A 139,332-nucleotide genomic window follows, 5' to 3' on the forward strand; every position below is an offset into this window, starting at 1 on the left:
ACTCAAGTTTTAGTTTTCAAGTTCTTATTGAAATTTGGTAATGTGGTTCGTTTTACACTTACATATGTGCCCAGATACCCAAACTGGGGCAGAATTTTTTTTTTGTTTTTGTCTGTTTTGTTGAAGTCAGGAGCCCACCTGGAGAGTAGGGAATACATTTCAAGTTTCAGTGGGGAGCCCGCCTGGAGAGCAGGGAATACATTCAAGCGCAGTAGTCAGGAGCCCGCCTGGAGAACAAGGGAGTATAACTCAAGTTTTAGCTTTCAAATTCTTTGTTTGCCTATTTTAAAGTCAGGAGCCCGCCTGGAGAGCAGGGAATACATTTCAAGTTAAAGTCAGGAGCCCGCCTGGAAAGCAGAGAATATTTTCAAGTTTAGCAGTTAAGAGCCCGCCTAGAGAACAAGTGCGTACAATTCAAGTTTTATCTTTCAAGTTCTTATTGATATTTGGTAATCTTGGGGAGGGTCAAAAATCACAAGATACGTAGGCAACCTACATAGGGTTCAATCGAATCATTTTTTTTACTGTTAAAAGAAAAGAGAAAAAGGAAAAAGGAAAAAAAGAGAGAAAAAAGATGAAATTGTGGGATGTGAGAAATGAGAGGAAAGAAAAGAGTGAAATTAGAAAAAGAGGAAGGAAAATGATCAAGCAAGTGCTAGAAAAGCAAGGAAAAAGGAGATTGAAATGAACAAATTGGGATGATGCCAACTGACCTTTGTACCCTCGAAGTCATTTTAGAACTGATAACTGTGGCTAGATGCATTGCATATAAAGTGAGATTATCTTATGTTAAATTCCCTAACGCTAACGTGATGACTTCATTTTGTTATATTCATAGCAGAAGGGTGGTTGGTTTTTGGTTTTTAAAGTGGTAACTCTTCTCTACAACACAAAGTCAAAAGTCAATGGCAGACAACAACAAAACTGAGTTGGTTTATACAGGGGCCCAAAAACAATTGGTCGAACAGGACAATGGGTTGGTTGAAGAGGTGAGGATGTTAAGACAACACATGACAGACATGTATCAGGACTAGATGACTGGGAAGGCACCACTCCCGCCACCACCTAGCTTCCTAAATGCTACCCTTACCCAAACACCGGCCACAGTGCTAGATGATCCCCCATACTCTCCAGCTCCACCCGCTTATCATGGCTTTCCCAACCACCCTAGTAGCTCTGTCACTCATCTTCCAATTACTTTTCCCAAAATTGTCCTCCTGTCATGTCCACTATCCCCAACAATAAATACCCACTCAAAGCTCATGATGCCCAATATTACCCCTCAAAGGTTGCCCACAAGGTTCCTAACTCATACAAGCAGAGCCCTTAGGGCGAGATGAGATACCCAGGAAGCTGAAAGGCATAGAATATTACTTAAAGAACAAGCAAGGAATGGAAGACCAGGGTAACATGGCTTGCAAAGAATTGTTTGTGTCCCTTGACGTTCGCCTGCCTGTGGGGTTCAAAGTGCTAAAATTTAACTTGTATGATGGGTGTGGAGATCCGGTAGCCCACCTGAGGGTTTATTGTAGTGAATAAGAAGTGTTACAGAGAAAGATAACTTGTTGATGGCATATTTCGGTAAGAGTCTGACTGGGGCAGCTTTGGAGTGGCATAATCGCCAAGATGTCGGTAAGTGGCCTACATTGGTTGACATGGCTCAAGATTTTGTTCAACACTTTCAATACAAATCAGGCGTTACCCCAGACCGCTCTTTCCTATCTAAAATGGAAAAGAAGCCAGAGGAAAGCTTTAGGGAGTTTGGGCTCAGATGGAGGGAGCAAGCTGCTCGAGTCAATACCCCGATTGGTGAAGAAGAAATGTTTGAGCTTTTCCTACAAGCCCAGGGGCCTACCTACTTCAGTAATTTGATCCCGGCCTAGGGAAAGCCTTTCAATGTTGTGTTAAAAATAGGGGAGCTAGTAGAAGAGGGAATCAAGTCAGGCAAAATCATAAGTTGTTCTAAAGACATTCAGAACATCCTAGTAAGCGTGGGTGGAAGAAAGAGAAACAGAAAAGATGATCCTATGGGCCTTCCTGCTCAATACTTGCAGCCTCAACATCATTCTTGTGGATATACTTGTGCACCAGATGACCCTCCCCAATGCTACTTCTTTCCACAATACTCCCAAAGTCGTACATCACTTTCCTAGTACCCAGCTCCACAAAATGCCTATCCACCCCCACGAGCCTATCGAAAACCCCCTGGATCAGGTTTCCGGCCCAGTCAAACCTTTAAAAACGAGAGGTTACAGAAGAAGAAAACATTCACTCCATTGGGAGTGTCATATGCCAGTCTGTTCTAGAGGCTATGGAAATTGGACATGTTGAAGCCGACCCAGATAAAAATGTCAAACCCTCTTCCAAAGAAGTTTGATTTTCTCAAAGGTGCACCTATTGCTCAGATGCCCTGGGGCATGACATAGAGAAGTGTTGGAATATGAAGAATGCGATTCAGAAGCTTATTGATGCAGGCGACATTGTCGTGCAAAATCCAGATTCAGCAGATACTAGCCAAAGTCCATCGCCTGTGCATAATGAGACGCATATGGTGGGCATGATTTATTTTGAAAAGGAATATGTGAATTTTTCTGAGTTCCTTGGAGGTACACATGCTACGAAGCTTTCAGCGCCATTATAGGTTTATCCTAAGAACGAGCAGGCAAAGGGAACCCAAAGGCAATCTGTTAAGAACATTGTGATGGAGACTTGTGAAGGTCCTAGTATTGTTGATGCAAAAGTCAGTGGCTAAGATGTTGAGCTTTAAGATTTCCATTAAGTAACAAGAGTTAGCATAAGTTCTGTTGTAGGGTAGTATAATTCAGTCGTAACAGTTGTCACGCTTAAGATAATACTTGATTTTCGATTGTCAGGACCCTCCTGGATAATGGGATGTAGTTTAAGACCTTCTTAGATAACAAGATTTAGCGGAAGTCATGTTTTTAAAAGATATAGCTTAGATTTAGAATTGTCGTTTAGTTAAGAGTTGTCAGGACCCCCTAGATAATGGGACCTAGCTTTCAAATTCTTAGTAATATTTGGTAACATGATTCAGTTTAACACTCACATATGTGCCCAGCTACCAAACTGGGACAGAAAATTTTCTTTGTTTTTGTCTATTTTGTTGAAGTCAGGAGCCCGCCTGGAGAACAGGGAATACATTTCAAGTCAGCAATTAGGAGCCCGCCTGGAGAGTAGGGAATACATTTCAAGCGCAGCAGTCACGGACCCTCCTGGAGAACAAGGAAGTACAATTTAAGTTTTAGCTTTCAAATTCTTTGTTTTGTCTATTCTGAAGTCAGGATCCCGCATGGAGAGCAAGGAATACATTTCAAGTTGATGTCAGGAGCCCGCCTGAAGAGCAGGGAATACTTTCAAGCGCAGCAGTCAGGAGCCCGCCTGGAGAACAAGGGAGTACAATTAAAGTTTTAGCTTTCAAATTCTTTGTTTTGTCTATTTTGAAGTCTGAAGCCCGCCTGGAGGGCAGGGAATACATTTCAAGTTGAAGTCAGGAGCCCGCCTAGAGAGCAGGAAATACTTTCAAATGCAGCAGTCAGGAGCCCGCGTGGAGAGCAGGGAATACATTCAAGCACAGCAGTCAGGAGCCCGCCTGGAGAACAAGGGAGTACAATTTAAGTTTTAGCTTTCAAATTCTTTGTTTTGTCTATTTTGAAGTCAGGAGCCTGCCTGGAGAGCAGGGAATACATTTCAAGTTGAAGTCAGGATCCCTCCTGTAGAGCAGGGAATACATTCAAGTCAGCAGTCAGGAGCCCGCGTGGAGAGCAGGGAATACATTTATAGTCAGTAGTCAGGAGCCCGCCTGGTGAGCAGGGAATACATTTCAAGGTCAGAAGTCAGGAGCCCGCTTGGAGTGCAGGGAATACATTTCAAGTCAGCCATCAGGAACCCGCCTGAAGAGCAGGGAATACATTTCAAGTCAGCAATCAGGAGCCCACTTGGAGAATAAGGGAGTACAATTCAAGTTTTAGCTTTCAAGTTCTTATCGATATTTGGTAATGTGATCCGTTTTACACTTACATGTGTGTCCAACCACCAAACTGGGGCAGAAAAGTTTTTTTGTTTTTTTTTGTCTATTTCGTTGAAGTCAGGAGCCTGCCTAGAGAGCAGGGAATACATTTCAAGTTAGAAGTCAGGAGCCTGCCTGGAGAGCAGGGAATACATTTCAAGTCCAGCAATCAGGAGCCTGCCTGGAGAGCAAGGAATACATTTCAAGTCAGCAGTCAGGAGCCCGCCTGAAGAGCCGGGAATACATTTCACGTCAGCGGTCAGGAGCCCGCCTAGAGAGCAGGGAATACATTTCAAGTTCAGCAGTCAGGAGCCCGCCTGGAGAGTAGGGAATACATTTCAAGTTAGCAGTTAGGAGGCCCCGCTTGGAGAATAGGGTCAGTTTTTGCTTTAGTCAAGCTTAGTTTATTGTTTTCCTAGTCTATTCTTTAGTTTACTTTCATCATTGCATCAATAGTACAAGTGGTTTACAATTTTGCTAACAACTCACAGATCTTCCTAGTGCAAATTGGGGCAGAAAAATTTCTTTGTTTTATCTGTTTTGTTGTAATCAGGTGCCTACCTGGAGAACAAGGGGAGACAACTCAAGTTTCTAGGGAAAACAGTGTCGAAGAAAGACAACTCGAGTTTCAAGGGAAAGCAGTTTCGAAGGAAGACAGTTCAAGTTTCAGGGGAAAATGGTTCAAGGTGCAAGAGAAAACAATGTCAAGTAACAAGTGAAGACGGTTCAAGTTCAGCAATCAGGCGCCCACCTGGAAAAAGGGGAATTCAATTCAGAATGCAATTCAGAAGTTGATGAAGGATGTGAGCTGCTCAAGACATGGCCGAGGTCACAAGCATTACATGACCGGTCCTTGGTCCGAAATCTGAAGAAGAATGAGCTAGCACTTGCAACTAGCAAGCGTCAAGGTTCAAATCCAAAGTCTACATGAAGAACCATTCAAGACTCAAGATCAAGCTTCAGAAGACTTATAGATAGGAATCTTGTAACTCTTAGTTGACAGTTTAGTTAGTCTTTTTCATTTGATTTTGATGTAATAACAGGACTGCAAACTGGAACTTCGGCGGAACGGCACCTCGACCGGCTCTCCACCTCGGTATACTCCATCACCTCATTCACTTCTGAACTACACGTGACCTGATTCTTTTATAGCCAAGGATATGTAGGCAGCTCAGATACCAGGGCTCGGTCACATTCCTTTTTCTCTTAGTTTTAGTCTCTCCAAATAAGGATCGGGTCAAAAACCTGTCTAGTCATTCTTTGTCTGAAAATGCTTCGTCTTTCTAGTCAAAGAGGGGCAGCTGTAGACATGTGATTTTTGACCCTCCCCAAGATTTTTTATATATTAGCGTAAAATATTTAATTTAGGCATAATATAGATATTTTAAGTAATTTTGACTCTTCTGCTTTATTTTATTAAAAGAAAACAAAAATCACAAAAATAAGTTCATTAATGTTTTGTAGTCATTTTTAATCTTAAAAAAAAAATCTTAAAAAAAATATAATACAAAAATAGTATCGTATTTTTATTTGAAAATCCCAAAAATAGGTTTGTTTTAATGGTTAGTTTTATTTTTAGTAATTATTTGAATAGTAGGATTAATTAATAAATGAGACCGTATTTTTAATCTCGTTCGCAGGGAAAGAATAAAGCTTGGACTCGAGCGACCCATTTTTAGGCCTAATTTTGGACCTAGCCCATAATTTCCAAGCTCATAATTCCTAGGCACATAGCCCTTAAACTAAAAACCCTACCAAAAAACCTACCTCTATAAAAAGAAGTAAAGCCTGAGACTAAAGGACGGAAGGAAAAGCTGAAAAGAAAAAGCTGAGGGCTGCGTAGCTTTTGACAGGACCCACCCCCTCAAGTTCATCTCCTTCGAACTACCCCACCCCCTCCCATCCGTTCTGCTTCTTATCCACCTCTTTTCCACTGACCAAATACTCAACGACCTAGACCTCTGAAGCCGCTGAACACACATGACCCCTGAAGGCTTTCTTCTTCAATTTTAACATACACACAGCCTTCACCACTCACACACACACAACCGAAAAACAGAGGAGGAGCTCCAAAAACAGTGAGGAGAATGAGACAAGCTTAAACTATGGAGTCAAGCGGGGGTTATTGAAATCGCCGCTGTCCGGAGTGGTTTCGAGTCGAGTTCCGCGATTCCGGGTTTGAATTGTTGGTATTTTCTCAACTGGATGTTGGATTTGAAGCCTTGTATATCTTTGGTTGTTCGAATATTCAAAGTAATCTAATCATCCAGATTCGAGGAGTGGTCGATGTCGTCATCCCGTTTTCTTGTTACCGTATATTGGTTCCGTTTATGTTTCTTGTTGTTGTCCATTTCCCCGGTCAAAGTCAGGTTGCAGAACGTTGATCACTGGATGCTAAAGCAACTTAAAAACCTTCTAAACCTTGTAGAGATATCATGATTAAGGGGAAATTTGGAGAACAGTAGCAAATCATTTTTAAATTTGAAGAAGAAGGAAAACGTTTTTTTTTTTTTTGGATTCTGAACTTTCTGTTTCTTATTTAGTTCCTAGTTTAAATATAACAATTAGTACTATGAGATTTTAAAATCAAAAAATACAAAAAAACACATTTGGTTTCTTCTGTTAAATGTGATTTCGACGATGGAGTTGGTTTGAAATATTTGATTCGGAGTTCCGTTTGAAGGTTGAATCTGTCGACGAAGATGTTTCTGCTTCGTCATTTGGTTCTGATTTTTTGTTATTCGAGTATGGGAACGGATTTTAGCCGAGGTTGATTCGAGTTCATTGCCAGTTTTAGATTTTTGGTGCCGATTTGGGTTCCCGTCTACGATTCGTGTTACATCTCGAGTTCAAAGTAGTGAAATAATCAATTTTCTGGCTATATTGAGGTTCAACTCTTTCATCCTCTACTCGTTTTATGCAAGCTCTTATTAATTATTTGTTGATGCGACCCCGTTGTTTCTGTAATTATTCTCTGTGGTTTTGAATTTGCTTGCTCGGTTATATATTCGTGTTCACTCGAATTGGTTATAGTTGAATGTGATTTTGTCACAGTATAGAAATTGGATTACTGAACTATGTCAATTAGATTAAAGGGACTCAGGTGTGCATTTATATGACCCAAATCCGAATCTCAATAATGTTATATAAAATGCGTCGGGGACCGCGGGTGCATTTATGTGACGTGGTTCAAGACGTATTTTAAATGACGTTGCAATCTTCCTTAAAAATGATCAAAAGCGGTTAATTAGTTAAAATTGCACCATACGCTAAAACATGTACTAAAATCAAGTAAATAAGCCAATTATAACAGTTGAGCGACCGTGCTAGAACCACGGAACTCGGGAAGTAAATAATAGAGTCAATCTTTACTCAACTCGGGATTTGAACCGGTGACTTAGGACACCATAAATTATCCTAAGTGGCGATTCTGAGTTTTTAATAAATTAATCCCGTTTCGATTGTCACTTTAAGTTGAAAAAAACTCCCTTATACTACCCTTTCAGGGGTGTAGGTAAAAAATGAGGTGTGACATTGTGTAATGAACACAAAGTTGAATGATTTTTACGTAACAAAAAAAGAAAAGTGACTTTTGGGTAACAAACACACAAGTTCAGTGACCATGGATAAAATTAACTCCATTTAATTGTGATCTCATATTTTCCATCTTTTGTACCCATTATGGAGGTGGAGCACTAGCGCTAGATGATCCCATATCAGAACCACCTCGTTTTGATGTTTGCTTGAATACCATAGTTGGAACTACACCCATGCCGGTCAGGATGCTCGGGACCGAAGACTATACCAAGCGCATCATTCGGTGAAATTTCTGCCAGAGTTTCTGGTCTTTGTCTTCGAATTTCTTCAATTCATTCCTATACGAGAGACAAAATATAATTATAAAATCCTACTACAACAGATTATGTACTGCAACAGAATGTACTACAGAATCATTGGCTATATACTGTCATTGGCCATGGTAACTGACCGTAGTATAACGAGTTTAATCAGATAGATTTTTCTGTTTATACTACCCTACAGAATCAATTAGGGTTAACATTTCTGCTTTTGTTAGGCAATTTTTCTTCATATGTGATGCAAGTATTGCAGGCAATTCAAGAGCAAGAGAGATCTCTTAGAGACACATTCAAGAAACAGTCAATAGACTACCCTACTGATCTCCATGTATAGCTTTAACTGAGAGTATATATATATGCAAATTCATGGCAAATCCTGTAGCAATTCTATGAAAATCTTAACTTAGTTAATCTATACTTTACTGTTATTGTTGAAATTTTGTTGCTTTCAATTACTGCAGTAACTTTTTTAGCATAATAAGTTACTTAGTTTTATGATAAATCTATTTTGAATTTAAATTTCGATTAGATTTTTTAAGTTTGTTGAGATATTTTGGGATTTTTAAATTCTTATTATGCAGATTTTTCTGCTGATTATATTCCTAATTGGCTATTTAAAGTCTTGGTACGCTTAATAAAATAATTGAAAGACATTTTCAAACAATACTTTTAATTTTCTTGCTTCTCCATCATTTTAAAAAAACCAACACTGGTATCAAGAGCTTCATTGGTCTTATGGGATCTTTGAGTTCTTCCAAAGAATCGTTTTCAAATCATTTTTAACCAATATCAATTTTTAAACTCATTTTCAAACATGGCAAGCAGCAGTCTCTTTTTGAATGCCTCACAAACTTTCACTGGTGGTTACTATCGAATTTGCTCAGTGAAAATAAAATTATATCTTAAAACCTATGATTTGTTGAATGTTGTAAAGGAAGAACAATCCTTACCAGCAATACCTGAAAATCCTATCATTGTCCAGAATCAAATACTTCCAAAAAGAGATTTTGATAAGACAAGGTCACTAAGGGTGTTCTTCATGCACAAAACCATAAGACGAAAAAGAAAGAAGAAAACAAGAAAAACAACTGCAATACAAAAGTGTGCAATTTCAGCGATGCTCAAAACAATGCTCAAGGACAAACAACCGAAGCAAGAATTGAGGAGGAGCAACTTTTTTAATTGCAGCAACTAAAGCAAAGAGTAGTGTTGAAATTTTGTTGCTTTCAGTTACTGCAGTAACTTTTTTAGCATAATAAGTTACTTAGTTTTATAATAAATCTATTTTTTTTGAATTTAAATTTCGGTTAGATATTTTAGTTTTGTTGAGATATTTTGGGATTTTTTTAATTCCTCTTATGTAGATTTTTCTGCAGATTATATTCTTAATTGGCTATTTAAAGCCTTAGCATACTTAATAAAATAATTGAAAGATATTTTCAATCTTTACTTTTAATATTTTTGATGCCTCATCATTTAAAAAACCAACATTTATACTTAATTAATGCAATTTATACCACAATGGGACAATCTCAAAACCTTCTTTAAAACTCATATAACTCCCATGGTCAGTTTGTCACCTGTTAATAGAGAAACTAATAATGGATAGAACCAATCAGCTGATGTCAACTATAACCAAATGTTTTTCATACTCTATTACAAGAAATAAATGAAACCAATAGCATAATGAAACTGTTTAAATCTGTCAAACAAAATAACAGTAATCATGTCAACACTTACCCCAATCTCGCTAGCTTGATCATTCACGTAACTTCCATCTTTCCTTTTATGAGTCTCAATCCACACTTTGCCTCGATCAACTTCTTTTCCCTATTTCATCTGAAAGTTTTAAAAAGTAGAATTAAACTAAATAACTCTTGTCACATTAAAGCGACAGTAAGTACGTTGTATTAAACAACCATCAAAGCCCTTCTTCTAGCCAAACTCATAGCAACACTAGTATGGGGCAATGTTTGTTGTTCTCAAATCCATTGATTTCTCAAGCAAAGTGCCTAATGTAAAAGAAGAATCTAAGTTAAATTTTATTGATTTTGGCCAATACGTGAGAAAATGTTGCTTAAAAGGGAGTACATAATGAAGGGTTTGAGTTCATATTTTGTTTCAGTTTTTTTCTTGCCCCCAAAGGATGAATATTTTCAAGAATATGTTGGAACAGGAGATCTCAAAAAAAATTCCATCAATGGATATGATCTAGTTAAATATGAGAGAGTTGTTGCTGATGAATTCTCAAAAGATATACTTCGATTTCCAAGCTTGATCCAAAGGTACTTGAATGTGATTCTTTCAAAGGTTTTTCTGGTACTAAATTGACTTTTTGGGGCATATCCCATAAGCACCACATTGATATGGAGAAGTTCAAGATTCCTGAAGATCAAAGAAAATAACTTATGGTTATGGATTAGTGATTAAAAATCTATTTAAGAGGACTCGCTTTAGAAATATTGGTACAAAGTTACAATTAAGAAAGTGAAATTTAGTTCGGCCGCATGCTAAAGTTTGTCATAACACGATGAAGCCCTTTGATAGGTTAGAAAAATGCAACTTAGAACCAGGAGAATATCAGTTCAACAAAATCATAAAAGTTGTCAATCCTGTGCCATTTGTGGAGCCTTAAGACTCGAGGACGAGTCTTTCTCAACTAGGGGAAAATGATGCAAAAGAAGAATCTAAGTTAAATTTTATTAATTTTAGCCAAGATCATGTTTTAAAGCTCAAGTTCAAACATATGGACTTATTTTCAAAAAGTGCAAGAAGACCAAGAAGCTCAAGATTGATTTCAAGAAGCCAAAATTCTTTTCTTCTTAACATAGGATTTATTTTATTCCTTTTAGAATAAGGATTCTCCTTTTAGTAGGATTCTAATTTCTTTTCTAGAATAGGGATTTTACTTTCCTTGTCTTTAGATATTTTATTTTTCTATTAGAATAGGAATTGTAGTCATCAAAGAAAAGACACTAGGCCTATATAAAGGGTTCTCATGCCTTGTAGAAAATTCACATTTTTGAGGTTTGCCTAGTTTTACAATAGTCTTTTTCTCTATTTTGTCTTTTTATCCTTGTTTTTCGTTCCAAGCAAGGTGGTGATAGTCTCTATCTTGTTTTCAATTGTGTGTGGTATTTTTTTATCATGTTAATTGATTCCAAGTGGTGACTTTGGGAATTTATTCAGTTCTTAATCTTTCAAAAACACGTTTTTTGATTTAAATTCTTTCTTTTGATATCATAGAATCATAACTATCATTAAACTGGTGCAGCACCGTTATTTACTTGTTTTGAACGAGTAAATAGTCTTTCTTATAGTTCAGATTGTCATCTTTCACCTCGTTTTTGAATCATTTGATTCCGAATCCTAAAACTTAAGATACGTTGTTTCTTGAAATCGACCCACAAACCACGTTTTCGTTCAAGATCTTGATCTTGGTCGATTGGTTCTTTGTTAACTCGAAGAATCACATCAGCGCCTACGAGTCAAAATAGGAGAATTTTTGTTACATATAAAAAGCGACAAGGGGCCCAGTTGTATAAAGCAAAAAGAAAAAGGGAAAAAAAGAAGCCACAACAGTGGCAGAGAAGAAGCACCGAAACAAAAAAGAGAAAGGAAAACAGAAGCAATAACAGCAGAAGAGAGAAGAAGAAGAAGAAGAAGAAGAAGAAGAAGAAGAAGAAGAAGAAGAAGAAGAAGAAGAAGAAGAAGAAGAACACAAACAACTTTTGTTTCCTTTTTTGGACGATTGTTAACATACAATGCCCATTGGACCATGGGAATGCCTTTTGGAGCATTCTTGATGATATCTTCTTTACTCAATGATGGATCCCTTAGCCTCATGCCATAGTTTAAGCTTGAGTTCCTTTCATTTTTTGTTAAGTGAATTGTTAATTCATCCTTTTAACTTTTTCGAATCACTCGTAAAGAAAAATCGAGACTTCACAAAAATAATATATGTTAGTTTACTGCTGACAGAACTAACATACAAATTAAGCAAAAGAGTTAAAAGGCATTACCATTACGAAACCATTAAAAGCACCGTCCACAAAAGGTTTAGGCATGGATTCCCAACTTTCGAAGCCAATAGGAAAGTATCGAGGATTTATAGCAAGCTGCCCCAAAAATCCTGCAAGAAGGTCGGCTGATTTTCCAATAGGTTGAGCAAACTCATCACATTCTATAATTACACGCGATCCATTCTCCAAGTTATAGACATCCTGAACCTTCATCCTAATAAATTTCATCACTTGATGTTCATTTGCAACAAAATAAAGACTATATAAAAATATTAATCAAGGAAAACAAAATCATTTTTAATTTATATATGTACCTATAACATCGACAACCCAATCACGAGACTCCGAGTCATCTGTAACTCGTCTACGTCTAGTTAGTTGTGAAGAGACACCATCAAATGATAAAGATGCAACAACATTCTGTAATGAGACTCCATCAGATGATGAAGATGGAATGACATTCTGTGACAAGAATTACAAAAAAACGCTAAATTTGCGGAGATTTTATTTACATATTGCTGCGATCAGAAACCTGTGAAATATGTTGTTACGGCAGTTTCAAAAACCCCCGCAATAATGTTCGCCGCAATCAATTTGTGGTATTTTTTTGGGAGACTATCGTTATCATATATCGGTTGGTATTTAGCATCGGTCTAACCTCCGCAATTCGATAGTTTGACTTTGTAAGAACACACGTATAAAAATTAGCGGCAGTCAAAACCCCTACAATATTTTTATTTAACCCCCGCAACGTTTCACACAATATTATTATACATTAAATTGCGGCAATTATAACCTCCGCTATTCGTTGAATTTTTTTTTGGACAATTGTTATACCCATATAACTGATCTGATTTCAATTATGTTAATATAATGAAGCATCATCAGATTAGATTGCTTACTAGAATCAAGTAACATCAATATGCCTATTAACAAACCATAAAATACATTAAAGTAAATTATCATTAGTCTCAAAAACAGACTTTAAACACAACTACTACATCCATTAAACACAAAACATCAGTATTATAGTTAGTATTAAAACTAACTTTAAACAGAACATCTACTCCAAATATTATGGATAAAAGATCTATTATGACCATTCAATCGAGTACGATACATTGGCAAGCAACTTCAATGGTTGTCGTTAGGATTACTTCCACCAGATGATCTTCTTACATCCATGGGTTAAATGGATCCGCTAGCCGCATCACTTGGCTACAAAAAAATTAAAATAAAATATAATTAACGAAAAGTACCTCAACAATCCTAATTAATAATCACTTGGCTTCAGTCAAGTATCAGTAACTTCTATGATCTGAATACGTAGTAAGTTTATGACAAAAGCCATCACTTTGACTCTTTATCAAACTCTCTCAGCTTCTTCCAATATCCCATAATTCATTGATGTTTCTACTGGCCCAAATTGCTATACTTCTCAGTTTTCCAAAGTAGTTAATAATGGTTGTGGAACTAATGATGGATTACAGAAACACTAGGAATTGTACCTTCGTGACCAAATTGGAAGAAAAAGCAGTTGTACAAGAAGTTGCTTCTGGTCTAGAAAGTGTTAAGAAACTCATCAGATTGTTATCTCAGACTCAATCTCAACAAATACAGCACCAAAACAGGGACATTTAGAGATAAATAAGGCCCCTATGGAAATTGAAATGGTGACCGATGTTGTTGTTACAAAGTTCAAAAAGGTAATTTCACTTCTAGATCGTAACAGAACTGGACATGCTAGATTTAGAAGAGCTCCTGTGGCTTCTTCTCGTCCTCAAATTTCTACCAAAGATTTTGTTGATACCAAAGAACAAAGACTACAAGTTTATTTGCAATTTTAATACATTTTACTTACACATTTGATATTATTCATAAAAAGCATATGTATGTATATCACTGACCATTCAAGGAAGAAAATTAAGTTAGCAATAGAACCTTACAAAAACTTAGCTTTTGCAGTCACATAAGAAGAAGAATCTAAAGATAAAAACTTTAAATCTAAAGCTAAAAACTTAACATTTGGAGAGAGCAGCAGCTAAGCACAAGCTGAAAGTGGGGGAAAAAGCACACCGGCAACAAAATGAGAATGCATGTGTAGATATAGGAGTGAAGAAAGTGAGAAAAAGAGTCAAACGCCACATAGCACAAAAGTTTTCTTCTTTCTCAATTCAGAGTCACATTTGGACTGATCAATCACACTTTCAAAATTAAATAAAAAAGTTATGAACTTTTCTTACCGTTGAAGGAGGAGGAGAAACAAAGATCCTTGCAAATTCTTTAGGTATCCTCCCTTCTTTCATTACCATATATGCCTAAAAGCATTCATCATTTGAGTGTTAACATTCATCATTTCTCTGTAGTTCTCTTGGCTTTGATTGTGAGCATTCAACATTTGATTGTATGATATTGAGAAGAACATGAACCATTATTATAACTTGAAGCATTCAAATCACTATAACGAGGTCTTGTTTGTCTAAAAACTCTGCCCTAATCCCAAGCACCTTACCCTTCCAGAGTGCTCTTTTCCCAGTACCTTACCAACATCATCATTTGGCGAAATTTTAGACTCATCCACGGTGCTTTGGTTCAATGCTAGTTTAATTTTTTCCTAAATACATTATACACCAAAAGTCAGTGTCCTACCTTCAATCATTGATTGATAAGTTCATAAAAAATAAAAACAAGAGAAGAAGAGTATCTTTTTCTTTTATATCAATTATAACAGCAAATTTATCATACTTACCAGTTTCTCATGACTAAACTCTTAAATTAGCAACAGATAAGATGTTTACTGAAAATTTTAATACACATGCAAATTTGATAAAGATGAACCTAATTCCAGAAATCTGGCGCGTGCATAGCTGTCATACAGATATGACAGAAGCAATACATTGGTAAATATCACATGAAGATACAATTTGCAGTAACAAAAATATCTTCACAACATAAAATTTTCATCTAAAACTTTGGTAAGATTCAGATGCTTCTAAAAATGAGTGTCAAAAGAAAAAAAGATTGATAGATTCCTTCTTTTTGAAAACATTCACTTTTTTAAGTTTTTCAAGGACTTATAAAGTATTGCCGTCACATGTCTTAAACCAAATGATAATCAAGATTTTAATCTATCTAACAAATGATATATTAAAGGGTGAAAACCAAGTAGGAGAAAAAAAATGAGTTAATCAAGCTTAAGTCAAGAACTCGGTATAACGCCTATAATCTGCTGCCTATCATCAGTCGCGGATCAAGAAATCAGAGAAAAGACATACACCCGCATATTGCTTGTTACAACATATTTTAGAACCAATCACTGATTACGTACTAGGTACCAAATGACAGCAAATTTGATGGAAGAAATTAAAAACTTACACATATCTCTTTTGCCGCCTCATTAACATATGATTCATCTTCATTCCTATGTGTAGCGAGATAAAGCTGTCCTCGTCCGGCTTTTGTCCAGTTTCAGCCATCTATAAATGAAAAAGTTAAAGTCACGTTAACTTAACTAACTAAGAATAGTTGTTAGTTTAATTAAAGTATTCAAAATGAATCAATACCATTTCAGTCCTTCTTCTGGAGGTAGGTTTGGAGCCACCGATATGTGAAACAATTTGTTTCTTCCGAATTTCAGCATTTCTTTACAAGTTTCCTTGCAAAAAGATACCACGAATTACACATACTTGCCTATTGTTTACTTGTAAAACCATAATATCTCTTTAACAAAAGAACAAAGGCACAAATGATGCCAGGAGAAGGAAGAAAGTTCAATTCCCATGAATTTAGGCGACTCATTTTCTCCCAAAAGTGGTACCCTATCAGTTGCTACGGCAGCCTCTCCTTTGTAAACTTGAAAAAATCTGTTCTTTTCACTAACCAATTGCGGCTTTTAGCAAAGCCTTGAAATTTTTGGAACTCATCAGAAGATAAAGATAGAGAAAGAATTAAAAGAATTGAATCTGTGCCTTAAACCCCCTTGAAGTAATGGGTAAAATGCTTGGTTTTGAGTTTTGAAGGCAGAGAAAGAAGCCCTTTTGTTTTTTCCATTTTTGTTAGATACAATCTATCTTTACAGAATAATATAATTACACATACTAATTGAAGCATTGAAATAAATACCTGTGTCTTCTCTTTAAAGCGGTAATCAACATAACAAATTCATTGATCCGGTGGAATTCTCAGTGGAATGCTATCCATTATTTCAGCTCTGCTCTTAAGTGGATCATAGACCTTGTCAAACAACTTTAGCCTTTTTGCGCCCCACTTCTTACACATAGAATTATAAATATATCGTCTTGCATTTGACTCAGTTGTCCGAAAACAAAATGTGGCTTCAAGAATAAACCAATGGTTAGATAATTATTGCATGCAAATATAAAATCTAATGACATAAAATAGAGATATTGTATGCCTCAGGAATACCTTTATAAATCGATCATAACAACGGTTGAAGATTGTCACAGGTAAATCCGGCTATTTCTCAAAGTGAATTGAAAAAATGGAGCAGTCAGTTGCAAAATTTCCACAAAAGCCTGCAAGAACGCCTTGTCCTTCACCAATGGGAAAATCCGTCACTGCTAGAAATTGGACCTATGGGAACAGTTTGTTGGCGACGGTTGAAATAACTGTTGTTATAGATGCCCTATTGCAACAATTATTGTTAGAAAATTAATACTAATAAAAAAACAATATTGAGAATGCTTGAGGCGTGAGAAAAGACTTTCCTTAAAGAAGTTATTGTCCATATAGAGATTTGGGGAAAATACAGATAATCTTCTTCAAGATACAACAAGCCACAAATTGGTACTTGCAGATTTTTTGAATCTCTTTGTAGGAAAACTCGTGTTTATTTATAGAGCAAAAGTCGGGCCTTTTCCGAAAAATACTTTATTTCATTAACAGATGTGTCTGTTTATATGAATTTTAAATTCAAATAAAATAGATTTTCTGTTATAGAAATAAAAAATAAATTATTAATTTAATAACCTGCCCGGCCCAAGCACAAGTCCAAGTATTTAATATTTGCACATGCATTTAATAGTGTGTATTCATAAACAAGTACATAAAATGGACAAGAACATAAAAGGCCCACAAAGGGGCTTTAGACCACCGATGTGGGAAAGTCCCACGTTCCCCTTGCTAGATAACAAACTACTTCTTTCAATTGTAACTGTTGTAGTAGTATAGATCTTCTTGAGGCGCTTTTCTACTAAACCGTTGCAGTAGTGTTTGGAACAGTTCCATTAATTTTTTCTATTGCCACGGTTTTCAACATCGTCACAGTAGATATATCTACGGGAACAGTTATCTAAAAATAAAATCTATTGGGACGGTTCAGAACTTCATATTCCCTCCTTATTTTCCCCTTTTATTTTTTGTTAAACCCTAACCTTTTGAGTGTGTTTTTGTTTTCTTTTTAATTTCTATTATTTCTTAGCCTAAAGAGAGACAAAGTAGTACTTTGAGACCTTCTGTTGCTAAGTCCAAATCGATAGTTGAATCCAAAACATATCATCTTGATATAACACTCCTAAAGCAGAATTCATCGTTTTTAAACGACAGTATTGAGGTTTATTTTGCCTATGGAGGTCGCAAATCTGGACTTTAAAGAAAATATCTTTTTCTTCTACCTGCCAGGTCAAATTTCACCAGTGAAGGTCCCCGATGTGAACTCCCAAAGAACTCATTGTTTTCTTCCACAACTAGGTCTATTATCGATCAAATCCAAACACATTTCACATTTAGTTCCTTTCGGGTTAGTGAATTTCATATTTACTGCAGTTTAATTTTTGGGGTTTTGGTAGTTTCTTCTAATTTGTTCAATTTTATTTCTTCAAAATAGTGAGTAGACTTACTGGATTATCTCTTCCTATTGTGAATACCTAATTTTCTGCGAGTGGATTGTTTATTTGGTTGTATGCTAAAATTATGCTTACCCAAAATATGCTATGCACATTAAGTATTCGACAAAATGTCGACCCATTAGCGGTAGATACTCAAAATCTATTTGTTGCTTGAATGTATCTAGATTTACAAATATTTATATGTAATCCTGAGATATTGATTCTCTGTTCTCTTTAAACGAATATTAGTTGACCAAATAAGACATTATCAGTTATAGTTCATTTGGAAGTTGTATTATTTTTAGTCATTAAATTATCCAATTCATGGCTATGTAATCTTTACATTGGAAAAAATCAAAAGAGTAGTTCCTTTATTGGAAATGGAATATGTCATTAGTCATCTGGAAATACAAATCAGAATTGCATATTGCAATTGCTACTGAAGATTTAAAGATTTGTCAAAATCAAAGTTTACTTTGATGCTTTTTTAAACTTTGAAAGATAGAAAATTTTACACTTATTATGACGATATGACAAAGAGAAAAGACGAGCCGTCTGAGCATGTTTGTAGGGATGAACCCTGTCGTGGTAAAACTGACCTCCAGACGGAACACCACCAAAATTACCTGATCCACGAGGCCTCTTGGCCTCCCTCTCAGCCCGCTCCTAGCGGCGAACAGACTCTATCTCCCGAGCAATGTCAACAACCTCCTGAAAAGTAGCACCTCTGACACCCTCTCCCTAGTCATAAGTATCCGCATCTTATATGCAAGGCCATCAACGGACCTCTCGATCCTCTCCTTGTCTATGGGAACCAACCAAACAACATGACGGGCTAACTCAGAAAATCACATCTCGTACTGCATCACAGTCATACCATCCTGACGCAGCTGCTCAAATTGCCTATGCAGCTCCTCTCTACGAGACTGCGGCACATACTTCTCCAGAAAGAGAACGGAGAACTGTTGTCATGTAAGGAACGTTGTGCCAACCGGCCTACGCCTCTCATAAGACTTCCTCCAAGTGAAGGCAGCTCTAGAGAACTGAAAAATAGTGAACAAGACCCCCACTGGTCTCTAGAATACCTATTGTACGGAGAATCCTCTAAAACTTATCCAAGAAACCCTGGGCATCCTCGCCCTCTGCACCGCTGAATGTCGGAGGCTGAAGTCTACCAAACCTTTCCAATCTACACTGCTCATCATCAGGCATGACAGGAACCACATAGTCCTGAGCAGCTGCAACCGATTGGGTTGGTGGTGCCCCTGGTGTCTGGAGTCCCTGTACCACCTGCTCAGGTGTACGGGCAGCGGAAGTCTGAGCACCTCCCCTCGTCTTGAGAAGTGGCTGCTGTGACTGGAATAGAGACCGCTTGAGCAAGACTGGTGCACACGGTCAAAATCTAAGCTAGGGCCTCCTGAAGGCCTGAGATAACAATCGGCACAGCAGGTGCCTGAGCTGGTCCCGTTGGTGCATCTACAACCGGAACCTGATCCTGAACTGGGGCAACTGGGGGATCTACAGGTATCGCCCTAGCTGCTGTGTGAGCTTCACCTCTGCCCCTATTACAGCCTCTACCGCGCCCTCAACCTCTCGCGGCCCCAACTGGAGGTATTGGTGGCTGTCTGTCCTGCCCGGTAGCATGTGTCCTCACCATTTGTGAGAGAATAAAATAATAGAAGTTTAGTTACCAGAATCAACAGATTCGCATGGCAAGAATTCAAGAATGTGAAGTTTTCTAAGGGTTCTACAGCCTCTTGAAGATAAGTACAGACGTTTCTATACCGATCCGCATGACTCTACTAAACTCGTTCATGACTCGTGAGACCTATGTAACCTAGGCTCTGATACCAACTTGTCACGACCCAAAATCTACCATCGTGATGGTGCCTATCGTGGAACTAGGTCAGCCTCAACTTAACAACTCATCACAACAATAATAAGTTTGAAAATATAACAGAATCATTTAACATTTAAAGAAAACTGTTTGAAAACATACGAAATCCCAAATTACAATACAATTTAGCCCAAAATCGGGGTGTCACTAAGTACATGAGAGTCTAAATCAGAATATAGTCCACTGCAGAGTCTACAAAAATTAACTGAAATGAGACAAATGATAAAGAAGGAGAGTCAAGGCCTGTGAATATCGTGCAGCTACCTCAATAGTCTCCAAACTCTGAAAGAAACCAATCAGCAACCGCCGCTGCGATCGGTATTACCTGGATCTGTACAATGACAATCACGGAATAAAGAACGAACAAGGAAAAGATCAACCATTAAAAAAATCACTCACCTTGGGAACAATCCTCTATGTCGCTCATGCTCGGAATAGGTGAGTTGCTTGCATGTACCCTCTATCCACTCCCTTCAATGCGGGACCAAATTGGGGACTCGAGGGACAACTGTGTATCAAATAAGACATGTCATGAGTATGAAAATAGATACAAGAAAAGACTTTGACGACTTAAGAGGAAGTAAACTTACGGTTCGAGTTCCACTTTTCAAGGAACGACATGAAATCAGGAGGAATGAGGTTCTCGCTCTTTATTCGAATGAACCTCCCCTGCCAACTTCGATCCATGTCCTTGTCTATGCATGAGAAGGGAGCCTTCTTTGCCCGGCGGGCAAGTTTGATTAACCCCGCTCAAAAGATTCAGGGGAATGTATACTCGGAGCAAGTGATCGACCATGAACCATGGCTCCTCCATATTATTCGTAAAATAGGAAGAGAAGAGTCACGATTCTCCAAAAAGACAGGTGAACTTGCCCGAGGCAAATTTCATATCTCTTGCAGAACTCGAGGACAACCGTATCAACAGGACCAAACATGAAAGGATACGTGTAAACACTTAAGTATCCTTCCTTCCACGTAAAAAAACGTATTCTTCCACGTGTGTCGTGATGTCATCGTCATGACTGGGAATGACTACGTCCTCACCATCCCATTTGCCATTCTCTCGGACAGCCTTGAGCATTTTCTCGATAATAGAGCAAACATACCTTCACGTCTCCTTACCCCGATCACCTTGTGCGGAGGCTTTCTCAACTTTGAAGTAGTTATCTATGGAGCAACTACCAGGGATAAAATTTGTAAAGGGAGGTCCCTGGGCTACTATCGGAGGCACTGCTTCGATGCTGGTGGCCGAGGAAGAATTCATCAGTGTGGTGTTCTGAGGTACCGATTTTGAGGTCTTTGCTATTTATATCCAGGAATATGAAGATTTGTAGACTTGGTATGAAGATTTGAAGGCAAGGTATGAAGGTTTGAAGATGAATTATAAAGATATGAAGAACAAGTTATGAAGATTTGAAGGATTGATGAACAGATGAAGTTATGATAAACTCGAGGGTAACTTAAGAAAATTTGAAATCAAAAAGTAAAAAAAAAAAGTGAAAGTGGAAAATCGGAGCTTTTATAGGGAAAAAATAATGATTGCGAGACATTTCGAATTCGGTAATTGTCGGGGTGTTCAACTGACAACTGACGCGTGTCCAAAGTCAGAGCGACGTGATTGATAGGACATCACGGTTCGTAAGCTTGTGCATGATTTACGAGTGAAGGAACCGAGGTCAATTAGTCACTTCTCAACGCTCTTATAATCTACTCTCCGAGAAGTGAGGGGGACTATCTGTATACGGGTAAAATCGAGGATAGGGTTGCCCATATTTCCCATTGTTAAGCGGGAGCGATATTACTTGTTACTGGCTCGAGTAAGACTGAATACACCCACTAATTGGAAACAAGAGCGGATAAATGATATAACGGGTTTCGAGCACGACAAAACGTGGAGAGAGTCAAGCTCGAGTGAGGTGAAGAACCTAGGGTAAAGGAAAGGTGGTTAACGGCAAACGGGGAGCCGAAATATCTTCCATCAGCTGGGGATTGGGGCGTGGATCATATGTTTATGGGAGAAAAGGAAAGGAAAGATTTTTACCTTATTTATATTTGTATTAGGGTTAAAACTCTTATATTATATAAAGAGAAGGGCCCCTTCCTTTTTGGGCACTGTTTTGTACGAATATCAAGGCAATAAAGTTTACTTGACTCTCACCAATTGTTCTAAGTGTTCTTTAATTGTTCATTCATTTATTCGTGTCCGAGCTCTATCTTGCGAGCCCAATTGAGACCACCCATCAACATTTAGGCTAAACACAAGGCTTTAATTACTACGTCACTTTGGTTTGATTATTCTATTTCTTTCAATTCAACTATTTATTGTTCTTTGATCATTTGTGTTAAATTAACCATGAAAACTTTAAACCGTGTACAAATTTAATTATTATCTGATTTAAGAGGTAAACAATTATAAAGTATGTTAAAAGCTGAAGACTCGAGAATCTTACCTACTAACTTAGAATACCAATTATGAAGCTATCTGCAATAATCATTGGCACATTAGCGGTGTTCATGGTTCGGTTTGGATCGGTTTTTCTCTAAAAGAAACCAAATCAAGTAAGTCGATTTTTCAAATATTAGAATCAAACCAATTAAGTCGGTTTTTTCTCAATTCGGTTTATGTCGGGTTTTCGGCTTTTTCGGTTATTTGCCGGGTTTTTTCTTAAATGTAAGACATACACTATCAAACACATATTTTACCAAGATATATTGATGATAATTGAATTAAATAGTGATGAATAATTTAAGGACTCAATTAAAAATATATTATTTTTAACATGAAATAGATTCTTACACTTAACAAAAGAAAACTACCAATCAAATTAGAATGTAAAGGTAAAGAACTGTACTAAAAGTGCAAACGATTAATATTTACTGCAAATTTTTTGAAACTTTGTATAAAAGTATACACATATATATATACGAGTAATAATAAATTTAAATAGCTACTCTTATACTCCTATATTCGATTTGGTTCGTTTTTTTTATTAAAACCAAAACCAAACCAAATTTGATCGGTTTTTAAATTTCAAAACCAAAACCAAACCAAACCAAAAGATATCGGATTTTTTGGTCGGATTAGTTTGGATTTCGGTTTGGTTCGATTTTTCGGATTTTTATGAACACCCTTAGGCACACTGTTGGACATAGCAAAGAGAATAACAAAACAAACAAAAAGTCTAGTCATTCCGTTCGCAGACGGCATAAGAGAATAACAGAATTAACAAGCACGTGAGCTTAGTACCAAATTATAGCATTAATCAAGAGGCGTCTAAGGGCTAATTGGATAGAGTTTTTTTTTTTGTTACAACTCATGATCTCGACTGCACATTATTTTTTCAATTTTAGATTAGCTAAAAAATCAACTAACAAGTTAATTAAGCTGTATTTGTTAAATGCAAACACAAAGTTATAGATTCCTCAAGCTAGAAAACATATATGAACCAGACTTAGAAAATTACCCAATCAGAAGAAGGAATTTAGCAAATTTAAAAACGGGCTATTTTTCAAATATTTTGCAAACACAGGTTATATTATAAACATCTGCCATGTTCTTCCCTCATCCCGTTCAACACAAAACTGTACATCCCTCTCAACTGTGGCTTTAAGGTTGTGTTGCCTTCGAGGGTGGTAGGTGGTGGTTCTTGCGGCTGAGGTGGGTGGTAGAGTGGTGGTTCGCCAATTTGTTGACTGGATTTCTCAAATGATTTGGCCTTGTTAATGGTGGTGAAGTGATATTTATCCGGTTGTGGTGGTTCTACAACCAAAGCATCTTTCCTCACAAGTCTACCATAAAACTAATTCGCGTTGCTTCTTCATCTTCATAATGTAAACCTTTATAATAATTGTAAAGTGAAAAGAGAGAGATTATTAGACTTGGAATAGAGCGGTTAAATTTGGCCCAAGCCCAAATGACTTGTCAACTTGGGATAAATTCAAAAATAGCCAGATTTATAAGTGGTCATTCAAAAATAGCCACAGTTTCAAAAATAATCGAAATTTAGTCACTTTTCATGTAAAGATAAATCTGAACGAAAATATTGTTCAAAATCCGAAAAAATACTCCAGCATAATGTACTAGAACTCCAGTCTAATATATTGGAGTTCCAGTATAATATATCGGTCCAGCATAATATACTAGATATTGGAGCACCAGTGATCCAGTCTCCAGTATATTATACTAGAGCCAGCAAAGTATACCGGTCCAACATAATATGCTGGAAGTTCATACACAGGTGCACCGAACTCCAGTATATTATGCTGGACCGGTCTCTATTGCAGTAAAATGGTGGCTATTTTTCAATGACATGGCAAACGCTGGCTATTTCTAAATGATCAGTCCGAAAACTGGCTAGTCCGTGCTATTTTAACGTCCAACTTGCCTAAGGTTGGGCTGGTTATTGACCCGACCATTTATTGAAGGAAATTTTACCTTCTATAGCAAAGGTATACAACCTATTTATTATAAACCAAAATCATTTTAAAATATTATTTGTCTTCTCCACATCTCCCTCTGCTGCTTCTTCATCTGAATCTAACTCTGTACAATGACCATTACAAGAGTAAGAGATTATTAGACTTTTAAACTCGGCATAACACATAATACATAATGACATACTTTAAAAGATTTAACACATCTAACTTCAACCAGAAGACCATAGTTAAAAAAGTTCCCTTGTTTATTATAAATGTAAGAGCACAATTTTGTTTTCTTTGCAAACATTTATGTGCCACTTTTCCAAACGGATTGTCATTTCGAACAGACTTGTATCAATCATCAAATATGGGAGAATACTGCTGTTGTAGAAGAAATTCTCCCTGAACAAAATTAGTTCTCTTACACAAGTAGATCTTGAGGGGAATTTACTAGTCATTCTTTAGCCAAGTCTGCAGTTCCTAGCGTTCAGTTTTTTCTGAAGTTGCTCCCTATAGATTTGGTAAAGTCCTCAAAAGATGCAATAGAAACATTAGGTTCCAGCGCTCCAATCTGCTTCAACCATATCTCCCTCTGCTGATTCTTCATCTGAATAATATTCTCTACAGTAAGTGTAAAGAAAAAAGAGAGATTTAGACTTGGAAACTCAGAATAACACATATAATCACATAACCACACTTTCAAAAGACTTCATCTATAGTTAGTTCTATTACATAATTATATCCTGATTTTTATGACTTGGAAGTCTGCAGGTGAATTATATTCTCAATAACTGAAACATATAATGGATATTGAAAATTCATGCTAAATTGTTTTACTTACCACTAATAGTGTCATAGGCATAAACTTTAAGCATGTCATTTCCCAAATTCTCTAATTGCTCTTTCTGGATCCGTTTAGCAGAATTCACAAGGGAAGAAGAACATTGATGTAACTCAATTAGCTGCAATGTCATACTATCTGCAAATCCTTCAGGAATCTCTTTTATGAAAAAGCAACTTCTGATAATTATACGCTCCAGGCGTGGGAAATAATCATCAGTGGCTCTCCAATAATGAAGATACAACCACTCAAGGAGCAAGAATTTCAATTTAGGAAACCCCATCTCTGTTACTTCCCAGACATCTTCTCCAACATTCTCGCCATCTGCAAAGGCATTCTTCTTCAATTTGAGCACCTCGAGTTTGGGCAACATGCTAATGATTGTCATGTCCTCCCATGGTAAAAGTGTTCCTTGAAGTGTCAGCTTTTGAGTTTTGGTGGGAAAGAACCAGGACCGGGAAGCCTAAGAAAGAAATCATCTGGTAGAAAGCTGCAAGTTTCAATACTTAGCGCCTCGAGCTCATGTAAATATTTAAGATCATCTAGGAATCTGGGCTCACTAAGAAATTGACATTTCCTTCAAATATTTCCTTCGTGCAACTACAAGGACTCAACCCAGAAACACTTCGCAAGTTTTCCAAAGCCTGGTACTTAGCTTCATTAGCTGATATCTTTGGAGGAGAAGGTAAATACATCCTTGTAGAGTGGAGATGCCTCAATTGAGACATTTCCCAAATTTTATTTGGTAAATATATGGTCTGCCTGTGTTCTGGTATATGTGAAAGTAAAATAAGAGTTTGTAAATTCCAAAGTTTGGAAATTGGTAAATCTATAGGAAAGCAAACAACCTTCACAGCCAAATACCTTAAAGAAACTAGGTGCAATATTTCACTAGGGAAACTGCCGAAGCCCAATATCTCCAACTCCAAGTTCAATACTCTAAGAAGTTTGAAATGAAGCCACTCTATGTTGTTGGAAAAAATAAGAGGAACTAGTTTGCTGTCATACCGAGGTATATCATTAACAAGAACGGAAGAAGTACAAAGAGAACGTGTTTTGCTATGAGTAAGATCATCAAAAGAATGGGGAGTATGACCATGGCCTACTATTGACTTTACTAACACCCACCGACGACCTTGAGAAAAAACCCTTTTTGATCCCATATAATTTAAGTGATTATCAACATACGAAAGATTGCCACTTTTAGATTCTCTCAAGATTGCCACTTTTAGATTGCCACTTTAAAATTCAAAAGACATAATATGAACCCCTTTACAAACAAGAACATGAGAGGAAAAAAACAGAAGAAAAAGCAACAATATAACAAGCACAACCTGTGGATTCGCTGGCAAAATTCACACGGGGGATAGAACAGTTATGTAACTCAATGAAGCGTAGTTTGGTACTATCTGCAAATTCTTTAGCAATCTCTTCTATATAACCCAAGATACCTTTCCTCAGCAGTTTACCTTATAACCCATTTACTCAATATTCCTTTGAATCTTCTTCAACCTTTCCCATAACTTCCTCTGCTGCTTCGCCATACTCTTCAGTAAATTTTTAGTGAAAAAGAGTGAGTGATAATTAGAGTTGGAAGCTCAGAGTAACACACACTCACACCCTAAAAAGATTTTAACATATCTAACTTCAACCAGACAACTATTGTTCAAAACGTTCCCCTGATTATCATAGATGTAGGTTATCTAATGAATTTCATTCTTGGCATGAATAAATAAACAATACGTTTATAAATAAAACAAGTTCAGTAGAAACACTTAATAATACATCATCAACAACAACAACATACCCAGTATATTCCCACAAGTTGGGTCTGCGGAGGGGTAGTATGTAGTATGTACGGAGTGCTTACTGAACCTATATATCATAACGAAAGGAAAAGGCCCTAACATGATAATCACATGTACCAGACTTTACGAACTATTCAATTTCCTCTTGTTGAATTCAACGATATGGTTGTTATGCACAAAAGAATCATATAATTTAACACAGTTCATCAGAAGTTAAACATATAATGGATGTTGAATTTTCATTCAGATTACTTACCTCTAATTATGTCAAAAGCATAAACTTTAAGCATGTCGCTTCCTGAATTCTCTAATTGCTCTTTCTGGATCTGCTCAGCAAAAGTCACAAGGGAAGGAATACATCCATGTAACTCAATTTGCTGTAGTGTCACACTATTTGCGAATCCTTGAGGAATCTCTGTTAAGTACCTGAAATTTCTGATAATTACGCACTCAAGGCATGGGAAATAATCATCAGCGGCTCTCCAGTAAACAAGATTCAACTCCTCAAGGAGCAAGAATTTTAGTTCAGGAAATCCCATCTCTGTTACTTCCCATGCTGTTCTTAAACGAAAGGCTCCTTTCTTCGTGTGGGGAACATGCTAATGGTTTTCATGTCCTTCCACAATCATTTAATGGATGCTGCTTATAGTTCAAGTCAATGCTGAAATGAAAACAATGACCTAAAATTTCAAAGGTAGAGAGAGATAGCAGAATATTTAGAAATAACGCCCTTTAAGCAATGTGTGCAATAATCTTCAAATAACCCTTCAGACAGGCCAAATTTGAATATAATATTCAAGACCAGCATTACAGAGTAATATAAAGGGGCAGATGTAGTTAAGAACTTAAGGTTTCATCCGAACCCAGTATCTTTGGTCGAAACTTGAATACTTGTTATAAAATCCAGATATTAATTACAAATAATAGAGTTCGAATCCAATAAAACAAATGGGTTGTGGTAGAATACCGAACTCGAATCCATAATGTTCACATTCTGGATACTCCTCTCGATTAATACCACACATAATGTCAGCCTTTTGTTCTCTGGAGAAGTTTTGATGATCAAATCAACCCCAGTTGACTTGCAACAAGAACAGGAAAAAAGAAAAGAAAAAAAAAAGCAGATAACAAGCACAAGTTACACAAGTGTTATGCTAACACCATAAATCTAAAAAACCCAATTCTTCCTCAAATTTTCTCTCTCTAGCTGCGATGAACAGTAGCGACGCAACAGTTGACAGGCAATAACTCCATATTCCGGCAGTGAAAATTCACCAAATTGGTCTCAAAAGAAGCATCTTCTCATTGCGCACAATCCCCAATCGTTTTCATCCTCAAATCCATAGCCATCTACTACAGATTTGAAGATAAACGTAGTAGGTACTGTAGCGCAAAAGCTTCAGTTCTCGTTTTTTCTTTACCGACAACAATGGGCAGTTAAGCAGCTATGAACGTGCATCTATCTCCCACACATTTAGTTGTGGGCGAACCACCTCCAGCAGCTGTAAATAGTGACCAAACTAATAACATACAACATACGTATGCTGCTCAATTGTCCCAACAAAAGGCAGCTGCTACTTTGAATCAAAAATTGTTGAAACCAACTGAAATTATTCATGGCATCCCAACAATCAAGTTTTCAATGGAGGAAAGGATGGAATTCGCAAAAGAAGAAGGTTTACACCAAGCTATTGTAGTGAAGCTTTCTCCAAATGCACCAGATCTAATAGCATTAAGAAATGTACTGTCGAAACTGTTCGGAATCAAAGGACCATCTTTGATTGGTCAACTCGCACCTCGACAATTGCTTATCAGGGTGGATCAACATGAAGACTTCGTTAATTCACTTGCGAGGTCAGTTAACTACTTCAAATACAATGGTAAGGAGCATCAAATCCGAATATTTCCATGGTCCCTTGATTTTAAGGTAAATGAAGAAACGACGAAAGCAGTGGTCTGGATTTCATTGCCTAATCTGCCAACAAAGCTTTTTGCAATGAAGGCTTTGTTGTCAATAGCTTCAGTTGTTGGAAAGCCTATAGCCATAGACAAAGCTACCCAGACTAAGTCGCGTCCTAGTGTTGCAAGAGTTAAAGTGATTCTTGATTTAATGGACAAATTACCTGATAAGTTGCTTTTGCAATTTGTGGATAAACAAACGGGCAAGATTGTTGAATTCTTTCAAGATTTTGTTTATGATAACTTACCATTGTATTGTAACTGTTGCAAACATCAAGTACATGATGAAAAAACATGTCGCAGATTAAATAAAAATACAACAAGGAACGTGCAAGGTCATGAAGAAACTGTTGATATTGATCGTGTAATGCCTGCTGAAGTTTTGGCTTTAGCTGAGGAGATGAGTAAGGTGGAAAAATTACAAGGGGATGCCAGGGATTATTTAATTGCTAAGTCGCAGCAAAAAACTAATGCATCACTTCATGCCGATATTCCAGTTGATCGATCTCTAGCTAGAGTTTCCAATGCAGTGAATTTGGTTAGGGAAACAATGCTGATGAAGGAGACTGGTCAGGTTGTTAGTGCTGGGTAGTTGGAGGTAGTTGCTGCACAAAAATCTGATGCTCAGGGTGTGCAAAATGCAAAAGCTGGAGATTGGTCTGTGGTGCATCGATCACATCCATCTCCAAACAAAGGTACAACTGATCTTGTTCAGAATAATGCAGCAGTAGCAGGGGTTGAGGTTCCTGTCATAGCTGGGGATTCTATAAGGTCTAGCTCAGAGCAACTTCATGGTAAAACTGGGCACCAAACACTGAATGCAAATGCAAGGCAGGTATTTCTTTCATCAAGCACGACTGATGCACCTAATACTCAACAACAATTTTCATCAAATCAAAATAATTGGACAGTGGTGAGTAAATCACCTAGCAAGAAGCAAACTCCAGCTCTTAAAAATCAGATTATACTATCAACAGTCATTGGAGTCGCGAACTCTTTTGATGCATTGGTCAATGAGGGTGATGAGACACAATCATTGGTGGAAAAACAAGAGTTACATGCAATGTAATTCAGCAGAAAAATGCAAAGGACTTAGCTGCTAGACTTGGGACTGCAATAGATAAATATCACTTTGATGAGCAAAGTCAAGTACTTGATGATCCTACAACAACAATGCACATTTCCAATACAGAGCTAGATAAAATGGTAGAGAATGCCCATGCAGCTATGATGATCAACACAACTCCAAAATATGGGCAGCCACAAGCTCGAGGCTGTAACACACAACAGCAAAAGTCCAAGAACACAGGTGAACGACTCATTACTTCGAAGGACAGTGTTCCTGTTGATGCGCAAAATGCAGAGGTACACAGCTCCAATGCACCTACATTGCACTTCTCCAATCCACAGGTTGAACAAATCATTAAAGATGTTCAAAAAGAAATGATGATGAACAATCCCATGGTCAAACAACCTTTGGTCACTTTAAACAAATCTGTTTTTGAGGTTCCTTCGCAGTCAATGGAATCTTGTGGAGGGGTTGAAGGTGAAACTGGGCTACTTATGTTATCAACGGGGAATAACAATGAAGTTACACAAGGAAATTTGAGGTTGATGGCTATCAAGTCCAAACTTTGGCTAGATCAACGGGATGATGATGATGATTAAGAGGATTGGGGAGATGGTTTTGCTGGTTATTCATCAGAAGAAGCTGACCGTGAGGCTAATCATGATAGTGCAGAAGTCCTTCATCTCCAGCTATTCAAAATGCAGTAGCTGGAACACCTACAACTACTGTGCAGCAGCAAAAAGTTATTCCCAACACTTCAAATGTTACTCATATTGCTGCTACTCATCTACGTGATCGAGAAGTCACAACAACAAATTCTGGACAGAATCAAATTGTTACGACCATCCCAGATATTTCAGAGGAGGAAAGAAGACTCGTGGATGCAATGGAACAAATTGCAAAAAATAGAACAACATCAAATCAAGGCAATGGCGACAAATACACAAGGTCAATCTGCATTGGAGACAATTGTTATCGACCAAAATGTTCAACAACCTGTGCACCTGGAGAGAGACTTGTATGAAGACGGAGAGGAAGAAGCAATGTTACAACACTGTAGAGCAGAGGCAGCAAGAAAAGAGGATCTATCACCAATGCATATCGGCAAAGGTAAGAGGACTCATACAAGGAAATTTAGTTGGGACGACAAGGTTAGTGATTTTTTAAATGTTAGGCGACCTCCAATGAGAGTTGCCAAACAAAAGAAGGCCACCCCAACTACATCTACAAAGTCCAATCGTTCAAAAAAGAAATCATGAATTTTGAATACATCTTGAACAATTGGGATTGTGATGAAAAAGAGTTACAAATTGAAGAAATTACAAGTTCAGACAAGAAGGGACAACATTTTAATTCCTTCATCATTTTATTCTACCATTATATTAGTATTCTCATTTGTAATATCATCACAGAGTATGTTATAAACTCCGTGATGATCATTGAATATTTTTTTTTTTGGCATTCCGCTAGGCAAGCGCCTAAGGCTAGTTTTTTTTATTAATAAATGAAAATAAAAGTACAACAATTAGGAACAATACAAATAAGGGGGACAATAGCACCGGTATTGTTACCTATATGCCTTGGCTATATAATCACTCCTCTGCGCCTCATATTGCGTTAAGATGGCAGCCTCATGTAGAGGATTCATGGTGTAGCTGCCGGCAATGTCTCACGAGGGCATATAATCTCATAGCCGTGTGGATATTTTTCCAAAGGCATAGGACCAAGGCAACTCAAACCGGGCTAAACCTTACCTTACTAATCCTATTGAGGCAATGAAAATGCCTCACCTACTAGCACGCATGTAAAAAATAAGAACTGGAGAGTACCAAATATTCAATGATCATCACAGAGGTTATAACATACTCTGTGATGATATTACAAATGAGAATACTAATAAAGTGCTATAATAGAATGAAGTACCAATTTGGTTCATGTCCCTTCTTTTCCAAACATATAAAATCTTCAATTTGAAGTTCTTTGTTGTGTTCCTCAATCGTGTTCAAAAAGTATTCAAAAATCATCATTTCTTTTTTGAACGGTTGGACCTCGTTGAGATAGTTGGGGCATCCTTCTTTTGTTTGGCAACTCTCATTGGAGCTCGCCTAACATTTAAAAAATCACTAACCTTGTCGTCCCAACTATTTTTCCTTGTATGTGCTATTTTTTATTTTTCCACTATGCATAGGTGATAGGCCACCTTTTCTTGATGCCTCTTCCCGGCATTGATTTAAGATATCATCTTCCTCTCCTTCTTCATATATAACTCTACCTACCAAAATTGGATTTGGCATGTGTTGAGAAACACCTTGAGTCATCAATGTATTTCCAGCTTGTGCATGAACCATATTTGCCGTACTTTGTTGTTGTTTTTGTGATTTGTTCCTGCTCACATTCCCACGACCAGTGCAAGAGACTGCTTGACTTAAAGAAAGTAGAGGAGCAGTACTTACAATTGCATCAAGTAGTTGTCTCTCCTCAACCGAAATAATTGGAGTAGTTGTTGTGAGTTGCTGCTGCCCAGAATTTGGTTTTGTTGCTGCTGTGCGATCACCAGTATGCATACTAGTTGAGGCTTGCAGATCATTTTGTTGCTGCTGCATTTTAAGTGTTAGTGTAATCACAATTTGACTTGTATTAACACCTAGAGTGGCCTGCTTGGCACATGTTTCCGCAGCGTTAACCAACCTTCCAGCTGCTGCATCTGGCATAGCAGCAGTAGGAGAGTTTCTGGGGATGAAAATAGGAGCATGAATGTTCAATTTGGTCGTGGGACTTGATGTTGTTGCCTCATGAGGCTTTGGCTTTACTGGAGGATCGATCTCCTCACCTGCACTCTCCTGATCAACCTCCTGCTCACCTTCTTCAGATGAATAGCCAGCAAACCCATCACCCCAATCATCTTCATCATCCTCCTCTCGTTGTTCACGCCACAACTTAGAATTGATAGCCATTTCCTTCACCTTTTGTTGGATAACCTCATTGTTGTTCCCAGTTGACAGGACAAGCTGCCCAGATTCACCTTTGAACTCCCCAAAAGACTCTACTGACTAAGAAGGGACATCAAACACGGATGTGTTCAAAGTCACCATTGGTTGTTTAACCAAGGTGGTGTTCATTACCATTTCTGCCTGGGCCTGTTTGATAATGTTTTCCACTTGTGAACTGGAAAAAAGAATTGTAGGAGTGCTGGCCCTTGGTACAAGCTCGCCCTTTGACACTTCTGCTACACTGCTATTTATAGCATTTTGTCGCTGCTCAACCTGCATCATTTTTTTTCTATTTGGAGTGCTTTTTTTGCTGGAAACCGTTGTCCAGTTATTCTTACTAATTTGCTGCCCAGCTTCCTTTGTATCTTTTTCAGCATCAGTAGGTGTTGAAACAATTTCAGTTGGAACTAAAACAGCAGTAGATACATCTACAGGAGTTGTACTTGCTGTTGCTGATTTCTCAACTGGTTCAACCAGTGCAACAACATGATCAACAGTTGTTTTCAATGCGGTAGTAGACTTCGAATGTGCACCTACACCACTATGTCCTGCCCCTGCTACACCTGCAGCTGAATTTTCCATATTCACAGCCTTACAGACTGTAGCATCAGCACACTCCAAGGCCTTAGTACTTACATGTTCCTGGCCCTCCTCATTCACAATAATAGCTTTGTATCCTGCTGCATTATCAATTTGTTCACCTATACCATTAATAGGTCGATCACCTCCCGCTACTGTCCCTATACTACTGCCAATCCCTCGATTCCTAGCTAAGGCACGATCGACAGGAACAATAGCGACACTCTTTGAGATCCCAGAATTGCTGAGAATCTGTGCACCATCAGGGATATTAACATCAGTTTTTTTACTTGCACAACACCTCTAACCCCTGTTGCATCCGCTCTTTTACTCAAATCATCACACACTTGCTGCCTATCATTCTTATCATTTTTTGATCCTTCTATAAGTTGTTGCCCAGCTCTCTTAGCATTCAAAAAATCTCTTGCATCACCCTGCAATTTTTCAACTATTTGATGCTCATTCTCATCACAAACACGAGCTGCTTGAACTGTCTTTCCTTTTAAGCGCCGACATTGATTTTCTTCGTGTCCTTGATGCTTACAATGGCCACAATACGAAGGCAAATTATCATAGATAATTTCCTGGTAATCCTCAACAATCTTACCAGTTTTAATATCAAGATATTGAAGCCTAATCTTTTCAGGAAGTTTGTCAAGTAAATCAATGATAACCTTGACTCTTGCCGTGCTAGGACGAGATCTAACTTGTGTTGCCTTATCAATTGCGATTGGTTTTCCAATAGCAGCCGCAATGGACAATAAAGGCTTACGAGCAAACAGTTCAGGCGACAAATTCGGCAAAGAAATCCAAATAGCCACCTTCGAAGTTTCCTGGTTTGGATTATATCCAACACTCCATGGGAAAACTCTATATTGATGCTCCCTTCCATTATGTTGAAAATAGTTTACAGCTCTTGCCAAACAAGCAACATAATCTTCATGTTGATCACAACGAATTAAAATTTGTCGTGGAGCCAAAGAACCGAACAAGCAATTACCTTTGATACCAAAGATTTTCGGCATAATACTCCTTAAAATCTGTAAATTTGGTGCGTCGCTGGACAGTTTTATCATCACTGCTTGATGTAATCCTTCCTCCTTTGCAAATTCTTCACGTTCATCCATGGAAAATTGAATGGTAGGAACTCCATGAACAATTTCAAAAGGTTTCAAACTCGTTTTTGTGAGAGATGTGGCAGATTGCTTTTGATTCAAACTTGCTGCATATGTAACAAAGTTGTTGATGTTTGGAGTAACTTCATTTGAGTTTGGATTCTGCTCTCCCACAGCCAAAGGCTGGGGAGAGACGTTGGCTGCCATGGAAAGGCTCTATTACGCAAAAGTTTCAACACTACATCGCACAGAAAAGAAGAAGCTGCCCAGATACACTGTTTGCTACAGTAATGGACGAACCAATTTGTAGATCTGTAACAATTGGCTATGGATTTGAGGGTGAAACCAATTGGGGATTGTGCGAAAAGAGAAAATGAATCTTTTGATATCAAGTTTGCGAAAATCCACTGCTGGATTCCGAAGTTATGGCCTATGAATAGTAACTTTATTAGTATTCTCATTTGTAATATCATCACAGAGTATGTTATAAACTCTGTGATGATCATTGAATATTTGGTACTCTCCAGTTCTTATTTTTTACATGCGTGCTAGTAGGTGAGGCCTTTTCATTGCCTCAATAGGATTAGTAAGGTAAGGTTTAGCCCGGTTTGAGTTGCCTTGGTCCTATGCCTTTGGAAAAATATCCACACGGCTATGAGATTATATGCCTCGTGAGACATTGCCGGCAGCTACACCATGAATCCTCTACATGAGGCTGCCATCTTAACGCAATGTGAGGCGCAAATGAGTGATTATATAGCCAAGGCATATAGGTAACAATACCGGTACTATTGTCCCCCTTATTTGTACTGTTCCTAATTGTTGTACTTTTATTTTCATTTATTAATAAAAAAAAACTAGCTCTAGGCGCTTGCCTAGCGGATTGCAAAAAAAAAAAAAAGTTACACAAGTGTTGTCATCTCTTTTTTTCTCGTCGGATTTGTTGGTAAAATTCACACGGAAGAGACAACACAACGAGCTGCAGTTTGGTGCTATCTCAAATTCCTTAGAAATCCCTTTTAGAAAAACAAACACACCTTTTTCTCACTGGCTTTGTTGGAAAAACTCATTTACTCATTTCCTCTGCATCTTCCTAAGAAGCTCTCCCTGTAAAGTGGCCATTACAAGTGAATCTTCAGTAAGTGTAAAGTGAAAAGGGTGAGAGATTATCAGAGTCGGAAACTCAATATAACACATATTCACATACTTCTAAAAAGATTTAACATATTTAACTTCAACCAGGCGACAACTGTTCAAAATGTTTCCCTGATTATCCTAGACCAATTTTTTTTTCTTTTTTCTTTGCAACAATTCAAGTGCCATCAATTTCAATTTAGTCCTTGCTGTCCCAGTTTTCAACTAAACAATGCACAATGTATTCTAAAACACATGTAGTTTAATGCTAAGTTACAGTTGAGAAAAGCAGTTGAAAAATGAATAAAATAAAAATGGACTATGACATTTCTATTTTAATGGAAAGGTGCAATACTTAAACTTTTTACATTGAAAGAACAAATACTTCGACCAGAGTATTTGATTGTTTTCGGAGATTAATGTTGTTGTACAAGACATTTGGCCCTCACAAATTACTTCCTGTATAGTTCATCCTCTTCCTTATACACCCTTTCACTGAAACTACATATTAAAATAAAAGGTCAATCACATGTAACAGATGTTATGAATTATTAAATTCCTTAACTTATTGCTTGCAAAGATGTAGCAGTTATGCACCAAAATTCATATCGCAATCAACCGGTGAATTCTCATCTACTAATGTAACAGGTTATCAGAAGTCAAACTTATAATAGATGTTGAAGATTGATTCCAGATTATTTTACTTACCTCGAATTGTGTCAAAGGAATAAACTTTAAGCATGTTGTTCCCCAAACTCTCGTAATTTTCTTGGATTTGCTTAGCAAAAGTCACAAGGGAAGAAGTACATCGATGTAACTGAATTTGCTGCAGTGTCAAACTATCTACAAATCCTTCAGGAATCTCTTTTAACGTACGACAGTTTCTGATAACTATGTGCTCAAGGCATGGGAAATAATCATCAGCGGCTCTCCAGTAATCAAGATCCAACCACTCAAGGAGCAAGAATTTCAATTCAAGAAATCCCATCTCTGTTACTTCCCAGACTGTATCTGTGGGATAACTAATTACAAAGGCATCAGCCTTCAACTGGAGCACCTCAAGTTTGGGCAACTTGCTAATGATCGTCATGTCCTCCCACAGTAGAAAAGTTTTGCGAAGTGTCAGCTTCTTGAGATTAGGTGGGAAAGAACCTGCGAATGGAAGCCTAAGAAGTACATCATATCTGGTAAGGATGTATGATGCAATTTTTAGTTCCTCAAGCTCGGGTAAATATATTAGATTATCTAAGCATATAGGCTCATAATCAAATTCGTCTTCAGTGCCAGAAATACCCAATTTTCTCACATTTTTAATCCCTTCAAATATTTCTTTTGTGCAACAACAAGGACTCAACCCAGAAACACTTTGTAAGTTTTCCAAAATGCGGTACTTAACTTCATTAGCTGATACCTTTGGAGGAGAGTATAGAGACATCCTTGTAGAGTGGAGATGCTTCAATTGAGACATTTCCCAAATTCCATTTGGTAAATGCACGAGATCGATTTGTGGAAGACTTATGGAAAAGATAAAAGTTTGTAAATTCCAAAGATTGGAAATTGATTGATGTTCAGAAGTCTCAAAATTAACCACCACAGCCAAATACCTCAAAGAAACTAGGTGTACTACTCCAATAGGGAATGAAACTAATCTTATTGCCACCAAGTCCAATACTCTAAGAAGTTTAAAATGGAATAGTTTAATAGATAATTGACGCCGCACCAGCTCAGTGGGATGAAAATGAATAGAACGTATTTTGCTATGAGTAAGATTTTCCAAAAGAGCATAAGAATCGTAACCTCGCTCTGGATTAACTGACACCCATCGGCCTTGAGAGGAAACCCTTGTAGATCCTCGGCATGCAACATACAAAAGATTCTCGCTTTCAGCTTCTCTCAAGCATAAATCATGGAGAAGATCATGAATCCTACATGTCTTGATCTTGTCATCCAAACTTTGCTTGCTAACAACAACCAGACTTTTATCAATAAGAACATGTAAAATATTAGCAGCTACTTGTTCCAATCCTTCAGACCCCTTTAGCTCTAAGAGTCCTTCGGCAATCCATAATCTAGTCAATTTCTTCACAGAAATCTCACTAGCTTTTGGAAAAACTCCAAAGTAAAGAAAGCAAGATTTCAAATAAGAAGGAAGATGAGTGTAGCTCAAACCAAGCACTCTTGAACAATGCTGATAATCATCAAGATCTACTGATGAGATCACACTTTGAGCTACTTTGATCCACTCATCCATTGTTTTCTTGCTAGACAGAGTCCCTGCAACCACAGAAATCATTAGTGGTAAACCTTTGCAATTACTTACAACTTCCTTCGCCACATTCTCATATTCAGTTGGACAATCTTTTTTGCCAAACACCTTTTGGCAAAACAAATGCCAACTTTCCTTTGGCTCCAGGAAACGCATTGGAAACAGATCCTTAGGAGAGCTAGCATATTGAGCAACCTTCATGTCTCGAGTAGTCAACAATATCCGACTTCTATTATTGTTTTCTGGAAAACATAATCTAACATCATCCCAGGCTTCCCTACTCCACATATCATCCACAACAATCAAATACCTTCTACCCTTTAAACTTTTTTGCAAGTGATCTGCTAGCTCTCCATCGGTTTTCTCATCAAGCTCTTTGGCCGCCCCAACAGTGTCTTGAAGGAGGGTTAGAAGCATCTTTCTTAAACTGTAGTTCATGGACACAGTAATCCATCCACGAACATCAAAGAAGCTCAAAATTGAGGGATCAGAAAACATCTTATTAGCAAAAGTTGACTTACCTATGCCGCCCATCCCAACAATAGAAATGACTTCCAATTGAGATGAGTGTCCGGTAAGTTGACTCCGCATGCGCTCTTGTTCAATGTTGTACCCCACCATATCGTTCACGAGGGTTGAAACATGCAATCGTGGTGAACTAGAACCACCGATTGAATGATTTACAGCTTGCAATTTGTTATTCTTCATCTGTTTGATGAGCTTTTCCTTGATCGAATCAACGTCACATATAGCTTGTAGCAAGATCTTATAAAGTCTCTCATGGGACTTTGATGGAAGGTGGAAGACTCGTTGCAACATCTTAAGAAGCGTCTTCTGAGCCTTTCTTTGAATGTGTGATTCGACTTGCTCCTCTACTTTATTTGCTAGATCTTTGACCTTTTTCTGCAAATCCTTCATTGGTTCATCATCAGAATTGTCCAGAAACTCTAGCAGAGAGCCAACCTTCTTGTGGAGTAATTCCAAAAGTAATTTATGACCCTGCAGAAGGTCTAAGCGGGATTGTGGAAGCTGCTGCATTATTCCCATCAGAGAAGTTACAGCAGCATAAGCAGCCATATCTATTTCTAGTTACGCAAAGAACCTTCAGATATCTTTACAATATTTGTGAGTGAAGAAATTTGCAGAATAGTTGGGACTTAAAATGATAGATAGACAAGCTTGACAGCTCCTACTTATAAGTATATCAAGAGGTGGTCATTTGCTAAATACTTGTTGAAAATTCCAGTGAAGTTTCCTACAGAACTTAGCTAATTGCAATTTTAAATATTGTAGTTGTCTTCCACTACTGATTTAGAATATGTCAAGTCAACTACCCCTTCATAATTGCTCGCTGAAAAATCAACTAGCAATCAATTAAGAGATCATCACGGACTGAAGAGAAGATGACTATGTCACCATTTAGGTCCAGATAAATATTGTGGGCAATAAGTTAATTATTTAACTCCAATATGAACTCAACATAAAAGCAATCATCACATGGCACGAACTATTCACATCTTCCATCAAGTCTCTTCAAAATGCTGTGACTCGATTACGAATAAATCAATTTGCAGAAAGTTGACACACAAAAATGATAATCAAGAAAATTGGAACACAATCAAGGAAGAAATAATTGTGAATGCCAGCAAAGTAGCGGGATTAGGAAATGAATCAATCCTAAATCAGAGTAACACAACTACTATTACACTTCAACCTCACACTAATCGGGATAGGCTATATGAATATGTGTGAATTCATCATAATTGACTAATTTTAGCTGACCTCAACTTATCACAACTCTCCTCCTGTATCCTAGCTTGGGACCACCAACGTGAGCTGCTCACATATGATGCAAAGTTCACACAGTTGAGAAGTTCAAATGCTTTACTCACTCAATAAGTCGTTACAGAAAGATCAGATACAAATACATCTGCATGACTGGGGTCTTCTTTACCTTTTAGGCCATACATAGGTCATGCTCGGCTTTATACTAAAAAATAGTGTTTTTAGGTCTGTTTCCATTATAACCTTAGTACACTGAGTAACTTCGGGCTCTACTACCCCGGTACACAGAGCAACACGTTTTTTTTAACCCAGAAATTTGCTGAGGGCCCGTGTCGTACCGTTTAAAACTTGGTGGATAATAATGATAGTGCCCCCCTCTACCTTCTCCACTCAAATACCAGACTTTTGTCTGGAACAAGGTTCGAACCCTTGACGTGCGTCTAACTCACACATCACAAGTTGCACTCGTATCACTAGACCAAATGCCTCGGGGCACGCACAAAGCAACACACTTAGACTGCATAAATCTTTGATCTGTCTATCATTTTGCATCATTCAAACTGCAATCAGTACGAAATCATATATTTACGTGTAACACATCAATTGTACATCGTTTCTAACATAAGCAAGGAAAGCACACACAAACATGTACAAATTGCAATTAGCAAATTGAGCATAATTTCAAACCATTGATCATCTACACAAGCAAAACTACTAAATTTGAAGGATTCATACCATCACTGTATTAACTCGGTAAAAATAATTTTTACGGCATGTACTTACTAATTACATCATTTTATAATTGTTTAACCAAAAATCTGAGTTCTTTGGTCAAAGTTAAAAAGAAATTTGGGTTACTGATAATCAAGAGACGAAATAAAATACTTTTGAGAATGATGGTAAAACAGCAAATAGTTGTGTATTTCAATGAATTCCCAATAGTATTCCGTGTGTTTACAAATTATGATACTTCTTCCTTTTATAGATAATTCCAGGTAAAGGAATGAAGCCTCAGCTTTAATGATATAATTATGAGTAATAAATGACATTAAATAAGCCGTTATATAATCATTCCTATTAAATACCAATTTCTTTAACGTATCAAGTATTTAATAATGAATTTGGACTCCTTTCTGTCATCAGATCTTTGTCTTTAATGCCTTCTAATCCGTTGGTTGTAAATAATTTAAATTGGTACGAGACTCGTATCTATACGTCGTCTCGTGCCTATTTAAATTCTTCTTCCCGTGGGTGTCTCCATCCGTGCCTCTTAGTCAATTGTTGCGCTTTGACCATTTAACTAAACCACATGTCATGCCACATCATCTTTAATATAAACTCAGTTTTTTCCCAATACAGATAGTCCCCCCACTTTCCATTTATTTATCAATTAAATAACTGGGAAGTGGATCTTCATGAAAAAGGAATTTTTGCCACAATTAATGCTTATGACAGTATTGACGCCTCAGTAGTCTTTTCCATTTAATGTTCTGCCCATGTGTCATTTTCTGATTGATTCCGCTCTTTACACCCTTTTTCGAGACTTCTTCATTCTCACTATTCACGAAGTGATAGCTGCCTTTATTATAGCCTTTCCATCATTACACTTCTAAGGTTGACGGTTCCCATTTTACACATAACTTTTTCTTCCTTTGTCTTCTTCACAAATCTTCAACAAGCACTTTCTTCTTTATTTTTACTCTTTCGACTTATCCTTCCTAACAATGTCTTCTTCAAACCCTAACCGTAAAAAAGTTCCAATTCTAGACCAATTCCCCAACGCCCCTGTTAGACACAGAAGAGGCGGAGGAGGTAGGCTTCGAACAGGGTTAGAATCTACTCGAGGCGGCTCCTCTGGTTCTTCTTCAAGGAGTTCTATCTCAAAGGCCCCCTCTTCTAAAAGTAGAGAAATTCTTGATTCTTCTCAAGAACCCTCAGTTGATGAGATAGTTCCCAGCGATTTGTCTTTTGAAAGTGACAAAACGTCTCTTAAAAAACAAATTGCACATTTAGAAAAAGCCGATACTTACCCTACAATAGTAACCGAGCTTACAATCCCCACCATAAGAAAAGATTGTAACTGGAAGGATAGTCTCCGAATGTCAATTCCTTCCCCAAATCAAAGAATTTCCTCCTTTAGAGGTGGGTATTCTTCTATTTATACTTACCCCTTCACTTTAGGTTTTAATCCTCCGATTGACCCAGTTATTCTTGATTTTTGCCGTTTCTTTACAATTTGTTTGGCCCAAATCGGTCCACTAGTGTGGAGAACAGTGGCTTGTTTGAGATACTTATCCTCCAAAGCCAATGTCAATTTCACCTTCTCCCACCTCATTCATCTGTATCATCCTAACTTAATACGCCATAGAGTTTTTACCTTAACTGCAAGGAGCAAAAAGGTTCTGGTAAATCCTGAAGATGACAAAGATCGTGGATGGTATATCCGTTACGTTGCTGTTCGTACGGTGGACTTGATTGGCGAAACAAATATTCCCTTCCCTAAGAAGTGGAATTTTGAACGTAGGTTTCCTTTTATTTACCGTACCTACTTTTGAGAATTTCAAAAGAAATGTTGTTTTTAACCTCGTCTCTTCTTGGTTTTTTGTAGCAACCATGGGAGATGTGGAACTTATTCCCATCTTCCGTGGTTGGGTAGACTCTCTTTTGAAGATTGCTTCTAGGGAGCAAAGAACTTGGAAATCAATTTCTTCCTTACATGGCTAGAAGGTCAAAACACATGGTATTTCCCTTTTTATTTTTTTTATATTTGTTTTACATGTTAAGCATTTTTTCCTCAACTTTGATCATGTATATCCATCCTTTAATCAGGATTTGGCATTAGAGGAATGACGGCTGAAGTAGCTATGGTCATTCGCATGTCTGCGAATGCTGCTCTTGATTTGGATAAGGCTCGAGCCTTGCTACCAAAAAGAAAAGCTATAAAGGAAAGTTCTGAAGAAGAAGAGGAGGGTACCTCCCTAATTACCAGGCCAAGGGTCAGAAGGCGAATAATCATTGATGATGAAATTGAGGACACTCCTGCTCGAACCTCCACCATCGAGCCTGTTTTGATTCATTCTGACGAAGACACCGAACCAAGAGATAATAATGAGTCAATTCAGCATCTTTTTGATAGTGGTTTCGGGAGTGGCGAGCTCAGCCCAGTTTTTGATGAAGCTCCTCTTTCCTCATTTGTTCCTATTTCCTCCATTCCTCTGCCAACCGTAAGTACTTCTTTACCAGTTTTGATGACTTCCGTTCTTTTGCCAGTTTCTACTGCTCCTATGTCCGTTCCCTTAGCAATTTCTACTGCACTTGCTTCCGCTCCTGCGTTGGTTTCTCCATCTTCTCTTTCCATTCTTGTCTCTACATCTTCTCCTTCCATTCCTTCCATTGCTCCTCTTCCCTTTATTCATCATACAGAGACATGTTCTAGCAGTAGAAGTATGACTATGAGAAGTGTTACTCTGGAAATTCCTGCCAATCATAGCCTTTTGAGGAAGACTGGTAGAGCTGATGTTTGGCTCGAGCCCCTGATTGGAGATATTGAGAAGAAGAAGATGGAGAGCCATAGCTGCTTAACTCTGATGAATGACATAGTTCATTCTACTTTGAAGGTATTTTTCCTCTTCTTACCAACAAGTTTTTTTTATTATCTTCAATCCCTCATTTCTATGAGTTGTCTCTGTAGGCTAACATCATTGGTACGGAATTAATGGGAAGAATTTCCCTTCTGGAAAGAAAAGCCCGTGAGTCTGAAAAGACTGTCCATGAGGCCGAAGAAATAGCCAGGGGAGCCCAGCCTGAAGCAGCCAATTGGAAAGAACAGTTTGAGAATGCTCAAGGGACCATAGAGGAGTTACAAGAAAATAAAAACCTCCTGGAGCAACAAAATCGTGGTTTGACTTCTGAACTGGCAACTGCCAAGGCTTCTTCAAGCCAATTTAAAAGAGACAAAGAGCTTTTGGAATGCTCTTTGTCAGAACAATTATCCAAGGCTAGTGAAGAAGTTAGGGAGCTTAGGGCACTTTTGGCTAAGAAAGAAGAGTATGTAGGAGAGTTAGTGCAAAGCTTGACTCAAGCTCAGGCTGACTTACAGACCTCCTCTAACGAGATTCATGCCTTGAAGAGTTCTCATGCCTCTCTTGAAACTTCCCTTGATTCCCATTTAACTGAGCACCAAATCTTAAAAAACGATCTTGCTACGTGGGAAAAGGAATATGGACTTCTGGAGGAGAACTTCAACATAGAGGTAAGTTGGGCTTTCCTGAAATCTCGCCGTGATGCTTTGACGGAAGCTGCTCAAGAAGGTTTTGACTTGCAGTCTGAACTGGCCAAAGTCGTAGATACCATCGAGAAAAGTCAACAATCTACTGATACTCCTTCTCCTGTACTTGAAGCTCCTGGAACGGAAGAACTTTTAAATGAAGAAGTAGCTGCTGCAACAATTGAGGTTACAATTCCTGCTCCCGAAGGTGAAACTTCTGATGCTCCAAACCCTTCAGTGACTAGCTAAAAATGATATTGTTGTAAAGGATATTTTGATGAAGTCCCCAGTTATCATAATGGGGCATTTGTAAAAATCAAATGCTTTGTTGACTAAGTTTGTACTTCTGCATATTCTATTCTTGCCTATTTATCTAGGGCTCATGGAATAGCTTAGCATTTTTATCCTTTTAAAATGCTTTATGATTCTTCTCATGGAATATCAACATGAGGCTTATAAAAGAGGGCCCTTTTATTTTATCGACACTTAATGAAGAAGACGTCTCAACTTCATAATGGTGTTATAATACGATGAAAGAAATAGGAAAACACACATTTTGTATGAAACAACTTTGGCAAGTTTTTATTCATAAACTTTAACAAGCGTTTGACTGTTACATGTATTACAATACATCTACAACTTTCTCGTAACTGTTTTTCTTGTAACAGATTTGTACATAACATAGAATAAACAAGGTTTTTCTTCATAACCTGTTTCAATACATAGTCATGACCCTATCTTTATATATTAAGAAGGGTTTGAGAGGTGACTTTGTTTATGAGTTTGAGAGATGACTCTGTTGTTCTCATGAATGCTGAAGACTTCATAACTTTTTCTCAACACTTGACTCTGTTGTTCGATATTCACTCTGTATTTCTACACGTATCTGTGTATAGTATTGTAGTCCCCCAAGTGTTTGAACGGTGAAGTATGAAGCCTCGAGCACTTGTTTATTTCTTTTACTTTAGCCCTTTTTCCTGAAACAGAAAGATATACGGGACCCGAAGGTGCGATTATAGATGAAGACTACCTAACTCGTGTGTATTTCCATCAGATTAATTGTAACCCTGGGCTAGGAATTTAAGAATACTCCATTTTGCCTTGCAGGTTGTGACTCATCATTTGGCATGAGTTAGGGTATTTTGCCTAACATCTAAAATCGTTAGTAAAATATTAATAATCCAAGAGAGAAATTTTAACATGATGATACCTGACCGTAGGTACTTTCTCAAAAGTAATATCTTTTTAAGTGGACGGCATTCCAATGTGAAGGTAAAACTTTACCATCCATTGTCTCCAACTGGTATGCTCCTTTTCCCGCAATGCCACGGACTTTGTACAGTCCTTCCCATGTTGGACTTAACTTTCCTGAATTAGCAGCCTTTGTAGATTGGAACACCTTTTTAAGCACGAAGTCCCCAATTTTGAAAAATCTAAGGCATGCTTTCCTATTGTAATATCGTTCTATTACTTGCTTTTGTGCTGCCATCCTTATCAATGCAGCTTCTCTTCTCCCTTCAAGTAAATCTAGGCTAACCCGCATCTCTTCATTATTAGATTCCTCCGTTGCCTGATCGTATCGTGTGCTTGGCTCACCTATTTCAACTGGAATTAAGGCTTCCTCACCATAAACCATTGAAAATGGTGTTTCTCCAGTGCCTGTTTTGGTCGTTGTACGATAAGCCCATAACACTCCAGGTAACACCTCAGGCCAATTACCTTTTGAATCCTGTAACCTCTTCTTCAAGTTGTTGATAATGACTTTGTTAGTAGATTCTGCTTGTCCATTCCCTACTTGATGATATGGCGTAGACGTTATTCTTTTGATCTGCCAACTTTGAAGAAATTCTGTGATTTGAGCTCCAATGAATTGTGGTCCATTGTCACACACGATCTCCTTTGGTGCTCCAAAGCGGCATATTATATTTTGCCATATAAAGTCTTTAACTTCTTTCTCTCGTACCTGTTTAAATACCCCTGCTTCTACCCATTTAGTGAAATAATCTGTAAGTACAAGTAGAAATTTTACCTGACCTTTTGCTTGTGGAAGTGGACCTACGATATCCATTCCCCATTTCATAAAGGGCCATGGGGCTATAACAGGATGTAGTAACTCAGCTGGTCTGTGCATATTATTGCCGTACCTTTGACATTTATCACATTTGGACACGAAACTGGTTGCCTCTTCTTCCATCTTAGGCCAATAATATCCTGTGCGAATTAATGTTCTTACCAGTGACCGTCCTCCTGCGTGATTCCCACAATGTCCTTCGTGTACTTCTCTCATCACATATTCTGTTTGAGAGGGTCCGAGACACCTTGCTAGTGGTCCACCGAACATCTTTCGATAAAGATTTCCTTGATATAAACAGTATCGTGCAGCTTTTTTGTGAAGCGCGTGAGCCTTTCCTTTGTCATTAGGCACGGTACCGTGCTGTAAAAAGGCAACAATTTCGTTTCTCCAATCCCATATTAAATGATTAAAATTTACCTCGTTTGTATTAGATTCGAGAACGAAATGAAATAGATGTATGACTGAAGCATTCGTATTGTTTGCTACGTTTGCTGCGGATGCGAGATTTGCTAAAGCATCTGCTTCTACATTCTCATCTCTTGGGATCTGCACTACTTTCCAAGTTTGGAATTGCTTTATTAACTCCCGTACCTTTTCGAGGTATTCTTGTATTCGTGACTCTCTGGCTGTATAAGTCCCCAAGGATTTGATTAACCACGAGTTGAGAATCACTCTTGATTATAATCTGTGTTATGCCGAGTTCTCGTGCCAATTCTAAACCTGCAATTACAGCCTCATACTCTGCTTCATTGTTAGTTATAGAATGACATTTTATAGCCTGTCTAATGGTCTCACCCGCAGGTGGTACGAGGACTATTCCTAGGCCTGCCCCTTTTACATTAGATGAACCGTCAGTGAATAAAACCCAAGTCCCCGGGTTCGCACCATTAAAAACTAGTAATTCTTTTTCTGCTTCTAAATGCATCCCCTGGCTAAAATCAGCCACGAAATCAGCTAGTACTTGAGACTTTATAGCGGTTCTGGGTTGATAAACAACTTCATATTCACTTAATTCTATAGCCCATTTTGCTAATCTTCCTGAAAGTTCATGTTTATGCAAAATATTTCGAAGCGGAAAAGCAGTAACTACATTAATGGGATGATATTGAAAATAAGGTCTTAATTTTCTAGATGCCATGATCAAAGCTAATGCTAATTTTTCTAGCTGTGGGTATCGTGTCTCAGCTTCCAATAAGGACTTACTTACATAATAAATAGTAGATTGTTTACCTTGGTCCTCGCAGACTAAAACAGCACTCACTGCGACTTCAGATACGGCCAGATAAATGAGAAGTTTTCCCCCTACCTTTGGTTTTGCCAACAACGGTGATTTTGACAAATAAACTTTCAAATTTCTAAGGGCTTGTTGACAATATTCATTCCATTCAAAATGATCTTGCTTTTTAAGTGCAGAGAAAAACTTAAAACACCTTTCTGAGGATTTGGAAATAAATCTCCCCAAAGCTGCGATTCTTCCCGTTAATCTTTGTACTTCCTTTTTGTTAGTAAGGATATCAGGGATTTCTTTTATTGCTTTGATCTGAGAAGGATTTACTTCAATACCACGATTAGAAACAAGAAAACCCAAAAACTTACCTGATGCAACTCCAAATGCATATTTTTCTGGGTTGAGTTTCATATTAAATTTTCGCAAAATTTTAAAAGTAACAGATAGATGAGAAATATGATCATGAGATTGCTGGGTTTTGACGAGCATATCATCTATATATACCTCCATTGTTTTCCCTAAATGTTCTTGGAACATTTTGGTGACCAACCTTTGATAGGTTGCCCCAGCATTTTTGAGACCAAAGGGCATTACTTTATAACAGTAAGTCCCCCTGTCTGTGATGAAAGAAGTTTTTTCTTCATCACCAGGATCCATTTTAATTTGATTATACCCCGAGTATGCATCTAAAAACTTAAAAGTTCATGACCTGCGGTTGCATCAATTAGTTGGTCTATATGCGGTAAGGGAAAGGAATCTTTTGGACAAGCTTTATTTAAATCGGTATAATCCACACAAACACGCCACTTACCATTTTTCTTGGGTACGACCACCGTGTTAGCTAACCAAGTAGGATACTTTACCTCACGGATTGATCCGATTTTTAATAATTTTTGGACTTCATCCTGAATCACCTGGTTCTTAAAAGCACCTTGCTTTCGTTTCTTTTGCTTTATTGGTGTGAAAGAAGGATCCTCATTGAGTTTGTGAGTCATCACATTCGGTGGTATCCCTGTCATATCAGCGTGGGACCAAGCAAAGTAGTCTAAGTTAGCTTTTAAAAATTCGATTATCATACCTCGCATGTTCATGCTTAAATTGGCCACGATATAAACCTTCCGTTCATGCCATTGATCAAATAACATCACTGCCTCAAGCTCTTCAATTGTCGTTTTGATGCTTTCATTTTCTTCAGGTTCCTGAATTGTGTCAAGCCTTGAGTACAAATCTGTCTTTTCTTGTTCAGTTGAAGTTTGATCTTTTTTACATTCAACTGTTTCCTGTAATTGCTATTTTTCTTTATTTACGGCGCTCGTACTTGTTACAGCGTTGACACTTCTAGCCATCTGCTGATCCCCACGAATTTGGCAAATTCCCCATGGTGATGGGAATTTAATAACCTGATGTAGAGTTGATGGGACAACATCCATATCGTGTATCCATGGTCTCCCCATGATCATATTGTAGGCCATTTCCATATCAACTACCTGAAATTTAGTTTCCTTCACAACACCCATAGCAAAAGTTGTTAGAATTACCTCACCTTTTGTTACTACACTTGAATTGTCGAAGCCTGACAAGGTGTGCGCCTTGGGTATCATTTTGTCTTCAGCTTGCATTTCCCGTAGTACCCTTAGTAATATAATATTTACAGAACTCCCTGGATCAATCAAAACTCATTTTACATTAGTATCATGTACAAGTAAAGATATTACCAGTGCGTCATCATGTGGAGTTGTCACTCCTTCGGTATCTGCGTCATCGAATGAAATACTTTCATTTTCAAGGACTTGCCGCACCCGTTTCCCGTGTGTAATTGTTACCTTAGAAACCTTGTTGGAGGCTGTGTAGGTTATGCCGTGAATATCTTCTCCCCCGCTTATGACATTTACTGTCCTCTTGGGTGAAGGAGGTTGTGGTGGCTCTTGCCTGTTTTTCATATAAGCTTGTTTTCCTTTCTCACTAAATAACTCAGTGAGGTACCCTTGCTTCAATAGAAGATCCACTTCACTCTGCAAGAATCTACATTCTGAAGTTTTGTGCCCGTGATTTTAACACTCCTTAAATTTATAAAAGTTTCAAGATACGCTAATTATAGAACTAAATTATTATTATTATTACTATTATTTTTATCTTGTTTATAGTGATATATATATATATATATATATACACACACACACACACACACACACACACACACACTTAAATAATTGGATATACAATTATGAAAATGTTAATAATTTTAATATTGTTAAGTATTAAAGGTGGGTATCATTAATTAGTAGTTAAGTCACAAAAGAAAAAAAAAAGTAGGTTGAAAGCAAATAAAATAATAAAAAAAATACAAAAGGCTTAAAGCCTTGGAATAAGAATGAGCGTAATTCTCATTCAGAAAGGCAAGAAGCCTATTTCTAACAAACAAGGAAATAAAGAGGCGCAGAACACACAAAAAAAACACATACGCGGGGGTAGGAACAGAGGCGGACAGATATTGCAGCGAAAACAATTCTAGGGTTCTTCATAACTCACTTATTCTTGAACTCATGTTTGTAAAATCCCCTATTATCAATTACCCTACAATAGTAATAGGTAAGAATAGAATAGTTAATTCCCTTCTCCCTCTATATCAATAATAGATTTCATATTTAGGTGTAGTACTTTAAAATTGATTAAAATACACTGATTGTTGTAGAAACAATTGTTTGACGGGTATAAATTTGACTGGAGTCTACGTATTGGCCCAAGGAGTATTGAGGTGAGTTGATATAACCCTTTACTAAAGTGGTTTAACTCACAAAAGCACGCATACAAGGTGTTTGATGAATTGCTTAAAAGAGTTTATCTTTATTTAATTAGAGCGAGTGAGTACCCATTAATTTAGAATTGTTCTAGCAAAAGTTTAGATGATCTATTATGCTATATGTGCTTAAATTTTTATATTTTTGTGTAATTCTTATATGCTATTTTCATGTTGAAGATTATGAAGAAGAAAGAGTCTTTAGAAATATTTTTATATGTTTATTTCATTCTTATGCCATGCTTTACATTTAAGGGCACCAATATGAGCATGTACATAATGTTCTATAAAGAAAAGATTTAGACTTGAAAAAGTCACAAGGAAGAAGTTTTAGAAAGAAAAGATTTTTGGGGAGTATCCGTTATTCTGAGAAGGGGTCATCGTCCAGGCCGAGGGTCCTGACCAAGGCGTTGACTTCCTGAAACTACTTGTGCCAAAGTAGGGAGCACATGAGCCGAGGGTCTCGTTGCTGAGAATTTACTTAGCCATGCTAAGGTATGATACATGAGCGCTGAGAACCATGAAGCGAGTGGCACCTCGTGGATTGGACCTATTCGATCAGGTTGGGATCGAACCCGTGCCGATCACACGGTGACTGAGACAGAATTAAGTCAGGATAGTTGGAACTCCCAAAGTATAAAGTGAAGTAATTTTTTTGTAAAGAAAGAAAAAGAAAAGAATTTCTTTTAGAATATTCGTAAATTGCTATTATGCAATTATTTTAGAATTATTCTTATAAGCTTTATGTTTTACATGCATTTAGAATATTTGCTCGTAATGTATATGTTATTAAAGTTTCTCCTCCTGTTGTTGAGACTCACTGAGTACAATGGATGGTACTGACGTTCTCTTTTGGGAACCTACGTTGGTCTGCGGTACAACATAGGAACCGGATTTGCAGGCGAACAGGTTACGAGTTAGGACTTCCTTCCCTTCCAGTGATATTGATGAGCTCCGCTTTTGTTCGTGGAGTATTCTTAGAGTCATTTTCATTTAGCTATTTCTTTGTTTATCTAGAGAACTGACCAGGAAATCTCATGTCCTGAGCAGTGCGTCAGTTTATCAGTAGAGGCTTCATAGACATAGTAATTGGGTTGAGATTCATATGTTATTTTATAATAACTTAGCAATAATTCAGTAGTTACAATGAATAAAGTTTTGGAGTTGATTTATTTAAATATTTCAATTAATCAAGAGTATTTGGTTAGAGTATTGCTTTGTTGCATATAAAGTGTGGAGCTATAATAGATTGAATAAGCAGAGATGGTTCGCTCGATCAGGTTCAGTGATCGAGTGCCGGTCTCGGCTTGTTTAGAAAATGGGTCGTGACAAACTTGGTATCAGAGCCTCAGGTTTATGGAGTCCTAGGGGTCTATAAAGTCGTGTTTGTAGAGTCTTGTTTATGTGTATGAAGCGCGCCATACTTATAAACAGGAGGCTACAAGCATTTAGGAAAAATCTTTTTTTTTCATACTTTAGATCGTGCAGTAGAGCCTACCTCTAAGAAATTATCTAATGTATTCTTTTCTCCAAAACTCGCAGAAATGGCTCGTACTTGCAACTCTGACACCGACACTTAGGATGCTGCTCAAGAAACTATTGCTACTATTGTGGCTCGAGGCATAACTAAAAAGGCTCGAACTCAGAAAAGGAAGGGTAAATGCACAAGGGGGGTTCAAGTACCCCAGGTTGAACATGAAGAAGGGGTGGAGCATGATGAGCAAGTACCTCAGGATCCAACGCCAACCCCAACAGCAGCTCCGACTCAAACAACTATATCCCCAGAGGTGGGTCAGATGTTCAATGCAGTCAACAGTGCTATGGAGATGTTTAAGGACTTTATGGCCAACCAGAACGAGAAAAGAGATAAGATTCCACCTCAAACAAATAGGCAGAAAATTCTGAGTCCTCAAGAGTGAATGAATTTCTGAAGTTGAGTCCTCAAGTGTTCCATGGTTCTATAGTTGATGAAGATCCAATGTTATGGATGGAGGGTGTTAAGAAAGCCCTCCGAGTGATGAAAGTATTTGATGACAAAGTTGTGGAGCTGGCTGCTTACTAGCTTAGAGATGTGGCTGGCGCTTGGTTTGAGATGTGGGAAAAGAGAGAGATGAAGATGATGGTCCACCTACTTGGGAAGAATTTGAAGAGGCCTTCATGGCTAACTTTATCCCAGAAGAGGATATGGCAGCTAAGGCTACAGAGTTCGAACAGATCAAGCAAGGGAATAAAAGTGTGCAAGAGTACTACATGGAATTCATAAGGTTAGCTAAGCATGCTCCTCACATGGTTAAGACAGAAAAAGCAAAGATTCGCAGGTTTGTTGGCGGTTTGGCTTACCACATTAAGGATACGACATCAGCTGTAGCGGTAGGAATGACAACTTTCTCATCTGTTGTGGGGTTCGCCAAGCACTTAGAAAAAGACAGACAACAAAGGAGAGAAGAGAAAGAGCATAACAAGAAATCCCGGACAATGGGCAGGTTTAATGGTACATCCAGCAGAGGCGGAAGGGATTCCTCTAATAAGGAGTCATTAGCACCAGCTCAGTTCAGTCATCAGTCAGGTGGTGGGTCTTCCTTCAGACGTACTCAGAGTAATGGAAATCAGTCTCGCCAGAATCAGAATTTTAGGACATCATCCTCACATAGCCAGAGTCATGCTGAGCAACATTCACACTAGCAAAGTCTTTGTGGAACATATAAGCGGCAGCATTCAGGTCAGTGCAAGCTCGGGTTTCATGGTTGCTACCATTGTGGAGACATTGGTCATATAAAGGCCAACTGCCCAAAGTTGCAACGTAATTTCAGTGGTGGATCAACTCGTCCTTCTAGTTCCTCAGCTACTGCAGTTGCACCACCTCAGGCTCGTGGTTCTCATAATCAGTCCGGGCATGGAGCAGGCAGAGGTGCAGACCGAGTTACTCAGGGAGGGGGACAACCCCGTTTATTTGCTACACTTGATCGTCAGAGTGCAGAGGCATCTGCAGAAGTTATTACAGGTATACTTTTAGTCTGCTCACATAATGTTTATGCCATAATGGATCCAGTTTCAACATTTTCATATGTGACTCCATACTTTGCAATTAACCTCGGACTAGACCTGAACAATTTAGTGAGTCATTCATAGTATCTACTCCAGTTGGCGAGTCAGTGAAAGTCACCAGAGTCTATAGAGGCTGTACAGTTTCAGTCCAAGGTCGCAACACCAAAGCTGATCTCATAGAGTTAGAAATGGTGGATTTTGATGTGATCATGGGTATGGATTGGTTGTCTTCCTGCTATGCCATGTTAGATTGTCATGCCAAGATAGTCAGGTTCCAATTTCCAAATGAAGAAGTCTTAGAGTGGAAGGGTAGTTCAACATCGCTTGTAGGTAAGTTTATTTCTTATCTTAAGGCACAACGAATGATCGGTAAGGGATGTCTCGCCTATTTGGCTCACATTATTAATCCAGAATCAGAACCACCAACTCTTCAGTCAGTGCCAATTGTTAGAGAATTTCCAGAAGTTTTCCCAGATGACCTTCCCGGACTTCCTCCCGAAAGAATCATAGACTTAGGCATTGATCTCATGCCAGGCACTCAGCCCATATCTATACCTCCCTATAGGATGGCTCCAGCAGAACTTAATGAGTTGAGAGAACAGTTGAAAGACCTTCTTGACAAGGGCTTCATCAGGCCGAGTGTTTCACCGTGGGGTGCCCCGGTCCTGTTTGTCAAAAAGAAAGATGGGTCTCTCAGAATGTGTGTCGACTATCGGCAGTTGAATAAAGTTACCATTAAGAACAAGTACCCACTGCTAAGAATTGATGATTTATTTGATCAACTTCAGGGTGAAAAGTACTTTTCAAAAATAGACTTGAGGTCGGGATACCATCAGTTGAGAATCAGAAAGGAGGATATATGTAAAACAGCCTTTAGAACTCGCTATGGGCACTATGAATTTCTAGTAATGTCCTTCGGGTTGACAAATGCTCCAGCTGCATTCATGGACCTCATGAACAGAGTTTTCAAGCCATTCCTGGATACCTTTATTATCGTGTTTATAGACGATATTTTGGTATACTCTAAGAGTAAAAAATAACATGCAGAACACCTTAGAATAGCCTTGCAGACCTTGAAGGAGAATGAGCTTTATGCCAAGTTTTCAAAATGTGAGTTCTGGTTGCAGTCAGTAGCATTCTTAGGCCACGTGGTATCTAGTGAAGGAATAAAAGTAGACCCTCAGAAGACAGAAGCAGTCAAGAACTGGCCCAGGCCGTCAACGCCAACTGAAATCAGGAGTTTCTTGGGGTTAGCTGGCTACTATAGAAGGTTTGTAGAGGGGTTTTCCTCACTTGCAGCTCCATTAACTAAGTTGACTCATAAAGCAGTTAAGTTCCAATGGTCAGACGCTTGTGAGCAGAGTTTTCAAGAGTTAAAGAAGAGGTTGACCACTGCACCTGTGCTAACCTTGCCAACAGGTTTGGGTGGGTTCACAGTGTATTGTGATGCCTCCAGAGTGGGCCTTGGTTGTGTTCTTATGCAAAATGGAAAAGTTATTGCTTATGCTTCCAGGCAGTTAAAGAATCATGAAAAGAACTACCCCACACACGACTTGGAGCTTGCAGCAGTGGTGTTTGCATTAAAAATATGGCGACACTACCTTTATGGCGAGCATTCTGAAGTGTTTACAGATCACAAAAGCCTCAAGTACATTTTCAAGCAAAAAGAACTAAATTTGAGACAGAGAAGGTGGCTCGAGCTATTGAAGGATTATGACATCAATATCCTTTATCACCCGGGCAAAGCTAATGTGGTAGCAGATGCACATAGTAGGAAGTCAATGGGTGTCTTGGCCCATCTTGCAGTACAAAGGCGATCTTTGGGTCGAGAAATTCAAAAACTAGCAAATGATGGAATTAGATTGGATGAGACCGAAGAAGGACACATAACTGCTTATGCCTTAGCACAATCCTCCCTTGTTGCGCATGTTAAGGCTAAGCAAGACGAAGATCCGTACTTAGTGAAATTAAAAGAAGGAGTCAGAAGCAAAGAAATCACTGCTTTCACTCTAGGAAGTGACGGAGTTTTGAAGTTGAATGATCGGTTATGTGTGCCTGATGTAGATGGTCTTAGGAAGGCAATAATGGAGGAGGCTCACAGTTCGAGATACTCTATCCACCCAGGTGCTACCAAAATGTATCTAGATTTGAAAGAGTTGTATTGGTGGAAAGGCATGAAGAAACAAGTAGCAAATCATGTGGCTAAATGTTTAAATTGTCAGCAAGTCAAAGCCGAGCATCAGAGGCCTGGTGGCCTAGCTCAAGATATAGAGATACCACAGTGGAAGTAGGAGATGATTAATATGGATTTCGTAGTAGGTCTACCTCGCACATACCGTAAACATGATTCAATTTCGGTTATTGTAGACCGACTGACAAAGTCCATGCATTTCCTATCAGTAAAGACGACAGACTCCCCAGAGCAGTATGCACGGTTGTACATAAAAGAAATAGTCCGATTGCATGGTACTCCAATTTCATTCATATCTGACAAAGGCCCTCAGTTCACGACAAATTTTTGGCAGGCATTTCAGAAAAGATTAGATACCAAGGTCAATTTAAGCACCGCTTTTCATCCACAGACCGATGGCCAGGCAGAAAGGACCATTCATACTCTTGAAGATATGATGCGTGTGTGTGTTATAGATTTTAGAGGTAATTGGGATGATCACTTGCCACTTATAGAATTTGCTTACAATAACAGCTACCAGGCCAGCATTGGTATGGCTCCTTATGAAGCATTGTATGGGCGGAGATGTAGGTCTCTGGTGGGTTGGTTTAAACCAGCAGAGGTGCCGTTGATTGGTCCAGAGTTTGTTTGTGAGGCCTTGGAGAAAGTTCAGCTAATTAGAGAAAGACTTAAAGCGGCACAGAGTCGTCAAAAGTCTTATTCTGACAAGAGGCATCGTGAGTTAGAGTTCATGGTTGGTGATAAGGTGTTTCTGAAAGTTTCACCAATGAAAGGAGTTATGAGGTTTGGTAAGAAAGGGAAACTTAGCCCTAGATTTATCGGACCTTATGAAATTCTAGAAAAGAAAGGAAACGTGGCTTATAAGCTAGCACTACCCGTTGAGTTGTCCTCTGTTCATCCTGTCTTTCATGTGTCTATGCTTAGAAAGTACATCCATGATGAGTTGCATATAATACCTGTCGATACCATAGAAATTAAGGAAGGCCTGACTTATGAAGAGGTACCTATAGAAATTCTCGATAGGCAAGTAAGAAAGTTAAGAACAAAAGAATTAGCATCGGTAAAAGTTTTGTGGAGTAATCATGATTCAAAAGAAGCTACGTGGGAGGTCGAGGAAGATATGAGGAAGAAGTATCCTTATTTATTTGAGTAACAAGGTATGTGAACCTAGGTTTGACTTGACATTTATATTTCATTTATTAATACAAGTTAGCAAGTGTTTATGTCCTTCTTAGATTATACTTAGTTGTTGTAGTAATTTAGTTTATGCCATAGTATATTTAATTTATTAAAGTGATTTACTTGTGCTAGAGTTGTTGTGCTTTAGATTCTTGTTAGTTATCGTGGTACCTCCTTGTCGGAGTGTGAGTAATTAATTTATGAGCTGCGTATGGTGCATATGAATGGCCTGTTATGGTATATTTGGTTGTTGTTGGTGTAGTTGTGGTATTTGTGACAGGGATATGTTTTTGGATAGTCCAATTTACAAGGGAAACTCTGCCGAAATTTTTAAAATTTTAGGGAGTCAGCCAAAATTTTGAATCCCTTGCAAGAGTGAGTAGTGCTAAGAAAATTTAAGAGGTTCAAGAACTTAAGGAATGATTGTTAGCGCACGAATAAGGTCCTAGCAACATTCGAGGACGAATGTTTTTAAGAGAGGAAGATTTTAACACTCCTTAAATTTATAAAAGTTTCAAGATACGCTAATTATAGAACTAAATTATTATTATTACTATTATTTTTATCTTGTTTATAGTGATATATATATATACACACACTTACACACACACACTTAAATAATTGGATATACAATTATGAAAATATTAATAATTTTAATATTGTTAAGTATTAAAGGTGGGTATCATTAATTAGTAGTTAAGTCACAAAAGAAAAAAAAAAGTAGGTTGAAAGCAAATAAAATAATAAAAAAAAAATACAAAAGGATTAAAGCCTTGGAATAAGAATGAGCATAATTCTCATTCAGAAAGGCAAGAAGCCTATTTCTAACAAACAAGGAAATAAAGAGGCGCAGAACACAAAAAAAAAAAACACATACGCGGGGGTAGGAACAGAGGCGGACAGATATTGCAGCAAAAACAATTCTAGGGTTCTTCATAACTCACTTATTCTTGAACTCATGTTTGTAAAATCCCCTATTGTCAATTACTCTACAGTAGTAATAGGTAAGAATATAATAGTTAATTCCCTTCTCCCTCTATATCAATAATAGATTTCATATTTAGGTGTAGTACTTTAAAATTGATTAAAATACACTGATTGTTGTAGAAACAATTGTTTGACGGGTATAAATTTGACTGGAGTCTACGTATTGGCCCAAGGAGTATTGAGGTGAGTTGATATAACCCTTTACTAAAGTGGTTTAACTCACAAAAGCACGCATACAAGGTGTTTGATGAATTGCTTAAAAGAGTTTATCTTTATTTAATTAGAGCGAGTGAGTACCCATTAATTTAGAATTGTTCTAGCAAAAGTTTAGATGATCTATTATGCTATATGTGCTTAAATTTTTAGATTTTTGTGTAATTCTTATATGCTATTTTCATGTTGAAGATTATGAAGAAGAAAGAGTCTTTAGAAATATTTTTATATGTTTATTTCATTCTTATGCCATGCTTTACATTTAAGGGCACCAATATGAGCATGTACATAATGTTCTATAAAGAAAAGATTTAGACTTGAAAAAGTCACAAGGAAGAAGTTTTAGAAAGAAAAGATTTTTGGGGAGTATCCGTTATTCTGAGAAGGGGTCATCGTCCAGGCCGAGGGTCCTGACCAAGGCGTTGACTTCCTGAAACTACTTGTGCCAAAGTAGGGAGCACATGAGCCGAGGGTCTCGTTGCTGAGAATTTACTTAGTCATGCTAAGGTATGATACATGAGCGCTGAGAACCATGAAGCGAGTGGCACCTCGTGGATTGGACCTATTCGATCAGGTTGGGATCGAACCCGTGCCGATCACACGGTGACTGAGACAGAATTAAGTCAGGATAGTTGGAACTCCCAAAGTATAAAGTGAAGTAATTTTTTTGTAAAGAAAGAAAAAGAAAAGAATTTCTTTTAGAATATTCGTAAATTGCTATTATGCAATTATTTTAGAATTATTCTTATAAGCTTTATGTTTTACATGCATTTAGAATATTTGCTCGTAATGTATATGTTATTAAAGTTTCTCCTCCTGTTGTTGAGACTCACTGAGTACAATGGATGGTACTGACGTTCTCTTTTGGGAACCTACGTTGGTCTTCGGTACAACGTATGAACCGAATTTGCAGGCGAACAGGTTACGAGTTAGGACTTCCTTCCCTTCCAGTGATATTGGTGAGCTCCGCTTTTGTTCGTGGAGTATTCTTAGAGTCATTTTCATTTAGCTATTTCTTTGTTTATCTAGAGAACTGACCAGGAAATCTCATGTCCTGAGCAGTTGCGTCAGTTTATCAGTAGAGGCTTCATAGACATAGTAATTGGGTTGAGATTCATATGTTATTTTATAATAACTTAGCAATAATTCAGTAGTTACAATGAATAAAGTTTTGGAGTTGATTTATTTAAATATTTCAATTAATCAAGAGTATTTGGTTAGAGTATTGCTTTGTTGCATATAAAGTATGGAGCTATAATAGATTGAATAAGCAGAGATGGTTCGCTCGATCAGGTTCAGTGATCGAGTGCCGGTCTCGGCTTGTTTAGAAAATGGGTCGTGACAGTGATCGTTGTGGAATTCGCACCAATGATCTGGATTGCGTCTATTTGGATTTGACCGCATCTCTTTTGGCCACCGTACCTTATCTCACATGCTTCTTAAAACAGCTACGAGTTCGGAGGTAGTGACATTAAAATTATATCCGCCGAATCATGCCTTTAAACTTCTGTCATCATCTCGCGATTCTTGTCTGTTCCGATCATTCCTGAACTTTGAAGACGAGCCAGAATCCCGGTTCCTCGCTTTTTGATCATATTGCTGGCTATCTTGTTTTGACCGTGGGTCTTTTCCTGCAGGTCCCATATATGGATCGTATCTGTTTTTACCTGATCTTTTTTCGGTTTCTGACCTTCGGGTATCTCCCCTTTCTTCATGATGAAACTTAGGTACGGTATCTTCTTCAATTCGCAGCTTCGTGCTATACCTGTTGTAAACATCATTCCATGTGGTTGCAGAAAATTCTCGAAGGCTTTCTTTGAGTCGTCTTGTGGCTTCAGAACTTTTGTCATTTAAATTACTTGCAAAGGCTATTGCAGCCCAATTGTCAGGCACACGAGGTAGAGTCATTCTTTCACGCTGGAATCTATCAACAAAGTTTCTAAGCAGCTCTGAATCCCCTTGTTTGATTTTGAAAATATCTTCCATTATTTTCTCAACCTTTTGTGCTCCCGAATGTGCTTTAATAAAAGAATCTGCAAGCTCAGTAAAAGAATTAATAGAATTTTCAGATAAAAGAGAATACCAGGTTAATGCACCCTTGGTGAGTGTTTCTCCAAATTTCTTGACCAATACTGATTCAATTTCTTGTTTGGTCAAGTCATTGCCTTTTACGCCGGTTGTAAATGCAGTCACGTGGTCACGTGGGTCTGTAGTACCATCATATTTCGGGATGTCAGGCATTTTGAACTTTTTCGGAATTGGAAGGGGAGCAACACTAGGCTTCCATGGTTGTTGTGAGTATTTGTCCATGTCTACTCCTTTTATTACAGGCGGAACTCCAGGGATTTGTTCAATACGCTCATTTTGTTCCTTAAGCTATTTCTGCAAGGTTAGTACTAAATTTTGCAAATATGAATTATTTGAATTACCTGGTCCCCCTTCCTGTGGTTCACTGGGGGTTGCTCCGTTTCCAGAATTATCAAGACCAGAACGGGGATTCTCCAATGTATTATTATTAGGAGTTGGTGTGGGTGGTGCAGCAGGCAATCGACTAACAAGTGCCTGAAGAGCTTTGCCGACCTGTGCATCAATTAGCTTTTGTAAAGCTTCAGTTGTAACTCCTTCAAAATGTTCAGATTGCTCTTGTTGATCAGCACGGGATTCAGTAACAGGAGTGCCTTCACGAGATTGACGTGGTGAATTTAGAGGAGAGGGAACCACGTCATCTTGATTTTGATGTATTTGATTCTCATGGTTTCCCAATGTGTTATTACTATTGTTGTCGGCGTTGTTGTTTGACATGGTGACGACAATAGATAAGATATAGCTTAAAAGGAAAGATTATCAGATTTCCGGTAACGGAACCAATTTGTTTAACCAAAAATCTGAGTTCTTTGGTCAAAGTTAAAAAGAAATTCGGGTTACTGATAATCAAGAGACGAAATAAAATACTTTTGAGAATGATGATAAAACAGCAAATAGTTGTGTATTTCAATGAATTCCCAATAGTATTCCGTGTGTTTACAAATGATGATACTTCTTCCTTTTATAGATAATTCTAGGTAAAAGAATGAAGCCTCAGCTTTAATGATATAATTATGAGTAATAAATGACATTAAATAAGCCGTTATACAATCATTCCTATTAAATACCAATTTCTTTAACGTATCAAGTATTTAATAATGAATTTGGACTCCTTTCTGTCATCAGATCTTTGTCTTTAATGCCTTCTAATCCGTTGGTTGTAAATAATTTAAATTGGTACGAGACTCGTATCTATACGTCGTCTCGTGCCTATTTAAATTCTTCTTCCCGTGGCTGTCTCCATCCGTGCCTCTTAGTCAATTGTTGCGCTTTGACCATTTAACTAAACCACGTGTCATGCCACATCATCTTTAATATAAACTCAGTTTTTTCCCAATACAATAATCCGATAGTGCTCGTTGTCCTTCTTATTAACCAACCTTATATGGGTAACTTCTATCACCGGCGTTACGTCAGAGATCTGTGATTCATTGTTTGAGAGCATCTTAATCGTGCCGGCGGGTAAGGAAATCGACGACATTTTGCCGGAAAAAATTTCAAGGAATTTAGCGAGAAAATGGAGGAGAATTTTGATGAAGAGAACGGGAAACTGATCTCTGAAGTACTGTATCTCTTTGATTTTAGTATGTGTCGTAGCATTAAAAATGTTCTTACTATGTTTTGAAATGAAAAATATTTGGATTAAATTTTTAAGTACTAAAGACAGAGATTGCCCAAGGTTTAGTTGAAGCCAGTTAAAAGTTAAGAAAATTGCAAGTAAAATGACTTCTCACCTATAAGCGAGAAGTCATTTTCTCTCTTTTAATGAAAATGCGATTTAATCAAACATCATAAAATTATATTTCACGACTTTTTTAGAAAATTAATTTTAATTCGTTACACACACAAACGAGAATGGTATGCTGTGCTAGTAGATCGACGACAGTGTGGGAAAATGATTTATCTCTTTGGGTGTGTTTGGGTATGAAGCAAAATGTTTTCCATAGAAAATATTTTCATGGAAAATGAGTGGTTTTATCACTTATTTTACCTTGTTTGGTTGGTAAGTGAAAAAAATTTTCCAAAAAATATTTTCTAGTGTTTGGTTAGATAGTAAAAAATAATTTTTAGGAAAATAATTTTTTTATGCTACTCTACTCGCCCCTTTGGACATGAAAAGACAAAATTTAAGGATTCTTTACATCACCATAGATTCACATTAGCTTAATAAATATAAATCTTATTGTACTTGCAAGATGCATCATTTTGTTATCCGATAATACTCTTAGTGGAACGGGCACAAGATTAAAAATGCTTCTTTTGTTTCCATAATCTGATTTAAAAAAAAAAACAGTTTGGTACACAAAGTATCTCGCATTTACGCAAGATTCGGGGGAGGATCGCATCGCAAGAGGGTGTGATGTAGATAACTTATCTGAATGCAAGCATTAGTGGTTGCTTCTAAGCAGAGAGACAGATCTAGATTTAAAGGTGGCAGGTGTCAAAATTTCTTCTAATGTATACCTTATAATAACTACTAATATATAGTTTGTTCGGGACGTTTGTCCAGTTTATTTTTTAGTTTATTCGGGCAATTTAATAAGCACTTTATTTGCAAATATAAAAATTACATCAATTTTCCAGACCCTACTTATGGAATTTCATTGGGTATATATATTATTATTGTCGTATAAAAATTACATCTCAGACATTAAGAAGCAAATATAATTTGCACAAGTAAAATAAAATCTTTAATAAGGGAACTCCACCAATCAGAATAAGAAAAATAAAAAAAAACATCTTCAATAAAATTATATCCCATAAGTAAATGCAGAATTAGATAAACTACAAGATCTCAAAACTTAAAATCATAAATCTAATGCTTGCGAAATATTCATCATAATTTATTACTAAAGAGATTTAAATTGTATTTATCATAGAATAACACAAATTTTTATGTTATAATAAAAAAAAGAAATTATAAATTAATTTTGATCTTAATCTAAATATCAAGATCCAAGTTTTTTGATTTTGAAAGAAGAAAACTAAAGGATTTGAGATTATGATAAATGCTTATATTATGACATTTTTAAATTTTGGAGGCTTTTTTTTTGAGTGTTTTGCTAAATATCACAGATAAAGTAATAGAATAGAGGAAAAAATATAAAAATAATAAACAACAAATAGGAAATTGGAAGGTAGCCAAAAAGGAAAATGACTCGGACAAAAAAAAAAGCACAACGAAAAGGAAAGTCAGACATGGTTCAAGATAAATTTGAACTTGAAGTTTACACACGAGAAAAACTTTCAAAAAGGTCTATTAGTCATGAAACCTTTGTCTAGTTTGTGAATGGGGGTGGCAGAATCATATATTTAACCTAGTTTAATTTTTTTTTTTTTACATAAATATAAGATAATTTTACCAACCGAGCGCGTGCCATACCACCCCCACCCATAAGGGTGAATCTGCCCTGCTTCTACGGTTTGAACCCGTGACCTATAGATCACACGAAAAAAAATATTGAATTATATATAACATTAAAAAGAAAAACAAACACAAGCAAGCAAGAAAAGAGAAAAAAAACAACAAGTAAGCAAGAAAAGAAAAATAAAAAGAAAACCAGACCAGATACCTTTCATCAGTTTAAACTTGTTGATGAGCATTGCAATTTTAATTTTTTTTTTCAATGGGGAGAGGCTTTCTACCCAACTATAAATTCCTCCATATATAAATTTTCTATAAGATCCGTGGATTTCACATTTTCTCCAACTTTTTCTTGTGACATTATAACAAAAATAAGAGAAAATATCGTTCTTCACTTTGGTGAGTAATATAATCTCTTTAGGAATGAATATAATCTCTTCATCGTACGTCAGGGAACAAAAGTGCATTCTAGGGCACTCCATTTTCTCAGAAACAATGGGAAAGACAGTTCGGTGCACTAAACTTTCGCTATACGTGAGGACCGATAAAGGGTTGGACCACAAGGATCTATTGTACACGACTTTACTGTGTATTTCTACAAAATACTGTTTTCACGTCTCGAACAACTTTACCCGTTACAGTTACGTCAAGGCTTCCCTTAAAAACAATGGGAAACCCAATAATGATATTCCTCTGCCATACTTCATGTTGACCTTTTCCTAAAATCCACAAATTAATCTCTCCATTAATCATCGTATTTTCAAGGACTGCTAGTTTTCCTTTCAGTTCTATTAGGTTATAGTAAGGTTTGTTTTGATGTAAAGCTCCCCACAATGTAATAGTTCCGAAACTTTTAGCTTTCACATCAAATCCAATGTAAATCTTTTTTATATAATAATTACTTATACAACAACAACAACAATAATAATAATAATAATAAGAGTTTTGTGGCCTTTGAATTTTGGGGCCTAAGGCAATGGCCTCACTTGCGTACCCTTTAGAGCCGCCCCTGACTGGAACTTTCCGCGTGTTGGAGTTCCAGCATAATATGCTGGAAGTTCATACACAGATGCACCAATCTCCAGTATATTATGCTGGAACTTTCCGTATTACAGCAAAATAGTGGCTATTTTTTTAATGACTTTGCAAACGCTAGCTATTTTTGAATAACCAGTCTGAAAATTGGCTAGCCCGTGCTATTTTAACTACTACTCCCTCAATTCCAATTTATGTGAACCTGTTTGACTGGGCGCGGAGTTTAAGAAAAAGTGAAGACTTTTAGAATTTGTGGTCCTAAACAAGTCAAAAAGGGGCCTACAGTATTTGTGTGGTTATAAAACCTTCTCATTAAGGGTAGAATTGTAAGTTTACGCTAAATTGTTTAATTTAGAAATGAGTCATTTTTTTTTGAACGGACCAAAAAAAGAAATAAGTTCACATAAATCGAAACGGAGGGAGTAATAGGTAACTTTTGGCATTAGGCCCATGGAGGGAGTAATCGGAACATGGTTGCACCACCAAAAAAGTAAGAAAAAAGAAGCACTAAGTGGGAATCAATTGATGTTCCTTTGGATAAAGGATTCAAGTAGGTGTACCATTCAATTTTTTTGGAATATGGGGTCAACCGATAATATTAAATTAATTTTACAAATATATACATAAATACTTAGTTTGGCGAAAAGATCATGGGTTCACGTGTACCGCAAAAAGAGCCTAAATCCACCCCTGGAAATACACCCCTCAGTTTAGTGTACAAGCTGTTTAATAGAGAACTTAGCCATCTCTTTTAAATTAAACCAAAACACATTTCCTCACAAGTTTACCTAACAAACGGTTTGCTCAATTTTCCTCTGAATCTTCTTCAACCTTTTCCATAACTTCCTCTACTCTGCTTCTCCGTATTAATGTATCTGTCCGTACAATGGCCATTACAGGTGAATCTTCCATAAGTGTAAAGTGAAAAGGGGGAGAGATTATCAGAGTAAGAAACTCACGATATTCACATACTTCAACCAGACGACAATTATTCAAAACGTTTCCCTGGTTATCATAGATGTAGATTATCTAATGAATTTCATTTTTGGCATGAATAAATAAATAATACGTAAATAAATTAAACAAGTTCAGTAGAAATACTTAATAATATGTGCAATGGTTCTTATATACCCTTTTACTGAACCTATATATCATAACAAAAGGCCCTAACATGATAATCACATGTACCAGACTTCACGAACTATTCAATTTCCTCTTGTTGAATTCAACGATATAGTAGTTATGCATATAAGAATCATATAACTTAACACAGTTTTTCAGAAGTCAACCATACAATGGATGTTGAAGATTCATTCAAACGACTTACCTCTAATTCTGTCAAAGGCATAAACTTTAAGCATGTCGCTTCCCGAACTCTCTAATTGCTCTTTCTGGATCTGCTCAGCAAAAGTCACAAGGGAAGGAATACATCCATGCAACTCAATTTGCTGCAGTGTCACACTATCTGTGAATCCTCGAGGAATCTCTCTTAAGTACCTGCAATTTCTGATAATTACGCGCTCAAGGCATGGGAAATAATCTTCAGCGGCTATCCAGTAAACAAGATTCAACTCCTCAAGGAGCAAGAATTTTAGTTCAGGAAATCCCATCTCTGTTACTTCCCATGCTGTTGTTAAACGAAAGGCTCCGTTCTTCAATTGGAGCACGTTGAGTTTGGGCAACATGCTAATGGTTGTCATGTCCTTCCACATCAATCCAGTGCCGTTAAGTGTCAGCTTTTTGAGATTTGGCGGGAAAGAATCCAGACGTGGAAGCCTTACGAAACTAGACATGTAAGATTTAATACTTAGCTCCTCGAGCTCATGTAAATATATTAGATTATCTAGGCATCTGGACTTACCATCATATTCATCGTTTTTGTCAAAAATCCCCAATTTTTTCACTTTCTTAATCCCTTCAAATATTTCTTTTGTGCAACAAGAAGAACTCAACCCATAAACACTTTGCAAGTTTTCCAAAACACGATACTTAACTTCATTAGCTGATACCTTTGGAGGAGAACTCAAATATATCTTCGAGGAGTGGAGATGCCTCAATTGAGACATTTCCCAAATTTCATTTGATAAATATATAGTATTTGGAAAATACTGAGGGAAAACAAAGGTCTGTAAATTCCAAAGTTTAGAAATTGGTAGATCTTTAGGAATCGTACGAATTATCATAGCCAAATACCTTAAAGAAACTAGGTGTACTATTTCTCTAGGTAAATGGTCGAAGCCCACTTTTTCCAAGTCCAATACTCTAAGAAGTTTGAAATGGTTTAGTCTTAATGCAAGATAATCTATGCTTATGGTGATAGAAATATGAAGAGAACGCGTTTTGCTATGAGTAAGATTATCAAAACGAAAGGAAGAAGAAAAACCTCGCATTGAATGAAGTGACAGCCACCGACGACCTTTAGGGAAAACTGTTCGGTGTCCTTTTGAAATTGGGGGATTAACAACATATAAGAGATTCTCCTTTTCAGCTTCTCTCAAGCATAAATCATGGAGAAGATCATGAATCCTGCATGTCTTGGTTTTGCCATCCAAACTTCGCTTGCTAACAACAACTAGACTCTTATCGATAAGATCATGTAAAAGACTAGAACCCAATTTCTCCAGCTCCTTGAGCCCCTTTAGCTCTAAGAGCCCTTCAGCAACCCATAATCTAATCAACTTTTTCACAGAAATTTCATTTGCTTTTGGGAAAGCTCCGAAATATAGAAAGCAAGCTTTCAAATGTGAAGGAAGATAACTGTAGCTCGAAGCGAGCACTCCTGAGCAACGCTCATAATCATCAAGGTTTACTAAAGAGCTAACATTTTGAGCTACTTCCCTCCACGTGTCCAGTGTCTTCTTGCTAGAGAGAGTCCCTGCAACCACAGAAATTATTAGTGGTAATCCTTGGCAATTTTCTACGATTACCCTTGCAACATTCTCAACTTCAGTTGGACAACCTTTTTTGCCAAATGCCTTTTGGCAAAACAAATGCCAACTTTCCTTTGGCTTCAGGAGACGCATTGGAAAAGGATCGTTAGGAAAGCTAGCATATTGAGCAACATTCATGTCTCTAGTAGTCAACAGTATACGACTTCTGTTACTATTATCTGGAAACCATAGTTTAATCTCATCCCAGGCTTCCGTGCTCCATATATCATCCACAACAATCAAATACCTCCTACCCTTCAAACTCTTTTGCAAGCGATCTGCAAGTGCATCATCAATTTTCTGCAAGCCATCTTCTAATTCTCCATCGCTCTTCTGCAAGCAATTTGATAGTTCTCCATCGCTTTTCGAATCAGCCTCTTCATTCATCCCAACATCTTTAAGGAGGGATAGAAGCATCTTTCTTATATTGTAGTCCTTGGACACAACAATCCATCCACGAACATCAAAGAAGCTCACAATTGAGGGATCAGAAAATATTCTTTTGGCAAAAGTTGACTTACCAATGCCGCCCATACCAAAAATAGAGATGACTTCCAGTTGAGATGAGTGTCCCCTAAGTTGACCCAGTATGAGCTCTTGTTCAATGTTGTACCCCACCATTTCGTTCTCGAGGGTTGAAGCATGTGATTGTGATGAAGTAGAAGCGCCAAGTGAACAATTTCCAGGTCGCATATTATTCTCCCTCAGCTTCATTAGCTCTTTGTTCACAGAGTCAATGTCTTTTATAGCTCGCTGCAAGATCTTAAGAAGCCTCTCATGTGCCTTTGTTGGAAGGTGGAAGACTCGTTGCAACATCTTAAGAAGCTTCTTCTGAGCCTCTCTTTGAATGTGTGATTCAACTTCATCTTCTACTTTATGTGCTACATCTTTGACCTTTTTTAGCAAATCCTTCATTGGTTCATCATCAGAATTAGTGTCAAGAAACTCTAGTATAGAGCCAACCTTGTCGTAGAGTAATTTCTGTTGATGTTTGGCAAAATGCCAAAGTCCCACATTGGTTGGGAGTTAAGTTTGGGGGGGATTTTTCCCCTATAAAAGAAGGCCTAATGTTTAGGATTGAAACACATCTCTCATTTGCCTTCTCATCTGTTTAAGGCATTTGTATCTTCTCTCTTTAGTATTATTTCACTTGTATTTTGGAGTGGAATAAAATATTTGGTTGTGTCCGAGGAGTAGGCAGAATTAGCCGAACCTCGTAAATTCTGGTGTTCCCTTTATTATTGCTTTATTGTCTTATTTATTATTTGGTGGTTGTCATAATTTTTGGTATAGTAGTTGTGACTTATTCACACTCTATACATTTGGCTTCCGCAACAATTGGTATCAGAGCCAAGGTACTGTCTAAGTATGCTCTGTGGTTGCAGCATAGTCTGATCTTCCACATCAGAAAAGATTTATCTTGGTAACTAAGTCAAGGTTCTGTCTGAGTATGCTCTGTGGTTGCAGCTTAGTCTGATCTTCCACACCAGAAAGGAAATAATCTTGATTTGTGTCGTCAGCTATTAAATAATATTTGTGTCAAAGATGGGAGACAATAAACAAGAAGAATCTACATCAAGTGTCAACAATACGTCATCATTGGCATCTTCGCTTATGACAAGAATTGTGTCAAATGCGAAATTTGCGGTCGAAATATTTGACGGGTCCGGACATTTTGGGATGTGGCAAGGCGAGGTTCTAGATGTCCTTTTTCAACAAGGGATAGATCTGGCCATTGAAGAAAAGAAACCAGATGTTATTGGAGAAGAAGATTGGAGAATTATCAACCGTGTTGCTTGCGGTACCATTCGATCCTACCTTGCTAGAGAGCAGAAATATCCATACACAAAGGAAACTTCTGCAAGTAAATTATGGAAAGCACTGGAGGATAAATTTTTGAAGAAAAACAGTCAAAATAAATTGTACATGAAGAAGAGACTGTTTCACTTCACCTATGTTCCTGGTACCACGATGAATGAACATATCACCAGTTTCAATAAGTTGGTCACAGATTTGAAAAATATGGATACAACTTATGATGATGGTGACTTGGCCTTAATGTTGTTGGCGTCACTTCCTGATGAGTACGAGCACCTTGAAACTACTCTACTCCATGAAAATGACGAAATTTCTCTCAGAGAAGTTTGTTCAGCTTTGTACAGCTATGAACAAAGAAAGCGAGAAAAACAGAAGGGCGGAGAAGGAGAAGCACTGTTTGTGAGGGGTCGTCCTCAAAATCAAACGAGGACAAAGAAGGGAAGATCCAAGTCAAGATCCAGACCCAGCAAAGATGAATGTGCCTTTTGTCGAGAAAAAGGGCACTGGAAGAAAGACTGTCCGAAGTTGAAGAATAAGGCCAAACATAACAATGGAAAGGCTATTATGGATTCAAATGTAGCTGATTGTGATGATTCAGACTTCTCATTAGTTACAACAGAGTCATCAACATCATCAGACATATGGTTGATGGACTCGGCTTGTAGCTATCATATGTGTCCCAACAGGGACTGGTTCGTGGAATTTCAAGAAGGAGAATATGGAGTCATCCACACAGCGGATAACAGCCCTCTTACCTCATATGGCATTGGTTCAATACGATTAAGGAACCATGATGGAATGATCAGAACATTGATATATGTTCGATATGTACCGGATTTGAAGAAGAATCTCATCTCTGTGGGAGCCCTAGAATCAAAAGGGTTCAAAATCATTGCAGAAAATGGAGTGATGAGAGTATGCTCCGGTGCACTAGTGGTAATGAAGGCTAATCGGAAGAATAATAATATGTACCGCTATCGTGGTAGTACAGTTATTGGGACAGCGACAGTAACATCCAGTGACGACAAAGAGGCAGAAGCAACCAAGCTATGGCACATGCGCTTGGGACATGCTGGAGGAAAATCCTTGAAAACTCTATCAGATCAAGGATTGTTAAAAGGAGTAATGGCTTGCAACTTGGAGTTTTGTGAGCATTGTGTCAAAGGGAAACAGACAAGGGTTAAATTTGGTACAGCGATCCATAATACTAAAGGCATTTTGGATTATGTACACTCTGATGTTTGGGGTCCTTCCAAAACACCTTCATTGGGTGGGAAGCACTATTTTGTAACCTTTGTTGATGATTTTTCCCGAAGAGTATGGGTGTATACAATGAAGAGCAAAGATGAAGTGTTGGGAATTTTTCTCAAATGGAAGATGATGGTGGAGAATCAGACAGGCAGGAGAATCAAGTGTATTCGCACAGACAATGGAGGTGAATACAAAAATGATCATTTCAATAAGGTCTGTGAAAATGATGGCATCATCCGACACTTCACTGTTAGACATACACCACAACAGAATGGAGTGGCAGAACGTATGAACCGGACCTTGCTGGAGAAGGTACGGTGTATGTTGTCCAATGCTGGCTTGGGCAAAGAATTTTGGGCTGAGGCAATTACATATGCATGCCATCTCATTAATCGTCTACCATCTGCTGTTATTGATGGCAAGACACCATTTGAAAAATGGTATGGAAAACCTGCTATAGATTATAACTCTTTGCACGTGTTTGGCTCAACTGCATATTATCATGTGACAGAGTCAAAATTGGATCCAAGGGCAAAGAAAGCTATTTTTATGGGAATTACTTCTGGAGTCAAAAGATATCGCTTATGGTGTCCTATGACAAAGAAAGTAATATTCAGCAGGGATGTTACCTTTGATGAATTTGCTATGGTAAATAAGGTAACAGAAGATACCAAACTAAATGAAGGTGCTTCTAAGCAGGTGGAGTTTGAGGGAAAATTTATTTTTCCTACACAAGAAGCAGAGGAGGAAACAAATGAAGATTACCCTCTGGAAGGAGAGCCAGTAGAGGAGATTCCAACTCAGGAATCTCAACAACAACTTGAATCAATAGCAACCAGCAGGCCAAAAAGAACAATAACGAAACCTGTTCGTCTCATAGAGACGGTTGCTTGTGCAACCTCAATTGTAGCTGATGATGTTCCTACTACTTATAAAGACGCTGTTCAAAGTTCAGAAGAAGATAAGTGGAGGATTGCCATGAATGATGAGATACAGTCCCTTCATCAGAATCATACATGGAGATTGGCCAATCTCCCGAAGGGAAAGAAAGCAATTGGGTGCAAATGGGTATTTGCAAAGAAGAAAGGATTTCCTAACCAAGTAGATGTTCGCTACAAAGCAAGATTGGTGGCCAAAGGATATGCTCAAAAGGAGGGAATTGATTACAATGAAGTGTTTTCTCCAGTTGTAAAACATTCCTCCATTAGAATTATGTTGGCTTTGGTAGCACAATTGGATTTGGAACTAGTTCAGATGGATGTAAAAACTGCGTTTTTACATGGAAACTTGGAGGAGGAAATCTACATGACTCAGCCAGAAGGATTCAAAGTTGCTGGAAAAGAAAATATGGTGTGCAAACTTGAAAAATCGTTGTACGGATTGAAACAATCTTCTAGACAATGGTACAAGCGATTTGACGAGTTTATGTTGCGGCAAGGGTACAAGAGAAGCAAATACGATCATTGTGTGTATTTGCACAAGCTTAAAGATGGTTCCTTTGTATATCTTCTCCTATATGTTGATGATATGTTGATAGCTTCCAAGAATTCGGAAGAAATTGATAAGTTGAAGATTCAACTGAAGAAGGAGTTCGAGATGAAGGATTTGGGTGAGGCAAAGAAAATTCTTGGCATGGAGATAATTAGAGATAGACGTTCAAAGAAACTCTGTTTATCTCAAAAGGAATATTTGAAGAGAGTACTTCAACGTTTTGGCATAGATGACAAGACTAAGCCAGTTAGTACTCCACTTGCTTCCCATTTTAAGCTAAGTACTACTATGTCGCCAATGGATGAAGCTGAACGAGAGTATATGTCAAAGGTACCATACGCAAATGCTGTTGGTAGCTTGATGTATGCAATGGTTTGCACAAGGCCTGACATTTCACAAGCTGTTGGAGTTATTAGCAGATATATGCACAATCCAGGGAAGGAGCATTGACAAGCTGTGAAGTGGATTCTACGGTATATTCATAATACTGTAGATGTCGGGTTAGTTTTTGAGCAGGAAGACAATCAGTTTGTAGTTGGATATTGTGACTCAGATTTTGCGGGTGATATGGACAAACGAAGATCAACTACTGGTTATGTGTTTACTTTTGCAAAGGCACCAGTTAGTTGGAAGTCTACTTTGCAGTCAACAGTTGCTTTGTCTACAACAGAGGCAGAGTACATGGCTATTACAGATGCTGTGAAAGAGGCAATTTGGCTTCAAGGATTGCTAAAGGAGCTTGGTGTTGAACAAAAAGGTATCACAATTTTTTGTGATAGTCAAAGTGCTATTCAATTAGCGAAGAACCAAGTTTATCATGCAAGGACGAAGCACATTGATGTTCGGTATCATTTCGTACGAGAAATCATAGAAGAAGGTGGAGTCACGGTGAAGAAAATTCATACTACAGAGAATCCTGCTGATATGCTGACAAAGGTGGTGACTGCGGTCAAGTTTCAACATTGTTTGGATTTGATCAACATTGTTGAACACTGAAGATTGAAGATGAAGACACAACCAAAATTTGTTATTGAGAGAGAATTGAAAATGTGGAATTTTGCCAAGGTGGAGATTTGTTGATGTTTGGCAAAATGCCAAAGTCCCACATTGGTTGGGAGTTAAGTTTGGGGGGATTTTTCCCCTATAAAAGAAGGCCTAATGTTTAGGATTGAAACACATCTCTCATTTGCCTTCTCATCTGTTTAAGGCATTTGTATCTTCTCTCTTTAGTATTATTTCACTTGTATTTTGGAGTGGAATAAAATATTTGGTTGTGTCCGAGGAGTAGGCAGAATTAGCCGAACCTCGTAAATTCTGGTGTTCCCTTTATTATTGCTTTATTGTCTTATTTATTATTTGGTGGCTGTCATAATTTTTGGTATAGTAGTTGTGACTTATTCACACTCTATACATTTGGCTTCCGCAACAATTTCAAGTGTTCTTTGTGACCCTCATGAAGGTCTGAGGTGGATTATGAAATCAGGTGTAGTGTTCCCATCAGAGAAGTTACTGCAGCATAAACTGTAGCCATATCTCTCCCTACTTCTGCAAAGAACTTTCAAGATTCGTGAATGAAGAAATTTGCAAAAAGTTGGCACTTAAAAATGATAGACAAGTTTGGCTACTACTGCTAAGTATATCAAGTGGTGCTCATTAATTTGTTGAATACTTCCTGATAATTTTGTTGAAGTCAACTATTGCACACTGGAAACAATGAAGTTTGATATATAGTAGGGAGTAGTACTATATCAAAATCAAAACAAATTGTTTATTTTTCTATGAAATTTCCTAGATGTGGACAGTCACTTTTTCTTGGTTTTGATTTTTTTTATTTAAAAGCTGAAGACTTGAGAATTCTACCTACCAAGGTATTAATTTTGAATAATCATTGGCACATTGTGGATATGGGAAAAAGAGAATAACAGAACAAAACAAAAATAGGAAGAAGCAAAGATGCAACACATATAGGTTTATCACATACTTTCTGATAAGTTTCCATTGTTCCATTTTCTCCACAAAAGAAAAAAGGGTTTTCACACACCACACTTTCTTTATTTAATTAATTATTCTGAAGCAGCCATCAACTTGTTTTCACTAAAGAATTAGTTCAATGACAACGATTTGCAGGTTGTCCCTAAGTATAAGTCAAGCAATTGACACATGTTATGCTATTTGAAGGTCCACCAAGTGGCACCTCAAGTATTTTAAGAAAGTTTGTAAACATAGACTCCAAATATTCCATTTAAATATTAGGGTAAAACAAAGACCATTGCTAGGCGGAGGTGAAGGTCAAGAATTAAGGTAGAAAGCTAGCAGGTAATCGATCAATTTTTTTCCATATTAGTAGTATTAGTGTTAGTATGACATATTTCTTATTCTTAGATTGTTATTACTACTTGTTGTTTACTTTGGTTTTCTTAAGTTATTAGTGCTTGTTGCCCAGCTTCTTTTTATTTTTTTGAGCCGAAAGTTTATCGGAAATAACTTTCTTGAAGGTAAAAGTAAAATCTATATACACACTACCCTCACCAAAACTCATTTGTGAGATTGTTGTTATCCTAAAACATGGGGAGCACAGTAAGTGAGGACTATCATTGTTTTAATCTAAACAGTAAAAGTAAACAATGAATAGAGTATTATTTGAAAAAGAAATTCCCATACATTTAACCAGTCAACTGTTGCGGAAGCCAAATGTATATAGTGTGAATAAGTCACAACTACTATACCAAAAATTATGACAGCCACCAAATAATAAATAAGACAATAAAGCAATAATAAAGGGAACACCAGAATTTACGAGGTTCGGCTAATTTTGCCTACTCCTCGGACACAGCCAATATTTTATTCCACTCCAAAATACAAGTGAAATAATACTAAAGAGAGAAGATACAAATGCCTTAAACAGATGAGAAGGCAAATGAGAGGTGTATTTCAATCCTAAACATTAGGCCTTCTTTTATAGGGGGAAAATCCCCCCAACTATTCATTTTCCACCGATGTGGGACAAACATTTCTGCCAAACTTAACAAATCTCCACCTTGGCAAAATTCCACATCTTCAATTTTCTCTCAATAACAAAATTTGATTGTGTCTTCATCTTCAATCTTCAGTTTTCAACAATGTTGATCAAATCCAAACAATGTTGAAACTTGACCGCAGTCACCACCTTTGTCAGCATATCAGCAGGATTCTCCGTAGTATGAATTTTCTTCGCCGTGACTCCACCTTCTTCTATGATTTCTCGTACGAAATGATACCAAACATCAATGTGCTTCGTCCTTGCATGATAAACTTGGTTCTTCGCTAATTGAATAGCACTTTGACTATCACAAAAAATTGTGATACCTTTTTGTTCAACACCAAGCTCCTTTAGCAATCCTTGAAGCCAAATTGCCTCTTTCACAGCCTCCGTAATAGCCATGTACTCTGCCTCTGTTATAGACAAAGCAACTGTTGACTGCAAAGTAGACTTCCAACTAACTGGTGCCTTTGCAAAAGTAAACACATAACCAGTAGTTGATCTTCGTTTGTCCATATCACCTGCAAAATCTGAGTCACAATATCCAATTACAGACTAATTGTCTTCCTGCTCAAAAACTAACCCGACATCTACAGTATTATGAATATACCGTAGAATCCACTTCACAGCTTGTCAATGCTCCTTCCCTGGATTGTGCATATATCTGCTAATAACTCCAACAGCTTGTGAAATGTCAGGCCTTGTGCAAACCATTGCATACATCAAGCTACCAACAACATTTGCGTATGGTACCTTTGACATATACTCTCGTTCAGCTTCATCCATTGGCGACATAGTAGTACTTAGCTTAAAATGGGAAGCAAGTGGAGTACTAACTGGCTTAGTCTTGTCATCTATGCCAAAACGTTGAAGTACTCTCTTCAAATATTCCTTTTGAGATAAACAGAGTTTCTTTGAACGTCTATCTCTAATTATCTCCATGCCAAGAATTTTCTTTGCCTCACCCAAATCCTTCATCTCGAACTCCTTCTTCAGTTGAATCTTCAACTTATCAATTTCTTCCGAATTCTTGGAAGCTATCAACATATCATCAACATATAGGAGAAGATATACAAAGGAACCATCTTTAAGCTTGTGCAAATACACACAATGATCGTATTTGCTTCTCTTGTACCCTTGCCGCAACTTAAACTCGTCAAATCGCTTGTACCATTGTCTAGAAGATTGTTTCAATCCGTACAACGATTTTTCAAGTTTGCACACCATATTTTCTTTTCCAGCAACTTTGAATCCTTCTGACTGAGTCATGTAGATTTCCTCCTCCAAGTTTCCATGTAAAAACGCAGTTTTTACATCCATCTGAACTAGTTCCAAATCCAATTGTGCTACCAAAGCCAACATAATTCTAATGGAGGAATGTTTTACAACTGGAGAAAACACTTCATTGTAATCAATTCCCTCCTTTTGAGCATATCCTTTGGCCACCAATCTTGCTTTGTAGCGAACATCTACTTGGTTAGGAAATCCTTCCTTCTTTGCAAATACCCATTTGCACCCAATTGCTTTCTTTCCCTTCGGGAGATTGGCCAATCTCCATGTATGATTCTGATGAAGGGACTGTATTTCATCATTCATGGAAATCCTCCACTTATCTTCTTCTGAACTTTGGACAGCGTCTTTATAAGTAGTAGGAACATCATCAGCTACAATTGAGGTTGCACAAGCAACCGTCTCTATGAGACGAACAGGTTTCGTTATTGTTCTTTTTGGCCTGCTAGTTGCTATTGATTCAAGTTGTTGTTGAGGTTCCTGAGTTGGAATCTCCTGTACTGGCTCTCCTTCCAGAGGGTAATCTTCATTTGTTTTCTCCTCTGCTTCTTGTGTAGGAAAAATAAATTTTCTCTCAAACTCCACCTGCTTAGAAGCACCTTCATTTAGTTTGGTATCTTCTGTTACCTTATTTACCATAGCAAATTCATCAAAGGTAACATCCCTGCTGAATATTACTTTCTTTGTCATAGGACACCATAAGCGATATCTTTTGACTCCAGAAGTAATTCCCATAAAAATAGCTTTCTTTGCCCTTGGATCCAATTTTGACTCTGTCACATGATAATATGCAGTTGAGCCAAACACGTGCAAAGAGTTATAATCTATAGCAGGTTTTCCATACCATTTTTCAAATGGTGTCTTGCCATCAATAACAGCAGATGGTAGACGATTAATGAGGTGGCATGCATATGTAAATTGCCTCAGCCCAAAATTCTTTGCCCAAGCCAGCATTGGACAACATACACCGTACCTTCTCCAGCAAGGTCCGGTTCATACGTTCTGCCACTCCATTTTGTTGTGGTATATGTCTAACAGTGAAGTGTCGGACGATACCATCATTTTCACAGACCTTATTGAAATGATCATTTTTGTATTCACCTCTATTGTCTGTGCGAATACACTTGATACTCTTGCCTATTTGATTCTCCACCATCGTCTTCCATTTGAGAAAAATTCCCAACACTTCATCTTTGCTCTTCATTGTATACACCCACACTCTTCGGGAAAAATCATCAACAAAGGTTACAAAATAGTGCTTCCCACCCAATGAAGGTGTTTTGGAAGGACCCCAAACATCTGAGTGTACATAATCCAAAATGCCTTTAGTATTATGGATCGCTGTACCAAATTTAACCCTTGTCTGTTTCCCTTTAACACAATGCTCACAAAACTCCAAGTTGCAAGCCTTTACTCCTTTTAACAATCCTTGATCTGATAGAGTTTTCAAGGATTTTCCTCCAGCATGTCCCAAGCGCATGTGCCATAGCTTGGTTGTTTCTGCCTCTTTGTCGTCACTGGATGTCACTGTCGCTGTCCCAATAACTGTACTACCACGATAGCGGTACATATTATTATTCTTCCGATTAGCCTTCATTACCACTAGTTCACCGGAGCATACTCTCATCACTCCATTTTCTGCAATGATTTTGAACCCGTTTGATTCTAGGGCTCCCGCAGAGATGAGATTCTTCTTCAAATCCGGTACATATCGAACATCTATCAATGTTCTGATCATTCCATCATGGTTCCTTAATCGTATTGAACCAATGCCATATGAGGTAAGAGGGCTGTTATCCGCTGTGTGGACGACTCCATATTCTCCTTCTTGAAATTCCACGAACCAGTCCCTGTTGGGACACATATGATAGCTATAAGCCGAGTCCATCAACCATATGTCTGATGATGTTGATGACTCTGTTGTAACTAATGAGAAGTCTGAATCATCACAATCAGCTACATTTGAATCCATAATAGCCTTTCCATTGTTATGTTTGGCCTTATTCTTCAACTTCGGACAGTCTTTCTTCCAGTGCCCTTTTTCTCGACAAAAGGCACATTCATCTTTGCTGGGTCTGGATCTTGACTTGGATCTTCCCTTCTTTGTCCTCGTTTGATTTTGAGGACAACCCCTCACAAACAGTGGTTCTCCTTCTCCGCCCTTCTATTTTTCTCGCTTTCTTTGTTCATAGCTGTACAAAGCCGAACAAACTTCTCTGAGAGAAATTTCGTCATTTCCATGGAGTAGAGTAGTTTCAAGGTGCTCGTACTCATCAGGAAGTGACGCCAACAACATTAAGGCCAAGTCACCATCATCATAAGTTGTATCCATATTTTGCAAATCTGTGACCAACTTATTGAAACTGGTGATATGTTCATTCATCGTGGTACCAGGAACATAGGTCAAGTGAAACAGTCTCTTCTTCATGTACAATTTATTTTGACTGTTTTTCTTCAAAAATTTATCCTCCAGTGCTTTCCATAATTTACTTGCAGAAGTTTCCTTTGTGTATGGATATTTCTGCTCTCTAGCAAGGTAGGATCGAATGGTACCGCAAGCAACACGGTTGATAATTCTCCAATCTTCTTCTCCAATAACATCCGGTTTCTTTTCTTCAATGGCCAGATCTAGCCCTTGTTGAAAAAGGACATCTAGAACCTCGCCTTGCCACATCCCAAAATGTCCGGATCCGTCAAATATTTTGACCGCAAATTTCGCATTTGACACAATTCTTGTCATAAGCGAAGATGCCAATGATGACGTATTGTTGACACTTGATGTAGATTCTTCTTGTTTATTGTCTTCCATCTTTGACACAAATATTATTTAATAGCTGACGACACAAATCAAGATTATTTCCTTTCTGGTGTGGAAGATCAGACTAAGCTGCAACCACAGAGCATACTCAGACAGAACCTTGACTCAGTTACCAAGATAAATCTTTTCTGATGTGGAAGATCAGACTATGCTGCAACCACAGAGCATACTTAGACAGTACCTTGGCTCTGATACCAATTGTTGAGGAAGCCAAATGTATATAGTGTGAATAAGTCACAACTACTATACCAAAAATTATGACAGCCACCAAATAATAAATAAGACAATAAAGCAATAATAAAGGGAACACCAGAATTTACGAGGTTCGGCTAATTTTGCCTACTCCTCGGACACAGCCAATATTTTATTCCACTCCAAAATACAAGTGAAATAATACTAAAGAGAGAAGATACAAATGTCTTAAACAGATGAGAAGGCAAATGAGAGGTGATTTCAATCCTAAACATTAGGCCTTCTTTTATAGGGGGAAAATCCCCCCAACTATTCATTTTCCACCGATGTGGGACAAACATTTCTGCCAAACTTAACATCAACGATATCAAAATTGAACTAAGATCACCCACCTAATTGACTGACAACTACATCTCCTCCATCGAGTCACCGGTGAAAATTTTACCGCCGGCGAGAAAGTCCGGTTACCCGTGTCGTCCTCAACCTTCACAACAACTCCGAACTGCTTCTCCCCGAGCTCTGTCCGTGAATTGACATGAATTTCCCCCATAACCTACCCTCCGATTCTTCTCCTTGTTACCTCTCCGGTGAGTTCTCAGAGATGACGTCATACTAAAACAACAATTGCTTGCAAATGACTTCGTTACCTGAAGTAGCGGAGAAGTTGGAAATGGAAGCCGAGAGCAGCTATAGAGTGGTGGCGAGCCTCGATTTTCAGTGACCAGAAAATTAAACTATGCATCAAAGATTACGAGTGACTTCTTTTACAGCTTATTTGGATGGTTGTTGCCATTGTATATTGTACGGTATTTGTTAATTTAAATATTATGTTTGTTTTGATTATTAGTGTATTGTGTTAAATTTGTTGTTACCTAACAATGAAAAGTGTCACTTTATACAATATGGATTTGGTGTGGTTACATAGTTAACTTCTTTTTTCTCTCATCTTGTCCTACCTCATTATTTAATAATTCTATTTTATCCTTCATCTGACATTTTTATATAATAATTTTACCTAGTACCTTACTTTTTCTTTATAATATTATAAATTTATTGTTCATATTATTGGTGCATCACATCATGAAATGATGGCAAACAATACAATCTATTCAAACATTATATACATCAAATGATATAATATAATACAATACAATATTATAGGGACATTGATGGGTAAGTCTATAGAGCTGGCGAAGATTCTCCAGAAGGGAAGGGCTAATATAGCGTGCGTGCAGGAGACTAGGTGGGTAGGATCGAAGGCGAGAAATGTAAACGGGTATAAATTGTGGTTCTCCGGAGTCGTGAAGGGCAAGGACGGAGTGGGCATTTTGGTGGATAGGGAGCTTAGAGAGTCGGTGGTAGAGGTTAGACGAGTGAATGACAGATTGATGGCGATTAAGGTAGTAGTTGGAGGAGCACTCTGAATGTTATTAGCGCTTACGCGCCGCAAACAGTCTTGGACGAGAAGGTTAAGAGGCGCTTCTGGGAGGCACTATATGAGGTGGTGCGGGGTATTCTGCCCAAGGAGAAGGTATTCATAGGAGGGGATTTCAATGGTCATATTGGGCCGTCTACTGGTGGCTATGGTGAGGTGCACGGTGGCTTCGACTTTGGTGATAGGAACGGGAGTAGTACCTCACTATTGGATTTCGTTAGAGCTTTTGAGTTGGTGATAGTGAACTCTATGTTTCCGAAGAGGGAGGAACATTTGATTACTTTCCGGAGTATGGTGGCTAAGACTCAGATTGACTATCTCCTCTTCAGGAGGGTGACAGAGGGTTGTGCGAGGATTGCAAGGTGATCTAGAGTGAGAACCTCGCAACTCAACATAGGCTTCTGGTGATGGACGTCGGTATCTTGTTGAAGAGGAAGAAGAGGTTTGTAAGGGGTCAGTCGAGGATCAGGTGGGGAGCTTTGTCTAAGGATAATGCGCAGGAGTTTAAGGGGCGGCTGATGAATACGGGTTTATGGAAGAGTGGTGGGGACGCTAGCGTTATGTGGACGGCGATGACGAATTGTATAAGGGAGGCAGCAAGAGAGGTATTGGGAGTTTCGAAAGGTTACTCTGGCGGGTACCGAGACGACTGGTGGTGGAATGACGTGGTCCAAGGTAAAGTGGAAGCCAAGAAAGCGGCTTACATTAAGTTAGTAGAAAGCACCGACGAGGACCAAAGGAGAGTAAACAGAGAAAGATATAAGGAGGCTAGGAAGGAGGCAAAATTAGCAGTCACAGAGGCCAAGATTGCTGCTTTTGGTCGGCTTTATGAGGAACTTGGGGGCAAAGGTGGGGACAAGAAGTTATTTCGGTTGGCCAAAGCAAGGGAGAAGAAAGCTCGCGACCTGGATCGAATGAGGTGCATAAAAGACGAAGATGGTCGAATATTGGTGGAAGAGTCCCAGATTAGGCAAAGATGGCAATTGTACTTTCATAAACTTCTGAATAAAGAGGGGAATAGAAACATCGTGTTAGTGCATTTGGGGCACTCAGAGAGTCATCGAGACTTTAGGTATTGTAGGCGTATTAAGGTTGAGGAGGTCGGGGTGCGATGGGTAAGATGAGTCGGGGCAAAGCGACCAGACCAGATGAGATTCCAGTAGAGTTTTGGAGATATGCGGGTAGAGCAGGCTTGGAGTGGCTAACTAGGTTATTTAATGTTATCTTCAGGACAAAGAGGATTCCTGATGAGTGGCGGTGAAGTACAATGGTTCCAGTGTACAAGAATAAAGGGGATATCAAGAATTGTAACAACTATAGGGGTATCAAGTTACTAAGTCATACCATGAAAGTTTGGGAGAGGGTGGTGGAAGGGAGGATAAGAAGGGCGGTGTCTATATCGGAAAACCAGTTCGAGTTCATACCGGGCCATTCTACCATAGAAGCTATCCACCTTATTAGGAGGTTGGTGGAACTATACAGGGATAGGAAGAATGATCTGCATATGGTGTTTATTGACCTAGAGAAGGCGTATGACAAGGTCCCTAGAGACGTCCTTTGGAGGTGCCTGGAGGTGAAAGGTGTGTCGGTGGCTTACATTAGGGTGATAAAGGATATGTATGATGGAGTTATGACTCTGGTTAGGACTGTAGGAGGTGACTCAGATCCTTTCCCAGTTATTATGGGGTTACACCAAGGATCGACGCTCAGCCCATTCTTATTTGCTCTAGCGATGGACGCACTGACACACCATATCCAAGGAGAGGTGCGATGGTGTATGTTGGTTGCTGATGATATAGTTCTAATTGATGAGACATGAGACGGCGTTAATGGGAGACTAGAGGTATGGAGGCAGACCCTGGAGTCTAAATGTTTCAAGTTAAGTATGACTAAGACGGAATATGTGGAATGTAAGTTCAGCGACGTGACGGGGGAAGCGGACATGGAAGTCAGGCTTGACTCACAGGTCATCCTCAAGAGAGAAAGTTTTAAGTACTTAGGGTCAATTAACCAGGGAGATGGGGAGATCGACGGGGATGTTACGCACCGTATTGGGGTGGGGTGGATGAAATGGAGGCTAGCATCTGGAGTCCTGTATGACAAGAATGTGCCACCGAAACTCAAAGGTAAATTCTATAGAGCGGTGGTTAGACCAGCCATGTTTTATGGAGCTGAGTGTTGGCCAGTTAAGAATTCACATATCTAGAAGATGAAAGTAGCAGAAATGAGGATGTTGAGATGGATGTGTGGGCACACTAGGCTGGATAAGATTAGGAATGAAGATATTCGGGAGAGGGTGGGCGTGGCTCTCGTGGACGACAAGATGCGGGAAGTGCGGGTTAGATGGTTCGAACACATATGTGGATGAGAAGCCTAGATGCACCGGTTAGGAGGTGTGAGTGGTTGAATTTGGCGGGTATGAGAAGAGGCAGAAGGCGGCCAAAGAAGTATTGGGGCAAGGTGATCAGGCAGGACATGGCGCGACTTCAGATTTTCGAGGACATGACTCTTGATAAGAACATGTGAAGGTCAAGCATTAGGGTGGTGGGCTAGGGGATAGTCGAGAGTTCTTCTCTCTTTGTACCGGGTAGACTGATAGAGTTCTGTTTAGGTTTGTTAACGGTCTATGTTGTGTTCACATGGTTGGTTGCATAGTTTTGTGTTATTGTCCTTTCCCTTATTCGTTGTTGTTATTTTCTTTCTGGCATCTTTTGTTGTTACATGCCTTTTCTTTTGTTTCTTTTTTGATATTATTGTCTCTCTTGTTGAGCCGAGAGTCTCCTGGAAACAGTCTCTCTATCCTTTTCAGGGTAGGGGTAAGATCTTCGTACACTCTACTCTCCCTAGACCCCACTGGTGGGATTTTACTGGGTATGTTGATGTTGATAATATTATACGATATATAACAACCATCCAAAAAAGCATAAAATTGCACATGCGCCCTATTTGGTCATCCCTATTTTACCTGTACCCACTAAACAACTTCAGGCTTTTTCTCATCTTCCTTCTTCTTCTTTCTTCTTTCTTCTTTCTTCTTCCTCTTTCTTCTTATTCTCCTTCTCTTCTTCTTCTTCGGGTAACATTGATTTTATATGGTGTTTGTGAACATATTTTAAGGTAGTTTATGATGTTTTAGAGTGGTGAGATGTTGTGGCACTTTATTTTTTTATTATTGCTTAGGGTTTCTTCTTCTTTTTTTCTTAATTGCAAAATGGGTTCGTTAGATTTATTGTTGTTTTGACAAATTGATGATTGGGGTTTGTTCTTGATGATATTTGGAGGTTATGTTTCAAATTTGAGCTCCTTTGGAGTAGACTTTGGTATTAAATCGTATATTGGATTGTTAATATTCAAAAAATAAATTTCTGTTTCTGGGCAATTTGCACTTCATGCCTATTTGGCTTTAAGTGCATGAAGTCGTTAGTTGTACTTCAGACTTTTTGGCCTTAAGTGCATCTGAATTGCAATTTTTCACTTCAGACTTATTAACAAGTGCATAAAACCATTGGTTGCACTTCAGACCTATTTGACCTTAAGTGCATCTGAAGTGCAATTTTTTACTTCAAACTTATTGGCCTTAAGTGTATGAAAACGTTTGTTGCACTTCAGACCTTTTGGCCTTAAGTGCATATGAAGTTTACTTTTCACTTCAAACTTATTGGCCTTAAGTGCATGAAACCTTTGGTTGCACTTCAAACCTATTTGTCGTTAAAGTGCATCTGAAAAGCAATTTTTTCACTTTAGACTAATTTTTTTTAACTTCAGACCCGATAAATTTGAAGTTGATCTTAAAGTAAGTAGGCTTGCAATTTTTTTTTGCGAAGTGGGTATACATTCAATTGTGACCCCAAAACAGGATATAGATGCAAAATCCCCCAAAAAGCTATTAGAATCCAAGGCCGTGCAGTTTATGGTATGTGCAATTGGAGGTGTTGAGGGTAGGGATGTTCAAAATCGAACCGAAAATTGAATCGAAACCGAAGCTTAATGGCTTATTGGTATCGGGTTAACGGTTTAATGGACATGGAAAAAATTGAAATTTTTTATTAATGGCTTATCGGTTTCTTAACGGATAATTCGTTAACCCGTTAAGAATATATATCTATATATATATAAATATATAATATTATTTTTATCCATGTTGAACTCATTTACTGCTGCTCTCTAAACTTTAGAAGAAAGATTTATTTATTTATTACCAGCGTGGGAGGTTTCATAATAAATAATAGTAATACATGAATAAATAAAAAAGCAATATAAGCACGAACCAACACCTGCTTAATAATTTGAATGTTTTGCAGGTTGGCAACCAGCTTCTTGTTAGCATTGCTAGCAATGTTGACTACTATTATGGCTCAAAAAGAACTGATTGTCAACATCACCATAGTTCACAGTGCCACTGCTCAAGGCGTAGGTAAAATACTTCACTGCACAATACATTAAGTAACACAGAGTAAAGAGAATCACATACAGACTTGTATGAGTACTAAGTATTTATTTGTTTATGAGACATCAAACAGTGTGCCTCGATGGAAGCCCGCCAGCATATCATCTTGATAGAGGACATGGCAGCGGACCTTGCAGCTGGATTATCGAATTGGTTAAGTTCAATCTTAACCAAGTTGTGTTTTTGTTTTTTAACAGTTTATCATCTTCTTAAAAAGTAAGAAGTCTGTTCAAATGATATTGTTGATGTATTATGTTGTGCACTTCTCAATCCCTTACCATCCACTTGAATGTAGTATGAGAAGATAAAAGAGTAAAAATAGCACGATATAGCCAGTTTTCGAAGTGGTTATTTAAAAATAGTCAGCGTTTACGAAATTAATGAAAATAACCACTATTTTGCTGCAACAAAGACTGGTCCAGCATAATAGCCACTATTTTGCTGCAACAGAGACCGGTCCAGCATAATATACTGGAGTTCGGTGCACCTGTGTATGAACTCCAGCATATTATGCTGGACCGGTATACTTTGCTGACTCCAGTATAATATACTGGAGACTGGAGCACCGGTGCTCCAAACTCCAGTATATTATACTGGACAATTATACTTGCTGGAACTCCAGTATATTATGCTGGAGTTCTAGTGTACTTATGCTGGAACTCCATCATATTATGCTGGAGTTCCAGCATACTTATCCTGGAACTCCAGTATAATATGCTGGAGTTCAAGCATACTTATGCTGGAACTCCAGTATAATATACTGGCGTATTTTCCGGGTTTTGAACAGTGTTTTCGCTCAAATTTATCTTTACATGAAAAGTGGCTAAATTTCTATTACTTTTGAAACTGAACTATTTTTGAATGACCAGTTGTAAATCTGGCTATTTTTGAATTTCTCCCGATAAAAGAAGTATTTGATTCTAGTAATATGGCCTCATGGTGTAATTTAGTTGATATATATGTATGAGAAATATTGACTATATTGTTTGTCACACCTCCTTTTTCACCTACACCCCGCAAAGGGGCGTAAAAGGAGTTTTTCCAATTAAGGGACAATCAAAACGGGATTTATTATTTAATTCAGAGTCGCCACTTAGGAGATTTATGGTGTCCCAAGTCACCGGTTGAATCCCGAGTCGAGAAAAAGATTGACTCTGTATTACAGTCCGCGAACCAAAAATCCAAGTAAGGAATTCTGTTAGCCCGGGAGAAGGTGTTAGGCATTTTCGAGTTCCGTGATTCTAGCACGGTCGCTCAATTGTCATATTCGGCTTATTTATCTGATTTTAATACATGTTGAACCTATGTGCAAATTTTAACTGTGTACCTCTTTTATTATTATTATTTTTACCGAGAATTGCAACATCGTGAAAATACATCTCGAACCACGTCACATCAATGCACCCGTGGTTATTGACACATTTCAACTCAGTTGAGATTTGGATTTGGGTCACATAAATGTGCACCCGAGTTTAAGAAGATAACATTATTAAATACGCGCCTAAAGCGACTAGCGTATCATTATTTTGGGTAGGGCCGTGAAATTTTGCTAAAAGGCCCATCCCGAAGTCTAAGTAATTTTACCAACACGTATAGAGGGCCCCACAGCTTGTGTATTTTTGTTTGTCGAGGCTCGTCTCATTCATTATTTTTTAAAAGAAATTTGCAACATCGTGTAAATGCATCTCGAACCATGTCACAATCAATGTACCCGTGATTAGCGACACATTTCGACTTCGTTGAGATTTGAATTTGGGTCACATAAATGTGCACCCGAGTTTAAGAGAGTAAATTATTTAAAGCGCGCCGGAAGTGACTTGCACGTTATTATCTTTTGGGGAAGTCCGTGAAATTTGCTAAACGGCCCGCCTCGGAATCTAAGTATTTCAAATATACATTTGATGAGGGCCCCGCGACTTATGTGTTCTATTTAGCGAGTCTCGTCTCATTTCATTTATAGGTCCATCCTAAAGTGAACTAAGATTTTCTAATTAATTTGTCTCTAAAAATAAGGAAAAATCCTAATCGATTTTGTCAAGGGCCTAAAACAATAATTGTAAACCAAATAGGTCTTAGGGCTCAAGGATAAGCCCGAAAAATGTGAATTGGCACAACCAAAAGCCGGCCCAACGTAGTCTTTGGCCCAGACCCATGCGAGTATAGAAATAAGGTAAAAGCCGGGCCATTCGTTAAAGCGCTGAAGCTCAGATGGCCTGGAATTAGGCTGAACACTAGACGACGCAACTTCAGTTAAATCAAATCAAGTACCCACCGAAATTACTGCGTCCTTTTACTCAAATGAATAGAACATGGTTTGAAGACTAGATTATTTTTACTACTGGTCCATTTTTACTAAAGGTGAAAGAGCAAATTAAGAGGTAGCTTTGAATTCGACAACAAGATTGCATATCAAGCCTTCAAGGATTAGACTATTGGTCATACACTTCTACCAACGCTAGTTAACACCTATATATTAAGAACTAATCTGCATGATATGAGTTACTGCAATACAATATATGCTCAACTGGACATCAAACTCGATTTCAAATCCAATTGTTTCCGACTTTTTTTTAAAACATAAATGAACACTAAACTACACATACACCCATTGTACTAAATTGCAGTTAGATAGTCATGAATTTGAATTGGTTCGAAGTAGTTCAAAAGCAGTTTATTACAAGCTGTAGATTCAGCCATTCCAAATTACTTAAACAAACAGTCCTAATTACAATTCAAACCATTACATTCAATTATAAGGAAGATATAGTAGCTACTGAAGTTTTCCAATGAAGTTAGGTTTCCATTTCATTTTATTTCAGCCAAACTCTACATGATGTGGAGATTCAACATGTACCTGGATTGGAAAACAGGACAAGAAGAAGGAGAAGTCAGTAGCAGGTAAGCAACAGACAATACAGCAGCAATGGGATTCAGAACAGCTCCAAAAACCAGTTTTAAAACCAGAATAACACTCAACCACAACCCAGAATGAGTTTGTCAACCAACAGCAATACAGACACCCAAAACAGAACAAACTGAGCTCGGATAAGTTCAGAAACAGAATCAATAGACTGCCAAATAGATTCAACAATCAAAAGGGGCAAGAACCAGTGCTTGGAATCTAAATTCTGCCTAGAACTCAATGGAACAGTATCCTTTCTCTTAAACTCTCTCTTAGAACTGATTCAAGACTCAAAAATGTTCTCTCAGATTGACTTTTCCTCTCTCTGGGTCTCTCCTTTAATTTTTCAGAATCTTTCTCTTCTAAAAGTCTGCCTCAAAGAAAGCCAGACCAGACCAAAAAAGGGTCGAAAGAGAAACTGATTTTCTGCTCTCCAAAGCCCAGCCCCTATACTGTGTAAAACTCCAGAATCCCCCTTCTGTCTAAAAATGACTCTATATATAACCCCCAATGCAGGCCTGCCCCCTCAACTCTCAAAAGCACTTTAGGCAGAATTTTTAAACTAATTCTGCCCATCATCTCTCAAACCCCGCTATATTATGTTTTCCCTCTTTTTAATTCATTTGTTCCCCACTACCCTTGTCTTTTCTTTATTTAAATTCAAATAGGTATGCGCACCTATTTCTTAATCCATTTCCTTTAAACCTTTCCCCCACCATTATGTTTTGTTTCCCATTAGCACTAAACAATTGTATTAGTTTAATGGTACTTTAGTACCCTACTGTCAACCCACTTAAACTAGCCATTTTTAAACTTTTCAATTCCCAAATTACCCTCCTAAAGCCCCTGAATTTACTGTCCTACCCAATCCCTTTAATTGGTAACAACCCTAAACAGCTATAACCAATTCAAACTATCAAATTCCTAACAACTGACTCCTAACTCAACTGGACAAATTACAAAACTTCAGATTTTGAAAAACCAATAGACTCCCTGATAACCAACTAGACAAGTAATCAACAACATGAATTGCAAACAAAGGGAATCACACACTATAGAATAAGTTTTAATTCACAACAATTGGCTAAACCCAACTGCTATCAACATGTGACTGCAATTAGAGATGAGGCAAAGCAAGTGTCATGAAATGAAACCTGATTAATAACACGAGTCTAGGCTCAGTCAATCATGAACCATTTCCTAAGCATTAGGTCTATTGTACATGCTAACATTACTGATTAAGGGATCACAATGACAACATAATTGGTAGCCTGAACTTGAACAAACTAAACAGACACAAATTAAACCAGTTCTTGACAAATTCAACTCGCAAACTGACCCAAGTTCGGACCTTAGACTACTGACCATGATTTAAACGGGAAATTCATGCCAATTTATAGAAGGGGAAGAGACAAAGTAAACAAACGGAACTGCAAGAGTGAACAACCAAAACTGGGTGTAAAAGACTTACCTGAATCACAATTCAATAAAAAAAACTTGAGGCTCTTCCCATTTTCAAGCCGAGACGGACTTTAACCATGTGTTTTCGAAGGAAAACAGCATGGCTAAAGTTAGTCCCTGGCTCAAAACTCATAGAACCTGGCCTGCCTAACTTCGATCTGGAATCCGAGCTACCCCACGATAATTTGAAAAGAGTCAACCAGGGATTCATGGTGAGGGGGTCCAGGAAATCATAGGGTGTGAATTTGGTGGCATTTGAACGGATTAGGGTTTGGGTCGATTCCTTTGATTTAAGATTCGAGGAGCTCGGGGGTGATTCGAAGAAAACTGAGTGTGGGAGTGGAACGAGGAAGTCTTGGGGAAGCTGTGGTGTGAAATTGGAAGTTATTGGACGAGATAGGGTTCCGGCCTGATTTTCGATCTAAAATTGGAAGCACGCAGCTGTGATTTGAGGGATAAGAGTTAGGGATTCGGAATGGGGAGGTCGAGGGGAATCAGTGGTGAAAAGATGGGGTCGTTTGGACCACCGGAACCACCGTGAGGCGATTTCCGGTGGGCGGTGAACGGTGGCAAGAGGCGGGGGATCTGTTTGGTCTCTGAAGCTCAGAGACGAAGAGGCAGGGGGGTTTGGTTTAAGGGGCAGGGTAGGATTTAGGAATATATACCAGGTGGGGAATTTAATCCCTGTCGTTAGATCAATTAAGATCAACGGCCAGGATCAAGAAGATTAACCCATACTGTGTCGTTTGGTTTAAGTAGGGGGTCGGTTTGAACCGGGTAATGGGTCGGGCCAGGGAATGGGTAAGGATGAGGTGATCTGGACCGTTGGATCAAGTCGTATCAACGACCCAGATTCTTTATGCCCGAACGACGTCGTTCCACCCGTCTTCAAAACTGGTTGGATTGGGATTGGGTAAAAGGGTATTTGGACTAGGCCTGAACTTTCTTTTAAAATTGGCCCAATCCGATTTTTCTCTTATTTTCTTCTTTTTCTTCTATTTTCTTTTTAATTCCTAAAAACCAAAATTCCTAAATTGAATTGTAAAACCAAGATTATTTTAAAAAGATATTAATTAATCCTTAACAATAATTAACACACAAGATCAAATATTGATAAAAATTACACAATTAAACAATAAAAATGACAAAGCTACCAAAAATTCATATTTTTGTGATTTTCATTCTTAAAAATAGGACATGGTTTAATTAATTCCAAAATGCATAATTAAATCCTAAATGCACACGCAACACATATTTTTGTATTTTTCTTAATTAAAGTAGAAATAAACATGCGCAGACAAAATACAAATAAATTACAAACAACACAAAACTATTTTATTTTGAATTTTCTGGGAGTAGTTTTCGCAGGGCAAAAATCACATGCTCACAGCTGCCCCTCTTTGTCTGGAAACACGAAGGATTTTCGTGCAAAGATATGGTGAGCAGATACGAGCGATATTTTGCCCGTTCGGCTACTCCGCGTGAAGCATTTTTGAAAGATTTGACCAAACCTCTACTTCAAAGGTTTCCTACATATCCCTGGCTAAAAGAGAATCAGGTAAATGTAGTTCGGGAAGTTTTGGTAGCTGGGACTACTATGAGACTGCAAAGTTGTTGTTACTGCTGCTGCACGCTGTTGCTACTGCTTTTCGACCTCCTTATTACACCGTGTCAAAAGAAAACAAGAAGCTAGACTTAAACTAGGAATTACAAAATCTTATCTATCTCCGACTTGCTCTTGTAGTCTTCTTTCTGATTTGTGAAACGGGATTCATGCTGGGGGTATTTTTGTTGTAACCCTCCGCATTACTGACTTCTGGCTTGATCTTGAAATGTATTCCTCTGTTCTGCAAGCGGGCTCCTGACTTCAACTTGAATGTGTACTCCTTTGTTCTACAGGCAGGCTCCTGACTTCAACAAAAACTTTTAAAATAAACACCTTCATTCTACATGCGGGCTCCTGACTCCCTCAACTTAAAGTATGACAACCTCCGTTCTACAGGTGGGCTCCTAACTCTTTTAACTTAAAATTTAACAACCACCATTCTACAGGCGGGCTCCTGACTTCTTCGACTTAAAATTAACAACCTCCATTCTACAGGCGGGCTCCTGGCCTCAACTACGACTCAAAACGTAATACCTCCATTCTCCAGGCAGGCTCCTGACCTCAACTACTTCTTAAAAATACAGCACCTCCATTCTCCAGGCGGGTTCCTGACTTCGATTGCAATTTAAAGATATAACACCTCTATTCTCCAAGCGGACTCGTGACTTTAACCACAACTATAACAATAAACACTTCCATTCTACAGGCGGGCTCCTGATTTCAACTACTTGAATCATCTTCTTTCAGAACTGCTTCCCTCAAAACTGGTGTTTTATTCCTCTGAAAACTGCTGGGGATAACACCGGTATTTTATTCAAAATAGGTTATTTTCCTTCTTCAAAGACTACTTCCCTTAAGACTTATGTTATCTTCCTTCCGAAATGGCTTCCTTTGAAACTTGTTTGGCCTTCTTCCGAGAACTACTGGGGGTACCATTTTCCCCAAACTTGTGTTATCTTGCTTCTTCCCCAAGTGGGTACCGGACTTCTAGAAAATTTAAAAAATGAAATAAAATTTTCTGCCCCAGTTTGACAATCTTTCTTGTATCATGATGTCTTTTCATCATCTATAACATTTCATGTCCCTGCTTTAAATCAAAGGAAAATTTGTTAGTTTAAAATGTGGTGAGTGGTCGTGCCACTCCTGCTGGGGATGGTTTTTCCCTTTTTCCTTTCCCTGCTTTGCGTTTTATTACAAAACTTGCTGGAGATGATATTACTTGCTGGGGATGATATTCCTGCTGGGGATGGTTTTTCTTTTCTCTTCCTTCCCCACCCTGTGTTGTCCAACCATCGCGAAACTTGGTCGATAATCTGTCGGAGTTGCTCCTGCATCTCGCAAATCTGCTAGGGATCCTCTTGGAATTCGATCCATAACTTTTCAACTGTTGTTTTTCTGTTTTTCTCCAACTTCCCCTAGAAATTCGGTCCTCTTGGAATCTAGACCAATTCACCATTTGGTCTTGCGACAAACTTCTTTTCGCTTTGTCGCCTTATCTTTGGCCTATCCTATTCACATTGTGTTTTTGCACAATCTTGGAAACTGGTAATAAGCTCTGAAAAATCCTTTTAAAAAACAAACTGCTGGGGAGATAAAGTCTTTAGACCAAGAAATGAAAAAGTGATGATTTCAAAAGATAGAAAAAGAAGATATCTTTCTGAACAAATGCTGGGGAAAAGGAAAGAAAAGAACTTATCTGAATGATATAACCGATACCAACGATCATGACGTGCATTCCGGATTAATCCACCCAGTCTACTTGTATCAATCAATCTTTCGGACGACCTCAACTTGCTGGGGATAAACAGGCACTCAACTCTTTGCCAAATGCGGATCCTTTCCGCCAATCTTGTCTTGTCGCCTCATAATGCCCTTCGAGAGGTTTTCACTAACAAGACTCTCTCGTTTCTCTCAACTCTCGTCACCTTATGGTGTCTGTGAAGGTTATTTCTCTCAACTTACGTCGCCTTATTGTGCCTGTGGAGGTTTTCATCGATAAGACTCTCTCATTTTTTTTCCAGCTGGGGATCGGAGTGTTACCGATATGACTCTCTCTGTTGGGGATTCTTTCGGCTACCAATTCATTTCCAACTTATGACCCTCTTTTCTGCTGGGTGTGAGCACGTGATTTTTGCCCTATATGAGAATTACTCCCAAAACATTCCAAAAATAAAACAATTTCTTTTGGGTTGTTTGCAATTGTTGTGAATTTTGTGTTATTTTTCTTGTATTGTTTGCATTTTGTTTGTGCATGTTTATTTGCTAAATTAATAAAAAAATACAAAAATATGTCGCATTTGCATTTAGGATTTAGGTTTGCAATTATGAGTAATTAAGTTTGTTTTACAAGAATGAAAATTACAAAAATAGGCATCTTTTGCATTTTTAGCATTTAATGTCCAAATTGTGTGATTTTATTTTTATTGATGTTAATTTTGGGTGATAATTATTATTAGGAGTTAATTAGTATTTTAAGATAATTTTGGTTTTTATAATTTAATTTTAGCATTTTAGTTTTATTAATAAGTAAAAGAAAAGAGAACAAAAAATAGAAGAAAATCGGAATTGGGCCTCCTCTTCAATTCTAAAATTAGGCCCAAAACACCTCTACCCAACCCAAAACCTCACCGGGTTGACCCGACCTAGTCCGCCCCATAACCCAAACAAATCCCAACCCCCTTCTTCCATTTTTCATTTTTCATTTTTTTGGAAAACCTAAACCTAAAAAAACCCTAAAAAGCCATCCGCCCCCTCTTCTCTCCATCTTATCCAAACAACCCCAAGCCCCCTCTCATGGCTTCCCCCGCTGCTTCTGCTCACCTCACGTCTAGCTGACCACCAAAACCTGCCTCATCATCGTCGTTCTTCGACGTCAACCTCCATGTCCAAAACAAGCTCCATCTCCGGCAACCATGGCTGCCCCGTCTTCATCTTCTTCTTCTTCTTCACTTCTGCTCCATCTCCTCACGTCAAACGACCACCCAACGCCATCATCTTCAGTCCCAGCTCGTCAGAAAACAAGCTGCAATAGCCACCGCCCAAAAATCAACCAGCACCCCCCCTCGCCGCTGGATAGAAACCGACGAGCAGCATAGCCATTGCCGCTTCTGCTTCTTCCCCATAAAAGACCACCCACTAGATCTTCACCTTACCTCACATTGCCATTGACGCAGCAGCTGCTCCGATCATTTTCTTCTTCGTTCCACCTGAAACCCCAGCGAGCTCTATCTCTGCACAACCCCTACGGACTGCCCAGCACCCCACTGCTGCGTTCTTGCTCGTCAAGCAACCTAGCTTACTCGTGCGTTGACCAGTCACGACCCCCGTCGCCCACCAGCAGCTGATCAGCTCACATTAACCATCGTCGAGGTCGTCCACCAGCAGCAGCCTCATCTCACGTCGAGGTCGTTGGCAATCTTGCTTCGAGTTTGCCATTTCCGTTCGAGTTCGTCGTTGGTCATTTCCAGTTAGTTAGTTTAAGTTTCATTTCTGTCCGTATTTTGTTTGATATTCTCGGATTTGAAATCAGTATATGTTTAATTCTTTTCTTGTTCGTCGTTTATCGTTTTTTGATTGTTTCTTCAGATTGTTTTATGTTCTTGTTTAGTTTAATATAGAAGTTGTTGGTTGTAATGTTGTTAGATTTAATTTGAATTTCAGTTGATTATTGAGTTTAGTGATTTGAATCTACTTGTTTGTTATTGTTGTTGAATCTGAAAGTAGGTTTGTTGTTAAAAAAAGTAGGTTTGTTGTTAAAAAAAAGAAATAATAATAAAAATATATTGTTCAGTCAAAATAATTCCAGTTGTTTCTTTGTTGTTCATCATTTAGTTTGAATTTGTTGATTGAATTTGATTAGGAATTGGTTATAGCTGCTGTATTTTGGTTAAAATTGATTAGATGAATTGGTTATAGCTGATGGGGGTAGAATGGTAAATGGCAGTATTTCCAGGGGTAAAATGGTAATTTCAGTAATTTCAGAGGGGTATTTTTGGAATTGAAAATTTGAACAATTAAACTAATCTGAGTGTTCCATCCACTAGGTACTAATAATATTAAATTAATACACTTTTTAATACGTAGTGGGGGACAAGACATAATGGTGGGGAATTAATACATTGTTTAATATAGTGGGGGACAAAGCATGCGGTAGTGGGGAATAATGGAATTAAATAAAGAAAAGATATGTGTTAGTGAGAACTAATATATTTGTTTAATATAGTGGGGGACAAAACATTAGGTAGTGGAAGTTAAAGGGGGATAGGTGGAAGATGGTGGGATTTTAATTTTAAATGCTTGAAGTTTGGCTATAAATAAGGGGCTGGACATTGAGAAAAAAAAGAAAGACTTCCGAAAAATAGAGAGAGAATTCCGAAAAATATTGAAAGGGGTTAAGGGATTGGCTGAATATTGAGAAAACATTTCGAAGGAGATTCGAAAGAGAGAGTAGTATACACCTGATATACAATCTGCATACACTGGATATACAGAGGAGTCAGAATTTAAGGGTTAAACATTAACTGGTCTTTCAATCTAAAAGGATTCACTTTGTTTCTGCACGTTGATTGTTGTTGGTGTTTCTGGATTTTCGTTTGATTTGTTCCTTGAGTTTGGTTGGTTGTTTGCCACTACTTCACTGGTTTGCTGGATTTTTTTTTATTTTAAAATCTGTCACTGGTTTCTCGTTGCTGGTTGTTACTGGTTGTTGGGTGTTGCTGTTGTTGTATGATACTACATTTATGTTTATCTTCCTTTTTCTTTTGCTTCCAATATCAGGTACACAACTGATACGCTGCTTACTGTAAACTGAAACATGAAGCATGAATATGAAATGAAGAGTTGAAGTTCTGAATTTATCTTAATTATATTCTGAATTTTATTTGTATATATACATTATTTAGCTTACTCTAATCAGAATTATGTAGTTGTTTAATATATATAGTGGAACATCTAACGGTAGCTTAGCGGACGAACTATCTATGTATTGCCTAAAAAATAAATAAATGGTGTAGTAACTCTGTCTAGTTAATTCGTTATTGTTGGATGATTATCATGTCTCAAAAAGCATGTTAGCTGATTTAGACTATTCTTAAACATTCAAAAGTTAGTTCATTAAATGAATAGACCATTTCGGAACTTGTAGGAATATTGTTTAGCTAAATACTATTGGTTAATTTCAGCATGTAAATGGTCTAGGATTAAAATTAGATTGCCAAGTTTTTTTTTAATTTGACAAACTGTGAGCATGCCTAGTATAATGTAACTAGGTAGTAACATGTGAATGAGATGGCCCGGGTCCAGTTTTGTACCATACACGTTGGGTCTGGGCCTGCATTGGCAACGGACTGCCCTGCTTGCATCATTTTCAGATTTTACGAATCATATTCGGAACCCAACTATAACAACTCGTAAGCATGTAATTAAATTAGGACCTTTTCTCTTTCATTTTTTAGAGACAAATTTAATAGAAAAAATATAGGCACTTTAGGATTATCCTGTTAAAATAAATGAGATGAGCCTCACCCAATAAAACGCATAAGTTGTGGGGCCCTCAATAAATGGTTAATAATTGTATAGACTTCGGGATCGGTCGTTTAGCAAATTTCACGGCTTTACCCCAAAATAATGGTACGCTAGTCGCTTTAGGCGCGCCTTTAACAATTTATTTTCTTAAACTCGGGTGCACACTTATGTGACCCAAATCCAAATCTCAACAGAGTCGAAATATGTCGATAACCACGGGTACATTGATGTGAAATGGTTCGAGATATATTTTCATAATGTTGCAATTCTCGATAAAAATAATAATAATGATAAAAGCGGTTAAAAGTTAAAATTCGCACATATGTTCAACATGTATTATATCAGATAATCAAGCCAAATATGACAGTTGAGCGACCGTGCTAGAACCACGGAACTCGGGAATGCCTAACACCTTCTCCCGAGTTAACATAATTCCTTATCCGAATTTCTGGTGCGCAGACTGTTAAACAGAGTCAATATTTTCCTCGATTCGGGATTCAACCGGTGACTTGGGACACCATAAATCTCCTAAGTGGTGACTCTGAAGTAAATAAATAAATCCCGTTTCGATTGTCCCTTAATTGGAAAAAACTCCCTACCGCGTCCCTTCGCGGCGGCGCGAGCGAAAAAGGAGGTTTGACAGCTCTGGCGACTCCGCTGGGAACGTAACCCAGAATCTCTGGTTCAGGGTTCAGAATTCGAGCTTAGATTAATTGTTATATTTGGCTTTATTTATTATTTGATCTTATTACATGTTTTAGCCTAAAATGTGCAAAATGATGCTTTTTACTGCTTTGATATTATTTGAACTGTACATATAAACTGTGCTGAAACCTTCTCTGCTTACCTCTGGGGATGTGCTTACTGGTTGAGACTCCCTATTCTGTTAGTGTCATACCCTAAATAAAAGAGGCTCGAAAAGTTTCTAAGCCGGCTGGCCTTTTGGTTCACGGAAAGGAGCTCCTTCCTCAACTCGAGTTGTCCGCTCGGGTACACTGTCTAGAACATATACCCAGGTTGAACCTAGAATAACTTGACTTCATGCTGGATCCCTAGTAAGAACGTTTATTTGCATCATGTTGCATTTGGCTTAGGGGACTCAACACAGGGGTTGGATCTGTCTAGGACAAGCAACCTGAAATGAAAAAGATCATCCTGTTGCATCTTGTTTGTTTTGCACATTTATTTGCTTCAGATCTGCATGTGACCGGCTTCTGAAATCAGGAATTTTGAAAAAAAAGGAGAAAAAAAAATATAGCAGCGTAGGGAGATAACTACTTATTTTTTTTAGGAAAGTAAAACCAATATCCAAGTAGTGTCAAAACCCTGTCGGAACTTTGAAAAAAAAAATTTAGTTTGATTTATTGGAAAAGAAAGGAGTATTGTTTACAAAGTTTAGTTTATATGTGGCGAACTACGCTGGTTTGATTCTCACCGGGTGTGAGATACATAGGCAGCCCTAATCGGGTCCAACCTCCCCTTTTGGTAAAATAGCCATAGAAAAAAAAACATGTCAAAATTTTCATTTTTGTCATAAATAAGTAGGGTGATGTCCAACCTCCCCTTTTGCAAAAATAGCAACAAAAAAAAATGTGTGTCAAAATTTTAATTTTTGTCATAAATAAGTCGGGTGATGCCGCTTTTTGTCAAATATAGCCGAATGTTCCCGAAAGGGACGCCGGAAGGCTGACTTTGCATAAACGGCCACCTTAGGTCCCTTTTTAGTTTTCCGGCCGATTGACCCAAACAACCTTAAAATCTTCGTCCCCGAGACGCTGAAAGGCCGTGTCTGCAATATTGGGTCTTCTATTTTGAAAAAAAAAGTCATAAATAAGTTGGGTCACGCTGTTTTGTCAAAATTGGCCAAATATTTCCAAACGGGACGCCGGAAGGCTGATTTTGCATAAACAACCACCTTTGGTTATGTTTTGATTTTTGACCCTCACAGCCTTAAAACTTCGTCCCTGAGGTGCCGAAAGGCCGTGTTCTCAATACCGGGTCTTTTATTCTAATTTGAAAAAAAAACAAGAAAAGAGTCATAAAAAGTTGGGTCACGCCGTTTTGTCAAAAATAGCCGAATATTCTCGAAAGGGACGCCGGAAGGCTGACTTTGCATAAACGATCATCTTTGGTCATTCTTTTGAGTTATGACCAGTTATCCCGCACAACCTTAAAATCTTCGTCTCCGAAGTGCTGAAAGGTCGTGTTTGCAAAACCAGGTCTTTTATTATTTGAACAACAAGAAAATAGTCAGTGGTCAAGTGAATACCGTTTGGTTTTAGTTAAAATAAGCCGGCCCGACTTCGGTGATGTCTTAAAACCGTTCTTGTCGAGATAGCCATAGAGTATCTTTCAGTTATCGAAGGGCTATTTTCATAAAAGAACGAACAAGTTTGTGAAAGGTCGTAAAATAATCCTTCCCGACCTTAAAATTCGTGTGAAATTGAGAAGGGGCCACGTCTGAAAAACAACCATTTGGTTAAAATTGGCATATAGGGGAAGGAATCTGGCTGTTTCTTTTTGAGTTTGTAATGCTTTGATTAGAGTATGCGGGTTATTTGATTTTCGAGTCCGTTTGTTGTCTTTTGTCAAAGTCTGTTAGTATGGTCAGTTTTTAAACTTTTGTAATCAAGTTTGCTTTATTATGAAAATTGAAAATTCAAAAAAATGTTTTATTATTATTTATCTTTTATTGGTCCGAACTACGCAAGGTCTGATTCATGCGGGGACATGATATTTAGGCAATCTACATAAGGTTCGACCACCGTTAAAAAAGAGAAAAAAAGAAAGTGAATAAAAGAAAAGAAAAAGAGAGAGAGAGAGAAAAAGAAAAAAAATAAGGAAAATGGAGGGTTTCCGAAACACTTGAAAAAGGCACAAATAAAACAAGCCGGGAGATGCATGCGGTAGGAGCAAAAACATGTTAGAAATGGTTAATTGCCTAAGAACATTGCATCCCCCAACGTGCAATTGCAATATCTGTTAAAACTCTAACGCTAACAAGTTTGTTGTTTGTCCAATTCCAAACAGTTAGTTGTTAAAGCGTACTGGCACCATACAATTATCAAACAAGATCAAAAGGGCCTATACCAGAAAGCATGACTGACTCAGAAAATAGTGTTGAGTCGGAAAAGACGGCACATCAGATGCTGAAGGAGGCGATGGCCAATATGGAAAAAATGAGATTGGAAATAAATGAAATGCAACTAGCCATGGATAAGGTGCAAAAGGGGCCCGAACCACCCGTCACGCCTACTCCCCCACCGGGACACACGCTAGAATACCCTTCCCCCGGCCCTTCAACAAGATTCCCAAGCTACCACTACTATCAGGGGAGAGATGCCTATGATCCCCAAGCTCCGCCCCCAATCAAAACCCTCCACCACCAAATGTTCCTGTCTTTGTGGCACCTCTCCCAGCCACATTACAAAGACCGTCTAGTGAACTACTATTCCAAGTTCACGACACCCAATATTTTCCTCCTGAACCCACTTTTAAAGCTCCTGAGCCATACACATATGCACCCCAATTTGGGATCCCAGAGGAAGCTGAGAAACCAGTTAAGAACACAGAATATGAGGAGGTGATTCGAAAGGTCAAAAGCCTGGAGCAATCCTTCAGGAACATGCACGGGTTAGGCCACCAGGTCAGCGTGGCCTACAAGGATCTATGCCCTTTCCCTGACGTCCAATTGCCGGCAGAGTTCAAGATGCCCAAGTTCGATTTATACGAAGGGCATGGCGATCCTGTGGCACATCTACGGGGTTTTTGTAGCAAGATGAGAGGAGCTGGTGGAAAAGACGAGCTGCTGATAGCTTACTTTGGCCAAAGCCTAAGTGGGTCAGCACTGGAATGGTATACAAGACAAGATCCGAGCAGGTGGTACACCTGGGACGATCTAGCACAGGCTTTCGCAGGTCACTTCCAATACAACCTTGAGATAGTCCCTGACCGTCTCACATTGCTAAAGTTTGAGAAGACGCTCGGGGAGAGCTTCCGGGAATTTGGATTCCGGTGGAGAGAACAGGCAGCCAGAGTTGATCCTCCAATGAGGGAAAACGAAATGGTGGACTATTTTCTGCAAACTCTAGAGCCAACGTACTTTGGTCACTTGGTGACGTCAGTTGGCAAATCCTTCAATGAAGTAGTGAAAATGGGAGTTATGATAGAAGAGGGACTTAAGTCCAATAAGATCCTGAGTTACTTGGCAATCAAGGCAACGACTCAGGCCATTCAGAGCGGCACGGGAGGTGCGCTTGGAAAAAAAAGAAGAGAAAAAGGTCGCGACAATAGAGGCAGGCAACTGGTCTAGATCGATAGGTCCTTACCCTCGCTACCAACCCAGACCCCATCACCTAAACTACCCTCACACTCCAAATTACCCTCCACAACCCTACTACCCGCCACAAGAACCACACTTCTCCGTACACCAAGCCCAGACATACACTCAGCCTCCGGCTCGCCCGCAATGGCGCGCGCCGGCTCCCTAAAACACATATCCACCTCCACAAAATACATACCCACCTCCACAAAATACCTATCCGCCGCCAAGGGCCTACAGGAACCCTCCAGGGGTAGGTTTCCAGGGAAATCAGGCTTTCAGAAATGAAAGAATACAGAGAACATTCACTGAGTAGGGAAAAACCTATACTGCCTTGTTCCACAAATTAAGGTAGTTAGTCTTGTTGAGTCCTGTTGAGCCCAGATTGCCAAATCCCCTTCCCAAAAATATAGACCACTCGTTAAGCTGTGAGTATTGTTCGGGGGCTCCCCGACATGATACCGAGAAGTGTTGGAAGTTGAAACATGCAGTGCAAAATCTTATTGATACCAACAAGATTGAGGTTCAGACACCAGAGGCACCCAACATCAATCAAAACCCATTGCCGGCACACCATGAAACCCACATGATCGAGCTAGTGCACGAAGGAGGGGAGCTAAAGAAACCCTCACAAACAGTGATGATGATCCGTGCCGGTTCAAAAGAAAAGTCGACCAGTGGAAAAGTGGTGGTATAATTGGAAAAGGTAGATGACAAGCCAGTTATGGTGTTGGGAAAAGGGTCCAGTGGGGCAGATGTACAGTTTGTGGGGCTGAAAGCAAAAATCAACAATTGAATGGCTACTCCTCTTCCTATACGAAGGGAGTCTTGGTAGTGGGCTCTGATTTTCTTTCTTGTTGTCTGGATTATTCCACGGTTGTAATCTAGATTTCTTTTTATGCTCGCCAAAGTGTGAAACCTTGCTATCCCGTATTTAATAAAGTGAAAGTTTTTTTTTCTTCATTCCTTATTTTGTTTTAATTTTTCTTCTTCTTTTTCTCTTTTGAACAGTTCTCTTTATACCGGTCCTAATGACATGGCATGCGCGACGGATCTTCAACCTAGTCTAAAAAAATCAATCTGATTTCGAACTTATAGTAAAAGATTGTGATGATAAGTCGGAATACGATGAGGATGAAGCCTTCGAAGAAATTAACAGAGAGTTGAGCCAATTTGAAGAAAAAAAACAAAAAAAAACAAGCCCAACTCAAATGACACGGAAACCGTCAATCTAGGGGATGCGGATGATATCAGGGAAGCTAAGATAAGCATCCACATTGAACCAAACATCAGGGAAGAACTAATCAAAGCACTTATTGAATTCAAAAACGTTTTGCATGGTCATACGACGATATGCCGGGTTTAAGCACCAATCTAGTGGTTCACAAATTTCCTACTGACCTGACATTTCCTCCCGTCAAGCAAATTGAGAAAGTTCAAAACCAACATGAGTGTGAAGATTAAGGAAGAAGTAACCAAACAACTGAATGCTAAGGTTATTCGGGTCGCTCGATATCCTGATTGGTTGGCTAATGTGGTGCTAGTGCCAAAAAAAAGATGGAAAAATCAGGGTGTGTGTGTTGATTATCACAATCTGAACAGAGCAAGCCCAATGGCGCTTTATGTTTAACAGATATCGAAGGGAAATACATCGACATGGCTATCAATTCTGACGCAATTAAGAGATATTATGTATGATTTCTTGTAATTGTAATTGTTGTTTGTTTGTACTTAGCATTTAGCGGAGAATGAAATGACGGAGGCAATTCTTTCTTCTATCCAAACACTTTAACCTTTGCTTCCCCTTTTGAGCCTTATTTATTCTTTCATACCCCTCCTTTTGGAATCAGTAATGAAAATGAAAGAAAAAGAGAAGAAATAAAATAATGATAATAAAGACAAAAGAAAAGTCACAAGAAAAAAAACAAAGGCATTGGGAACTACGTTTGACCTGATTCCTCAAAGAAGGATACGTAGGCGCCTCACGGCTCGGTTATAGTGTAACAAAAAACAAAAATCCCCAAGCAAGAAAAACTGGGGCAGAAGTTTGTGTTTATAATTTTGGGAAAGAAAGTTGATTCCAAGAGTTGTAATGTTTTACCCATCAAAATTATTTTGAACCTCTTGTTACCCCTTTTCTTTTAACCATACACAAAAACCCATATTGATGTCCAAAAAAGACCTCCCGATCAGTATCCGGGAAGTGCTAAATCAATGCAAATGGAAGTCGGGAATAACATTTTGATCCCCAGCAAAGAAGAAGATCATAAGCTGGAAATGAATTGATAGCCGAAAGAATCCCCAATAGAGAGAGTCATATCGGTAACACTCCGATCCCCAGCTGAAAAATAAAATAAAATGAGAGAGTCTTATCGGTGAAAACCTTCACAGGCACCATAAGGCGACGGAAGTTGAGAGAAATAAAATAAGAGAGTCTTATCGGTAAAAACCTTCACAGGCACCATAAGGCGACGGGAGTTGAGAGAAACGAGAGAGTCTTATTAGTGAAAACCCCTCGAAGGACACTATGAGGCGACAAGACAAGATTGGCGGAAAGGATCCGCATATGGCAAAGAGTTGAGTGTCTGTTTATCCCCAGCAACATGAGGCCGTTCGAAGGGTTGATTGATACAAATAGACTGGGTTGATTAATCCGGAATGCGTGACATGATCGTTGGGATCAGTTATATCATTCATATAAGTTCTTTTCTTTCCTTTTCCCCAGCATTTGTTCAGAAAGACTTCTTCTTTTTTCTATTTTTTGAGATCATCACTTTTTTTCATTTCTTGGTTTAAAGACTTTACCTCCCCAGCAATTTGTTTTTGAAAAGGATTTTCAGAGCTTACTACCAGTTGCCAAAATGATGCAAAGCAAAATTCGAATAGGACAGGCCAAAGATAAGGCGATAAAGCGAAAAGAAGTTGGTCGCAAGACCAAATGATGAATGGGTCTAGATCCCAAGAGGACCAAGTTTCCAAGGGAAGTTGGAGAAAAACAGGAAAACAACAGTTGAGGAAATTGTGGACCTAATTCCAAGAGGGCCCCCAGCAGATCATCGAGATGTAGGAGCATCCCCGACAGATTTTCGACCAAGTTCCAAGAGGGTCGGACAACACAGAGTGGGGAAGGAAGAAAAGGAAAATTCATCCCCAGCAAAATAATCCCCAGCAAGTTTTGATAGCGTAATGAAACACAGAGCGGGGAAGGGAGAAAGGGAAAAACCATCCCCAGCAGGAGTGGCACGACCACTCACCATGTTTTAAAACTAACAAATTTTCTTTGATTTGAAGCAGGAAAAGGAAATCTTATTAATGGCGAAAAAACATGCCACAAGGAAAAACACCAAAATTGGGGCAGAAAATTTTCTGCCATTGTCGAAAATTTTCTCGGAGGAACGAGGAAATCAATTCAAGTTTTAAGAGATAGCAAGACAACACGATTTTAAGAAAAACAGTCGGAGGTAAGACAATTTCAAGTTTTGAAGATGGGTCTATCCGCCCTCGAATAGGATATTTTTGGGTTCATCCTCGAATAGGATATTTTGGGTTCATCCGCCCTCGAATATGATATTTTGGGTTCATCCGCCCTCGAATAGGATATTTTGGGTTCATCCGCCCTCGAATAGGATATTTTGGGTTCATCCGCCCTCGAATAGGATATTTTGGGTTCATCCGCCCTCGAATAGTATATTTTGGGTTCATCCGCCCTCGAATAGGATATTTTGGGTTCATCCGCCCTCGAATAGGATATTTTGGGTTCATCCGCTCTCGAATAGGATATGATGGGTCTATCCGCCCTCGAATAGGATATTGAATTTAATCCTTCCTCAAAAGGACATTTAATTGGTCTCGACCCGAGTGGTCCTGCTTGTATAAATATTGCTAAAATATATATTTCCATAAATCATTGCCAAATGATTTATTTTTCAAAGTTGCTGAAGAAGTCAGGAGCCCGCTTGGAGAATGGAGGCTGAATTATTGTTAAGTTGTTGTTGAAGTCAGGAGCCCGCCTGTAGAACGGTGGTTGTTATATTTTTAAGTTGAAGAAGTCAGGATCCCGCCTGAAGAATGGAGGTTGTGTCATCTTTCAGAAGTCAGTAATGAGGAGGGTTACAACAAAAACTCCCCAGCATAACAAGCTCCAACGTAGGAAGCGGTGTCCCCAGCAGACCGAACAAAATGATGACACTTGTAAAAGCAAAAGGCCAGTGTCATCCCCATCAGTTTTCGGAAGAAAAAGCACCGGAGGAAACACAACTCGACAAGAAAGCAAGGCAACAAGAACAAGTCGTAGATAGATAAGATTTTTTTAATTCCTAGTTTAAGTCTAGCTTCTTGTTTTCTTTTGGCACAGTGTAATAAGGAGATTGAAAAGCAGTAGCAACAGCATGCAACAACAGTAACGGCAAAATTGCAAGTTCCATGGTAGTCTCAACTACCAAAACTTCCCGAACTACATTAACCTGATTCCCTTCTAGCCAGGGATATGTAGGAAACCTTTGAAGCAAAGGCTCGGTTAAATATTTTTCAAAAAAATGTTTCACACGGAGTACTCGGATGGGCAAAAAATCGCTCACTTTATCTTTGCACGAAAACCCTTCGTGTTTTCGGACAAAAGAGGGGCAACTGTGAGCACATGAGTTTTGCCCTATATGAGAATTACTCCCAAAAAATTCCAAAAATAAAACAATTCTTTTTGGTTGTTTGCAATTGTTGTGAATTTTGTGTTATTTTTCTTGTATTGTTTGCATTTTGTTTGTGCATGTTTATTTGCTAAATTAATAAAAAATACAAAAATATGTCGCATTTGCATTTAGGATTTAGGTTTGCAATTATAAGTAATTAAGTTTGTTTTACAAGAATGAAAATTACAAAAATAGGCATATTTTGCATTTTTAGCATTTAATGTCCAAATTGTGTGATTTTATTTTTATTGATGTTTAATTTTGGGTGATAATTATTATTAGGAGTTAATTAGTATTTTAAGATTATTTAATTTTTTATAATTTAATTTTAGCATTTTAGTTTTATTAATAAGTAAAAGAAAAGAGAACAAAAAATAGAAGAAAATCGGAATTGGGCCTCCTCTTCAATTCTAAATTTAGGCCCAAAACACCTCTACCCAACCCAAAACCTCACCGGGTCGACCCGACCCAGTCCGCCCCATAACCCAAACAAATCCCAACCCCCCTTCTTCCATTTTTCATTTTTCATTTTTTGGAAAACCTAAACCTAAAAAACCTAAACTACCCGCCCCCCCCTCTTCTCTCCATCTTCTCCAAACAACCCCAAGCCCCCTCCCATGGCTTCCCCTACTGCTTCTGCTCACCTCACGTCCAGCTGACCACCAAAACCTGCCTCATCATCGTCGTTCTTCGACGTCAACCTCCATGTCCAAAACAAGCTCCATCTCCGGCAACCATGGATGCACCGTTTTCACCCAACGTCAAACGACCACCCAACCCAACTTCTGCTCCATCACTTCTGATCAGTCTTCAAAAGATGCCAAGTCAGACAAATAAGAGTCCTACCGGTGAACATAACACTTTGCTCCACAACAGAAAGGACTCTAATCCCCAGCAGAAAGAGTCATATCGACAACACTCCAAATCCCCGCTTGAAAGTAATACAAATGAGAGAGTCTTATCGGTAAAAACCTTCGCGGGCACCATAAGGCGATGAAAGCTGAGAGAAAAACCAAAATGATAGAGGCTTAATAGTGAAAACCCTTCGGGCACTACAAGTCAAATAAGATTGAGAATCAGATAGGGAATCGCCAAGTGAAGATCTTGAAAGACGATTGACGGCAGAGGATAGGCCACATGTGCATATCATAATTATTAGAGTCGGTATCTGCGTTTGATAGGCTTTTATTTATATTTTTTTTTGTTAAAGAGTCATCTTTTTCCTTTGTCCTTTTATTCGGTTCCCTTTTATCTTTTTCCTTTCATAGAAACATTCCCCAGTAGAGTCTGTTTGGTCAGAACAAGTGAGAAATGACTTCAAAATCTGCCATCAGCTTTCCAATTAGGCAAGACCAGATTTGATTAGAAGATCCAAATGGTCTAAGTCAGGAAGGAACAAGCGCGAGGCCAGTGTCAAGAAAGATATCCCCAGCAAAAGGAGATTGACAAAAGGATTGACGAGTGTCAAGAGGGATATTCATGCGAGACTAAAAGGTTGGGAAAATGACTGTTTCCGAACTATGCCACAAAAGAAGAGGGATATCCCCAGCAGAAAGGGATCATTCCCAGCAAATAATATCATCCCCAGCAAGTTCTTTGGAACATATAGTAGGGAAGGATAAAGGGAAAAGCCATCCCCAGTAGGAGTATCACAACCAACCACCACAATCGAATCTTAAAAAGAAATGACATTGATGGCGGAAAGCCTTGCCATAAGGGAGATCGTCAAACTGGGGCAGAAAATTTTCCTTTCATTTAGAAAATTTTCTGGAAGTCAGATACCCATTCGGGGAAGAATAAAGATAACACCAATCTCAAGGGAAGTGGTCTTTGAACCAGTTTTACCCCCAGCGTAACAAGTTTTAATAAAGGAAGTTGTTCCCCAGCGGACAGAACAAAAGGATGAAACTTGTGCTCGGAAAAAGCAAAAGGCCAGTATCATTCTCAGCAGCCTTCAGAAGAGTAAAACATTAGTTTTAAAGGAATCAAAATCTCCCAGCAGTGTTATCCTCAACAGCGTTATCCCCGGCTGATAACATTTTATCCCCAGCAATGTTGAGAGAGAAAAGTTTTGAAGGAGGTAGTTTTGGAGAAAAGGGGAAGAAATGAGATTCCCCAATAATATTATTCTCCAACATGTAAGTAAATAATTCCCCATCAGTGTTATCCCCAGCAGTCTTGGGGATAGACAACACGAGCTTTTAAAGAAGAAAATCATATCCAGCAAGGCCACAAATTGGCCACCATTTAAAAAAAACTGATAAAATTTTCTTTGCTTGAGAGTTGAAACAGGAACAAAGCAGCGCAAGGGAAAAAGAAAAGAAAAGAAGGAATTACAAAGGTAAGTTTGTCAAACCTTTGATCTTTACATTTTCCTCCTAGGATAAAAGTCCTAGTCTGATGAAATTTTCTCCCGAGATATCAAATCTTAGTCCGATGAATCTTTCTCTAAAGCTCGAAAGGAGCTTGATTTATTTTTAAAGTATTAAAGTTGAAGTCAGGAGCCCGCCTGGAGAATGGAGGTGTTAAAATTTAAGAAATTGTTATAGTCAGGAGCCCGCCTGGAGAATGGAGGTGTTAATATTTAAGAAAGTTGTTGAGGTCAGGAGCCCCCTGAAGAACAGAATGACGATTTAAATTTCAAGTTTTGAAGTTGGGAGCCCGCCCATATAACAGAGGAATATATTTCAGTCTTCACATTTAAGTTGAAGAAATTGGGTTCGTCCGCCCTCGAATAGGATATTTTGGGTTCGTCCACCCTCAAATAGGATATTTTGGGTCTATCCGCCCTCAAATAGGATGTTGAATCTATTCGACCCGAGTGGTCCGGATTGTATGAACATTGCCAAAATATATGTTTCATAAATCATTGCCAATGACATTTTGTTTTCGAAGTTGTTGTTGAAGTCAAGAGCCCGCCTGAAGAGAAGAAAGGCGTTTTATTTTTTAAAATCTCGCCAGCCTAAAGAAAGGAATGACATTTTATTTTTAAAGTTGTTGTTGAAGTCAGGAGCCCGCCTGAAGAGAGGAATGATATTTTATTTTCAAAATTGTTGTTGAGGTCAGGAGTCTGCCTGAAGAAAGGAATGACATTTTATTTTCAAAGTTGTTGTTGAAGTCAGGAGCCCGCCTGAAGAAAAGAAAGGCATTTTATTTTTAAAAGTTGTTGAAATCTCACCAGCGTAAAGAAAGGAATGACATTTTATTTTCAAAGTTGTTGTTGAGGTCAAGAGCCCGCCTGAAGAAAGGAATGACATTTTATTTTCAAAGTTGTTGTTAAAGTCAGGAGCCCGCCTGAAGAAAGGAAAGACGTTTTATTTTTAAAAGTTGTTGAAATCTCGCCAGCCTAAAGAAAGGAATGGCATTTTATTTTCAAAGATGTTGTTGAAGTCAGGAGCCCGCCTGAAGAGAGGAAAAATGTTTTATTTTTAAAAGTTGGCCAGCCTAAAGAAAGGAATGACATTTTATTTTTAAAGTTGTTGTTGAAGTCAGGTGCCCGCCTGAAGAAAGGAAAGGCGTTTTATTTTTAAAAGTTGTTGAAATCTCGCCAGCTTAAAGAAAGGAATGACATTTTATTTTCAAAGTGTTGTTGAAGTCAGGAGCACGCCTGAAGAAAGGAAAGGCATTTTATTTTTAAAAGTTGTTGAAATCTCGCCAGCCTAAAGAAAGGAATGACATTTTATTTTCAAAGTGTTGTTGAAGTCAGGTGCCCGCCTGAAGAAAGGAAAGGCGTTTTATTTTTAAAAGTTTTTGAAATCTCGCCAGCCTAAAGAAAGGAATGGCATTTTATTTTCAAAGTTGTTGTTGAAGTCAGGAGCCCGCCTGAAGAGAGGAGTGACATTTTATTTTCAAAGTTGTTGTTGAGGTCAGGAGCCCTCCTAAAGAAAGGAAAGGCGTTTTATTTTTTAAAGTTGTTGAAATCTCGCCAGCCTAAAGAAAGGAATGACATTTTATTTTCAAAGTTGTTGTTGAGGTCAGGTGCCCGCCTGAAGAAAGGAAAGGCGTTTTATTTTTAAAAGTTGTTGAAATCTCGCCAACCTAAAGAAATGAATGACATTTTATTTTCAAAGTTGTTATTGAGGTCAGGCCCGCCTGAAGAGAGGAAAGACATTTTATTTTTGAAATCTCGCCAGCCTAAAGAAAGGAATGATATTTTATTTTCAAAGTTGTTTTGAGGTCAGGAGCCCGCCTGAAGAAAAGAAAGGCATTTTATTTTTAAAAGTTGTTGAAATCTCGCCAGCCTAAAGAAAGGAATGACATTTTATTTTCAAAGTTGTTGTTGAAGTCAGGAGCCCGCCTGAAGAGAGGAAAGGCGTTTTATTTTTGAAATCTTGCCAGCCTAAAGAAAGGAATGACATTTTATTTTCAAAGTTGTTGTTGAGGTCAGGAGCCCGCCTGAAGAAAGGAAAGGCATTTTATTTTTCAAAGTTGTTGATGAAGTCAGGAGCCCGCCTGAAGAGAGGAATGACGAATTTATTTTCAAAGTTGTTGGTTGAAGTTGGGAGCCCACCCATATTATAGAGGAATACATTGCAAGTCAGTAAAGCAGGAAACACTAAAAATCCCCAGCATCGGAAAGCGGAAGGTTGCAACAAGAGATCCCAGCGCAAAATCAAGCGCATGAGTCAAAAGGAAGAAAAGACGCATCTTGAAAGAAGCGGCCTGTGAACATTGAATTATGCCCAGCATAACAAAGCTTAATGAAGAAAGCCATATCCCCAGCGGACCGAACTAGACAGTGAGAATTGATATTCAGAGTAGCAAAAGGTCAGTGTCACCCCTGTCAGTTCTCGGAAGAAAGAAGCACCGGAATCGACGCAAGCCGACAAGAAAGCAAGACATCAAGAACAAATGGAAGATAGATGAGATCTTGTAATCCGTAGTCTAGCCTAACTTCTTGATTTTTCTTTTAAGCATGGTATAATAAGGAGGTCATCAAACAGTAAAAGTAGCATGCAACAGCAGTAACATTGCAGTCCCACGGTAGTCCCAGCTACCAAAACTTCCCGAACTACATTGACCTGATTCCTGTTCAGCCCAGAATATGTAGGAAACCTCTTAAGCAAAGGTTCGGTCAAAGTTTTCAAAAAATACTTCATACGGAGTACTCGAACAGGCAAAAATCGCTCGTATCCGCTCACTTTATCTTTGCACCAAAACCCTTTGTGTTTTCGGACAAAGAGGGGCAGCTGTGAGAACGTGATTTTTGCCCTATATGAGAATTACTCCCAAAAATCCAAAATAAAATAATTTTTTCTTTGCGTGCAATTTTGAGAATTTTTGTGACATTTGGATAATTATTTGTATTTGTCTGTGTATGTTTATTTGTTAAATTAATAAAAATATAAAAAAAAACGTCGCATTTGCGTTTATGATTTAAGTTTGCAATTATTAGTAATTAAGTTTGTTTTACAAAAATGAAAATTACAAAAAATAGGCATCTTTTGCATTTTTAGCATTTAATGTCCAATTGTACAATTTTATGCTTAATTATTACTTAATTGTGTGTTAATTGTTATTGGGAGTTAATTTGCGCTTTTATAAATTAATTTAGTTCCATATGATAATTTAAGTATTTTTAGAATTTATTTTTAGAAAAATAAAAGAAGAAAAGAGAACAAAAATGTAAAGAAAATCGGAATTGGGCTCTTCTTCAAATTCAAGACGCAGGCCCAAAAAATATCCAACCATCCCTACGACCCGGTCCGTTTCAAACCGGGTCGATCCAATCCATAACCCAAATACCCAACACCCCTATTATTTTACATTTCACAAAAGAAAACAAAAACAAAAAAAAAACTAAACCTAAGAACCTAACCATCCGCCCCCCCCCTCTTCTTCTTCCTATCTTTCTCCTCCTACCCCAAGCTCCTCCCATGGCAGCCCTTCCCCCTCACACACCCCCCCGTCCTTCACCTTCAACACACACACACACACGAGCTGTTGTTTCCTCTTCGCCTTCGTCCCAAACGACCTTGACTGATGCGTCTTCTTCCTCGTTTTAGGTGCGTCAAGCTTGAGCTCAAGCAGCCATGGGTTCCCCTCTCGCTGTTGCGTCGTCCAAACAAACCCCCATCACTGCTGCTGCCCGCTGCGTCTTCTTCGCTGCTGCTCCGTCGTGCCACTGCTGCCATGGCTGCATCCACCTGCTGCTGCCCGCTGCTTCTTCTTCGTCGCGGCCAAACGACCCTCGACGAGCTTCTGCTTCTTCTTCTCCATTCGTTGCTGCTGCTGCTGCATTTTTGTTCTTCACCACTGCTGCTCGACGCAGCTGCTCCTTCCAGCTCAAAACCACCATCCATGGCAGCCCTCACGTCGAGCATGCTCAGCAGTAGCAGCTGCTATTGCCTTCACCATTGCTGCGTCTTCTCCTTCGCGTCGTTGATGCCATGGCTGCGTCTTCGCCATTGGACTGCTGCTGTGTTTTTGTTCTTCACCACTGCTGCTCGACGCAGCTGCTCCTTCCAACTCAAAAACACCATCCATGGCAGCCCTCACGTCGAGTATGCTCAGCAGTAGCAGCTGCTACTGCCTTCACCGTTGCTGCGTCTTCTCCTTCGCGTCGCTGCTGCCATGGCTGCGTCTTCACCATTGGACTGCTGCTGCGTCTTCTTCTCCTCCGCTACTGCTGTTGTCCGCGACTTCCTTCTTCTGTTCTTCGATCGTCATTTCAATCCGGTTAGTGGGTTTGAGTTTCATTTTGTCCGTATTTTGTTTGATATTTTCGGATCTAAAATTAGATATGTTCGATATTAATTTCATGCTTATCGTTTTGTTATTTTCTTCAGTTTGTTTCATTCATTCTTCTTGTTTATTTTTAGGAAAAAATTGATTAGTTTAATTATAATGTTGTTAGATTTAAGTTGAAGATTCAATTAATTATTTTTCAGTTGGTTTTATTAATTTAAGAGGATTTAGTTTTAATATAGAAGAGTGTTAGTTTAAATCACTTGAATCCATTCTTTGTTGTTTAATATAGATTTAATTCGTGTTCATTTTGTTTGAAGTTCATTTTTAATTCAGTGATTTAATGTGAGTTTATGTTTTGGTTTTTAATTTTTTTGATTTAGTTTGAATCATGTATCTTTGTTGTATTTTGTTGGATTTAATTTGAAGATCAATTGATTATTTGAGTTTAGTGATTTGAATCTGTTTTTTTTAAGTTTAATTTGAATTTGAGCTCATGCTTTGAATATATTTGTTTGTTATTATTGGTGAATCTGAAAATAGATTTGTTGTTTAAAAAGATTGTTCAATCAAAATAATTCCAGTTGTTTCTTTGTTGTTCATCATATAGTTTGAGTTTGTTCATAAAATCTGATTAGGAATTGGTTATAACTGCTATATTTTGGTTAGAATTGATTAGTTGAACTTGTTATAGCTGACGGGGTAGATTGGTAAATTACAATGTTTTCAAGGTCAAAATGGTAATTTCAGTAAGGTCAGAGGGGTATTTTTGGAATTAAAATTCTGAACAATTATTTATTTTGAGTGCTCTGTCCATTAAGATTAAAATAATATTAAAATAATCAATAATGGGGGGACAAGATATAATGGTGGGGAATAGTGCAATTATTTAATATAAGCATGGGGGACAAGATATAATGAGGTATTTGTTTAATATAGTGGGGGACAAAACATTAGGTAGTGGGATTAAAAGGGGGATGAGTGGGAAGATAGTGAGTTTTATGTTTAAAAATGCTGAAAGATGGTAATAAATAAGAGAGACTTGATCAGATTTTAGGGTTCAAAAAAAAGAAGAAAAAAGAAGAAAGAGGAGAGAGATAAAAAAGAGAGAGCTGGATATTGAAGATAGAGAGAAAAACTCCGAAAATACTAAGACTCCAAAAATAAAAAGAAAAACATTCTGGAAATTCAAAAGAAGAATAGTATACACCTGATATACAATCTAAATATTCTGATATACGGATTCAGAAATTAAGGGTTGAACAATTAATTAGTTTTTCAAATCTGAAAAGATTCCCTTGGCTTCTGTCCGTTGACTGTTGTCGGTGTTTCTGGATTTTTATCTTGATTTCAAAATCTGTTACTGGTTTCTCGTTGCTGGTTATTGGTTGCTGGGTGTTGTTGTTGTTGTTGTATGCTACTGAATTTCTGCTGATCTCACTTTTCTTTTGCTTCCAATATCAGGTACATAACTGACACGTTGATTATTGTAAACTGAAACATGTAGCATGAATACGAAAATGAAGAGTTGAAGTTCTAAATTTATTTTAATTATATTCTGAATTTTATTTGTATATATAAAATATTTAGCTTACTCTAATCAGAATCATGTAGCTGTTTAATATATATAGTGAAACATCTGAAGATAGCTTAACGGACGAACTATCTATATATTGCCTAAAAATAAATAAATGGTGTAGTAACTTCGTCTAGTTAATTCGTTATTGTTGGATGATTACCATGTCTCAAAAAGCATGTTAGTTCATCAAGCGAATAGACCATTTTGGAACTTGTAGGAATGTTGTTTAGTTAAATACTATTGGTTAATTTCAGCATGTAAATGGTTTAGAATTAAAATTAGATTGCTAAGTTTTTTTTAATTTGACAAACTGTGAACATGCCTAGTATAATGTAATTAGGTAGTAACATGTGAATAAGATGGCCCAGGTCTAGTTTATGCCATACACGTTGGGCCTGGGCCCGCATTGGCAACGGACTGTCATGTTTGCATCATTTTCAGATTTTATGAATCATATTCAAAACCCAACTATAATAACTCAAGCATGTAAATAAATTAAGACATTTTCTCTTTCATTTTGTAGAGACAAATTTAATAGAGAAAAATGTAGGCATTTTAGGATTGTCCTTTAAAATTAAATGAGATGAGCCTCGCCCAATAAAACACACCAATTGTGGGGCCCTTAATAAACATTTAATTGAATATTTAGAATTTGGGATGGACTGTTTAGTGAATTTCATTGCCTTCCCCAAAGATAATAACGCGTTAGACTCTTTAGGCGCATTTTAATAATCTTACCTTCTTAAACTCGGGTGTGCATTTCATGCGACCCAAATCCAAATTCCAAAACATTGAATAAAATATGTTCCGGATTGCGGGTGCATTTCATGTGACGCAATCCAAAGACATGTTTTTTAAACGATGTTCACATTCCTTTAAAAATATAATAAAAGCGGTAAAGAGTTAAAATTTGCACACGAGCTCATAATTGTATAAAATCAGATAAACAAGCCTAATATGACAGTTGAGCGACAGTGCTAGAACCACGGAACTCGGGAATGCCTAACACCTTCTCCCGGGTTAATAGAATTCCTTATCCGGATTTCTGGTTCGCGGACTGTAATACAGAGTCATTCTTTTCCTCGATTCGGGATTAAATTGGTGACTTGGGACACCCTAAATCTCCCAAGTGGCGACTCTGAAATAAACAAACAAATCCCGTTTCGATTGTCCTTTAATTGGAAAAAACTCCTTCACCCCTCGCGGGGGCGGAAAAAGGAGGTGTGACAGACATGGATACTTCCTATAATTTCCTCTTGGGAAGGCTATGGATTCACACAACAGGATTCTCAGCCAAGTGATCGGCCAATGCTTGGGCTTTCATGGCCGTCCTCGTCACATAGACGATGTCGAACTCCATGAATAATATTTGCCATTTCGCTAACCTCCCTGTGGGCATAGGCTTCTGGAAAATATACTTCAGTGGATCCAAGCGTGAAATGAGATAAGTAGTATATGATGACAGATAATGCTTCAATTTCTGGGCCACCCAAGTTAGGGCGCAACATGTCTTCTCGAGTTGAGTGTATTTAACCTCATAGCCTGTAAACTTCTTGCTGAGATAATAGATGGCTTGCTCCTTCCTTCCTGTAATGTCGTGTTGCCGCAGTATACAACCAAACGAATTCTCCAGGACCGTTAGATAAAGAATTAATGGTCTTTCAGGCTCAGGTGGAACCAACACAGGTGGATTTGATAAATATCCTTTGATTTGGTCAAATGCCTCCTGACATTCTGCCGTCCATTCTACCACAACATCTTTCTTTAGTAGCCGAAAAATGGGTTCACAGGTTGCTGTGAGTTGTGCAATAAACCTGCTGATATAATTCAACCTTCCCAACAGACTCATTACTTCTGTCTTGTTCTTCAGCGGTGGCAAATCTTGGATGGATTTGATCTTTGACGGGTCCAACTCAATGCCTCGCCGACTGACGATGAATCCCAACACCTTTCAAGATGGAACGCCAAATGCACATTTGGCCGGATTGAGCTTAATATCGTACCTTCGAAGTCTTTGGAAAAACTTCCTTAGGTCTGCTACGTGGTCTTCCTGATGCTTGGATTTTATGATCACATCGTCCACGTATACCTCAATCTCTTTGTGTATCATGTCATGAAACACAATAGTCATTGCTCTCATGTACGTTGCCCCAGCATTCTTCAAACCAAATGGCATTACCCGGTAGCAATAAGTCCCCCATGGCGTAATGAACGCCGTCTTTTCCACATCTTCTTCATCCATCAGAATCTGATGATACCCAGCATAGCAATCTACAAAAGACCCGATCTCACGTCCGGCACAATTATCGATCAAGATATGGATGTTGGGTAATGGGAAGTTGTCCTTGGGGCTTTCCCTGTTCAAATTGTGGTAATCGACACACATTCTGATCTTCCCATATTTCTTCAGCACTGGCACCACATTAGCCAACCAATCAGGATATCGAGTGACCCAAATAACCTTTGCTTGTAGCTGCTTGGTTACTTCCTCTTTAATCTTCACACTCATGTCTGTTTTGAACTTCCTCAATTTCTGCTTGACGGGAGGACACGCCGGGTCAGTGGGCAATTTGTGAACCACTAAATCCGTGCTTAACCCCGGCATGTCATCATACGACCATGCAAAAATGTCTTTGAACTCAATAAGTACTTTGATTAGTTCTTCCCTGATATTCGGTGCAATGTGGATGCTTATTTTAGTTTCTCTGATATCATCTGCATCCCCTAAATTGATGGCTTCTGTGTCATTTAAGTTGGGCTTGGATTTCTCTTCAAACTGGCTTAACTCTCTGTTTATCTCTTCGAAGGCTTCATCCTCATCGTATTCCGATTCATCATTATAATCGACCTTTTGTACAATTAGTTCGGAATCAGATTGACTTTTTAGACTGGGTTGAAGATCCGCTGTGCATGCCATGTCATTAGAACCAATATAAAGAGAACTGTTCAGAAAGATAAAAGAAGAAAACAAAATTAGAACAAAATAAGAAAATAAAAGCTTTCACTTTATTAAAATACGGGATAATAGAGTTTCACACTTTGCCGAATACAAAACAAAACTGGATTACAACCTTGGAATAATCCAAAAACAAAAAGGAAAAATCAGATCCCACTACCAAGACTCCCTCCGGGTAGGAAGGGGAGTAGCCATCCAATTGTTGATATTTGCCCTAGGCCCCACAAATTGTACATCTAACCTACTGGACCCTTCTCCAGCTTCTATCATGTTGACATAGGCAAACAGCCTTTCGAAGCCCTCATTCAAATCCCCATCTGGCCCTATCAGTGGTCCAAGAACTTTCGGGACCGACAACTTTTGGATACCTGCTCTGACAAATGATCAGGATAGGCGCGAGATCGGCTTGGGAAGGACCCAGACTCTTTTCTTCAACTTGCGGGCCCATCTCACATCTCTCACTGTAGGCTTGAACCCCAACCCAAAGGTATCCAGATTTTTGGGCAAAAAAACCGGCTAAACAATATCCTGAAGATCAGCCCCTAAACCTTTGCCTGGCACAAACCCGTTCTTCAACATCTCCGAGGCTACCATGACAGTTGTAGCTGCGATCCTGGGAAGTGGAAGGTCCTCGCCTTCAGAAATGTTATCCTCTGAAACCGTATCAAAAACCTAGTAAACCCACGATCCCTTATCATCATCAGTCTCTATGAAGGACACGATGACATCACTTATGGCGCTTGCATTGTCTTCCCCATGTACTATGATCTCTTGCCTATCCCACTCGAATTTGACCATCTGATGTAATGTAGAAGGCACTGCTTTGGTGGCGTGGATCCAGGGTCTCCCCAACAGAAGATTATATGACACTACCACGTCTAACACTTGAAACTCCATGGTGAACTCGACTGGACCTATTGTTAATTCAAGTATGATGTCACCCACTGTGTCTGTACCACCACCATCAAACCCTCGAATATAGATGTTGTTCTTGTGAATCCTGTAACCATCAACCTTCAGTTTGTTCAATGTGGCCAAAGGACAGATATTGGCACTGGACCCATTATCGATCAGTACTCGAGTGACTATCGAGTCTTCGCACTTCACGGTTAGATAAAGGGCTCTATTATGTTCTGTACCCTCCACGAGCAACTCATCGTCTGAAAAAGTGACCCTGTTGACCTCGAAAATCTTGTTTGCTATTTTCTCCAGATGATTCACAGAGATCTTATCCGGAACATGGGCTTCATTCAGAATTTCATCAATACCTGACGATGCTCATCTGAATGGATCAACAACGACAACAATGAGATCTGTGCCGGGGTCTTCCTCAACTGATCCACAATGGAGTAATCTTGCGCCTTCATTTTCTTTAAAAATTCTTCCGCCTCTTCCTCGGTAACTGGATTCTTTGTCGCTATTGGATTGGCCCTTCTTAACTCTGCGGGGGCAAAACACCTTCCCGAATGAGTTAACCCATGTGCCTCACATATTTCTTCCACAACTTCCTTCCCCTTATGCATTACCATTACCTGACTGTAGCTCCATGGCACAACTTTCTCGCTGATTATCGGCAATTACATTACTGGCCTGATAACAACTGGTCCTATGCATGCCCCCTTCACGGCTACTGGCTTGCTTGGTATCCCGTGCACCGTTACTTTGACCGTCTCTGGATTCTTGGCAACATCAGACGAACTCTTCCCTATCACCACCACTGGCTTGCCTTCTACCCTTTCCGACTGTACTACCGCTTTTCCACTAATCAACTTTTCTTTCGGACTGGCACGGATCATCATTACCATTTGTGAGGGCTTCTTGAGCTTCCCTCCTTCGTGCACTAGTTCGATCATATGGGCTTCATGGTGTGCCGACAATGGGTTCTCATTGATGTTAGGTGCCTCTGGCTCTTGGACCTCGATCCTATTTGTGTCAATAAGATCTTGTACGGTAGTCTTCAACTTCCAACACTTCTCAGTATCATGCCCGGGAGCCCCCGAACAATATTCACAGCTTACCGAGTGGTCCAGATTTTTGGGAAGGGGATTTGGCAATTTCGGCTCCACAGGACTCAATAGGCCTAACTGCCTCAATTTGTGGAACAGAGTAGTATAGGTTTCTCCCAACAGAGTGAATGTTCTCTGCCTCTGCTCCCTCTCATTCCTGAAAGTCTGATTCCTACGTAAACCTGGTCCCGAAGGATTCGTGTAGGCCCTTGGTGGTGGATATGTGTTTTGTGGAGGTGGATATGTATTTTGGGGAGCCAGTGCATGCCATTGCAGGCGAGCTGGAGGCTGGGTGTAAGTTTGGGCGTGATAGACAGAGAAGTGTGGCTCTTGTGGTGGGTAGTAGGGTTGTGGAGGGCCGTATGGAATGTGTGGGTAATTTGAGTGATGGGGTCTAGGTTTGTAGTGAGGGGGAACCTCTGGATCTGGACCAAGTACCTGCCTCGACTGTTGTGACATCTTCCCTTTTCTTCTTTCCGAGCGCACTTCCCGTGCCGCTCTGGATGGCCTGAGTGGTTGCTTTAATCGCCGAATAGCTCAAGATTTTGTTGGACTTAAGTCCCTCTTCAATCATACCTCCCATTTTTACTACTTCGTTGAAAGATTTGCCAACTGACGTCACCAAGTGACCAAAGTAAATTGGCTCTAGAGTCTGTAGAAAGTAGTCCACCATTTCCCCCTCTCATCGGAGGATCAACTCTTGCTGCCTGTTCTCTCCACCGGAACCCAAATTCTCTAAAGCTCTCTCCCGACTTCTTCTCAAGTTTCAGTAATGTGAGACAGTTAGGGACAATCTCAAGGTTATACTGGAAGTGACCTGCGAATGCTTGTGCTAGATCGTCCCAGGTGTACCACCTGCTCGAATATTGTCTTGTGTACCATTCCAGTGCAGACCCACTGAGACTTTAACCAAAGTAAGCTATTAGTAGCTCATCTTTACCACCTGCTCCTCTCATCTTGCTGCAAAAACCACGCAGATGTGCCATTGGATCACCGTGCCCCTCGTATAGATCAAACTTTGGCATTTTAAACCCTTCCGACAATTAAATGTCGGAGAATGAGCACAGATCTTTGTAGGCCACACTGACTTGGTTGCCTAACCCATGTATATTCCTGAAGGATTGCTCTAGGCTTTTAAACTTTCGAAACACTTCGTCTTTCTCTGGGCTCTTAGCCGGCTTTTCAGTCTCTACCGGGAGCTCGAAGTGAGTATTATAAGTATGAGGCTCGGGTGCTTTGAAGGTTGGTTCAGGGGGGTAATATTGGTTATCGTGATCCTGAAACAACGGCTCGCTGGATGATCTTTGCAGCGTGGCTGGTAGGGGTGCCACGAAAATAGGAACATTTGGTGGAGGAGGGTTCTGATGGGGTTGTGAAGCTTGGGGATCATAGGCATTTCTTCCCTGATAGTATTGGTGACTGGGGAAGCTTGTCAAACGGCCGGGGGGAAGGTATTCTGGCATGTGTCCTGGTGGAAGAGTGGGAGTAACAGGAGGGCCAGGCGCATTTTATACCCTAGCTAAGGCCAACTGCATTTCTTTCATCTCCCATCTCATCTTATCCATTTCCCCCTTCAGCATTTGATTCTCCGTCCTTTCATCCTCAACACTTTGGTCTGAACTAGTCATGCTTTTTAGTACAGGCCCTTTGGATCTTGTTTGGTAATGGTAATCTGCCAGAACGTTCTAACAAACTAACTGGTTCGAAATCTCTCTGGATAAACAACAAACTTGTTAGTGTTAGAGTTTAACACATATTGCAATTTCACGTTGGGGGATGCAATGTTCCTATGCAGTTTAACCATTTCTAACATGTCTCTGCTTTGACCGCATGCGTCATTCCGTCTTACTTCGTTTGTGCCTCGTTTAAGTGTTTCTGAAACTTTCTTTATCTCTCTTTTTATTTCTTTCTTTTCCTTTCTTTTATTCACTTTGCCCTTTTTTTCTTTTTCTTTTTAGTGGTGGTCTAATCTTATGTGGATTGCCTACATATCATGTCTCTGCATGAATCAGACCGGGCGTAGTTCTGCCTTATAAGTGCGAAAAGCAAAAAGATAATTTTTTTTGAAAATTTTCGGTTTTTCATTAATAAACATTCTATTACAAACCAGACGCTTCTTAGAAAGGAAAATAACAGACTCGAAACCAAACCAAGTACGAACTCAATAACTACCGACATACTCTGATGCGAAATAAAGATAGACTCTAACAGACAACAGACTCTAAGAGAAAGAAAATGCAGATTCAAACTATGAACACATTAAGGTTTCAAATTTGGGTGCCCGTGGGGCGTCATTCGGCCTCGCCGCGGGTTTAGGTGTAATGTTCCTTTCCAGCTGCTCCAATTCATGCATGATTTGCTTCACAAATATCATCACCGCTGAGAAGAAGGTAGTACGGGTCATGTTTTCACACTCCCGACATTTCCTGGTGATAGCACGAGCAATAGTCAGAATCTTGTTCCTGGTTCGGTCTTTCTCTAGGAGTAGGCGTTCTGTCTGATCCCCTCTAGTCTTCAAAACCCGAGAATCATGCAGATGTTGTTTCCGTAACTGATGTATTTCATCTTCCATCGAGGCCATCAGATTACAACAGTGTTTACTCTCGGTTTCAAAAGCCTTGGCTTGTTGAGACGCCTTGCTCTCTAGGGTGGTCACCTTCCTTTTTAGACTGACAATGGTCTTTTCATAATCTTTCCTTGCCTTCTGTAAGTACTATGTGCGCTTTTTCATTCTCTTTGCCCATTGTTCCTGGAGTTGTACTATGGTATCCTCAGATTTCTTCAAATCATCCCGGCACTCACCGATTTCCTTTTTTAACCCTTTTATTAACCGCTCATCCGACCGACTCCTTTGTTGTTTGTCAGCATCTCTCCTCATCTGTCGGATTTGGGATTTTAGCGCTTCGTTTTCTTCGGCCAATTTGCTCTTTTCTCCCCGGTCGGCATCAACTTGCAGACTATTTTCAAATTCTAGGTCTCTAATCTGTTGCCTCAGCCTGCCTATTTCTGCCCTGTAACTCTCTTCTTTAGCCAACCAATCCCACTGTTCTTGCGACGCCTGGACGAACACCTAGAGATGGGGCCTTTTAGCTGGTCTAAACTCGATTTCTTTCCCAAACCAAGCAAGGTATCCCGGGCAAACTTTACACTTGGACCGATCGCGTACACATGTATTGGCTGTTAAGTATTGACACTCGCTCCAAATTTGTCGAACTGCTGCTTCAGGAAACTATCTGTTGGGCCCGATCTCGACTACTTAGCCACTAAGATCTTCATCTTTCGGAACTATTTGGCATCTCCCCAACTGTCTCAAGACTCGATACGGGGCATAGGGCTGAATACTCTGGAGTCCCATCAAAAGGAAATGGGGTCGAGTGGCTGGCATATATATGATTTCATCCACAGGCAACCATCCTAGTGTCCACTGGATTTGGCTAGCAGTGAGAGTTCGAAAGAATGATGTCCACGCCGTAACTCCCTCAGGTAGACCGACCCCCTTGATTCTGGTATAGAACTCTTCTATGCAAGTTTTCTTCGAGGAACCATAACTCAAGAGTTGGGAACAGTGGCAGAGATGCTCAGTCATCCATATTTGTAGAAACAAGTTACACCCCTCGAAAAAGTTCCCTCTGGCTTTGCAGGCTGTGAGAGCTCGGAAGATATCAGATACTATCATAGGCGCAAGAGTGCTTTCATCTTTGAATGAGCAAGGTACTGACGACCCCGGCTATTTTCAGATCAATGTTTCCGTCTTTCCTTGAAAATATCAAAAGGCCCAAAAAGGTTATCATAAAAGCCACTCGTCTATGCTCGTCCCATTTCTGACGGTTACTTTTGTTGTATAACTTGTTACCCGGGTTGTTGAATCCTCCGACATGACCGTATCTGTCGTATATGAAGCGCGGATTACAAAAACCTGCGGCCAAATCTGGGTTATGGACCGTCCGAGGTATCTTTAACAAATCTAAAAACTGATGCACAATGACAACTCTTGGAGCAACCACGTATTTTTGCCTCAACGGAACTTCAGCATTTCCGATGTACCCGGCTATTTCCTCCAAAGTCGGAGTGAGTTCAAAATCGGAGAAGCGGAAGACATTGTGTGCCGGATCCCAGCAGGTGACCAAAGCTCTTATGATATCCTCCCGAGGCTGGATTTCCAATAAACCCCTAAGACCTTTTAGATATTTCTTGACCTCATCTTGCCCTACACCACCCAAATCATCCCACCATAGCCGCAACTTGAAAGGAATTTTAGTCATTATTGAAAAAGGTTCATTTTGCATCATGCTAATCCTGCACATTTATTAAGGTGATTAAGAAATAAAATTTATTTTACTCGACAAATTGACTATTTTTTTTTAATTTCTCACAGATTAAAAGGAAGATTCGGCTCCGCACACGGCTTTTCAACACTTCGGGAACGAAGATTTTAAAGATGGGTGAGTCAACCGATCAAAATTCAAAAATGACTAAAAGTGTCCGTTTATGCAAAGTCAGCCCTCCGGCGTCCCTTTCGGGAACATTCGGCTATTCGTGCCAAAAACGGCATCACCCGACTTATTTATGTTGACAATTAAAATTTGACATTTTTTAGCTATTTTTGCAAAAGGGGAGGTTGGACCCGATGAGGGTTGCCTACGTATCCCGCACCTTGTGAGAATCAAATCAGCATAGTTCGGGTAGATAAAACAAACTTCTTTTGAAATCAAGACTCTTTTCAATGGCAAATAAAACCATTTTTCATAAACAAAACCCTTTTTTTCATTTTCTCAAAAATTTGACAGAGTTTCGACGCTATTTGGGCATTGATGATTTTTTCAAAACAGGCGATTAGCTACCTCTATCTCTCTTTCCTCAAAGTATTCAAGATCCGGTCAACATGCAAGTCCGAAACAACAAATGCACAGGTAGCAAGTTGGATGCATCAGGATGGTCTTTTGTCGCTTTGGTATACCTGTCCTAGACACACCCAACCCCTGTGTTGAGCCTCCAAAGTTAAATGCACATGATGCGAACAAACGTTCCTACTAGGAATCTGACATGAAGTCAAGTTATTCTAGGTTCATAACCTGGTTATTTGTTCTAGACTGTGTACCCGAGCGGACAACTCGAGTCGAGGAGGGGGCTACGTACCGGGAACAAAAAGGTCATCCGGCTTAGTAACTTGTCCTGCCTCATTCTTATTTCAGGTATTGACATTAACAGATTAGGGAGTCTCGACCAGCGAGCTCATCCCCGGAGGTAAGAAGAGAAGGGTTTCGGCATAGTTTATACACAGTTCAGATAATAGCAAAGCGGTAAAAGCAGCATTTAGCATATTAGGCCCAAACATGTAACAAAATCAGATAAAGCCAAATATAACAATTTATCTAAGCTCGAATTCTGAACCCTGAACCAGATATTTTGGGTTATGTCCCCAGCAGGGTCGCCAGAGCTGTCATACCTCCTTTTTCACCTACACCCCACAAAGGGGAGTACAAGCAGTTTTCCAATTAAAGGACAATCGAAACGGGATTTATTATTTAATTCAGAGTCGCCACTTAGGAGATTTATGGTTTCCCAAGTCACCGGTTGAATCCCGAGTCGAGGAAAAGATTGACTCTGTATTACAGTCCGCGAACCAAAAATCCAAGTAAGGAATTCTGTTAGCCCGGGAGAAGGTGTTAGGCATTCCCGAGTTCCGTGGTTCTAGCACGGTCGCTCAATTGTCATATTCGGCTTATTTATCTGATTTTAATACATGTTGAACCTATGTGCAAATTTTAACTGTGTACCGCTTTTATTATTATTATTTTTACCGAGAATTGCAACATCGTGAAAATACATCTCGAACCACGTCACATCAATGCACCCGTGGTTATTGACACATTTCAACTCTGTTGAGATTTGGATTTGGGTCACATAAATGTGTAGCCGAGTTTAAGAAGATAACATTATTAAATACGCGCCTAAAGCGCCTAGCGTATCATTATTTTGGGTAGGGCCGTGAAATTTTGCAAAAAGGCCCATCCCGAAGTCTAAGTAATTTTACCAACACGTATAGAGGGCCCCACAGCTTGTGTATTTTTGTTTGTCGAGGCTCGTCTCATTCATTATTTTTTAAAAGGAATTTGCAATGTCGTGGAAATACATCTCGAACCACGTCACAATCAATGTACCCGTGATTAGAGACACATTTCGACTTCGTTGAGATTTGAATTTGGGTCACATAAATGTGCACCCGAGATTAAGAGAGTAAATTATTTAAAGCGCGCCGGAAGTGACTTGCGTGTTATTATCTTTTGGGGAAAGCCGTGAAATTTGCTAAACGGCCCGCCTCGGAATCTAAGTATTTCAAATATACATTTGATGAGGGCCCCGCAACTTATGTGTTCTATTTAGCGAGTCTCGTATCATTTCATTTATAGGTCCATCCTAAAGTGAACTAAGATTTTCTAATTAATTTGTCTCTAAAAATAAGGAAAAATCCTAATCGATTTTGTCAAGGGCCTAAAATAATAATTGTAAACCAAATAGGTTTTAGGGCTCAAGGATAAGCCCGAAAAATGTGAATTGGCACAACCAAAAGCCGGCCCAACGTAGTCTTTGGCCCAGGCCCATGCGAGTATACAAATAAGGTAAAACCCGGGCCATTCGTTAAAGCGCTGAAGCTTAGATGGCCTGGAATTAGGCTGAACACTAGACCGATGCAGCTTCAGTTGATCAAATCAAGTACCCACCGAAATTACTGTGTCCTTTTACTCAAATGAACAGAACATGGTTTGAAGACTAGATTATTTTAACTACTGGTCCGTTTTTACTAAAGGTGAAAGAGCAAATTAAGAGGTAGCTTTGAATTCGACAACAAGATTGCATATCAAGCCTTCAAGGATTAGACTATTGGTCATACACTTCTACCAACGCTAGTTAACACCTATATATTAAGAACTAATCTGCATGATATGAGTTACTGCAATACAATACATGCTCAACTGGACATCAAACTCGATTTCAAATCCAACTGTTTCCGACTTTCTTTTTTTAAACATAAATGAACACTAAACTACACACACCCGTTGTACTGAATTGCAGTTAGATAGTCACGAATTTGAATTGGTTCGAAGCAGTTCAAAGGCAGTTTATTACAAGCTGTAGATTCATCCATTCCAAATTACTTAAACAAACAGTCCTAATTACAATTCAAACCATTACATTCAATTATAAGGAAGATATAGTAGCTACTGAAGTTTTCCAATGAAGTTAGGTTTCCATTTCATTTTATTTCAGCCAAACTCTACATGATGTGGAGATTCAACATGTACCTGGATTGGAAAACAGGACAAGAAGAAGGAGAAGTCAGTAGCAGGTAAGCAGCAGACAATACAGCAGCAATAGGATTCAGAACAGCTCCAAAAACCAGTTTTAAAACCAGAATAACACTCAACCACAAACCATAACGAGTTTGTCAACCAACAGCAATACAGACACCCAAAATAGAACAAACTGAGCTTGGATAAGTTCAGAAACAGAATCAATAGACTGCCAAATAGATTCAACAATCAAAAGGGGCAAGAACCAGTGCTTAGAATCTAAATTCTGCCTAGAACTCAATGGAACAATATCCTTTCTCTTAAACTCTCTCTTAGAATTAATTCAAGACTCAAAAGTGTTCTCTCAGATTGACTTTTCCTCTCTCTGGGTCTCTCCTCTAATTTTTCAGAATCTTTCTTTTCTAAAAGTTTGCCTCAAAGAAAGCCAGACCAGACCAAAAAAAGGTCGAAAGAGAAACTGATTTTCTGCTCTCCAAAGCCCAGCCCATATACTGTGTAAAACTCCAGAACCCTCTTTTTGTCTAAAAATGACTCTATATATAACCCCCAAAGCAAGCCTGCCCCCTCAACTCTCAAAAGCACTTTAGGCAGAATTTTTAAACTAATTCTGCCCATCATCTCTCAAACCCCACTATATTATGTTTTCCCTAAATTTTAATTCATTTGTTCCCCACTACCCTTGTCTTTTCTTTATTTAAATTCAAATAGGTATAGGCACCTATTTCTTAATCCATTTCCTTTAAACCTTTCCCCCACCATTATGTTTTGTTCCCCATTAGCACTAAACAATTGTATTAGTTTAATGGTACTTTAGTTACCCTACTATCAGCCCACTTAAACTAGCCATTTTTAAACTTTTCAATTCCCAAATTACCCTCCTAAAGCCCCTGAAATTACTGTCCTACCCAATCCCTTTAATTGGTAACAACCCCAAACAGCTATAACCAATTCAAACTATCAAATTCCTAACAACTGACTCCTAACTCAACTGGACAAATTACAAAACTTCAGATTTTGAAAAACCAATAGACTCACTGATAGACAAGTAATCAACAGCATGAATTGCAAACAAAGGGAATCACACACTATAGAATAAGTTTTAATTCACAACAATTAGCTAAACCCAACTACTATCAACATGTGACTGCAATTAGAGATGAGGCAAAGCAAGTGTCATGAAATGAAACCTGATTAATAACACGAGTCTAGGCTCAGACAATCATGAACCATTTCCTAAGCATTAGGTCTATTGTATAGGCTAACATTACTGATTAAGGGATCACAATGACAATATAATTGGTAGCCTGAAGTCCTGAACTTGAACAAACTAAACAGACACAAATTAAACCAGTTCTTGACAAATTCAACTAACAAACTGACCCAAGTTCGGACCTTAGACTACTGACCATGATTTAAACGGGAAATTCATGCCAATTTATAGAAGGGGAAGGGACAAAGTAAACAAATGGAACTGCAAGAGTGAACAACCAAAACTAGGTGTAAAAGACTTACTCGAATTACAATTCAATAAAAAAACTCGAGGCTCTTCCAATTTTCAAGTCGAGACGGACTTTAACCATGTGTTTCGAAGGAAAACAACATGGCTAAAGTCAGTCCTTGGCTCAAAACTCATGGAACCTGGCCTGCCTAACTTCGATCTGGAATCCGAGCTACCCCACGATGATTTGAAAAGAGTCGACCAGGGATTCATGGCGAGGGGGTCCAGGAAATCACAGGGTGTGAATTTGGTGGCATTTGAACGGATTAGGGTTTGGGTCGATTCCTTTGATTTAAGATTCGCGGAGCTCGAGGATGATTCGAAGCAAACTGAGCGTGGGACTGGAACGAGGAAGTTTTGGGGAAGCTGTGATGTGAAATTGGAGGCTATTGGACGAAATAGGGTTCCGACCTGATTTTCGATCTAAAATTCGAAGCACACGACTGGGATTCGAGGGATAAGAGTTAGGTATTCGGAATGGGGAGGTCGAGGGGAATCAGTGGTGAAAAGATGGATTCATTTGGACCACCAGAACCGCCGTGAGGCGATTTTCGGTGGGCGGTGCACGGTGGCAAGAGGCGGGGGATCTGTTTGGTCTCTGAAGCTCAGAGACAAAGAGGCAGGGGGGGTTGGTTTAGGGGGCGGGGTAGGATTTAGGAATATATACCAGGTGGGGAATTTGGATCAAGTCGTATCAACGGCCCAGATTCTTCATGCCCGAACGGTGTCGTTCCACCCGTCTTCACGACTGGTTGGATTGGACCGGGTAAAAGGGTATTTGGACTGGGCCTGAACTTTCTTTTAAAATTGGCCCAGTCCGATTTTTCTCTTGTTTTCTTCTTTTTCTTCTATTTTCTTTTTAATTCCTAAAAACCAAAATTCCTAAATTGAATTGTAAAACCAAGATTATTTTAAAAAGATATTAATTAATCCTTAACAATAATTAACACACAAGATCAATTATTGATAAAAATCACACAATTAAACAATAAAAATGACAAAGCTACCAAAAATTCATATTTTTATGATTTTCATTCTTAAAAATAAGACATGGTATAATTAATTTCAAAATGCATAATTAAATCCTAAATGCACATGGAACACATATTTTTGTATTTTTCTTAATTAAAGTAAAAATAAACATGCGCAGACAAAATACAACTAAATTACAAACAACACAAAACTATTTTATTTTGAATTTTCTGGGAGTAGTTTTCGCAGGGCAAAAATCACGTGCTCACATTGCTGTTGCGGGGATGTACTCTCCAATACTGTGTTGAAGTATGTTAAGTTTCAATCAACTAAAACTAAACCGATAACCGCCCGATAATAGCTAAATGGATACCAATCCACCCGATATCTTATTGAGTGACTAGCGGATTAATACATTTAAAAATCGATAACCGATAAGCTAAATCGTTAAGAGTAAATAACCGCTCAATCCGCCCGATAAGTAGCCCTAATTGAGGGTGCAATTAACCATAGTTTAGTAAATAGTGCATTTTATTAAATTATTTTAAATAATCCTTTGAACATGTGTCCTAATTTTTGAAACAAAGGCAATAGAATTTATTGTTCCCTTTATATTATTTGTATGGTTGTTACCTATTATATTGTATCATTTTAAATATAATATTTTTTATGATTATTACTTAAATTTTATTGTAGCATATCGTTAAATTTGGCGATACATAATGACGAAAAGTTCCACTCTAAGAAAGGACAGATTTGGTGTGGTCGCATAGTTATCTTAATTTTTCCTCTCAACTTGCCCCTCCTTATTATTAAATAATTTTATTTTATCTTTTACCCTTCCTTTTTATATAATAATTTTACTTCGTAAAATTGCAAGTTTATTTTCCATTACAAATGATACAATTTATTCAAATATTGTATATATTAAAACGATACAGTACAACACTATACAATATGATATAATTCATTATGAAATGATATATCACAACCATTCAAACAAGCTGTAAATAACAATTCACCTCTTGGAGAAAGAACTAGGGGTGTCAATGGATCTTAAAAACCGACCGAATCGATTATTAGATTTCTTTTAATAAAATCGTAGATTTTATATAAACTTATAACTGTACCGAATGATACAGTAGAATTTTAATTTTATAAAAATAAATCGATAAAAATACTGAATCGTACTGAATAAATTTATATATGAAAAATATTTTATATACTAAGTTTAAAACTAACAAAGTATTCAAAAAATTTCTTCGGTCTTGGGATTATGAAAATGGCTACAAGTGACCAAATAATTAATATCCCGGGTCCCAACTTCTAAACCTATTCTACTACTCATATTGAAACTAAATGAGTTCCAACATCTTGAGTAGCAAGCCAATAGATATTCCAACGATCTTCAGCAATAAGCCACAAGGTATTGGATATATTTCCTTGTGATTTAGATTTCTCTTGTTGGATACTAATCTTCTAATACGCTCGATTCTTGAGTCCAACTTTGATTAATATCTTTCCACTCATATGATTTATATTTTTCTTGTCTTTGCTTAATTTATTTTACGCTACCATAGGATAGTGGGATGAATCTCTATTCTGGACATCTTTTATGTTCTTTTGCTCATCACATTTAAAATAACAAAAATGCCAAGAGAGTTTTGCCAAAGTCCTGTGCAAGTACACATTTATCGCATTCTAACTTCGACTAGTGACTCTTGCATGACTTTTTAAAAAAATATACCAAACAATTAACCGAACCATACCAATACTGAAAAGAAACCGAGATTATTGAGAATGAAATAGCCAAAAAATTAATATGATACAAATTTTATAAAATAACCGACCAAATCAAACTATTGATACCCCTTGCAACAACCTCATATCCAAATATGAGAACTCATGTCACACATGATTCCCTTTAAAGCATGAAAAAGGTCAAACTTACCCCTTTGCTATGTGAAAATATTTAATTTTATCCTCTATTATATTTTTTGTGTAAAGATATTCTTAAGAACCTACCACATGACATGTCACCTAACCATGCCCTTAGGGTATTTTTGCGTAAAAATACCCTTTGTTCTTCATTTTTAAATGATCGAACGTTTTCAATTGCAATTCTAAGCCACGATTAGCTAATTATGTTCCCAATGTTACCTTTGATTTTACCATTTTCCTTGTCAATATTCCCATTTATCCAAAGTTCGAGGATGTTTTCGATTGAAGTCATTTCTAATTTAGCACCTAAATTAACAAACCAGAGAGGTGATTTTTGGCATCACTTAAACTAGAGAACAAAAAGAAATTGAATTTATTGAATACACATTGCTATTACCCTCTTAAAATTTCTTTTTCTTCTTTCTAATTTTGTTATTTTTTGTTTGAGATGGGTTGAATTTTTTAGCCTTCTGATTTCTAGTTTTGGAAAATTGTGTTCTTCATTCGGGGTATTTTTTCGTTTTTTGAACTACAATTTTAATCATACCTGATCTTTGCTCATCGGGAAGTTGCTCTTTATTTTGGTGGGAGCTATGTGAATCCGATTGTTTACCTCGAAAAATGGGGTAACAATTAATGTAGTTTGTGATTTTAAAGATATGTGATTTATTCTAATACTAGTGAATATACAGGTAATATTAAGTTTAAGTAAGAAGAATTGATGAACCAAACCAGTGTTGCTATAACGATGAGGACCTCAAGCTTGGCTTTCTTGGGGACTTCGAGGTTAGTTAAGAACAATGAAGTATGAATAATAAAGTAAAATCAATAAAGATGAAGAACACTTGTTGAGCACCTTAAACAAGAAAAGCGGAGTAGAATATTCTATTGCAGTGAATAATGTGAGATGATAATGATTGGGGTTCCCTTTATAGGAGGAGAAAACCCCAAGATAGTACATTCCTAATTGAGGTAAAGAATTCTATTGATACAGGTGTATAACAACCTAGTACGGACCTGTACCATTTCGTACAAATCTTATCTTTTAATTTATGCCTTGATCTACGTGTCCTTGAGAAATTTCCACTCTTTCTTGATTGCCCTCAAGAATGTACTGCCCACGATGTAGGTCGCGCCAGGTCTTCGATCTGCTTCCCTGAGGTGCGTGTCTTCCAATCGGGTCCGATCTCTACCTCGAGTCGCATGGACTTGGACTCATAGACCAATTTAAGGCTTCAAAATTGGACTTCTTGATTTTGATCGTATACAGATAGTCCCTACATTTCTTAGAATGAAAAGATAAGAAACGATTTGAACCTCAATTTTTTCGAGCCTCTCATGATGACGTCATGCTCATGACGTAGGCACTTGAAGTGATTGAAACGTCCCGCCGGTCCATATCCCAAAAGCATTGAACGTCCTGTCGGTCCATTTCCCCAAAAGCATTGAATGTATGCCAGTATTGGTCGGCCACTAGTGCCGCCAAACCGTCACTGGCTTTCTATAAATAGGGGTGTTACTTGGCTGAACAAAGACTACACTCATTCCTTCTTCATCAACTTTTAGCCCTTTCCCTTCTCTTTCTCTTCCTCTAATCACCTATTTCTATGGTTCAAATCTGTGACTAGAAGGTCACATGACAACAGCTTTACCAGTTATGCCAAGGCTCCCTTTTGTAATGCTTTACCCCACTAAGTGGGATTATACTGAGTTGTTATTGTTGTTGTTGGCTCGAAACAACGAGAGAAAGGGCATCGAATTCTTCCCGTATTAGAAGATATACAAACTTTACACTGCTGCTCATCTCTCTTAACTTCAACCTGGTGTGACGCTTCATTCCTTTTGCTTTTCATGGAGTGAGGTGGTACTATCATCTACTAATTTTTGCATCCCACGCTGCTACAATGTCTCAAGAAGTGGTTTCAAAATAGTTGTGCTGATAAGACCTACACTCGCCAAGTTTTTCACCAAGCCACAATTTTCTCTAAAGATTGAGATGGAGTCCCCGAGGAGGAGGTTCTCGAAGATGTCGCTCTTGAGGATATGCCCCCAAAAGTAGATTAGGTTCTTGGCTTTTTGTTTTTGCTTCTTTGTTTCTATGTAAGGGCCCCTCGTGGGCTTTGTAAATATCTCGTGACAATATAAAGAATTTCTCTATTTCATCTTTGATTCGTGTTGAATTCCATCCTGCCTTCGTTTGTGAAAAATCTGAGTGTATAACTCTAATGATTAGTCCGAATACTGGACCCACAACATAATAAACCCTTAGGTTTTTAATCGATCAATATAATGCCTCTTAAGGTTCTTTGTTAATCCTTGAGCTAAGCTTAAATTGATTTGATGTGAGCTCGGGACACCGGGACTCCTGAGTTCGAGTTGAGTGATAGCAAGGTCTCAAATTTGAAATAAAGGTAGCTCTTTAGGCTTCGTAGATAGTCCCCGTGTGAGAGTTTTCTCGAACTCAGGTAGCCCTTGGGCTTAGTAGTCGAGTGAGTACTTGTTCGAACTCGAAATAAAGTTAGCCCTTAGACTTCACAGATAGTCCCTGAGTGAGAATTTTCTTGAACTCGGGCAGCCCTTGGGCTTAGTAGTCGAGTGAATACTTGCTCGAACTCGAAATAAAGTTATCCCTTAGGCTTCATAGATAGTCCCCCAGTGAGAATTTTCTCGAACTTGGTCAGCCCTTGGGCTTAGTAGTCGAGTGAGTAGTTGTTCAAACTCGAAATAAAGTTATCCCTTAGGCTTTACAGATAGTCCTCGAGTGAGAATTTTCTCGAACTCGGGCGACCCTTATGATTTTTGAATTAATCCTTGATGCCTTGGTCCTGACGCAAATATCGCAACGTCAGCAGTTGAAGTGACCGAAAAGTTACTTTTTGTGCGATTCCCAAAGTCATTAATTGGAGACGGATGACGGTCGGCCTTTTGGCTTTCTCAGCACACTTAAGTGACCTTTATAAATAGACAGATTCCACAACCTTACAAACTTTATTCCCATATTTTTTTCAAAGTCTCATTACCCTTTTTTCAATCTCCTTAAGCTCTTCCTTCTCTTCACTATCAACATTCTTCACTTTCTTGTATCTTCAGTGTTGCGATGGCTAAAACCTCCAAATCGGTTTCCCAAAAGGAAAAAGCTTCATCGTCTTCTCGATCGGCCAATGGTAAACCAGTAGTGACCCCTTGTATCGAGGAATGTATTCCCCCGCCATGTGAAATAATATACGGTTTTAAAATCTAGAAACCTGTTTTGACACCAGGTCGATGCGAGCCCATGTCTAGATATGTTTGTATGGTGACCAAGGCCGATCTCAAGCAAGTAAAGGAAGATTGTAAATGGGACAATAAAGGAATAGTGATTCCTTCCTCCGAGGAGGACATCACCACGTATAAAGCGGGGTACCCGAGCGTATACACTTACCCATTTATGTTGGGCCCTACAATTCTGGCTCAGGGTCCTATAGATCCAGTTATTCTTGACTTTTGCCAATGATACCGAGTGATGCTCAACCAGATCTACCCCTTCTTCTAGCGAATAGTTTACTTAATCAGGTTTTTTTCTAGCCAAATCAAGGGGATGTCTTTTACCCTCGATCATCTGATCAGACTGTAGAGTCCCCGACTTTATCATGTGGGTTTGATAAAATTGTAACGCCGATCCTTAAAATCTCTATTTTTTGGTATCAATGTGGACAAAGACCATGGGTGGATGAACCAGTTTATCCGAGTTAGGACCTCCGATCTAATTCCTGCCGATTGGATGTCGTTCCCCGAGGAGTGGAATATGAAACGTGAGTACGCAGCAGGTTTATACTTTTCTTTTCCCTAGCTTTATATTTTTCATCGGTCTAACCCCTTCACGATTGTGTAGTTGCTGCTTGGTTTCTAGTGGGTCCCAGATCTCGAAGGCTGGGTCCGAAAGCTGGCCCCCGCCTCCTCTTATTCGGAGCTTTGCTGGTGAGATCTGGCCAAGGGTCGATAGGAGGCCAAAAACCATGGTGAGCTTGCTTGTTTGTATTCTTGTGCTTCTGCTACGGGATATTGGCCTCAGTTTCATGTAGGTCTTAGAGACGTCGTTGATTTGCGATCGGCCCCGGATGATGAAGTGGAGGTTCTGAAGTCATCCAAAGAAAGAAAAAGAAGAAGAGAGTCATCTGAAAAAATCCCCTAAAGCCAAGGAAGAGAGTGACTCGAAGACCGAAGGCCGATACAACAGCCTTATCTCCAGAAATGACCCAACGTCTTCGGGAGCATGAGAAAGAAGAAGATGATGACTGCCTGCTGGTAACCCGTGAGAAAGAAAAAATATCGATGCTCCGACGCCCATCGAGCCTGTGGCGGTTGATGTGGCTCAATCCAGAGCCGAAAAAATTTCCGAGGGGAGTTCAAACAAAGTCCCCGAACCATCATCCAGAAAGAAAGCACCTCACCTAGGAGATCATTTAGAGGGCGACGCCAAACGACCTGACCCTGAGCCTCTTCAAATAAGAGAAAATGCCCTAAGTGGATCACTTGGTGTGATCAATGTGGATGATTCGCCTCCTGGTCTCGAGTTCTCCGAGGACAAATCTGAGATGCCCACAATATGAGGTCTTCTGAAGTGGAAGCAAGCCACGAAGGGCGTGATATCTTTCGAGAATGTCTCGCGGGGCTTGACGATGGTCCCGACCCCGATGCCTCTTTTATTCTTGATGAGGCTCGTAATCTCTTTAAACAAGTGAGTTTTTTATTTTGTATGCCTGCGCCTTTGTTTTAGCTGTTCTGAACCCATCTTCCCTCCTTTTTTGTGAAGTCTGTGGTGCTCCATAAGAGGGAATTTTCTAAGTCACAAGCTGATCTTACTCGATGCGCGGTTGAGCTTAAGAAGACTTTGGAGGAGAGGGACATCGTCAAAGCCCTTTATGCTAAGAAAGAGATGGATATCCACGATCCTCGAGTTGAGTTGATGCAGGCATGCCAAGGTCGAGCCGAGTATGTGGAGAAGGTAACACAGCTCTCGAAGGTCTGTTATATACATGTTTGCTTTAGCGACTGACATTTTTAATTTTGCAGTTTCAACAAAAGGCCGACTTGGAGGCGCAGCTTCGGGAGGAGCTTAAGATGAAAGAAAACGAGACCTTGGGGTTGAGGCAAGGTATGGACAATCTCGCCTCTGAGAAGAAAACTCTAAGAGAGTAGTTAGCTTCGCTCGAACCCCAGCTTCGAGGTGTGAAGGAGGAGAGCCAAGCTTGGGGCCTCGAGATCGAGGAACTTAAAGCCAAATCTGCTGTTGAGCTGGCCAAGGTTAAATCTGATGTTGCGGCAATTATGGCTTTATATCGAGTCGATGCCGAAGCAGCTAATGCTTGGGCAAGGGAGATCTCTTCTATGGCAGAGGTTAAGTTATAAAGTGCCCTTGACCACACTAGGTGAAAGTGTTGGCTTATGTTTAGTCAACAATGGCATGCCAATTGGAAGAGTTGGTGTGGATGCTAGGAGGAAGCTTCTCCTTTGATGTCACCCATGACATCAAGAGGAGGTAGTTTGATGTCACCAATGACATCAAGAGGAGGTAGTTTGATGTCACCAATGACATCAAGAGGAGGTCTATACCTCTATAAATAGATGCACTCCTTCATTTGTAGAAACCATCCCAAAAATAATACAACACATTGTAGTGAGTAGAGAGTTAAGAGAGAAATTCTCTTAAGTGTAATTGGGAACTCTCCCCTTCCTTTGTTAATATTAAAAAGGCAACTGTTCTCTGGTGGACGTAAGATTATTTTGATCCGAACCACGTTAAATCTTGTGTTCTTTCTTTTACGTTTCCGCTAACATTAGGAGACAATACTGAAGGATGACCCTCGAGGAGATATATGCCCACGGCGTCGACCTTTCGGCCGATGTTGAAGCGGAGAAGATTTTGGAAGAAGAGGCGGCCGTTTTGCTTTCCCATGAGGATGATTCAGCCGGTGTCTCTAAGAGTGAAAGAGATGGGAATGAAGTCCCTGAGGGTGAGGCTCTTGAAGATGCACTCCTGAAGATGCGGCTACCAAGGATGTGATCCCGAAGTAGTTTTAGGTCACTTTATTTTGTTTCCTTGTAAGCCTTCCTTATGTAAATATTTCCTGTAATCATCTTTTGAAAATACGAGTGGAACTTTTATCTTGTCTTTGGTTTGTGCTGGATTTAACATTGTCTTTATTTATGGAAGACTTCATTTGAATGATTAATTCGAGGATTGGTTTAGGGTTCGGGGTGTTACCAAACCCTTAGATCTTTATCGATAGATATAATAATTTTCAAGCTAAGTTTAAATCGATCCGATGTAAACTCGGGATATTGTGAACCTTGAGTTTGGATCGAAGTGAGAGCGGAGTCTCAAACTATAAGTTTTTGGCTCTTAAGCCATTCGAAGTTGGCTCTTAGGCTCTTATTTATCGGCCCTTAGGCTCTTTTAAGGTTGGCCCTTAGGCTCTTATATATCGGCCCTTAGGCTCTTTTAAGTTGGCCCTTAGGCTCTTTATATTGGGTCGTTTCAGCCTCTAGAATGGCTATGTTTTTCCTTCATTTCGGCTAAAAGACTTAGTGAATTTTTAGTTATGCCTTAGCATGTGTTTTTGTACCCATTGAGTTTTTTGAAGGCTCGACGTATCGGAACATTATTTATTCATTTCGTTTGCGTAAGCATAATCGAATACCTCTAAAGGTTTTTTCGAAGGCGGGTGTTACCAAAGCCTTTAGATCAGTCGAGGGCTAATTTATCGGAGCCCTTAGATTTTTCGGGGGCTAAATTTATCGAAGCCCTTCATATTCTGCTTTTGCCGAAGGTAGCCTGATTTAACTGATCTTTTAATAGTTGAAGGCCTTTAATTTATAGCGGAAGTCGGACGTATCTGAACCGCGTTATTTTGGTCGTAGCCTTTATATAACCGAAGTATTTTATATGGTCGTAGCCTTTGGGTACGTCACTTGGACTTGTTTCCCGATAACTTTCCGAACTTGTTCGAAAATTTAGTCCCCGAGGATATTGGCTTTGGCCTTTGTTTCGAGGGGGTGTCTCTTTGAGGTCTTATGAGTTTGAATTTTTGATGACTCGAATTTATTGACCGTCGATGACAGTCCTCGGGTATTTCGGGGTGCTTTGGTCCTTGAGCCGCTTCCCGTAGGATTGTAAGTGTAGAGCTCGTATGAGATACAAAATGTTTTTAATATAACCAGAATGCCTTTTTAAAACAGGTGATATATGCGTACATGTTTTGCCATTGGGGCTCGACTATTCTAAATGGACACAGTTCATTCGACCGTTTGGCCCATTACAAAGTTCTCCTATCGAGGACCCCCTTAGGCGTGAAGTATCTTTCTTAAAAATGTGTCCTCCGAGGGTGATGCCCCTAGTATTCGAGGTTGATCGAAAAGAAGCCTCGAATACTTGTTGAATGTTCCTTAGGTAGCATATAGGTGTTTCCTCGTTAAAAACCTTGCTGGTAAAACCCATTTGGGACAAAATCCGAGCCAAGGAAAAAAGAGTGCAACACATGCTTTAAAACCTACGGCCTTCGTGTAAGAAGGGGTGTCTTCGAGATCGCGAGCTTTAAAAGCCCCTACCGTGCCGAGCTTGTAAGATCCTTTATCAATGACTCCAAGGCCTTGCTATCCGTGATCATGGTATCTTCGGGAATGATTCTTAATGCCTTGATTTGATACCATGAGGCTGATAAATTCACTCATGCCAACACTAAAGGCACGTTTGAGATTCGTCTCGCGTCACCCCGAAATGTTGACTGTTTGTAACCAATCATATCATCAATATAGGCTTTTGTTATTTTACCTGTTTGTTCTTAGCACATCCTATCGACTGGATGTTGATACGAAGTTTTTCGAACTGAGGGCCTCTTTTTTTGTTTTACTGGTTTAAACCTGGGGTAGTTGCTCAGTCTATGTGTGGTGATTTAAGGCCGAATTCCTACCATATCTAAATGGGTCCGAGCAACGCAGTTTATATCATCAATAATAAACTAAATGAGTTTTTTCCTGAGTTCGGGAGTTAATCCCGTTCCCATGTAAACCTTTCTTTTGAGCAATTGACTTGGTACCATCAGACTTCTCGGGGACTGCAGAGGTTTGAGGAGCTAGGGAGTTCCCTTCTTCACCTTTGGTTACCTGCTTATCCTACTTCCGTCTACACTTGGAGTTGTGATTGCTATTTAGCCATCTGTTTTATCTTTGAGGTTCGACTTCTCCGAGGTCAAGGGTTCCGACATCGGCACCACTTCCTCGATCGCAAACATCTCTTTTGCAGCATGCTGTTCTCTATAGACTATTTTCATTCATTCCTTTGTCGGGAACTTTATCATCTGATGGAGGGTCGAAAACACTGCCCTCATGTTGTGTATCCATGGCCTTCCGAGGAGTGCATTATACCTCATATCGCCTTCGATGACATGGAACCTGGTGTCTTGTATGGTCCCGGCTATGTTTACTGGCAAAATAATTTCTCCCTTTGTTATTTCACTTGCTATGTTGAAACCATACAGCACCCGGGATGCAGGTACAATCCGATTTTGCAGGCCGAGTTGTTTCACGACCCTCGATCTGATTATGTTTGCAGAGCTACATGGATCCACTAAAACACGTTTAATTTGAACTTTATTTAAAAGGATAGAGATTACTAGGGCATCATTATGAGGCAGAGATACGTCCTCTACTTTCTCATCACAGAACGATAGGGCGTCCTCGGGCACATAGCTCCGAGTCCGTTTCTCTTTCGTGATGGATACTTTGGTACATTTGAATATGGGTCTCTATGGGACGTCGACTCCACCGATGATCATGTGAATGACCTGTTGAGGTTCTTCAAGTTCATTCTTCCTATTTGCATCTCTTTCTCGGAAATGGTTCTTAGCCCGATCACTGAGAAATTCATGAAGATGCCCTTCATTGAACAACCAGGCTACCTCCTCCCTAAGCTGCCTATAATCCTTGGTCATATGCCCGTGAGTACCATGATACTTACATATTAAGTTGGGATTCATATGAAAAGGATCAGTCTATATGGGCTTGGGCTATCTAGTATCTTTAACTTTACCAATGGCTGATACGATACTTGAGGCATCGATACTAAAGTTGTATT

General features: G+C 38.8%; 5 protein-coding genes and 1 long non-coding RNA gene across 7 annotated transcripts; 2 read left to right on the forward strand and 4 right to left on the reverse strand.

Moving 5' to 3' along the window:
- Positions 1 to 12,899: 12,899 nt before the first annotated feature.
- LOC107759686 (uncharacterized) lies at positions 12,900 to 16,050 on the reverse strand. Its single transcript, XR_001642221.2, has 4 exons — positions 15,470 to 16,050; positions 15,282 to 15,382; positions 14,150 to 14,520; positions 12,900 to 13,124 (listed from the first exon to the last, which is right to left on the reverse strand). It is a non-coding gene; the product is annotated as an uncharacterized LOC107759686 (long non-coding RNA).
- Positions 16,051 to 24,309: 8,259 nt separating this feature from the next.
- On the reverse strand, positions 24,310 to 25,297 carry LOC107759685 (putative late blight resistance protein homolog R1A-3). The gene is made up of 2 exons (XM_016577674.2): positions 24,910 to 25,297; positions 24,310 to 24,689 (listed from the first exon to the last, which is right to left on the reverse strand). Exons 1-2 carry the CDS (start codon positions 25,295 to 25,297, stop codon positions 24,556 to 24,558), a joined length of 522 nt encoding a protein of 173 aa, XP_016433160.1. The 3' UTR covers positions 24,310 to 24,555.
- A 9,580-nt stretch (positions 25,298 to 34,877) lies between these two features.
- Positions 34,878 to 39,801, reverse strand: LOC107813861 (putative late blight resistance protein homolog R1A-10). The gene is made up of 2 exons (XM_075253345.1): positions 36,272 to 39,801; positions 34,878 to 35,536 (listed from the first exon to the last, which is right to left on the reverse strand). The coding sequence occupies exons 1-2, from the start codon at positions 38,904 to 38,906 to the stop codon at positions 35,523 to 35,525; spliced, it is 2,649 nt and encodes an 882-aa protein (XP_075109446.1). The 5' UTR covers positions 38,907 to 39,801; the 3' UTR covers positions 34,878 to 35,522.
- Positions 39,802 to 62,879: 23,078 nt separating this feature from the next.
- LOC107830092 (putative late blight resistance protein homolog R1A-10) lies at positions 62,880 to 68,435 on the reverse strand. Of its 2 annotated transcripts, XM_075253344.1 has the most exons (3): positions 65,407 to 68,435; positions 64,868 to 64,954; positions 62,880 to 63,116 (listed from the first exon to the last, which is right to left on the reverse strand). In XM_075253344.1, the coding sequence occupies exons 1-2, from the start codon at positions 67,922 to 67,924 to the stop codon at positions 64,884 to 64,886; spliced, it is 2,589 nt and encodes an 862-aa protein (XP_075109445.1). In that variant the 5' UTR covers positions 67,925 to 68,435; the 3' UTR covers positions 62,880 to 63,116; positions 64,868 to 64,883. The 2 variants fall into 2 exon arrangements, with proteins under 2 accessions (XP_075109445.1, XP_016513063.1); XM_016657577.2 differs by lacking the exon at positions 64,868 to 64,954 and having other exon boundaries at positions 65,407 to 68,434.
- An 11,622-nt stretch (positions 68,436 to 80,057) lies between these two features.
- Positions 80,058 to 80,689, forward strand: LOC107822112 (uncharacterized). Its single transcript, XM_075252738.1, has 2 exons — positions 80,058 to 80,061; positions 80,343 to 80,689. Exons 1-2 carry the CDS (start codon positions 80,058 to 80,060, stop codon positions 80,687 to 80,689), a joined length of 351 nt encoding a protein of 116 aa, XP_075108839.1.
- A 41-nt stretch (positions 80,690 to 80,730) lies between these two features.
- On the forward strand, positions 80,731 to 84,990 carry LOC142180690 (uncharacterized). Its single transcript, XM_075252739.1, has 3 exons — positions 80,731 to 81,308; positions 84,625 to 84,737; positions 84,968 to 84,990. Exons 1-3 carry the CDS (start codon positions 80,731 to 80,733, stop codon positions 84,988 to 84,990), a joined length of 714 nt encoding a protein of 237 aa, XP_075108840.1.
- Positions 84,991 to 139,332: the final 54,342 nt, after the last annotated feature.

Source organism: Nicotiana tabacum, chromosome 5 (genome assembly GCF_000715075.1).
Source record: "Nicotiana tabacum cultivar K326 chromosome 5, ASM71507v2, whole genome shotgun sequence".
Taxonomy (NCBI): domain Eukaryota; kingdom Viridiplantae; phylum Streptophyta; class Magnoliopsida; order Solanales; family Solanaceae; genus Nicotiana; species Nicotiana tabacum.

Excerpts from the sequence above, each read along its gene's own strand:
- LOC107830092 (XM_075253344.1), bottom strand. The coding sequence starts at position 67,924 with ATGAAGGATTTGCTAAAAAAGGTCAAAGATGTAGCACATAAAGTAGAA. Across the intron at positions 64,955-65,406 it reads TGCCTTTGACAGAATTAGAG|ATACATTAATACGGAGAAGC; the intron begins GTAAGTCGTTTG and ends TTGTACGGACAG.
- LOC107813861 (XM_075253345.1), bottom strand. The coding sequence starts at position 38,906 with ATGGCTGCTTATGCTGCTGTAACTTCTCTGATGGGAATAATGCAGCAG.
- LOC142180690 (XM_075252739.1), top strand. The coding sequence starts at position 80,731 with ATGGACGTCGGTATCTTGTTGAAGAGGAAGAAGAGGTTTGTAAGGGGT. Across the intron at positions 81,309-84,624 it reads ATTAGGCAAAGATGGCAATT|GTTGGCAACCAGCTTCTTGT; the intron begins GTACTTTCATAA and ends AATGTTTTGCAG. Across the intron at positions 84,738-84,967 it reads TGCCACTGCTCAAGGCGTAG|TTTATCATCTTCTTAAAAAG; the intron begins GTAAAATACTTC and ends GTTTTTTAACAG.
- LOC107759685 (XM_016577674.2), bottom strand. The coding sequence starts at position 25,297 with ATGACAATCATTAGCATGTTGCCCAAACTCGAGGTGCTCAAATTGAAG. Across the intron at positions 24,690-24,909 it reads TGCCTATGACACTATTAGTG|AGAATATTATTCAGATGAAG; the intron begins GTAAGTAAAACA and ends CACTTACTGTAG.